At 42.8% G+C, this 144,179-nt stretch overlaps 5 protein-coding genes and 1 long non-coding RNA gene across 7 annotated transcripts; 2 read left to right on the top strand and 4 right to left on the bottom strand.

Annotated features, from left to right (window-relative positions):
* Positions 1-7,485: 7,485 nt before the first annotated feature.
* On the top strand, positions 7,486-14,877 carry LOC135552355 (sodium channel subunit beta-1-like). The gene is made up of 5 exons (XM_064983922.1): positions 7,486-8,061; positions 8,219-8,385; positions 8,953-9,190; positions 9,326-9,467; positions 11,324-14,877. Exons 1-5 carry the CDS (start codon positions 8,013-8,015, stop codon positions 11,391-11,393), a joined length of 666 nt encoding a protein of 221 aa, XP_064839994.1. The 5' UTR covers positions 7,486-8,012; the 3' UTR covers positions 11,394-14,877.
* A 16,839-nt stretch (positions 14,878-31,716) lies between these two features.
* LOC135551442 (uncharacterized) lies at positions 31,717-37,374 on the top strand. Its single transcript, XR_010457309.1, has 3 exons — positions 31,717-31,903; positions 36,994-37,099; positions 37,290-37,374. It is a non-coding gene; the product is annotated as an uncharacterized LOC135551442 (long non-coding RNA).
* A 2,428-nt stretch (positions 37,375-39,802) lies between these two features.
* On the bottom strand, positions 39,803-42,600 carry LOC135552354 (free fatty acid receptor 3-like). The gene is made up of 2 exons (XM_064983921.1): positions 42,546-42,600; positions 39,803-41,141 (listed from the first exon to the last, which is right to left on the bottom strand). The coding sequence occupies exon 2, from the start codon at positions 41,088-41,090 to the stop codon at positions 40,176-40,178; it is 915 nt and encodes a 304-aa protein (XP_064839993.1). The 5' UTR covers positions 41,091-41,141; positions 42,546-42,600; the 3' UTR covers positions 39,803-40,175.
* A 12,283-nt stretch (positions 42,601-54,883) lies between these two features.
* On the bottom strand, positions 54,884-57,818 carry LOC135551441 (free fatty acid receptor 3-like). The gene is made up of 2 exons (XM_064982657.1): positions 57,769-57,818; positions 54,884-56,452 (listed from the first exon to the last, which is right to left on the bottom strand). Exons 1-2 carry the CDS (start codon positions 57,797-57,799, stop codon positions 55,434-55,436), a joined length of 1,050 nt encoding a protein of 349 aa, XP_064838729.1. The 5' UTR covers positions 57,800-57,818; the 3' UTR covers positions 54,884-55,433.
* Positions 57,819-58,079: 261 nt separating this feature from the next.
* Positions 58,080-60,454, bottom strand: si:dkey-211g8.9 (free fatty acid receptor 2). Its single transcript, XM_064982656.1, has one exon. It carries the CDS (start codon positions 60,060-60,062, stop codon positions 58,977-58,979), a length of 1,086 nt encoding a protein of 361 aa, XP_064838728.1. The 5' UTR covers positions 60,063-60,454; the 3' UTR covers positions 58,080-58,976.
* A 19,773-nt stretch (positions 60,455-80,227) lies between these two features.
* Positions 80,228-136,406, bottom strand: LOC135552352 (protein argonaute-3-like). 2 transcript variants are annotated; one of them, XM_064983919.1, is made up of 19 exons: positions 135,868-136,406; positions 124,223-124,394; positions 123,925-124,045; positions 123,522-123,730; positions 120,062-120,198; positions 119,536-119,670; positions 117,580-117,667; positions 113,752-113,899; positions 113,479-113,598; positions 113,226-113,369; positions 112,790-112,956; positions 111,227-111,411; positions 88,776-88,935; positions 88,003-88,093; positions 87,638-87,832; positions 87,345-87,479; positions 87,136-87,237; positions 86,656-86,855; positions 80,228-86,424 (listed from the first exon to the last, which is right to left on the bottom strand). In XM_064983919.1, the coding sequence occupies exons 1-19, from the start codon at positions 135,884-135,886 to the stop codon at positions 86,316-86,318; spliced, it is 2,637 nt and encodes an 878-aa protein (XP_064839991.1). In that variant the 5' UTR covers positions 135,887-136,406; the 3' UTR covers positions 80,228-86,315. The 2 variants fall into 2 exon arrangements, with proteins under 2 accessions (XP_064839991.1, XP_064839992.1); XM_064983920.1 differs by having other exon boundaries at positions 112,790-112,923.
* Between the last annotated feature and the right edge of the window lie 7,773 nt (positions 136,407-144,179).

The raw sequence follows: 144,179 nt of genomic DNA, 5'->3' as shown, positions 1-144,179 counted from the left end.
AGCTGAAGAATGAGAGACAGAGAAGGTAACCTAAAAAGACCAGCAGAGAGAGACAGAGTGAAGAGAAAGGACAGGAACAGACATAACAAGACATGACATACCCACCCTCGTCACACACTAACCTGACCAAAAGGACACAGACTCTCAAAATGCAGGTTTGAATATAAACTGAAACCCTAAGCCTCAATCAGGCCTACCAAGCCAAACCAACTATAGCAGGTTGGGGTATACCAGGCTATGGACAGCTTCCCCACACAGCTCACATACCAGAGCTAGAACATCCCTCCAGCTCCCAGGTGAACCAGGTACCTTTATATCTATGGCCACTCCCTCTGGACCATACCATTAACCATGGAGCTCTTTACCCAAATATGGCATATTAAATAACATAAAAGACATCTTCATTATACCCACATTTACATATTCTGTCTAAAAAAACATCTTAAACATTCCTGGCTTATCCTCAAATTGGGAATACTTTCCATTAATGAATACACATTTCATAACAACAGTTCTGCAGGCTCCGAGACACAAACTTCAAACACAGAACACATTACAATATGGAAATAAACTAACTTCTTTGTCGTCAGAGTAGCAAGTGTTCACAGGCACCTGAACATCGCAAAATGGTCAAATAAATATGAAACTGAAATGTTTCACAATGCTACTTGACCAAACAATTCCTCAACACATAATTAGCCTTGCACACAGTAAACACCTATGATACTGGCTTTAGAGGAAAGGACAACAGCATATACATTTATGATAAATGAATTACTACATATATGGAGAAACATGAATGCGCTAAACTATTTATAAGGGAAATTAAATAATGCATGTTCATGACGAGAGCTACCGAGTCAGCTTTGTCACAGAGGATAATATACAATATTATGTGACGTTTAGAAAACGCCACCAGAGTGGGTCAAAGTTTAACAGGCCTTATATCAGTGTGCATGCCCTGCGCTGTTGCTTGGTTAGCAGTGTATCAAATCAAATGCTATTGGTCACATACACGTGATTTCTTAGATGTTATTGCGCATGTGGCAAAATGCTTGTGCTTCTAGCTCCAATAGTGCAGTAATATCTAACAAGTAATATCTAACAAATTACACAACATACACCCAATACACACAAATCTAAGTAGTAATGAATTAAGACTATAAACATATGGACAAGCGATGTCAGAGCAGAACAGACTAAGACACAGCAGAATAGCATAGAAAAAAAGTATATACATATGAGATGAGTAATGCAAGAACATTACTAAGTGAATGAGATACCGTAGAATAGCATAGAAAACAGTATATACATATGCGATTAGTAATGCCAGATATGTAAACATTAAGTGACTAAGATACTGTAGAATAGTATAGAATACAGTATATATATGTAACGCTCGTCGAAATGGGTAGACCAAGGCGCAGCGTGATTTGGGTTCATCATCATTTATTAGAATGTGAACCAGCAACAAAAACAATAAAGAGAAACAAACAAACGAACATACAACCTTGTAGGGCTCAAAAGCAACAATACAAAAACAAGATCCCACAAACAACAGGTGGAAAAAGGCTACCTAAATATGATCCCCAATCAGAGACAACGATAGACAGCTGCCTCTGATTGGGAACCATACCAGGCCAACATAGGAATAGAAAACTAGACTACACATAGAAATAATAAACTAGAACACCCCCCAGTGACGCCCTGACCTACTCCACCATAGAAAATAAAGACTTTCTATGGTCAGGACTTGACAATATACATATGAGATGAGTAATGCAAGATATGCAAACATTATTAAGTGACTAAGATACTGTAGAATAGTATAGAATACAGTATATACATATGAGATGAGTAATGCAAGATATGTAAACATTATTAAAGTGACTAGTGTTCCATTCCTTAAAGTGGCCAGTGATTCCTGGTCTATGCCTATGGGCAGCAGCCTCAAATGGGCTAGTGATGGCTATTTAACAGTCTGATGGCCTTGAGAAAGAAGCTATTTTTCAGTATCTCGGTCCCAGCTTTGATGCACCTGTACTGACCTCGCCTTCTAGACGATAACAAGGTGAACAGGCAGTGGCTTAGGTGGTTGATGTCCTTGATGATCTTTTTGGCCCCGGTAATGCGTTGGGCACCACCCTCTGGATAGCCTTGCGGTTGCGAGCGGTGCAGTTGCTGTACCAGGCGGTGATACAGCCCGAAAGAATGCATTAATTGTGCATCTGTAAAAGTTAGTGATGGTTTTAGGTGACAAGCCAGGTTTCTTTAGCCCCCTGAGGTTGAAAGGGAAAGAGAAAGGGAAATGGGGATAACCTATTCAGTTGCCCAACTGAATGTATTCAACTGAAATGTGTCTTCTGCATTTAACCCAAACTCTCTGAATCAGATAGGTGCGGGGGAAGAGGCTCTGTTGCGCTTTCTTCACCACACAGTCTGTGTGAGTGATCCATTTCAGTTTGTCAGTGATGTGTACTCCAAGGAATCTGAAGTTTTCCACCTTCTCCACTGCGGTCCCATCAATGTAGAAAGGGGGGTGCACCTGCTGCTGTTTCCTGAAGTCCAAGATCATCTCCTTTGTGTTGTTGAGTGAGAGGTTGTTTTCCAGGCACCACACTCCCAGAGCCCTCACCTCCTCCCTGTAGGCTGTCTCGTCATTGTTGGTAATCAAGCCTACCACTGTAGTGTCGTCTCCAAAGTTGATGATTGAGTTGGAGGCGTGCTTGGCCATGCAGTCATGGGTGAACAGAGAGTAAAGGAGGGGGCTGAGCCTGCACCCTTGTGAAGTGTGTGTTGAGGATCAGCGGACTGGAGGTGATGTTTCCTACCTTTCTACTATGGTGTTGAATGCTGAGCTATAGTCAATAAACAGCATTCTTACATAGGTATTCCTCTTGTCCAGATGGGATAGGGCAGTGTGCAGAGTGATGGCGATTGCAACGTCTCTGGATCTATTGGGGCTGTAAGCAAATTGAAGTGGGTAGACCCTGGGTGTCAGGTAAGGTGGAGGTGATATGATCCTTGACTAGTCTCTCAAAGCAATTCATGATGACAGCGGTGAGTGCTATGGGGCAATAGTAATTACATTCAGTTACCTTTGCCTTCTTGGGTATAGGAACAATGGTGGCCATCTTGAAGCATGTGGGGACAGCAGACTGGGATAGGGAGAGATTGAATATGCCCGAAACACACCAGCCAGCTGGTCTGCACATGATCTGAGGATGCGGCTAGGGATGCCATTTGGGCCGGCAGCCTTGCGAGGGTTAACACGTTTAAATGTATTACTGACGTCAGCCACAGAGAAGGAGAGCCCACAGTCCTAGGTAGCGGGCCGCGTCGGTGGCACTGTGTTATCCTCAAAGCGTGCAAAGAATGTGTAAATCCGGTCCGGAAGCAAGATGTCGGTCTCGGCAATGTGGCTGGTATTCCTTTTGTAGTCCGTCATTGTCTGTAGTGCCTGCCACATACGTCTCGTATCTGAGCCATTGAATTGCGACTCCACTTCATCTCTATACTGACGTTTAGCTTGTTTGGTTGCCATGCAGAGTGAATAACTACATTGTTTATATTCTGCTATATTACCAGTCACCTCGCTATTGTTAAATGCGGTGGTTCACGCTTTCAGTTTCTCGCAAATGCTACCATCTATCCACGGCTTCTGGTTAGGGTAGGTTTTAATAGTCACAGTGGGAACTACATCTCCTATACACTTCCTTATAAACTCACTCACTGTATCCGTGTATGCATCCAGATTATTTTCACAAGCTATCCGTCACATATCCCAGTCCACGTGATCAAAAAAATACTGAAGCGTGGATTCCGATTGGTCAGACCAGCATTGAATTGTTCGAAGCACGGGTACTTCCTGTTTGAGTTTCTGCCTATAGGACGGGAGGAGCAAGATTGAGTCGTGGTGAGATTTGCCAAAAGTAGGACGGGTGAGGGCCTTGTAAGCATTCTGGAAGTTTGAATAGCAATGGTCGACAGTCTTAGCAGTGCGAGTAGTACAATCGATTTGTTGATAGAACTTTGGCAGCCTAATCCTCAGATTTGCTTTGTTAAAATCCCCAGCTACAATAAATGAATATTGGGATACGTGGTTTCCAGTTTGCATAAAGCCCAGTGAAGCTCTTTGAGGGCCGTTGAGTGGTCGGCTTCAGGTGGGATGTAAACGGCCATGGCAATGACGGAGGAGAATTCTCTTGGGAGATAATATGGTCGGCATTTAATTGAGGTATTCTAGGTCGGGTGAACAAAAGGACTTGAGTTACTATATATTCCTAGAATTGCACCAAGAGTCGTTAATTATGAAACACACCCCTCTGCCCTTCTGCTTCCCGGAGAAATATTTATTCCTGTCTGCGCGATGTACTGCGACTCCTGCTGGCTTTACCGACTCTGACAGAGTATCCCGAGAGAGCCATGTTTCTGTGAAACAAAGTATGTTACAGTCCCTGATGTCTCTCTGGAAAGAAATCTTTGCTCTAAGCTCATCAACTTTGCTATCCAAGGACTGAACATTAGCGAGTAATATACTCGGAAGTGGTGGGTGGCATGCGCCCCTCCTAAGTCGAACCAGCAGGCCGCCTCGAGTGCCTCTCCTCCACCGGAAATGTTTTGGGTCGGCCTCTGGAATAACTTTAATTGCTCTGGGGGGAGTGAACAAAGGATCTGCTCCGGGGAAGTCATATTCCTGGTCGTAATGCTGGTAGTTCTGGAGAGGTACCGGTGCTTTAATATCCAATAGTTATTTCCGGCTGTATGTAATGACACAAAACATTTCCTGAGCTAATAATGTCAAAAATTGTACATAAAAAAGCTAAATACTGCAAAGTTTCCTAAGAGCTAGTCGCGATGCTGCCATCTCTGTCGACGCCATTTTCAGCGTAGTAAGCACACTTGTGATGAGTTTGAAAATCAACTGCCCACTTGTGGTGCCACTGGACAGTGAAAAACTGTGTAATAGTTAAGTGTTGAGTTAGATTGCATAGCTACTGCAATCGTTATTTCAATCAAATGTAGCTAGCTAACAGGCTCAGCTAAATAAAAATCATCCTAGATACAGCCACGTCTCATAGTCATGTCAATCAATCAATCAAATGTATTTATAAAGTCCTTTTTACATCAGCAGATGTCACAAAGGTGCTTATACATAAACCCAGCCTAAAACCCCAAACAGCAAGCAATCCAGATGTAGAAGCACAGTGGCTAGGAAAAACTCACAAGAAAAGGCAGGAACATGTTTAAATCATATTCAACATAATGGGTTATATCTCATTTGACATGGGTGATTATGTCACTGTGTTATGCCACGTTTATGAACCCTTTAAAGCATGAAATATGGTAATAGATGCTTTGTAACACATTTATGTAGTGCTAATTTAAAGTGGGAGATGTTTCTGGATGATGCAACTAGCTGCCTTGTTGACATCATGACCGAGTGGCGCAGATTAGCCTAATGTGAGAAGAGCGCTCCTCACTCCCTGCTTGCTCCAAATGACATGACGGGCCATTTCCCGGTGCATCCCGGGCAATTGTAATAGAACTCCCTCAATGAAGGGAAGCGAGTGGGCGGAGGGGCGATTTGCACGTGGAGCTTGGCAAAAGGGGGTAGGGTTTGTTGACATAATTGTAATCCAATCCCAATCTTAATCTTAATTTTCTTGTTGTGACTCACTGAGGTTCAAAACTCTGTTTAGATAAGACTGACTTTATGACCAAAATTATCCTATTTACACATGGTAGTCAATTTGGACCCTAGAATAATGTTTTCTGACTCAAGTCAATGCTACATAGACCTTTTTCAAAGGGATTAGTTGGTTTCAAGGGGCAGTTGCTCTTTAACGTTCCCTAATAGTTGTGTTCTGTGTGTGTCACTGAGGAGGCTGTGGGTGTTACAAAGCATCTATAACCATGTGTCATGCTTTAAAGGGTTCATAAATGTGGAACCCAAGATCCCAAGATCCATAGGTAAGGCGGTACATTGCAATTTGAATGTCAATACGCACAATACGCTGTATTGTGAGGTGATTTACCACAGTTAAAGTTCCCTAATATAATATTTGTGTAAACTCTTCAGAACTGTAATCTGTCGGTGTCACCAAGTAATACAATTCTAAAGTCTAATATATCCACAGTGTGATTTCTACAGATTCTTTATAACTTTGTGTCAAATTAACTAATTATTGTCTTTTGTTGAATTTATAAAACAACATTCCGACCTTGTTTAACATTAGGCCTATCTCGTCCAAATATGGCATGATTCCAGTATTTGTATCCATTTGAATCACTTCTAATGGGGGACCTTTATTCTGAAGGAGAAGCTCATTCCGCTATTGTGGCTAATCCTTATTGTGGCTAGCTTCACACAGGTGTCCTCTTTGGAGGATGCTGCAACCAAATGCACTGCGGTAAAAAAAAATACAAAACGACAGACAGGGGGCGAGAAGTCTATTATTCGCAATGCAACCCTGGGAGAAACATCTCTTCTCGGCCTACAAATCCAGGGTCATTTGATGGGTGGAATAATTTTTGCCACTCAAAAGGATCAATAATAATAATCCATCAGAAGGAACAGATAGCCTACATTTTCCCGGAAAAAGGACAGATCGGCATAAGGAGGCAATTTTGTTCAGAAGGGACAACGTGAGGACAGTAAAATGTGAGACAACGCAAATGATGATCATTTAAACCAAATAGCGCAATAACACATTTACAGTGTTCCTAAAAAAATATATATATATATAATCGGTATGTTGCTTATGTAGCCTAGGCCTTCTTTCTTCTGGCATGCAATTAATTATTAATTTAGCCTATGCAGTGGCTTGCGATTTTACAGTAGCCTATTAACATAACCGAAGACCTATAATGTCGACAGATTATTCAAATAAGTGTCATATATAACCGTGTCAATGTAATTTAGAAGTAGGCCTATTATTCGAATAGAACATCAGACTACAGTTGGTATAAATAGCCTGTAAAGATAATAATAGCTCAGTGTATTTGATATTAGGACTTCAGGGAACTGATAATCCCAGGCCAGGGTATAGATTTGTAAACACTGTATCAACAAAGATCTGGAACAATAGAAAAAACGAACCATTAATCATAGCTATAGTTTAGGGATGTGTGGGCTCTTTTGTAACAGCAGTAATCAGATCAATGTTGCATTAAACATTGTGTAACCCATGTTTAACTTGTTGATTCAAGCCAAAGAAGTGAAGCACTTTTATTTGCTAGATGTAAATGTTTAAAAAAACGTGTATATTGGCTGCAGTCATCTTTTTAAGGGAGGCTTTTAAATAGGCAGACTGTATATTAGATTAGCACTCTTCGCCTGTATTGTATATTATGTTTGTTCTCTAGAAAGTCTCTCCTTGGCCTATTGGCCTTATATTTGCACTTTGAAATTGAAATCATCAAGTGCCAGAGTTTTCCTAAAAAACATGAATTGTAAACCAATATTAAATGGTTAAACTTGCATGTATCTTGCATGAAGAAGCATATGAGAACAGTAGTAACAATGTCAATTCATTAATGCAATAGTCTTTGATAAGAAGATTGTTTCCGTTTAAAGAGAAGTGCATGGCACTAAGAGCATGGCACAACGAGCATGGCGCCTGCAACACCAAGATTGTGGGTTCTATTCCCCGGAACACCAGTGAGTAAAATGTTTGCATGCATGACTAAGTTGCTTTGGATAAAAGCATCTGCCAAATGGCATATATTATTATAATATCAAGTGTTGGTTGAAGGAATTTAACACACGTCAAATGTATTATTGAAGATGTTGGGACTCCTATTTTTGTTATTTCTAAGGTCATTTCGGAGGAAGCAACTTCAGTCCCTACCATTTCTTACTTTGCTCAAACAAAGTCTTTCTGGATAACATCTCAAAGGAATATCATACTCTCAAGTGTTCAAAGAGACTGTTGGGATATTTTTTGATAGCTTTTGAGGCTTCTCAGCCCTAGGATCTGTACTATCATTGCTACATTACACCCGAGGACATGTCTGCTGTGCAGCTGCTACTCCTGTCTCTGCTTTGTGCCCTCTTTGGTAAGTGGAGTTGACCACCTTAGTTGTGTTGACCATTTGTGGATAGACAACATCTTTCAAGATATGGATATTCTTCTGTGTACTGTTGAATTGTGAAGCTACCCATTTCTAATATCAAAATATTAAGTACTAATAGCATCTCTCCTCTCAACAACAGTGTCCCTGTGCCATGGGGCCTGTTCAGAGGTGGACTCGGACACTGAGGCCGTTGCAGGCAAAGGGTTCAAACTTGGCTGCATCTCCTGTAAGATGAGGCCCGAGGTGGAGGCTTCTGCCACGGTCGACTGGTATTTCAAGGCCAAAGGGGAAGCTGACTATGCACATGTGAGTATCTGAGACTGATTATGATTGCTATAGTATTCCAAATTACTACAAACTGCAGTAGATTGTAGGATTAGGGTTGAGGTTTTGTTTGCTCTGGTGCCCACACAAAACATGCTGCCACTATAGTCTGCAGTCTGTTTAGAGTATGCCAGCAGTAGTCCTCTAGACAATGCTGTCTTACGCCACATGGCCCAGAGTCCATCCCTGAGCACACAACCACAAGGCACAACACACAAAAGGTATGCACGCACATATGCACACACCACAATGCTCAACTACATTATATGGCAGAGTTTTGAGTGCGGTTCAAATGGAATTAATCTGGATGCCATTTTAGATCTCAGAGATCACAAGGGCAACTGAGACAGCCGATGGGCAGATAGGATCACAGCTACTTTATGGAACTTTGAGTATACTTTCCTACTCACAGAACCTCTCTCAAAACACAGTTGTATCCTTTCGAGTCTATCACCTTGGATGTTGCCAGATACGGGTGGCGATCTAGGAAGTGAAACCGGAGAGATTTTCAGTGCCAGGTAAACAACCCAGATGTCATTGTGTCATTAGATATATAATTACAATGAGGAGGGCCCCCACATTGTGGATGAGCGCTTTGAGGACCGAGTGGACTGGAATGGCAGTAAGAGGAGCCAAGACATACAGGATGCTTCCATCTACGTCTTCAATGTCACCTTCAATGACTCGGGCACCTACCGTTGCTTCTTCCACCGGCTCCTGACGTACGAGTTCTACGAATACCAGACCGTTGTCAGCAAGCTTGTGCACCTGAAAGTGGTGGCTAAAGGTTCAGTATTACTATACAGACTAATGTTTTGTATGCAATTTAAAGCTTTTAAGACCTTTGTAAGTGCTGAGAGCCTATGTGGTTAGATTTGAGTGCTTTGACTCCCACCCCCTCTCTCGCCATCTCTCTCTCTAGCCACCAGAGGGACAGCCTCCATAGTCTCTGAGGTGATGATGTACGTGTCCATCATCGGGCTACAGGCTTGGCTCTACATAGAGATGGTATACTGCTTCAGAAAGATCTCAGCTGCAGGAGAGGAAGCAATAAGAGAAAGCGCGTAAGTAACACTGTAACCCTACTTCCTCTCCTGCAGCTGTATCCTTTTGTTTTAGGTCCTCTATTGTCTCCCTCTACATAATCTCACTGTCCTTGTCTGTTCTGTACCTGTTCATCCTGTTGATTTGTGTTCTCTCCTCTCTTCCATAGTGCTGAGTAGTGCAATTCCTTGTTGTTCCTTGTTTAATATTCTCTTCCTGTACTCAGTCTTTCTCTCTATCTTCGTCTTCTTTGCCACTCCCTTTTCTCACTCTTCCCATCCCTCTGTCCCTCAATCGTCACATTTGCCCCTCTAGAAAAGCCAAAGAAGGTACAACATTTGTTTGCTTGCTTCAGCAGTCTAGAACTATGTTTTGTAGTTGTGTAAAATGTTTAAATTGCTTAAAGCTGAATAGAAGGTAAAGGAGTGAAATATAGTTGTGTCAGGGGGAAACTCATGTATTCCATTGACAACATATTTCACTGAACATAAAAATGTTTATGATAATAGATATGGCCTTGGTGTTCAGGCTGTGCTCCGTGGGGTGCTAAACCTGGGGAAAGTTCTCAGTGAATTTAAATGATCAAAACCAAGCTATAGGTAGGGTTCTAGAAGGACAGAACCAAAGCAGGTGGAGGCAGTGGGGCTGGTTGGCAAACGCGCTGCAGTTTGAAGCGATGATGTTTGCTGAATGGCCAAACTGAATAAGCTGCCATTAAAATACATGATGGTCAGTCTTTGATTGAATGTTAGCTCAGCTGACACTGCTTGCTTCGCTTTGCTACATTAAAGCAATAAGTCTGTTTACTTAAATTCTATGGATGGTTGCTTCATGGAAGGATAAAGGAAGTTATGGATGGATGAATGAAAAAAGGATGGCGTGTTGAATGAAGGTTAGAGGGGTTGTTGGATGGATAGAGAGGTTAGAGGGCTAAGTGGATTGATAAAGAGGTTATGAAGGAATAGACGTAGGAATAGTAGGAGATATGCTGTGTAGTTGCATTTATTACTGGCCACTTTAATAATGTTTCATACTGTTTATATAGGCTCATCCTATATGCACTGTAACTACTGCTGTCCACACCTGTTCATACGTATACTGTCCATAATGTATACACACCATCATATACATTACAGTACTTTTATATTCTGGAATCTAACATTGCTTGTTCTGATATTTCTTAATTTCTTTCTTTTTTGGGGGTATTATTATTTTGTATTGTTTTGTATTACTGCATTGTTGGAGCTAGACACATAAGCATTTCGCTGCATCTGCGATCACATCTGCATAATATATGTACGCTACTAATACAATGTATTTGATTTATTGAAATTCTTTAAGTAATGACAGTGATTAGAATGGTTATAAATAGACGAATAAAGGATGAATGGAGGGATGAATGATTGAGGATAGGATGAAACATAGAGATAGTTAGAGGAAGCAACATTGTATCTGTCCCACTATGGCATCTGTCAGAGCATGGATGGTGCCATTTGGGCAATTTCCATTTTGAAGTAGTCAATCTTCTTCTTCTGCTACTTCTATGAGTTGATAAAGAAACTGAAAGGGTGCATAGTGCCCCCTGGAGGGTGTTGTTTGAACAGGTATAAAGACAAGGCATCTGCAGTTATGGAATGTTTGCTCACAAGTATAATTAATCCTCCTGATGGAATTATGTGATCCTTCCTTAACCCATAGGAAGTCCCACCCATTTGACTACATCAAAAGGGTGAACACTCTTAATGGCTCTGCCCATGCTAAAATGGGCTTTTGGGCACTAAAGTCCTCTATCTATGTCTATGGGATGAAATCGCTCAGGTTTTTAGATAATAAGCAGACAATATTCTAACCACTTCTCTTTCTCCTTTCTTTCCAGGAATGCAGAATATTTAGCTATTGCCTCGGAGAGTAAAGATAACTGTGCAGGAGTGCAAGTGGCAGAATAAAACAGGTATATCATGAAAAAAACTGTTATCAGCAAGTAAAAGGATACGTAAACTCAAAGCATAAACAATGGAAATGCAGCACAGCACATAGTAGCCTACAAAAGTCAAGTATCGGAGTGATATTTGCAATGGGCTCAGCCAAACAATGTATGTGAGGGATTCGACTTCCACTTTATATCCCTACTGCAGCGTGCTGGTGGCAAACTTTCCAGAGTCAATTATTTGAAAGAGTCAATTCATAGAGTATAAAAGTCAAGTAAACAGTTTTAAGTAAGTGTAAGTGTATAAGTATTATTTTATTTTATTTGATTCAAGTGCGCTAATGTTAGCTAGACCTTCTAGTAGGCTGGTTCTGTTGTGAGTTAACTAAGGCCTGGGTCATCCACCAAGCCAATAACTCTAATGTTGACTACAATGATAAACTATTGGCTACTTAATAACTATAAAACATTGGTGAGTTTCCATCCTAGAGGAAAGCTGATCGTTTATCATTCTACAGTCCAACACCTGTCAATCAACTGATCAAAGCAGTCTACTGCAGGCTGCCTATTGATAAGGTGGTAACACAAGACCATTCACGAGGTCTCTAACGCACAGACAGGCTACTGGTTCAGTGAGCATTCAGTACTTTTAGGGTGTGTTCATTGTCAACTGCAAATAATAGGCTATTTTAATGTACATGTAGGCATTGTGAAAAATGATATAGTAACTTGTATTTAAATGTAGCAATTCAACAACAAATGCCATTTAGCCTGCACATATTGTACTGCATGCCATTGCCTTTTTGCTCCAGTGGTTTGCAAGTGATTTCCATTTTTGTAATGGTTGTCAATTCCTCTGGGTCTTCATTTTCACTGTGCTCGTCTCTGTATGTTCTGTGCAACTATTTGCAATGCATCAGTGCAACAATATTATCATAACTGGCCAAAAGTAATCACACCAATGCACTTTCCCTCAATTTTCCTCGACATGTATTTTCTATGCTGTTGTAGGCCTGTTTTACATTCAGCGATTAGCAAGAACAATCATGCTTCTTTCCCCGAATAAACTATTAGGCCTAGTATAAAAAAAAAATCAAAATGTCTACAGCTTTTGTAGACTATAACTTTCACTGGGATTTCACACGAAGAGGAATGGCCTATTTCGGAGAGGCTTGCGGCATATAGCCTGTTGCGCACGGGAACAACTGGAAGAGAGAGGATATTGATGTTTAGCCGGAATAAGAAGCGAAATATTAGCTAGATATTAGGCCATTCACTAGCTAAATATTAAACTATAGGCTAAATAGTTACCTGTCAAAGTCCGAGAAAAATAAATTAACAGATTATGATATGGCAGATCTGTAGTGCGTTCCAGCAGGCTGCGCTCCGTTGTCCCCAGGCACGCAAAGCTCCACTATTGATTAGTCCCAGGCCTACGTTTTTAAGCCAAGAAAATACAACAACGCAGTGCAATGAGGAATGAATTATTGTTATTCAGTGAATACGAAACTATTGTCCGTGGGCTGTAAACTGCAGTTGATGTAGGCTAATCTGAATAACTGCGCACACATGCCGAAATAACTGCATAGGTCAACAGCGTGGGCCTGATTATACAACCATTTTGGATCAATTTGGGTCTATCCTCAACAGTGTATAAGGTCCAGAAAGATACATTAGCAGGCCACTCATATGGTGTAGACCTAATTTGTCAGGATGTAGCCCGGTGTTAAAATAGGAGTAGCCTACGATAAATATGGGCTGCTCTTTTCCATCTCCCCGCCCGTTAATGCTGTAGCATATTTTACATTCAGCAAGCAAGAGCAAGCATGCATCTAAACTCCAATGGTCTATTAGTAGGCTAATGAAAATAAATTGAAACAAGTGTCCAACAAGCTTTTACTGGGACTCCACAAAATTTAAAAGGAATAACCGTGTCAGCGGAGAGGCCAGATGCATAATTTCGCAACGGAACAATGAAGACAGACAGGCTCGACATGTACCATATAGCCTAAATTAGAAGCGTATGCATATTCGACCATAATTCACAATACCAATGATAGGCTTAATGCTGCAGTGCATATATCCAGTCAAAGGGGGGGAAAGTGTATCATTAAAATAAAGCATAGGTAGTTTACAATATGTGCGCGCTCCCTCCCAGTACCCAGGTACGATGCTCGAAAATATACCCTATTGTTTCAGTTTTGTAGGGACAAGCAATGTATCCTACATAGGCTACAACAACACAATGTAATGAAGAATGTTATTGTTTTCAAGTGAGTACAAACTCTAGTCTAGGCTGTAAACGGCAGTGAATAGCCTGTCATTTGAATAACCACTAAAAATCTGGCATTTAGAATGCATATTCATTTTGAAATTTGCGCATCTAGGTTGCCTGATTGGGCAACCATCTGGATCAGTTATGCTTTTTTCCAATGCCGTTTAGCCTAAAAAGTCCAGGCACATTAGCAGGACAGTAATATGGTGTATTTTGTCATTATGTATCAGCTAACAGAAACCTACTATTAAATGCAGGGATTTCTAGTGGTGCACATATGAATTATGATCATGCATGAGCATGGAGGAAGTTCTATCCATAGTTTCTGCATTTGGCTTCTGTGTTTTAAAAGTTTTCAAAAATGAGGTGGATATCGGTCAGCTAATACACACTACTTTTGTGAGAAACATATATATACTTTTTTCATTTCTTTTTTTGATTATGGTTTTTCAGGGGTGCTTACACACAAAAGCATGTTTCTAATTCAAATAATTAATCATTGTGTGTCCTGCATCAAGGTATTTTTTTCAGTTGTAATGATCGGTCTCTAAAGTGTATGTACATTTATATTAAGAGGTATTGTGAGAGAATTAATCTGATTGAATGGCTATCAAGATAACTGTATCACACACTGTATTTCAGTTTTTTTCTCCCAATGACTTGGGTGCAATTTTCACAAGTATGTGGTACATTTACACAACATTTTCACAAAATCATGTTTCAAAACTCTAAGCACATTTCCCATTGACTGAGTACAACAAACAAATTCAAAGTCACTAGTTCACTGCATCAAAACACTCTTTCAATTTGTATACATGTTCAATCTAAGTAACTGATTTTCAAAATGCAATATTCACTTTGCTGTTGATATGATTTTCTTGTCATTTGTTAACAACACAATTCACTTAATCATACTGCTCAAAACTGATAAATACTGAACCACAATTATGTAGTGCCTGGTTAACGTATGTAGTTTGATAACTGCTGAACACTGAAAAATTATATATAAAATGTATCAATTTTACATCAATTTATGGTGGAAGGTAAAATAAATCATATGGATATGGCTTTAAATACTGCATCATAATTTTTTCCATCAGCCAGCGTGCTTCAATAGGACAAAATCGAAAACAGTCATTCTACATGTACACCACTGTTCAAAAGTTTGGGGTCACTTGTGTTAGCTAATCCAGGGCTATTTGATCATTAGAAAACCCTTTGCAACTATGTTAGCACAGCTGAAAACTGTTGTTCTGTTTAAAGAAGCAATAGTTGACTAGTTGAGTATCTGGAGCATCAGCATTTGTAGCATTTGTAGGTTCGATTACAGGCTCAAAATGGCCAGAAACAAATAACTTTCTTCTGAAATCCGTTAGTTTATTCTTGTTCTGAGAAATGAAGGCTATTCCATGGGAGAAATTGCCAAGAAACTGAAGATCTTTTACCATGCTGTGTACTACTCCGTTCACAGAACAGCGCAAACCGGCTCTAACCGGAATAGAAAGAGGAGTGGGAGGCCCCGGTGCACAACTGAGCAAGAGGGCAAGTACATTAGAGTGTCTAGTTTGAGAAGTAGATGCCTCACAAGTCTTCGACTGGCAGCTTCATAAAATAGTCCCCACAAAACACCAGTCTCAACGTCAACAGTGAAGAGGCGACTCGGGAATTCTGGCCTTCTAGGCAGAATTCCTCTGTCCAGTGTCTGTGTTCTTTTGCCCATCTTAATCTTTTATTTTTATTGGCCAGTATGAGATATTACTTTTTTCCTTGCAACTCTGCCTAGAAGGCCAGCATCCCGGAATCGGCCTTTCAATCTTCACTTTTGAGCCTTTAATCGAACCCACAAAGGCTGATGCTCCAGATACTCAACTAGTCTAAAGAAGGCAGTTTTATTGCTTCTTTAATCAGTACAACAGTTTTCAGCTGTAATACCATCATTGCAAAAGGGTTTTCTAATGATCAATTAGCCTTTTAAAATTATAAACTTGGATTTGCTAACACAATGTGCCGTTGGAACACAGGAGTGATGGTGGCTGATAATGGGCCTCTGGTTCGCCTACGTAGATATTCCAACTACAATAGTCATTTACAACATTAACAATGTCTACACTGTATTTCTGATCAATTTGATGTTATTTTAATGGACAAAAAATGTGCTTTTCTTTCAAAAACAAGGACATTTCTAAGTGACCCCAAACTTTTGAACAGTAGTGTATGTGCTACCATTTGGAATTATACTGCAGTGTACAATGCACTGCTGAAATACATAGGTCTGGGTTGTATATAACAATAGATTCCTCTCATTATCTGAATTTCATTGAGACACTGTAAGCTGATGAATTTCAAGCAGAGAGAGAGGTGATACTGTATCAGTTGACAAGTCCCGTAGAAAAGGTGATCTTGTGCAATGTTGCATGGGGCAGTGCTATGTTTTTACAACAGCCAACTGCTTTACAATATCCCTATTTCTGATGATTTGTCCTACGTACATTATCTATACAAAAGTATGTGGACACCCCTTCAAATTAGTGGATTCGGACATTTCAGCCACACCCTATGCTGCTAGGTGTATTACATCAGGCACACAGCCATGAAATATCCATAGACAAACAATGGCAGTAGAATAGCCTTACCGAAGAGCTTAGTGACTTTCAACATGGCACCACCATAGGGATGCCACCTTTCCACCAAGTCAGTTCGTTAAATTTCTGTCCTGCTTGAGCTGAATCCTGTCAATTGTAAGTGCTGTTGTTGTAAAGAGGAAACATCTAGGAGCAACAACGGCTCAGCCACGAAGTGGTAGGCCTCAAGCTCAGAATGGGACCAGCAAGAAGCGCATAGTGCGTAGAAATCGTCTGTCCTTGTTTGCAACACTCACTACCAATTTCCAAACTGCCTCTTGAAGCAATGTCAGCACAATAACTGTTTGTCGGGAGCTTCATGAAAAGGGTTTCCATGGCTAAGCAGCCACACACAAGCCTAAGATCACCATGCGCAATGCCAAGCGACGGCTGGAGTGGTGTAAAGCTCACCACCATTGGACTCTGGAGCAGTGGAAAAGCGTTCTCTGGAGTGATGAATCACGCTTCCCATCTGACAGTCAGACGGACTAATCTGGGTTTGGCAGATACCAGGAGAACTCTACCTGCTCCAATGCATAGTGCCAACTGTAAAGTTTGGTGGAGGAGGAATAATGGTCTGGGGCTGTTTTTCATGGTTCGGGCTAGGACCCTTAGTTCCAGTGAAAGGAAATCTTAGCGCTACAGCATACAATGACATTCTAGACCATTCTGTGCTTCCAACTTTGTGGCAACAGTTTGGGGAAGGCCCTTTTATTTTTTTTTAGCATGGCAATGCCCCTGTGCACAAAGCGAGGTCCATACAGAAATGCTTTGTTGAGATCGGTGAGGAAGAACTTCACTGAACTGCACAGAGCCCTGACCTCAACCCCATCGAACATCTTTTGGATGAATTGGAACGCTGACTGCGAGCCAGGCCTAATCGCCCAACATCAGTGCCAGACCTCATTAGTGGAGGCTGTTACAGCAGCAAAGTGGGTACCAACTTCATATTAATGCACATGCTTTTGCAATGAGATGTTTGACGAGCAGGTGTCCACATACCTTTGGTCATGTAGTTTATGTAATGAAACTGTAAGACTGACATATTTCAACATGCTCACAACCTGCCATTGGATACAAATTATTTTAAAATGTTACATGTCAAGTTATAGTCAAACTGCATGGAAAATCATATTTACCATTTCACTCTATTCATCACCTTAAAAATAACTGTTTTCACATTTGTATCTTGTATTATTTGCTAATGGATTTAATAGTAGTTAAAATGACTAAATAGTGAACATTATCTGAGGTATTGCTGACTAAGCAAGTATTAGTATTTCATAGAACTTAGATTTTGCATGAATGACTCAGGGGCGAAAGACCCCAAATGAATGCACAATCAAAGGTTCTGAACATAAGATAGGAGGTATTACAAGTGTTGTCAGTTTAGAGTGTTGTACTTAAATTTGGAAAATTCACCACATGCTTATGAAAATAGCACTAAAGCGATTAAAGAAAACGTAAATCAATCCATCCACTCCACCTGTTATATGACTTATAAATTATGCACAATCATCATGAAATGTATTAAACTTCAAAAGGTATTTATAATAGAATCTGATCGACTATGATGTCTTCTCAGTTCATTTGGTCTTGCTAAATGTAAATGTAATGAAGACATAAGCCTACAATGTACAATGTTATGTGATTATAATGACAAATAAAATCATAAAATCAAGTATGTGAATATTGGCTATTTTTAATATTGAACTTTTAATTTTCATTATTTTAATAATAGAGTGCAATTACAGCTGTCTATAAGAACGCCAAAACATTTCAATCAAACTGCTACAGCAAAATACCCATCAATTTAGGTATAACCTTTCCTGCAAACAGTATATACAGTGGTAAGAAAACGTATGTGAACCCTTTGGAATTACCTGGATTTCTGCATAAATTGGACATAAAATTTGATCTGATTTTCATCTAATCACAACAATAGACAAACTAATAACGCACAAATTATTGTATTTTTCTTGTCTATATTGAATACATAATTTAAAAAATCACATTGTAGGTTGGAAAAAAATATGTGAACCCTTAACTAAGCTAATAACTTCTCCAAAAGCTAATTGGAATCAGGAGTCCGCTAACCTGGAGTTCAATCAATGAGACAAGATTGGAGATGATGGTTGGAGCTGCCCTGCCAAATAAAAAACACTCACAAAATTAGAGTTTTCTATTCACAAGAAACATTGCCTGATGTGAACAATGCCTCGAACTAAAGAGATCTTAGAAGACCTAAAATTAATAAAATGTTGACTTGCATAAAGCTGAAAAGGGTTACAAAAGTATCTCTAAGAGCCTTGATGTTCATCAGTCCACGGTAAGACAAATTGTCTATACTTGGAGAAAGTGCAGCACTGTTGCTAATCTCCCTAGGAGTGGCCGTCCTGCAAAGATGACTACAAGAGCACAGTGCAGAATTCTCAGTGAGGTTAATACGAATCCTAGAGTATCAGCTAAAGATTTACAGAAATCTCTGGATATCTCTTGTCAACAGAGGGGGCCAAATACTTTCGCAAGGCACTGTATGTTCCATATCTGTTGACAAGTCTACAATACGTAAAACACTAAACAAGAATGGTGTTCATGGGAGGACACCACGGAAGAAGCCACTGCTGTCCAAAATAAACATTGCTGCACATCTGAAGTTCGCAAAAGAGCACCTGGATGTTCCATAGTGCTACTGGCAAAATATTCTGTGGACAGATGGAACTACAGTTGAGTTGTTTGGAAGGAACACCCAACACTGTGTGGAGGAGGGAACATCATGGTTTGGGCTGCTTTGCTGCCTCAGGGCTGGACAGCTTGCTATCATCGACGGAAAAATGAATTCCCAAGTTTATCAAGACATTTTGCAGGAGAATGTTAGGCTATCTGTCCGCCAACTGAAGCTCAACAGGAGTTGGGTGATGCAACAGGACAACGACCCAAAACACAGTAGTAAATCAATGACAGAATGGCTTCAACAGTAGAAAATACGCCTTCTGGAGTGGCCCAGAGTCCTGACCTCAACCCGTTAGAGATGCCGTGCCATGACCTCAAGAGAGCGGTTCACACCAAACATCCCAAGAATATTGCTGAACTGATACAGTTTTGTAAAGAGGAATGGTCCAAAATTCCTTCTGACCGTTGTGCAGGTCTGAGCCGCAACTACAGAAAACGTTTGGGTAAGGTTATTGCTGCCAAATGAGGGTTAACCCGTTATTAAATCCAAGGGTTCACATACTTTTCCAACCCTGCACTGTGAGTAAAGTAACGCTCCCATGGTGTGTTCAATAAAGACATGACAACATATAATTGTTTGTGTTATTAGTTTAAGCAGACTATGTTTGTCTATTGTTGTGACTTAGATGAAGATCAGATCAATTTAATGATCAGTTTATACAGAAATCCCGTTAATTGCAATGGGTTCACATACTTTATCTTGCCATTGTAAACATCTCACCAAATTCATAATAGATCCACTGATGTTGATAACCTCTCAAAACCAAGTGTACTTACCCAGCCCTTTCTAAACAGTTGGCACCAGTGGTTTAGTGGAGGGTAAACGCATAAATGGGAGTGTTACTTTAATCACTTTTCACAATGAGTAGTGTTTTTTTCCACTACTTTATATCACTGGGCACCACTGCAGCTGGTACACACAGTCAGTATTGGGGTACTGAGGTAGGTTGAGCTGGTACTTCTTATCCGTGGCAAGAGGCACAAAACGTCCCCACAGATAGTGTTAGCGTCCACGGAAGTATGTTGCTGACTTCTTAGGGGCAGTCAGGGAGACCATCTGTGCTGCTCTGCTCCTCATCCCAACCTGAAGAGGACATATAGTATATGCGGATATCACTATCCCAATTGGAAACATTTTGGACCAGCTAATAGCCATAAGGCACACTGGATTGAACCTCTGTATTCAACAAATAATGTTCCTTATGTTTTCTCAACAAAATACTGCCATGTCGTGTCCCGTGTATATATATATATTTACATCTTTTCTTCGTATATCTTTTAATATATTTTATTTTCTAAAAACTCAACTTCAAAACACTCTCCTGCAACCCGCCTCACCAATTAACAAAAAAATTATTATTCACCTCAAATCTGAAATCCACAATAGAAGCTAGCCAGAAGCTAGCCAGTTTACTGGCTAACGTTAGTATTAAGCTAACCACGGTTGGTGGTCATCAGCTATCCTTTAGCTCGAAAAGCTATCGCCAGTTTTGTACAACGCGAGCCAGACCAGAGCACACCAGACCTATTTTCTCTCCATATTCCTGGATTTCTACCGCAAGCTCTGGACATTTACACCTGGATCTTGCAGCTAGCTTGCTGCTATCCGAGTGACTATTGGCTTACGTCGGGTCCCGGAGCAAACATTAATTTTTCCGGAGCTAGCCAGCTGAAGAGTTCCATCAGCCACTCCTGGGCTACAATCACCTATCCGGACCCGTTTTACTGCCGATGCGGCGCCCCACGGGCCTTCACAACTGGACTACCGACGTTATCTGCCCGAGGGAGTTATCCAACAGGCCCCTCACGACGTTACCTGAATGCCAATCTGCGTCCCGCTAATCGTTAGCTGTCTTATTGGCTGCTATCTGAATAGGTCTTTCGGACAATTTTCTTGGGTCACTATAACTATATCTATTTTGCCAATTGGATTGGTCCCCTCAACCACACGGAACCCCACTAATCTACCGACGGAAACGCATGGGGTGGCTAAAAACAGACCTCCATCTTATGCTAGCTTGCTACAGATGGCACGGCTAGCTGTCTGAATCTCCGTGACCTCAACCAACCTCACTACTCACTGGACCCTTATGATCACTCGGCTAAGCATGCCTCTCCTTAATGGCAATATGCCTTGTCCATTGCTGTTCTGGTTAGTGCTTATTGGCTTATTTCACTGTAGAGCCTCTAGCCCTGCTCATTATACCTTATCCAACCTTTCAGTTCCACCACCCACACATGCGATGACATCACCTGGTTTCAATGATGTTTCTAGAGACAATATCTCTCTCATCATCACTCAAAGCCAAGGTTTACCTCCACTGTATTCACATCCTACCATACCTTTGTCTGTACATTATACCTTGAAGCTATTTTATTGCCCCCAGAAACCTCCACTGTATTCACATCCTACCATACCTTTGTCTGTACATTATATCTTGAAGCTATTCTATCGCCTCCAGAAACTCTCTGTTCAGGACGTCCTAGACGACCAATTCTCATAGCTTTTAGCCGTACACTTATCCTACTCCTCCTCTGTTCCTCTGGTGATGTAGAGGTGAATCCAGGCCCTGCAGTGCCTAGCTCCAGTCCTATTCCCCAGGCACTCTCTTTTGATGACTTCTGTAACCGTAATAGCCTTGGTTTCATGCATGTTAACATTAGAAGCCTCCTCCCTAAGTTTGTTTTATTCAATGCTTTAGCACACTCTGCCAACCCGTATGTCCTAGCCGTATCTGAATCCTGGCTTAGGAAGACCACCAAAAACTCTGAAATCTCCATCCCTAACTACAACATTTTCAGACAAGATAGAACAGCCAATTGGGGCAGTGTTGCATTCTACTGCAGAGATAGCCTGCAGAGTTCTGTCCTACTATCCAGGTCTGTACCCAAAAATCCACATCTCTAAAAAATCCACATCTCTAAAAACAAGTCTCACACTGTTGCCACCTGCTAAAGATCACCCTCTGCTCCCAGTTGTGCTCTGGACACCATATGTGAACTGATTGCCCCCCATTTATCTTCAGAGCTCGTGTTGCTAGGTGACATAAACTGGAACATGCTTAACACCCCAGCCATCCTACAATCTAAGCTTGATGCCCTCAATCTCACACAAATATTATCAATGAACCTACCAGGTACCACCCCAAAGCCGTAAACACGGGCACCCTCATAGATATCATCCTAACCAACTTGCCCTCTAAATACACCTCTGCTGTTTTCAACCAAGATCTCAGCGATCACTGCCTCATTGCCTGCATTCGTAATGGTTCAGCCGTCAAACGACCTCCACTCATCACTGTCACACGCTCCCTGAAACACTTCAGCGAGCAGGCCTTTCTAATCGACCTGCCACGAGTATCCTGGAAGGATATTGACCTCATCCCGTCATTAGAAAATGCCTGGTTATTTAAAAAAAATGCCTTCCTCACCATCTTAAATAACCATGCCCCATTCAAGAAATTTAGAACTAGGAACAGATATAGCCCTTGTTTCTCTCCAGACCTGACTGCCCATAACCAACACAAAAACATCCTATGGCGTTCTGCATTAGCATCGAACAGCCCCCGTGATATGCAGCTTTTCAGGGAAGCTAGAAACCAATATACACAGGCAGTTAGAAAAGCCAAGGCTAGCTCTTTCAAGCATAAATTTGCTTCCTGCAACACAAAATCCAATAAGTTCTGGGACACTGTAAAGTCCATGGAGAATAAGAACACCTTCTCCCAGCTGCCCACTGCACTGAGGGTAGGAAACTCTTCCACCACCGATAAATCACTATAATTGAGAATTTCAAAAAGCATTTTTCTATGGCTGGCTATGCTTTCCACCTGGCTACCCCTACCCCGGTCAACAGCACTGCACCCCCCACAGCAACTCCCCCAAGCCTTTCCCATTTCTCCTTCTCCCAAATCCAGTCAGCTGATGTTCTGAAAGAGCTGCAAAATCTGGACCCCTACAAATCAGCCGGGCTAGACAATCTGGACCCTTTCTCTCTAAAATGATCTGCCGAAATTGTTGCAACCCCTATTACTAGCCTGTTCAAAATCAAATCAAATCAAATTTATTTACATAGCCCTTCGTACATCAGCTGATATCTCAAAGTGCTGTACAGAAACCCAGCCTAAAACCCCAAACAGCAAGCAATGCAGGTGTAGAAGCACGGTGGCTAAGAAAAACTCCCTAGAAAGGCCAAAACCTAGGAAACAACCTAGAGAGGAACCAGGCTATGAGGGGTGGCCAGTCCTCTTCTGGCTGTGCCGGGTGGAGATTATAACAGAACATGCCCAAGATGTTCAAATGTTCATAAATGACCAGCATGGTCAAACAATAATAATCACAGTAGTTGTCAAGGGTGCAGAAAGTCAGCACATCAGAAGTAAATGTCAGTTGGCTTTTCATAGCCGATCATTAAGAGTATCTCTACCACTCCTGCTGTCTCTAGAGAGTTGAAAACAGCAGGTCTGGGACAGGTAGCACGTCCGGTGAACAGGTCAGGATGCCATAGCCGCAGGAAGAATAGTTGAAATTGGAGCAGCAGCAGTGGACTGGGGACAGCAAGGAGTCATCATGCCAGGTAGTCCTGAGGCATGGTCCTAGGGCTCAGGTCCTCTGAGAGAAAGAGAGAATGAGAGAGAGCATACTTAAATTCACACAGGACACCGGATAGGACAGGAGAAGTACTCCAGATATAACAAACTGACCCTAGCCCCCAGACACAAACCATTGCAGCATAAATACCGGAGGCTGAGACAGGAGGGGTCAGGAGACACTGTGGCCCCATCCGATGATACCCCCGGACAGGGCCAAACAGGAAGGATATAACCCCACCCACTTTGCCAAAGCACAGCCCCCACACCACTAGAGTGATTTCTTCAACCATCAACTTACCATCCTGAGACAAGGCCAAGTATAGCCCACAAAGATCTCCGCCACGGCACAACCCAAGGGGGGGCACCAACCCAGACAGTAAGATCACGTCAGTGACTCAACCCACTCAAGTGACGCACCCCTCCTAGGGACGGCATAAAAGAGCACCAGTAAGCCAGGGACTCAGCCCCTGTAATAGGGTGAGAGGCAGAGAATCCCAGTGGAGAGAGGGGAACCGCCCAGTCAGAGACAGCAAGGGCGGTTCGTTGCTCCAGAGCCTTTCTGTTCACCTTCACACTCCTCGGCCAGACAACACTCAATCATATGACCCACTGAAGAGATGAGTCTTCAGTATAGACTTAAAGGTTGAGACCGAGTCTGCGTCTCTCACAAGGTAGGCAGACCATTACATAAAAAATGGAGCTCTATAGGAGAAAGCCCTGCCTCCAGCTGTTTGCTTAGAAATTCTAGGGACAATTAGGAGGCTTGCGTCTTGCGACCGTAGCGTACGTGTAGGTATGTACGGTAGGACCAAATCAGAAAGATAGGTAGGAGCAAGCCCATGTAATGCTTTGTAGGTTAGCAGTAAAACCTTGAAATCAGCCCTTGCCTTAACAGAAAGCCAGTGTAGGGAGGCTAGCACTGGAGTAATATGATCAAATGTTTTTGTTCTAGTCAGGATTCTAGCAGCCGTATTTAGCACTAACTGAAGTTTATTTAGTGCTTTATCCGGGTAGCTGGAAAGTAGAGCATCGCAGTAGTTTAACCTAGATGTAACAAAAGCATGGTTTAATTTTTCTGCATCATTTTTGGACACAAAGTTTCTGATTTTTGCAATGTTACGTAGATGGAAAAAAGCTGTCCTTGAAACAGTCTTGATATGTTTGTCAAAAGAGAGATCAGGGTCCAGAGTAACTCCAAGGTCCTTCACAGTTTTATTTGAGACGACTGTACAACCATCAAGATTAATTGTCAGATTCAACAGAAGATCTCTTTGTTTCTTGGGACCTAAAACGAGCAACTCTGTTTTGTCCGAGTTTAAAAGTAGAAAGTTTGCAGCCATCCACTTCCTTATGTCTGAAACACAGGCTTCTAGCGAGGGAAATTTTTGGCCTTCACCATGTTTCATTGAAATGTACAACTGTGTGTCATCCGCATAGCAGTGAAAGTTAACATTATGTTTTCGAATGACATCCCAAAAGGTAAAATATATAGTGAAAACAATAGTGGTACCAAAACGGAACCTTGAGGAACACCGAAATTTACAGTTGATTTGTTGATTACAGTTGATTTGGTCATTTATGAACATTTGAACATCTTCGCCATGTTCTGTTATAATCTCCACCCGGCACAGCCAGAAGAGGACTGGCCACCCCTCATAGCCTGGTTCCTCTCTAGGTTTCTTCCTAGGTTTTGGCCTTTCTATGCAGGTGCTTCTACACCTGCATTGCTTGCTGTTTGGCGTTTTAGGCTGGGTTTCTGTACAGCACTTTGAGATATCAGCTGATGTACAAAGGGCTATATGAATACATTTGATTTGATTTGTCAGAGGACAAACCATTCACAGAGACAAACTGATATCTTTCCGACAGATAAGAGCTAAACCAGGCCAGAACTTGTCCGTGTAGACCAATTTGGGATTCCAATCTCTCCAAAAGAATGTGGTGATCGATGGTATCAAAAGCAGCACTAAGGTCTAGGAGCACGAGGACAGATGCAGAGCCTCGGTCTGATGCCATTAAAAGGTCATTTACCACCTTCACAAGTGCAGTCTCAGTGCTATGATGGGGTCTAAAACCAGACTGAAGCATTTCGTATACATTGTTTGTCTTCGGGAAGGCAGTGAGTTGTTGCGCAACAGCTTTTTCAATGTTTTTTTTTGAGGAATGGAAGATTCGATATAGGCGGATAGTTTTTTATATTTTCTGGGTCAAGGTTTGGCTTTTTCAAAAGAGGCTTTATTACGGCCACTTTTAGTGAGTTTGGTTATTATGTTCAATATTAGAGGGCCAAGCACAGGAAGTAGTTCTTTCAGTAGTTTAGTTCCAGTATGCAGCTTGAAGTTTTAGAGGCCATGATTATTTTTATCATTGTGTCAAGAGATATAGTACTAAAACACTTGAGTTTCTCTCTTGACCCTAGGTCCTGGCAGAGTTGTGCAGACTCAGGACAACTGAGCTTTGAAGGAATACGCAGATTTAAAGAGGAGTCCGTAATTTGCTTTGTAATGATCATGATCTTTTCCTCAAAGAAGTTCATGAATTTATTACTGCTGAAGTGAAAGCCATCCTCACTTGGGGAATGCTGCTTTTTAGTTAGCTTTGCGACGGTTCCAATTTTCTGGAAGCTTGCTTCATAGCTCGGGTATTTTCTGTATACCAGGGATCTAGTTTCTTATGACAAATGTTTTTAGTTTTTAGGGGTGCAACTGCATCTAGGGTATTGCGCAAGGTTAACCTCTTGAAGCTAGGGGGCACTATTTTTACGTTTGGAGAAAGGCGGCCATTGTTACTCCCGGTCCTAGTGAAAAGCCATCGGTCCCGGTTGATATATTATCGAATAGATATTTGAAAAACACCCTGAGGATTGATTATAAAAAACGTTTGACATGTTTCTGTGGACATTATGGATATAATTTGGAATTTTTATCTGCGTTGTTGTGACCGCTCTTTCCGGTAGATTCCTGGGTATAATGCACCAAACTAGCGGAGGTATTTGGATATAAAAAAATATCTTTATGGAACAAAAGGAACATTTGTTGTCTAACTGGGAGTCTCGTGAGTGAAAACATCCGAAGATCATCAAAGGTAAACAATTAATTTGGTTGCTTTTCTGATTTTGGTGACCAAATTACCTGATGCTAAGTGTACTTATTGTTTTGTCGAGCGATCGATAAACTTACACAAACACTTGTATTGCTTTCGCTGTAAAGCATCATTTCAAAATCTGAGACGACAGGTGGATTAACTCTTGAAACTCCCCATCCCGGATCCGGGATCGTGACTAAAGCCTCAGGCTCATTAGCATAACGCAACGTTAACGATTTCTGAAAATTGCAAATAAAATGAAAATAATGCGTCTGCTCTCAAGCTTAGCCTTTTCTTAACAACACTGTCATCTCAGATTTTCAAAATATGCTTTTGAACCATAGAAATTGACTAATTTGTGTAAGAGTATGCAAAGCTTAGCATTTTGAGTAGCATTTAGCACGCAACCTTTTCACAAAAACCAGATAACCAAATAAATAAAATCATTTACCTTTGAAGAGCTTCGGATGTTTTCAATGAGGAGACTCTCAGTTACATACCAAATGCGCAGTTTTTCCTGAAAGCGTCTGTGTGTAGGAGAAATCGTTCCGTTTTGTACATCGCATCTGGCTACCGAAACGAACCGAAAATTCAGTCACCTACAACGTCAAACTTTTTCCGAATTAACTACATAATATCGACCGAAACATGGCAAACGTTGTTTGGAATCAATCCTCAAGGTGTTTTTTCACATATCTCTTCATTGATATATCGTTCGTGGAAGCTTGCATTCTTCTCTAAATTCCATGGAAAAATACTTTTCGGCGCAGGACACCGGGCGGACACCTGGTAAATGTGGTCTCTTATGGTCAATCTTCCAATGATCTGCCTACAAATATGTCACAATGCTGCAGACACCTTGGGGAAACGACAGAAAGGGCAGACTTACTCCTCTCGCATTCACAGCCATATAAGGAGACAATGGAAAACAGAGCCTCAAAAATCCTGCTCATTTCCTGGATGCCGTCTCATCTTGGTTTTGCCTGAAGCTCACGTTCTAGGGCACGCACAGAAAATATCTTGGTAGTTCTGGACACGTCAGAGTGTTTTCTTTCGAAAGCTATCAATTATATGCATAGTCGAGCATCTTTTTGTGACAAAATATCTTGTTTAAAACGTTTTTCATCCAAAAATGAAATAGCGCCCCCAGAGCATCAAGAGGTTAACAACAGGCTAAGCTGTGTTTTGCAATATTCCACTTGTGATTTCATGAATATGAATCTTTTCTAGTAATATTATTTGACTGTGGCGCTATGCTATTCAGCGTTGCTGATGACAATTATCCCGGATCCGGGATGGGTGGTTCAGAAAGGTTAAATTGAGTTCCTCAGTTAGGTGGTTAACTAATTTTTGTCCTCTGACGTCCTTGGGTAGGCAGACGGAGTCTGCAAGGGCATCAAGGAATCTTTGTGTTGTCTGGGAATTTATAGCACGACTTTTGATTCTCCTTGGTTGCGGTCTGAGCAGATTATTTGTTGCAATTGCAAACGTAATAAAATGGTGGTCCGATAGTCCAGGATTATGAGGAAAAACATTAAGATCCACAAAATTTATTCCATGGGACAAAACTAGGTCCAGAGTATGACTGTGACAGTGAGTAGGTCCAGAGACATGTTGGACAAAACCCACCGAGTCGATGATGGCTCCGAAAGCCTTTTGGAGTAAGTCTGTGGACTTTTCCATGTGAATATTAAAGTCACCAAAAATTTGAATATTATCTGCTACAACTACAAGGTCCGATAGGAATTCAGGGAACTCAATGAGGAACGCTGAATATGGTCCAGGAGGCCTGTAAAACAGTAGCTATAAAAAAGTGATTGAGTAGGCTGCATAGATTTCATGACTAGAAGCTCAATAGACAAAAACGTCATTTTTTTGTAAATTTAAATTTGCTATCGTAAATGTTAGCAACACCTCCGCCTGTTCAACCTCTCTTTCATGTCGTCTAAGATTCCCAAAGATTGGAAAGCAGCTGCGGTCATCCCCCTCTTCAAAGGGGAGACACTCTTAACCCAAAATGCTACAGACCTATATCTATCCTACCCTGCCTTTCTAAGGTCTTTGAAAGCCAAGTCAACAAACAGATTTCCGACCATTTCGAATCCCACCACACCTTCTCCGCTATGCAATCTGGTTTCAGAGTTGGTCATGGGTGCACCTCAGCCACGCTCATGGTCCTAAACGATATCATAACCGCCATCGATAAGAAACAATACTGGGCAGCCGTATTCATTGACCTGGCCAAGGCTTTTGACTCTGTCAATCACCACATCCGCATCGGCAGACTCGATAGCCTTGGTTTCTCAAATGATTGTCTCACCTGGTTCACCAACTACTTCTCTGATTGAGTTCAGTGTGTCAAATCGGAGAGCCTGTTGTCCGGGCCTCTGGCAGTGTCTATGGGGGTGCCACAGGGTTCAATTCTTGGGCCGACTCTCTTCTCTGTATACATCAGTGATGTCGCTCTTGCTGCTGGTGAGTCTCTGATCCACCTCTACGCAGACGACACCATTCTGTATACTTCTGGCCCTCCTTTGGACACTGTGTTAACTAACCTCCAAACAAGCTTCAATGCCATACAACACTCCTTCCGTGTCCTCCAAACGCTCTTAAATACAAGTAAAATTAAATGCATGCTCTTCAACAGATTGCTGCCTGCACCTGCCAGCCCGTCCAGCATCACTTCTCTGGGCGGTTCTGACTTAGAATATGTGGACAACTACAAATACCTAGGTTTCTGGTTAGACTGTAAACTCTCCTTCCAGACTCACATGAAACATCTCCAATCCAAAGTTAAATCTAGAATTGGCTTCCTATTTCGCAACAAAGCATCCTTCACTCATGCTGCCAAACATACCCTCGTAAAACTGACCATCCTACCGATCCTCGACTTTGGCGATGTCATTTACAGAATAGCCTCCAATACCCTACTCAATAAAATGGATGCAGTCTATCACAGTGCCATCCGTTTTGTCACCAAAGCCCCAAATACTACACACCACTGCGACCTGAACGCTCTCATTGGCTGGCCCTCGCTTCATACTCGTCGCCAAACCCACTGGCTCCAGGTCATCTACAAGACCCTGCTAGGTAAAGTCCCCCTTATCTCACCTCGCTGATCACCATAGCAGCACCCACCTGTAGCACGGGCTCCAGCAGGTATATCTCTCTGGTCATCCCCAAAACCAATTCTTCCTTTGACCGCCTCTCCTTCCAGTTCTCTGCTGCCAATGACTGGAACGTACTATAAACATCTCTGAAACTGGAAACACTTATTTCCCTCACTAGCTTTAAGCACTAGCTGTCAGAGCAGCTCACAGATTACTGCACCTGTACATAGCCCATCAATATTTTAGCCCAAACAACTACCTCTTCCCCTACTGTATTTATTTATTTTGCTCCTTTGCACCCCACTATTTCTATCTCTACTTTGCACATTCTTCCACTGCAGATCTTCATTCCAGTGTTTTACTTGCTATATTGTATTTACTTCGCCACCATGACCTTTTTTGCCTTTACCTCCCTTATCTCACCTCATTTCCTCACATTGTATATAGACTTATTTTTCTACTGTATTATTGACTGTATGTTTGTTTTACTCCATGTGTAACACTGTGTTGTTGTATGTGTCGAACTGCTTTGCTTTATCTTGGCCAGGTCGCAATTGTAAAGGAGAACTTGTTCTCAACTTCCCTACCTGGTTAAATAAAGGTGAAATAAATAAATAAATACAATTAAGGTCAATTATGAAAACTTAGGACACTAGCGAGGCCTTTCTACTGACTCTGAAAAACACCAAAAGAAAGATGCCCAGGGTCCCTGCTCATCTGCGTGAACATGCCTTAGGCATTATGCAAGGAGGCATGAGGACTGCAGATGTGGCCAGGGCAATAAATTGCAATGTCCGTACTGTGAGACGCCTAAGACAGCACTACAGGGAGACAGGACGGACAGCTGATTGTACTCGCAGTGGCAGACCACGTGTAACACCTGCACAGGATCGGTACATTCGAACATCACACCTGCGGGACAGGTACAGGATGGCAACAACAACTGCCCAAGTTACACCAGGAACGCACAATCCCTCCATCAGTGCTCAGACTGTCCGCAATAGACTGAGAGAGGCTGGACTGAGGGCTTGTAGGCCTGTTGTAAGGCAGGTCCTCACCAGACATCACTGGCAACAGCATCATCCATGGGCACTAGAGGCTATAATCGCTGCCAAAGGCGTCAACAAAGTACTGAGTAAAGGGTCCGAATACTTATGTATTTTAAAAAACATAAATTAGCACAAAAAAAATCCAAAAACCTGTTTTTGCTTTGTCATTTTGGGTATTATGTGTAGATCCATTTTAGAATAAGGCTGTAACATAACAAAATGTGGAATAAGTCAATGGATCGGAATACTTTCCAAATGCACTGTATGTATGTATGTATGTATGTATGTATGTATGTATGTATGTATGTATGTATGTATGTATGTATGTATGTTTTCATGTATGTAAATAATATACATATTTTTTCATGTATTTTTGTTGTTGTTGGTGGGGCAGCTAATTTGCTGAATTATTGCATTTATAATGCTATTTTACACACTTTGTCATGAGGCTAAGAGAAAATGTTGCAGTATTAAAACTAATTGTCTGTAATTCTACTCTTTTTGCCATGGGTCAGAGAGAGCAATGTGCTCTTTTATAGCTCATCTCATGCCATTGTTCACATTCAGCAGAATCAAGAATAATCGCGTGTTTCGAGTACACTCCACTCAATATTTTATAATCCACAACGACACGGCTACTGCCGCAGCCTTGCGGATGGCTACATGTACACCACGACGAGTGTAATAGCCCAATCAGGATTAAAACAAATAAAACATAAAATAAACAAAAAGGCACAAAATAAACAAGTTAATGACGGAAATATCTTCCCAATGGCCCTGTATAACTCCGACGGTAAATGTCGTTTGACCCTTCAACAGTGTCAAATTCTGAAGCCCTAATCTCGCATTTTCGAACAAGCGACGTCAACACCTCCTAGTTCGCGTTTTCCATTTTAATTTAGGTAGGTACCAGGTCGGTACCTTTGGACTGTCTTTATCACATGACTCGTGTGTTTGTCCGGGTGATCTGTACATCCATCTCAGCATTTCAGTGTCGCTGAATATCATATTTTAAACTGTAACCTTCATGGATATGGTTGAACAGAGTTTGGACAGCTATTAGAGGTAAGAAAACGCGTCCTATGCTCACCGCTCGTAATAACTTCCCAAGCCTAGGCACCTTCTTCCTTAGCAACACATTAGCGCCACCTTTATTAATGTATTTTCAGTAATATATTTCGTTATTGGTTACATGAAACGGGCTATATTTTGCCCACGCTTGCATAATGTATTATTATTATTATTATTATTATTTACAACGATTCCATTTTGATATCATTATGCAATATTCCACTATGGGTTTGATAATGATAATAATAATAATAATTGAAAGCCCTTCTGAACAGCACTGTTATGAGCTGTGCCTTAAAAAAGTGTTTTAGCCTCTGTTTGAAGGATTACGGGGGCGTTACCATTTGTCAATGTTTTGGAGGGAAAGTGTTGACCTGCTGATGCATGCAAGTTCCATTGACTGATTATCCCAAAGTTAAATTCGTATACATTTTACTGATTCAACTTCAGCAGACTAGTATGCCACATTTTCTTCCGCAAATACCAGGGGGCACTCTTGCTACTTATATCAGTGTACAGTGCACAGTCAATTATAGTTACATTTTAGGATACAAGTATCACACTTGGTACACTAATACAAGATCCATTAAGGAACATTTTAAATATTGCAGGCAGTCTGGGAAGCCTACCAGTCAATCCAGATTTCCTGTTAGGGTAAAATCATTCCAAACAATATAACATTACAAAGTCATTGTTATATACCCACTAAATAAACCCCACTGATAATATAGACAACATTTCTGATAACAAAAGGCTATTCCATGCAAGACATTGCCAAGAAACTGAAGATCTCGTACAACGCTGTGATCTACTCACTTCACAGAACAGCGTAAACTGGCTCTAACCAGAATAGAAAGAGGAGTGGGAGGCCCTAGAAATATCTTCACAGCATAGCTGATTGACTCAAACGCATTAATAACTTGTTAGGGCTAGGGCTTCCGCTAGCAACAACCGCTGAAAAAGCAGAGTGCAAAATTCAAAAACATTTTTTTAGAAATATTTAACTTTCATACATTCACAAGTGCAAGACACCAAATTAAAGCTTAACTTCTTGTTAATCTAACCATCATATCCGATTTCAAAAAGGCTTTACAGTGAAAGCACACCATATGATTATGTTAGGTCAGAGTCTCGTCACAAGAAGCAGAAATAGAGATACAATTAATCACTAACCTTTGATGATCGTCATCAGATGGTACTCATAGGACTTCATGTTACACAATACATGTATGTTTTGTTCGATAAAGTACAAATTTCTATCCAAAAACGTCAGTTTACATTGGCGCTTTATGGTCAGTAATGTTGTGCCTCGAAAACATCCGGAGAATTTTCAGAGAGCCACATCAATTTACAGAAATACTCATATTATGCACAGAAGTATAGATATACTTCTCCTTAATTCACTGTGTGTCAGATTTCAAAAAAGCTTTAAGGAAAAAGCAAACCATGCAATAATCTGAGTACGGCGCTCAGACACAAAAACAAGCCATGTTGTGGAGTCAGTAAAAGTCAGAAATAGCGTTATAAATATTCACTTACCTTTGATGATCTTCATCAGAATGCACTCCCAGGAATCCCAGTTCCACAATAAATGTTTTTTTTTTGAGAAAGTCCATCATTTATGTCCAAATAACTCCTTTTGTTAGCGCGTTTAGTAAACAAATCCAAACTCACGAGGTGCGGGCAAGTCCAGGTGAAAGTTCAGACGAGAAGTTCAAAAAGTTATATTACAGTTCGTAGACACATGTCAAACGATGTATAGAATCAATCTTTAGGATGTTTTTAACATAAATCTTCAATAATGTTCCAACCGGAGAATTCCTTTGTCTTTAGAAATGCAATGGTATGCAGGTCGCTCTCACGAGTGTGCGCGTGATCAGCTCATGCCACTCTGGCAGACCTCTTACTCAATCAGCTCTCATTCGCCCCCACTTCACAGTAGAAGCCTCAAACAAAGTTCTAAAGACTGTTGACATCTAGTGGAAGCCTTAGGAAGTGCAATATGACCCCATATATACTGTATATTCAATAGGCGATGAGTTGAAAACTACAAACCTCAGATTTCCCACTTCCTGGTTGGATTTTTTCAGGTTTTTGCCTGCCATATGAGTTCTGTTATACTCACAGACATCATTCAAACAGTTTTAGAAACTTCAGAGTGTTTTCTGTCCAATACTACTAATAATATGCATATATTTGTAACTGGGCCTGGGTAGCAGGTAGTTTACTCTGGGCACGCTTTTCATCCAAACGTGAAAATGCTGCCCCCTATCCCAAACAGGATTTATGAAGGAAAGAGATTACACAAATGAACTTTTAACAAGGCACACCAGTGAATTTAAATGCATTTCAGGTGACAAACTCATGAAGCTGGTTGAGGGAATGCCAAGAGTGTGCAAAGCTGTCAAGGCAAAGAGTGGCTACTTCGAGAATCTCAAATATAACATATGTTGATTTGTTTAACACTTTTCTGTTACTACATGATTTCATGTGTGTTATTTCATAGTTTTGATGTCTTCATTATTCTCTGTATAAAATAGTAAAAATAAAGAAAAACCCTTGAATTAGTAGGTGTGTCCAAACTTTTGACTGGTATTGTAAAGGTTTTAGACTGCTCAATTAAAAAAAACTCTTGGTTGACTTAACAGCCTGTCGACCAAACAATTGACCAGTCAACTAAATGGGGTCAGTCCTAAATGGTTCCAATAGTTTTTCCACCATTCATTTTTCACATAGGGGATTTTAGGCTTCCCCTACAGTGACGTTTTGATAACCATGTAAATATCTCAACCAAGGTGTTTTTTATCAATATATTTTCCTGTATTCCCACCCCCCCCCCCACACACAAAAAAATGCAACGCCAATTAGCTGCTCTCATCCAGCTGATCTGGATGAGACTGCCGAATCGAGGCAAAGGTAAGAATCTCTGGATGAAATAATGTTAACTACATTTAGTAATTAATAAATTGGCTCTATTTCCTTAAATGTACAATTATGTGAACTGCCTTGGGCAAGTTACACATTTACACAATACCTGTTTGTAAAGGTGTCAGCTAAAGATGACATGCAGGAATTTGTAGTCTTGATATCTACTTTGAGGCTAATTAGCACTTTGGAATATGAGAGTAAATAGAGCCAAATATATTGATAAAACTCACAATGTCCAAAAGAGATTTACACAGTTATCAAAACACATCCCTTATGTAAGTGTTTCAAAAATCCCATATGGGAAAAATGAATGGTGGAAAAACCATTTCCCTGTTTGACCATTAGGTTTTATGGGTATTATGACACATCCACTGTGGGGCTTTATAAGCAAGTTGCATAACATAAAAGGTAAAGGTGATAAGGACAAATCTATTAAACCAATAAATCTCAAATAAGGAAATTACATGACATCTTAACATTATGACTTAACAAACTATTTTTTTATGAGCCTATCAAGGCAGTCCTGATAATTAGTGACAAGTGTGTGACATTTAGAGAGAGTCAACAGGTGAAATCAGCTTGGTTAATCAAGTTCATCTCAGTAGTATGCTGCTCCACTCTGAGGGCTTTTGTACAGGTGCCAACCAGCTGTATAGGGCCGTATTGGACACGATTCGCATGGCCATATCTCCATAAATAATCGGTACATACAGCCCAATGATGCCTTAAAATGTTTGAGGGGATCTGGAAAGCAATAAAATGGCCCAAAGATGCCATATACATATCCCTTAAAATCTTAGTAGAAAAGTGGTGAAAACGTGTGCCAACTCACTACTGCTGAAAACGTGTGCCAACTCACTACTGTTGAAAACGTGTGCCAACTTACTACTCTTTGTACATTGTTTCATAGCTAGTTCCAATAGTTTACATGTAAACACTACAAACTATTATGTGTGTTACCTGAAGTCTACTGATTGCAATGATATATAATGATATTCAGTTTTATGTCAATTTTAAGACAAATGACAGGAAACCTGTGTACACTTTTTATATTAAATCCCATTGTAAATGTACACTACATGAATGTACACTAAAAGTATGTGAACATGTGCTCGTCGAACATCTCATTCCAAACTCGTGCATTAATATGGAGTTGGTCCTCCCTTTGCTGCTATAACAGCCTCCACTCTTCTGGGAAGGATTTACACTAGATGTTGGAACATTGCTGCGGGGACTTGCTTCCATTCAGCCACAACAGCATTAGTGAGGTTGCGCACTGATGTTGGCAATCAGGCCTGGCTCGCAGTCGGCGGTCCAATTCATCCCAAAGGTATTCAATGGGGTTGAGGTCAGGGCTCTGTGCAGTACAGTGAAGTTCTTCCACACCATTTCTGTATGGACCTCGATTTGTACACGGGGGCATTGTCATGCTGAAACAGTAAAGGCCCCAAACTGTTGCCACAAAATTGGAAGCACAGAATCGCCTAGAATGTCATTGTATGCTGTAGCTCTAAGATTTCCCTTCACTGGTATTAAGAGGCCTAGCCCGAATCGTGAAAAACAGCCCCAGACCATTATCCCGACTCCACCCAACTACATTAAAACAGATAACGTTCTCCTGGCATCCGCTAAACCCAGATTTGTCTGTCGAACTGCCAGATGTTGAAGCGTTATTCATCACTCCAGAGAAGGTGTTTCCACTGCTCCAGAGTCCAATGGCACCACTCCAGCCGACACTTGGCATTGTGCATGGTGATCTTAGGCTTGTGTGCGGCTGCTCGGCCATGGAAACCCATTTCATGAAGCTCCCAACGAACAGTTCTTGTGCTGACGTTGCTTCCAGAGTCAGTGAGTGTTGCAACCGAGGACAGGCGATTTTTACTTGTATGGCCAACCACTTCGCGACTGAGCCATTGTTGCTCCTAGACGTTTCCACTTCACAATAACAGCACTTACAGTTGACCAGGGCAGCTCTAACAGGGCAGAAATTTGATGAACTGACTTGTTGGAAAGGTGGCATCCTATGACGGTGGCATGTTGAAAGTCACTGAGCTCTTCAGTACGGGATATTCTACTGCCAATGTTTGCCTAATGAGATTGCATGGCTGTGAGATTGTGAAAGTGTGGATTCTAACGTGCTAGTGTGTTTTTCTCAGAGGGTGTGGTGACGGAGGAGCAGACTGCAGTTACCATACAGAGTGTACAGCAGGCCGCAGCTTTTGCGGATCATAATGTTCAATACCAGTTCTGCACAGAGGACAGGTGAGCTCAATCAATGACCCAGGCAATTTTGTCTATATTCTTTCTGATTGTATATTCTATTTATGGTTGTCCGCACCATTTCACCAGCTCAAATTCCTGGTATATCTAAATGTACTTGGATTCTGATTCTATATGAAATGCTTGGCATATTCATGTCCTGACCACCTCCCCTTGACTTTCTTCACTCCAGTTGACCTATCATGTGGTCTAGGTGACAGATGACCAGCTAGAGGCAGCAGCGACGGTACTGGGGCAGTCAGTGTGGTCTTCACTGCTGCATTTACTGGAGTACAGCAAGCAGTAGCATATGTGTGTGTGTGTGTGTGTGTGTGTGTGTGTGTGTATGTGTATGTGTGTGTGTGTGTGTGTGTCTGTGTCTGTGTGTCGTCTGTGTCTGTGTCTGTGTGTGTGTGCACGCGTGGCATACACAATATCATTTTAGTGAAGTATTGATGTTTCATTTACCCCTCTCCTCATTCAGAACCCCTTTAGTAATGGGGGTAGTCCTGCGGAGGAGATGGTGGGAGAGGAGTTTTTTTTGTGCCAATTTCTCTGCTGACGCAGTCAGAGATGGGGCAGCCAAAGCAGTGTCGGTGCAGTCTGACCCAACATTTAAACAGGTCGGAGGTGAGTAGCTTTCTCACTCATCATTATTCGCAATTCATTCAGGACTATCCCTAATCATAGTAGCATTCATGTAGAAGTGTTTAAAATCATATTTTATTCTTGTTCACAGTAAAAGTGACTCCAAAATGACACAATACATTATTTACCATTAATTTCTATTGGGCACAAAATGATCTGAAACACAACCAAAACAAACAGGAAATGATGTAAATATATCACTAGCCACTTTAAACAATGCTACCTTATATAATGTTACTTACCCTACATTATTCATCTCATATGCATACGTATATACTGTACTCTATATCATCGACTGCATCCTTATGTAATACATGTATCACTAGCCACTTTAACTATGCCACTTTGTTTAAATGTACTTGGATTGTTGAAAGTCACTGAGCTCTTCAGTACGGGATATTATCTTTGAAGTGGTCCTGCAGTCACTGGTTATTCTGTCTCAGCTCCCAAAAGTAGTCACATACTTTCGATAAGATCCCTCCTTTCTTCTAAAGAGACGAGGTCACACATGACTTATATTGTAAGAAAACATGATTTCGCCATTGTGGGTGAGTTTCTCGGACATAGATTACTTACTACTCCTGGACTAAAAACCTATTTCAATGGAGTGTTTCGATTGAGCATGCTTTCTTGTCCAGGACTAGGCGTAATTTGTGTCCAGGAAACCATCCCATAAAGTCTGTAAACGTCTTAAATTATATAATTTACCACACCCACTGCTCCAGTCTTAGTACTGTCTATGTTGCAGTCTAGGATGATCTTTGAGAGAGTGATGATCCGGTTGTTGATCTTGTCTCTTCTCCGCCTCTCCACTGCAAATACAAGGATCCCATAGCTTAGTTGTTAAAGCTACAGTGGTTCTTCCTATAAAAGTTGCGTCATACTGCAGCACACCTTGCGGGCTACCGCAGAATTCTAAGGCACGTTATTTAATTGTCAGCCATTGTTGCCATTAATGCTAGTTAGTGCTAGTTTGACCACCAGAGGGCATCTTTGAGAAGCATTTGGCAGTCTTCAATATTGGCTGTACTAGAAAATGTAAAAGCTTTTTTTGCAAGAACATAATATATGGATTGATTTGAAGAAATGTAGCTTAATTAATTAGATTAATTCTATGGTGTTTCTATTCCAAGAAAAAAATAACTCAGTGTTTCCGAAGAAGTCTTAGGCTACAAATGTGCCATCTGCAAAAAACTTGGGCGGATACACAGTGAGATGAAAGGGGATGTCTGGCATTATATGTTAATAGTAATAAACATACACTTCAGGAAATCAGATTTGTTATAAAATATTAGTTATTAGTGTTGCACCATTGTTCGTACATAATATTACCATGTACAATTTCAGTAGCACATCAGTGGAGGCTGGTGGGAAGAGCTATAGGCGGTCAGGCTCATTGTAATGGCTGGAATGGAATAAATGGAAAGGTATCAAACACAAATATATTGAAACCACATTTTTGACTCTGTTCCATTTTTTCCATTCCGGCCACTACAATGAGCCTGTCCTCATATAGCTCCTCCCACAAGCCTCCACTGTAGCACATATGTGTCTTAGAGTGATGGACTGTGCCATCCCTGCGGCCTCCGCAATGGATTAATCTACTGGGACAGGCACGAAACAGGCAGGTGTCTCGTGTGGCATAAAAAAATAAATGTTTTTTGGCCTATCGACCAAACAACTGACCAGTTGACTAAATGGGGTCAGCCCTAATTGCCAATCTGCCTTGTCAAACAAGGCACTCATTTATTTCCCTCTGAATTCAATCCCATTGAATCTATAATGTTACTGGGTGTACAATTTGTAAACTAATAACGAACATTCACAGGACACTATAAAGAGCAGTTATCTGTATTTATCAAGACCTGCACAAAAGACAGCGGTTGTCGATTTGTTTACAGTTCCTAGCAACGGAAAGACGAGCATGAGACGCTATGACTCAGCGCTGTATAATCTCCCCATGTTTGCACATCCTGATTTACACGCTTGTTACACAAAATTAACTCAAAATTGGACATCTTTCACACCCACCTCTGTGCTCTTATAGCTTATGGTTCTAATTTATTTATTCCAAGCCCCATAAAACAAGTATATTTTTTATTGAATGTAACCTACTGGTTAGAGCACATGTACTGTAATATAAACGATTTAAGTAATACGGATGATCGATTTATTCATTTTTAAATTAAATATAAATATGGTTTGTGGAGGTATGGGTAATGGTTATACTATAATTGTGGTACAGCTTTAGGGAACATAATTTATCATAGATGATCTTTGAGTTACATAACATAACAGAGTATACCTAATACATATAATATACATAATTGCACTGAACATACATACATCTTCATGCATGACAAATTGGAACATAAACACTCCAGGGGTTGCATGTTTTTCTGTATTTATCAGTCTTGGAGGCTGACCCCTATCAGACTTGACCCCTTTCACACTTTAAAATGTGTAGTGTAGCCACGAAGCTCCTGAAGCAGTGACTGAGCATGCTCCTGACAGCCACCGAGGAGAAATAGAAGATGATGGGGTCCAGGCAGGCGTTGAGGGTACTGGAGAGCAACGCTACATCCCTCCAACTCTCGCTGTCTTTCCGGACGAACCCCACCACGTGGGATACGTTGTAGGGCCCAAAGCAGAGGGCAAACACCAACAGGGTGCCCAGTGCCAGCCCAATGGCCCGCAGGCGCCGCCGCCGCCCGATGTTGGGCAGCCGAGACAGTATACGGATGAAGTTGACATAGCAGAAGGTGCAGACCAGGAAGGGGACGCAGAAGAGGACCAGGAATAGCTCCAAACGCACTGGGAGAAGGATGCTGAGCTGGCCTTGGGTGAAGTTCAGGTAGCACGTTGTCGGGGGATCGTCCATAATGGTCCCATTGCTATATATCCAGTGGGAGCAGGGCACAATGTACACGACGCTAAGGTTCAGTGATGACACCACCCAACATATGATACTGGCTACCACAGCATAGCGTGGCCTGTGACACAGGGCGTATCTGATAGGGAAGGCCACACCAAGGTAGCGCTCCACACTCACCGCGGTCAGGAGGAGGGTGCTGTTGTAGATGGTGGAGTAGAACAGGAAACCAGTGACTGGACACAAGAAGAAGGGGAGGTTCCAGTTCATGTCATCAACAGCCTCCTTCATCTTGAAGGGCAGGAAAGCGAGGAAGATGAGGTCGGAGATGGTCAGGTTGAGGAGCAGGATGTCGATGGGGGCAGGTTTGCGGCGCACCTTTTGGCAAAAGGTGCAGAATGCCAGGATGTTGGCAGGTATCCCAATCAGGAAGGTGGCAATGTAAACAGACAGCAACAGATGAGTGATCGGCATGGCGATTAGCCTACTTCATCAGTCTCAGACACTTGGAGACTCACGACACAACTGGAAAGAGAAAAGGGTGAAAAATAGCTTATCAAGTTGCATAATAAGTTGCATGGACTCACTCAGTGTGCAATAATAGTGCTTAACATGGTTTTTAATGTCTACCTCGTCTTTGTACCCCACACTTACTCCACAATACTTATCTAATTGACAGAATGAAGAGAAGTAAGCCTATAGAGGATACAAATATTCCAAATCATGCATCCTGTTTGCAAATTCACTTTTGTCCTGAATACAAAGTGTTATATTGGGTCAAATCCAATAGAACACATTACTTAGTACCTCTCTACATATTTTCAAGCAGAGTGGTGACTGCATCATGTTATGGGTATGCTTGTAATCTTTATGGACAGGAGTTTTTCAGGATGAAAAATAAATGGAATGTAGCTAAGCACAGGCAAAGTCCTAGAGAAAAACCTGGTTCAATTTGCTTTCCACCAGACACTGGGAGATAAATTCACCTTTCAGAGGACAATTACCTAAAGCTCAAGGCCAAATCTACAATTGAGTTGCTTACCAAGAAGACAGTGAATCTTCCTGTGTGGCCGAATTACAGTTTTGACTTAAATCTGCATTAAAATCTATGGCACGACTTGAAAATGGTTGTCTAGCAATGATCAACAACCAACTTGAATAATTTTGAAAAGAATAATAGGTAAATGTTGTACAATCCAGGTGTGCAACGCTCTTAGAGACTTACCCAGAAACACTCACAGCTGGAATCGATACCAAAGGGGATTTTAACACGTATTAACTCAGGTGTAAGATAATTTATGTAAATTAGATATTTCTTTATTTTATTTTCAATACATTTTCACTTTGTCATTATGGGGTATTGTGAGTATGAATACTTTCTGAAGGCACTGTGTGTTACCGAAAAGGTGTCCCATAAAAATATCTCATGAGACACTAACTTTCAGACATTATCTGTCAGCAGTAGGAAACACTACACGTCAGCCATCTTTTTTGTCTGCTTTTGTGTTTTGATTTGATTGTTCACATGTATAAAACATAAGCCTCAACTTTGGGGTTATTTCTAAAAATTGAGTTACTGTTAAATGTTTCACCTGTGTTCTGAATAAGTTACATCTTTAGAAGAGATTTTTTTTAATTTTTTTAAATTTTTTAAATTTTTTTTTACCTTAATTTTACTAGGCAAGTCAGTTAAGAACAAATTCTTATTTTGGATTGATGCAAATTCAGAATTGACTTAGAATGCTAACAAGATATACAGTAAAAGAGTGAATAGATGCTATTCAATATTAATTTCATAGCGGGTAAAAGTAGATGATACATTCTGTTGTGGTAAAGTTTTGTGAATAACCCATCTTTTTCTACTGATACCTCATTCATACTGTAACTAATGTGAGAGGAAAAGTGTCTGTTTTCTAATGACAAACTCACCTCCATGGATCTTGAAAATCTGTATCCTCATGATCACGATGTTATCCGACTGGATCCTCAAATGTACTGGCAGCACAAAGTGTCTGCCGGATGCTGACTGTCAGATCAAATCAGAACACTCCTCCCTCACTGCATTACCCACTGCCAAGTGTCTGTGATGTGATATGCTGCGCAAATTTAATAAACTCCTGTCACAATCTTTGTTTCCATAAGCTCTCCAAACATTGTCTCTCAGCAACCCTTGAATGTCCAATGTAATGTATCTCAGATAAATTTACAGGGAAATGTGTTGCAATCACATTAAGATCAGTATAAAATAACATGGCAGATAGTTGGTCAGCAATTAAATCATTGGGCTTTGATTGTGAAAATATGAGATATTGAAATAATCTGGGAATAATCAGATGTTTCTGCCCACCAGATGGCAGAGTAAATCACATATGTTTTTAAACTACTTATGTTGTTGTGGACAGTTATATCTTCAATATGCATCTTGGAATTGGATAAGGACGCGCGCAGCACTCCGGGTCAAGGGCACAGTGGACACTGTCTGCAAAAGGCATGGATTTTTTTAGAGTGCATTATGGCCACACAGAGGGGATGCCGCCGGGAAATTAGAGGAATTAGCAAGTGCTTGTCAAATTGCGAATGAGAGACTGATGAAGTGTGCACAGCCTGAGCGAAAACCTAAGCAGAGTTTATGCCTTTCATGCAACTTTTTTTCAAATCATCATTAGAGTTGCATCACGCAGCCTTACAATGTATTAAAAATCAAAACATAAGTCAATGTTTGTAGAACAACTAAAGTTGCATAAATAACTCTAAATTAAGCATATAGGAGGTCCTGTTTCTTTGTTAACCTCTCAACACAGAATAACCGCATGTGTGAGGTCCCTCGCAAATCATTTGGAGAAAAGATCCTTTCTATTTTATCCAGCGTTGTTAAATTGTATTCTACATACTATAAAATAATATAAAATAATTCCACTGAATTCTAAACAAATCTTGTCTGCTAAATTAACTAATGTAGCACACCTTAAATTTGCATAGCTCAATCAGGACTTAACGTAATGACAACTCAGAGTATCCTATTCTGTTCTTCTGAAATAGACCACATTTTCTTCATATCATGTTAGACCTTTCGAAAATAAATAATGGATTTATTGTGAAAGTGTAGGCTATATTACATGGATTTATTAGACTTTTTAAAATGTAGATGTTCCAAAGGTCTGCATCAGTGGCTTGTAAGAAGCCAGGAGATGCTAAATGTGTTTATGTTAATTAACAGTCAATTACCGTGAGACCGACAATTATTTGCTTGACAATCCACTTGCTGATGAAATTTCATGAACACCACAGCCCTATGTAGAAGTTACTGGATACCGGAAGTAGTAGAGGTTCTATTCCTGGTTTGTCAGCCGCCTCCATCTTGAAAGGCAGAAAGATGAGTTCGGAGATGGTCAGGTTGAGTAGCAGGATGTTGATGGCGGCACGTTTGCAGCTCACTTTTCTGCAAAAAGTGCAAAATGCCAGGATGTTGGCAGGTAACCCGATCAGGAAGGCGGTGATCTGGACAAATAGTGCAAAGCCGTCGGGAAAGTAATCTGATGCTGTCGTGGGCAGTTACTGTCAGTGATGTTGTCACTACAAGTAAGAGGAAATCATCACGATATACTGACTGCGCAACTCAAAACTATTGGTAGGAGCCTACTGGGCACAGATGTCAATTCAACATCTATTCCACATTGGTTTGACGTCATTTCATTGAAATGGCGTGGAAACAACGTTGATTCTGATGTGTAGTAACTGATGTGTAGCTACTATGAGTTGTGTTGTCATAGTTGTCAAATATTAGTTACAGTATTATATTTTAGCAGTGTCCATGAAGTTAAACTTTTGAATATTCAAACTTAATATTCTGAAAATACTAACCTGAGGTATCAATGATTAGACAGGATACATTTGCACCTTCCACAATTTTCTTCAAACTCGCCTATTCAATAGCCCAGATCCACTAAGACATTATGGTAACCAGACAATCGGATCAAATTAAACAGTCATATGCATCTGTCTTACACTGGTCTAGGGAGTTGGAAGTGGTCTTATTCAAGGAGGTGGAAAGTGAGTGCAAATTAGTCACGAAATGCAAAGTATCAAAAATCCAAGCCATAAAGAATTACCCCTTTCCTTCTCCACCAACTCTCTTTGGTCATAGGACCTTAAGGCCCCTGTCAGTCATGACTCACCCTTCTACCTTTTTTTGGAGAAAAACATATATTTTGGTTGTCTACTATTGGTTAGGAGAGACTGGTGTAAAATGACAATTTTTTGCATTCAGCATCACGCCGTCAAAGGAAATATAGTATTCTTTCTAACAAAGATATCTACATATATTTCAGGATGTTGTGTATTCCTGGAAAATAATCTGAATTAATGTAAACATAAAAGTTTTGAAAACACAGCTGGTCCCCAAAAAGTGGTATCTTGTACAACTTACCCCGGGCATGGGGCAAGTTCAGCTGCGGGACAGGGTAAATTAAGCCACCTATACATTTCTGTACTGAATTAAATACCTCTACCTTTTTAAAATCATGTCTATCTTTATTTCCCAAACACAATTCAACACAATCACAATCGCTGTTTGTCCTTTAAGCACCTTTTAACACAGGCTTAACATATCTACCTTAATTACCTTGTACCCCTGCACACTGACCCGGTACTGATATATATAGCCAAGTTATCATTACTCATTGTGTATTTATTCCTTTAATCTTTCTATAGTTTTTAAAATGTTCTTTGCATTGTTGGGAAGGGCCCGTAAGTAAGCATTTCACCTGTTGTTTACCAAGCATGTGACATAAAATGTTATATTTTATTTTTAACAAAGACTTTGTACTTTTAACATAGGCCAGGCCCTGTTGTTACCTCATATCTCAACAATAGTGCCTTGCATTATGCCTGCGAAGAAGACACTTCAATTTTGACATTGGCATTGGCTCAACTTACCCGAAGGCAAACATTTTGACTATATTAGCCCACACAGCTACAAGGATGCCCTTTCATGATAGGTGTAGGACCTCATATCGAAGCTTATAGACCCCAACTGATTTATAGAACGATCCTAAAATGATCTAATTTCGTTTAGATACAAGCCTCATGAAACCTCTAACACAATAAATTAATTTGACTCTGTTTTTTTTGGACTCAACTTGCTTACTACTTTTTCCATGTGGTTTCTTCCTTCACAGACTCCATTAAATGATGACCTCTTCCTAAATATTTGTGTCATTTTGTGTATGGTTTCTTAGAAACAAGGGTGGCTCAACTTATCCCTTTGGCTCAACTTACCCCACTCTCCCTTACATACATGTTCGGTTTCAGTGTTGACACTACACTCCAATATAGGGGCGAAAATCTGATATCAACTTTGGAGGGGACAATTACATGAAATTTTCTCAAGAGCAATTCCCGAGGGGGACACCAAAAGTAGTGCTGTAACACATAGCCTATGTTGTAATATGGTAAATGTATATTGAGGAACCATAATTACTACTACTGGATAATTGATAGGTACAGTAGTTAACTGAAGGGTTGTCCCAACTTGTTAAAATGTTTAGATCATTATACTACTACTAATAATAATAGTTATAGCAGTGTTCCTCGTCAGTCCAGTATGTATGCAGGTATTTGTATTTACAACCAGCAATACCAAGCAAGGCCAGTAGGTGGTAATGGTACTGTACACAGAATGGGTGCAGTTTTCATAAATACAATGAACATGGTGCGGTCTCATCCCAAAGAATCTCCATTGAGAACCATCACAAAGTTAGTCTCCGCACTGAACTGACCTTTTTATTGAACTTTTTCTGCTTAATTTATATAGTCATTAAATATGTGCCACTGGTTTGAGTCTATTACAACATCTTTACAAGAACAAAACGCTCAGAAAAGTACAGTTCTAAAAGCAAAATAACTACTTCAATGAAAAACCCAAACAAATCAACCAAAATATCCTTCAGAAATACTTAGTTATTGTTCAGTCAGTGTCTCAACTCTTCAAACAACAGCTATGGACAAGTATGTCACACAGAGTATGCACTTTTAAATTAAATAAAATAAATAATTAGTAAGTGTACTGTCATGTACAAAAAACTACTAAACAAAATAACAAATCTCATACTATACACCAGGGGTTCTCAAACAGGGTACATGGACCCTAGGGGTCCCTGGTGTAATGGCAAGGGGTCCATGAAATAAAAAAGTGTAGTGAACGTATTCAGCAGCACAAGGATTCCACTAACTTTACATATAATATAGAGGGGGTGGAGGTCCCTGAGGGCCATTCAAAACATTGCCTCCCTTTCCTCAAAATATGCAGTACTCAAAAAAGATAGAGAACCACTGCTATACACACTACTGAACAAAAGAACCGAACATACAGTGCCTTGCAAAAGTATTCGGCCCCCTTGAACTTTGCGACCTTTTGCCACATTTCAGGCTTCAAACATAAAGATATAAAACTGTATTTTTTTGTGAAGAATCAACAACAAGTGGCACACAATCATGAAGTGGAACGACATTTATTGGATATTTCAAACTTTTTTAACAAATCAAAAACTGAAAAATTGGGCGTGCTAAATTATTCAGCCCCTTTACTTTCAGTGCAGCAAACTCTCTCCAGAAGTTCAGTGAGGATCTCTGAATGATCCAATGTTGACCTAAATGACTAATGATGATAAATACAATCCACCTGTGTGTAATCAAGTCTCCGTATAAATGCACCTGCACTGTGATAGACTCTTCCAGATCTGCCAGATCTGCCAGTCAATCAGACTCTTCCAGATCTGCCAGACAGCCAGACTCAGCCCAGCACTGAGAGGAAGCTCAGCCAGGTAGTTGGATCCGGCAGATCCTGGCTGGCTGGTGGTTCTGGCAGATCCTGGCTGGCTGGTGGTTCTGGCAGATCCTGGCTGACTGGCGGATCTGGAAGAGTCTGGTTGACAGGCGGATCTGGAAGAGTCTGGCTGACTGGCAGATCTGGAGGAGTCTGGCTGACTGGCAGATCAGGAAGAGTCTGGCTGACTGGCAGATCTGGAAGAGTCTGGTTGACTGGCAGATCTGGAATGGTCTGGCTGACTGGCGGATCTGGAAGAGTCTGGCGGATCTGGAAGAGTCTGGCTGACTGGCAGATCTGGAAGAGTCTGGCTGACTGGCAGATCTGGAAGAGTCTGGCTGACTGGCGGATCCTGGCTGACTGACGGATCTGGCTGCTCCATGCTGACTGGCGGCTCTGGCTGCTCCATGTAGACTGACAGCTCTGGCGGCTTTTTGCAGACTGGCAGCTCTGGCTGCTCCATGCAGACTGGCAGCTCCATGCAGACTGGCAGCTCCATGCAGACTGGCATATCCGGCTGCACCATGCAGACTGACAGCTCTGGCTGTTCCATGAAGACTGACAGCTCTGGCTGCTCCATGCAGACTGACAGCTCTGGCTGCTCCATGCAGACTGACAGCTCGGGCTGCGCTAAACAGGCGGGAGACTCCAGCAGCGCTGTAGAGGAGGAAGGCTTGGGCTGCGCTAAACAGGCGGGAGACTCCAGCAGCGCTGTAGAGGAGGAAGGCTCTGGCTGCGCTCCACAGGCGGGAGACCTGATGCGTGGTGCTGGCACTGGTGGTACTGGGCCGAGGACACGCACAGGAAGCCTAGTGCGGGGAGCTGCCACCGGAGGACTGGTGTGTGGAGGTGGCACTGGATAGACCGGACCGTGCAGGCGCACTGGAGCTCTTGAGCACCGAGCCTGCTCAACTTTACCTGGCTCGATGCCCACTCTAGCCCGGCCAATATGAGGAGCTGGTATGTACCGCACCGGGCTATGCACCCGCACTGGAGACACCGTGCGCTCCACAGCATAACACGGTGCCTGCCCGGTCTCTTTAGCCCCCCGGTAAGCACAGGAAGTTTGCGCAGGTCTCCTACCTGGCGTAGCCATACTCCCTGTGAGCCCCCCCAAGAAATGTTTGGTGCTGACTCTCGGGCTTCCTTCCGCGCCGCCGTGCTTGGCCATCTCCATTCTTCTATAACCTTCTTCGCACTGCTCCAGTGAATCCCAGGCGGGCTCCGGCACTCTCCCTGGGTCGACCGCCCACCTGTTTATTTCCTCCCAAGTAGTGTAGTCCCGATATTGTTGCTCCTGCTGCCGCTGTTGCTTCTCCTCATACCAAAGCCTCTCAGCTCTCGCCGCCTCCAGTTCTTCTTTGGGGCGGCGATATTCTCCAGGCTGATCCCAAAATCCTTCTACAAACAATTCGTCCTCCCATGTCCATTCCTCCTTTCGCTGCACCTGCTGCCTGTTACCACGGCGCTTGGTCCTGTTGTGGTGGGTGATTCTGTAACGACGTTCTTCTTTTGAAGGAGGAGCGGACCAAAATGCAGAGTGGTGGTTACTCATACTTATTATTGAAAAATGACTAGACATGAAAATACTGAAAAGTACAACAAAAACAACAGACGGAAACGTGAAAAAACTATACAGCCTATCTAGTGAAACTAAACAGAGACAGGAACAATCACCCACGAAACACTCAAAGAATATGGCTGCCTAAATATGGTTCCCAATCAGAGACAACGATAATCACCTGACTCTGATTGAGAACTGCCCCAGGCAGCCATAGACTACGCTAGACACCCCACAAAACCCCAAGACAAAAACACACCACAATAACCCATGTCACACCCTGGCCTGACCAAATAAATGAAGATAAACATAATAAATGTTGACCAGGGCGTGACAATCATGTCTTCTTTTTATAAGAAACAATGTGTTGAAAATCTCAAATTGTTTGCATAGTCAATTTACACAGAGCTCTGACACACACATACCCTGCTCCTGCTCTGAACGCACTAGACGACCAGTTCTGATAGCTTTAGCCGTATCCTTATCCTACTCCTCTGGTGATGTAGAGGTTAATACCTGCAGCGCCTAGCACAACTCCTACTCCCCAGGTGCTCTCATTTGTTAACTTCTGTAACCGTAAAAGCCTTGGTTTCATGCATGTTAACATTAGAAGCCTCCACCCTAAGTCTGTTTTATTCACTGCTTTAGCACACTCCGCCAATCCGGATGTCCTAGCCGTGTCTGAATCCTGACTTAGGAACACCACCAAAAATCCTGAAATTTCCATCCCTAACTATAACATTTTTGCCCCCAGCTGAACCCTGGACACCATAAGTTAATTGATTGCCCATCATCTATCTTCAGAGCTCGTGCTGCTAGGTGACCTAAACTATGACATGCTTAACACCCCGGCCATCCTGCAATCTAAGCTTGATGCCCTCAATCTCGCACAAATTATCAATGAACCCACCAGGTACAACCCCAAAACCGTAAACAAGGGCACCCTCATAGATATCATCCTAACCAACCTGCCCTCCAAATACACCTCTGCTGTTTTCAACCAAGATCTCAGCGATCGCTGCCTAATTGCCTGCATCCGTAATGAGTCTCCGGTCAAACAACCACCCCTCATCACTGTCAAATGCTCCCTAAAACAATTCAGCGAGCAGGCCTTTCTAATCGACCTGGCCCGGGTATCCTGGAAGGATATCAACCTCATCCCGTCAGTAGAGGATACCTGGTTATTCTTTAAATGTGCCATCCTCGCCATCTTAAAAAAGCATGCCCCATTCAAAAAATGTAGAACCAGGAACAGATATAGCCCTTGGTTCTCTCCAGACCTGACTGCCCTTGACCAGCACAAAAACATCATGTGGCGTTCTGCATTAGCATGGAATAGCCACCGTGATATGCAATTTTTCAGGGAAGTTAGGAACAAATATACACAGGCAGTTAGGAAAGCTAAGGCTAGATTTTTCAAGCTGGAATTTGCATCCTGTAGCACTAATTGCAAAAAGTTCTGGGACTGTAACGGCGTTCTTCGTTTGTCGCAAGAAAGTCGGACCGAAATGCAGCGTGTTGGTTACTCATGTCTTTAATGAAACAAATGACGATACATGAAATAACTTATAAATACAAAAACAACAAACGGAACGTGAAAAACCTATACAGCCTGTCTGGTGAACACTAACACAGAGACAGGAACAATCAACCACGAAATACAAAGTGAAACCCAGGCTACCTAAATACGGTTCCCAATCAGAGACAATGTTACGAATCCCTTTTGGCCCGACAGTCTAGGGGGGATGGTAATGAGACCCGTAACATTACTCATGCAAATTATTATTGTGACAAAGTAAAAATGTGAACGAAATAACCACGACAACAGAAATCTACCGTCAAACTCCAGGTTTATTTATAAACACACGGTAATGGGGGGGAGCAGGAAAAAGGGCTGAGCTGGACCCAAGGAAAGAAACAATAAGTATAAAAAACCACCCCTAAGCTAGACTAGCCTACTTTAACAACAGCTAACTAACTAACCAAAAATACAGTGGGTGGTCCGCCCAGTTCTAACTAGTGTATTTAACAAAGTTCACCTACGGGTAGTGTATGCCCATGGGCGACTTGTCTTGGTTTCCCCCTTTTCCCACCAGCAACAAACAAACACCATAACCAAAAACAATACTCACAGGTGATGACAAAGTGCTATGAGGTGTTTAAACAAAAGAGAGGTTAAGACACAAAGCGAGAGTGAAACACAGAGACCTACAGACATGGCATTTACAGAGAGATTGAGCTCTAGAACAAACAAATGATGGGGTTTTTAAACCATGGGGAAGGAATTGTGATAGGTTAGGAAATAGGAGGAGGTGTGTCATCTGTTTGATGATTGATTGTTGACTGATTGGGGAGTGATGATTTTCACCTGTGAGGGGAGAAGGAGAGAAAAGAAACACACACACAGGATACACACACACACAGGATAACTGTATCCGTAACAGACGAGAATCACCTGACTCTGATTGAGAACCGCCTCAGGCAGGTCGCCGTGCTGCCTCCTCATACCAGCGCCTCTCCGCTTTAGCCGCTTCTAGTTCCTCCTTGGGGCGGCGATATTCACCAGGCTGAGCCCAGGGTCCTTTTCCTTCCAGTTCTTCCTCCCATGTCCAATTCTCCAAGTGGTGTAGCCTCTCCCACTGAAGCTGCTTCTGTTGCCTCTCATGTGGCTCCTGCCTGTTAACACGCTGCTCGGTCCGTGTGTGGTGGGTGATTCTGTAACGGCGTTCTTCGTTTGTCGCAAGAAAGTCGGACCGAAATGCAGCGTGTTGGTTACTCATGTCTTTAATGAAACAAATGACGATACATGAAATAACTTATAAATACAAAAACAACAAACGGAACGTGAAAAACCTATACAGCCTGTCTGGTGAATACTAACACAGAGACAGGAACAATCACCCACGAAATACAAAGTGAAACCCAGGCTACCTAAATACGGTTCCCAATCAGAGACAACGAGAATCACCTGACTCTGATTGAGAACCGCCTCAGGCAGCCAAACCTATACTAAACACACCCCTAATCAACCACAATCCCAATGCCTACAAAAATCCCAATACAACAACACAATAACATAAACCCATGTCACACCCTGGCCTGACCAACTAATATTCTAAAACACAAAATACTAAGACCAAGGCGTGACAGGGACACTGTAAAATCCACGGAGAATAAGAGCACCACCTCCCAGCTGCCCACTGCACTGAGGCTTGAGTGTCACTGTCACCACCGATAAATCCACTATAATTGAGAATTTCAATAAGCATTTTTCTACGTCTGGCCATGCTTTCCACCTGGCTACCCCTACCCCGATCAACTGCGCTCCACCCCCCACAGAAACTCGCCCAAGCCTCCCCCACTTCTCCTTAACCCAAATCCAGATTGCTGATGTTCTGAAAGAGCTGCAAAATCGGAACCCCTACAAATCAGCCGGGCTAGACATTCTGGACCCTCTCTTTTTAAAATGATTTGCCGAAATTGTTGCAACCCTTATTACTAGCCTGTTCAACCTCTCTTTCGTATCATCTGAGATTCCCATAGATTGGAAAGCTGCCGCGGTCATCAACCTCTTCAAAGGGCGAGACACTCTTGACCCAAACTGCTACAGACCTATATCTTTTCTACCCTGCCTTTCTAAGGTCTTCGAAAGCCAAGTTAACAAATTCCGAATCCCACTGTACCTTCTCCGCTATGCAATCTGGTTTGGGTGCAGCTCAGCCACGCTCAAGGTCCTAAACGATATCATAATCACCATCGATAAGAGACATTACTGTGCCGCCATATTCATCGACCTGGCTAAGGCTTTCGACTCTGTCAAACACAACATTCTTATTAGCAGACTCAACAGCCTTGGTTTCTCAAATGATTGCCTCGCCTGGTTCACCAACTACTTCTCTGATAGAGTTCAGTGTGTCAAATCGGAGGGCCTGTTGTCCGGACTTCTGGCAGTCTCAATGGGGATGCCACAGGGTTCAATTCTTAGGCCGAATCTCTTCTCTGTATACATCAATGATGTCGCTCTTGCTGCTGGTGAGTCTCTGATCCACCTCTACGCAGATGACACCATTCTGTATACCTCTGGCCCTTCTTTGGACACTGTGTTAACTAACCTCCAGACGAGCTTCAATGCCATACAACACTCCTTCCGTGGCCTCCAACTGTTCTTAAATGCAAGTAAAACTAAATGCATGCTCTTCAACCGACCGCTGCCCACACCTGCCCGCCCATCCAGCATCACAACTCTGGACGGTACTGACTTACTACAAAATGCCCAGGTGTCTGGTTAGACTGTAAATTCTCCTTCCAGACTCACATTAAACATCTCCAATCCACAATTAAATCTAGAATTGGCTTCCTATTTCGCAACAAAGCATCCTTCACTCACGCTGCCAAACATGCCCACTCGTAAAACTGACCATTCTACCAATCCTCGACTTTGGCGATGTCATTTACAAAATAGCCTCCAACACTCTACTCAACAAATTGGATGCAGTCTGTGACAGTGCCATCCGTTTTGTCACCAAAGCCCCATATACTACCCACCACTGCGACCTGTACGCTCTCGTTGGCTGGCCCTCGCTTCATACTCGTCGCCAAACCCACTGGCTCCAGGTCATCTACAAGTCTCTGCTAGGTAAAGCCCCACCTTATCTCAGCTCACTTGTCACCATAGCAGCATCCACTCGTAGCACGCGCTCCAGCAGGTACATCTCACTGGTCACGCCCAGATCACTGCACCTGTACATTGCCCATCTGTAAATAGCCCATCCAATCTACCTCATCCCCATACTGTATTTATCCTGCTCCTTTGCAACCCAGTATCTCTACTTGCACATTCATCTTCTGCACATTCTACCATTCCAGTGTTTAATTGCTATATTGTAATTACTTCACCACCATGGCCTATTTATTGCTTACCTCCCTTAGCCTGCCTCATTTGCACACGCTGTATATAGACTTTTGTACTGTATTATTGATTGTATGTTTGTTTATTCCATGTGTAACTCTGTGTTGTTGTTTGTGTTGAACTGCTTTACTTTATTTTGGCCAGGTCGCAGTTTTAAATGAGAACTTGTTCTCAACAAGCCTACCTGGTTTAAATAAAAGTGAAATAAAAAAAAATAAAACACACGTACCACACCAGACATGCCACCAGTGTTGTTTTCACAGTCCCCAAATCCAGAACAAATTCAAGAAAGTGTACAGTATTATATAGAGCCAGTATTGCATGGCACTCTGTTCCATCTCATATTGCTCAAATAAACAGCCAACCTCACGGCACAACGCCTGTCCCGTATTTGACCAAGATAGTTTGTGTGTATGCATTGATATGTAAGGCTACATGTGCTTTTTTAAATGTATTCTGTCCTTAAGCTGTTCTTGTCTATTAATATTCTGTATTATGTTTCATGTTTTGTGTGGACCCCAGGAAGAGTAGCTGCTGCTTTTGCAACAGCTAATGGGGATACTAAAACACCAAAAAAATACCCCCAAAAAATACATACAAGTGTGTTGTTGTTCTTTTCTGACTTGAAACTTGGGCCCCTATCATGAAGAGGTCCGGAAATTACCTAAATCTAATTTGTCACGTGCACAGGATACAGCAGGTGTGAACAGTACAGTGAAATTCTACTTGCAAGCTCTTCCTCAACAACACAAGACATATGTAATACATAGGAGAATATACACTCTACACAAATAAGCATATTCCTTCCTACAAGCTCCTCTTACAATTTCCTCTTCTCCAGATAAAGATGACCCTCAAGGTTCTTGAAAAAGCTCCACTGATAAGCATTATATTTGATTCTGACCTGAATGACTTGATGATAAATCTAAAAGATAGTTGGCAAGAAAAGCAATAACATTAGGCAAGGATAATGTCTTAATAAGGAGTTTATTGACTAATTGATCACTAAAAAAGCCAATTACATGTGTAATAACGCATAGACAATATACTGTAAATTCAAGTGCAATGACCACAATGTGACTTTTAGGATACTGATTTTTTAAAATAATTTGTGCAGCAATTTACAGTCTCAATAAGCATGGCATAAGATTAGCCACAAAGACAAATTGGAACTTCTGTATTCCCTTTAATAACACATTTTACAGTTTACCATTCTAATGCACTATTCTCATCATTACCCTCTGTATAAGTAATACAAATGTACTGTAATAACCCTTGTGGGACACAAGCTAAGTTACCAGTCACAGTCACCAGACATCATCATACTGTTGTCTCACTCTGCACACAGAACTGAATACACGTGCAGATTAATTTAGACATTCTATAGCAGTTTCAGATGGACAAATGCTATCAAAATGCTTGACCATGGTATCAGAATTCTAGATCACATTGTGGAAACACACCATTTCAATGCTTTGTGTACACTTTGTATGGATGGACAAAACTGATTTACTAGTCACTGATTCATCGTGGGGTGTAATTTGTCCCACTTTTGGCAGCAGCGACAAACTTCTGGCTGGACGAATGGGTGGAGTCCATAGGGTCTGGTGTATTACCAGCATGGGCGGCTGTGGCCATTGGATTGAGCTGAGCCTTGATTCGCTTCAGGCAGAGGCTGAGAGTGCTCCTAACAGCTGAGGAGGAGAAGTAGAAGACGATGGGGTCCAGACAGGCATTTAAGGTGGTGAGCAGAATGGCATTGTTGCGCCAAGTAGGGACTTTATTCTGCATGATCCCCACCATATGGGACACGTTGTAGGGCCCAAAGCAGAGGGCGAAAACCAGCAGAGTCCCCAACGCCAGCCCGATGGCACGCAGGCGCCGGTGCTGGCTGATGTTGGGAAGCCTAGACAGGATACGGATGAAGTTGACATAGCAGAAGGTGCTGATCAGGAAGGGTACACAGAAGAGAACCAGGGACATCTCTAAGCGTACCGGGAGAAGGGTAATAAGCTGGACATCATTGAAATTTCCATAGCAGGTAGTGTTGTGGGCATCTTTGTCTAATTGCATTACGAAGACAACACTGCAGTGGGCAAGGGACAGGATCCAGAAAACTGCACAGGCCAACTGTGTGTGGAAAACCCTGCCTGGTGCTGTAAACCTTACGGGATACGCCACGCTGAGGAAGCGCTCCACACTCACCGCGGTCAGGAGGAGGGTGCTGTTGTAGATGGTGGAGAAGAACAGGTAGCCAGTGACTGGACACAGGAAGTAAGGGAGGGTCCAGTTAAAATCATTAACAGCCTCCTTCATCTTGAAGGGCAGGAAAGCAAGGAAGATGAGGTCGGAGATGGTCAGGTTGAGGAGCAGGATGTCGATGGGGGCAGGTTTGCGACGCACCTTTCGGCAAAAAGTGCAGAATGCCAGGATGTTGGCAGGTACCCCGATCAGGAAGGTGGTGATGTAGACGAACAGCGCAAAGCTGCATGAAATGTCATTTGCTGGCCTCATATTGGCAGATACTGTTAGCGTTGTTGTCACTACAAGAGAGAGAAAAGCATCATGAAATACTGACATTTCAACCCAAAACTATTGGGAGGCAGCTATCTGAACGGAATTGCACAACTAACATCTCAGATGACGTTGTTGTCTCATTCATTTCCTGTCATTACTTTATTACCATGGAGATGCACCACAAAACAGTTATGCTATTTCTACAATGACTGTTCATTATTTCTAGTCACACAAAAAATGCATTTTTAAAATGAACTAAGCTACGAGGTTATTTCCCCATAGTGCACACCCTGTTGTGTACTGTTTTATTAGCAAATCCTCTAGTGTCCATAGTTAAACGTATGAATATATAAAACGGAATATTCTGAATATCCTAACATTAGTTATCAATTGTCAGAGAGGATATATTTGTCCCTTGCACTTTTACTCTTTAAAAAAAAAAATGTTATGAACATTTTAAAATGCATACTTTTTCTTAGATTGAGGCCTCAAAATATCAAACCCACTTTATTCTTGTGTATGCTTCCCAGCATAGTTTGTTCTGTAGTAGTAATGCTTGTTTTATGTTGAGAATACTGATCAATCGCATACTTTAGGAACCAATGTCTCATACTGGAGTTGCAAGTGTGGTAAACTTCGTCAACATAACACAATACAGACCCTCAGGGATTCATTTTAAAGGACAACTCTAAATGACACCACACTAGACAATACAGCCCCTCATGGATTCATTTAAAAGTACTACTCGAAATGACACCAGACTAGACAATACATCCCCTCAGGGATTCATTTAAAAGTACTACTCGAAATGACACCAGACTAGACAATACAGCCCCTCAGGGTTCCATTTAAAAGTACTACTCTAAATGACACCACACTAGACAATACAGCCCCTCGGGGTTCCATTTAAAAGTACTACTCTAAATGACACCACATTAGACACAAAAAAGGGGACCCCTTCTTGTTCTCTCTTAACCCAATCCTTGCAGATGCCCTGAGAAGTGTCAAAAATCATTTTAGTTCTTTATTTTCATGAATGCAGCATTTGGCTTATTTGCAGCATATTTAGCAAAGGCATGCATAAAAGCCATACACTATATGGTACAGGTAATTTGAATTACACAAAAAATGTGACCCCATACTAAGATATTACAGGGTAGATTTATAATTGCACAGTTCTGCATGAGTAACAACGTGTTTGGAGATTGTTTTCAGTATCTCTTGTACAAACGTCATGGATAACGGCTATGGATAAGGACTGTGAACCATGTTGCATTTGCTAAACCATCCCTCACTGATGGTACTCTAAAATAAAATAAATTATTAAAGTGAATTTACTCACCAAAGAAGGCCTTCTCCTCATTCGTTATCATAAATGCACTTCAACTGACCTCAACTTTTTTTATACACACATTAGGATGTATCTATGATGAGGAAGTGACTAACATGAAAATGATGAAATGATAAACTGAGGGACTTTCACTGAATGCTTATAATATTATCAACTTTAGGCACTCTCAATTAGGCCGACTAACAGGGTAAATCATTTAACTGAAACACTGAACACTATCACGTCGAATTGATCAAGTTATTCATAGTTCAGAATGTCTCTTAAATGGGATTCAGAAGAAATATACACAACACTTGCTCAGTTTATATTTTATTCAGGCATTTCTCTTGCACAAGGAAGGTAGTGATATACATGTAAATATTGCAAAGTCAAATCCTCAATTAGAAGCTGGTTCTATAAACAAGTAATGCTCAGTTAATTCACATTTTGAGATTAGAGAAACATTCATTATAATCATAACTGTTTCTGGTTGAGATTTCAAATGTATTGATTCTCAGACTGTCAGATATAAAATGAGGACATGTTTCAGATCTGAATTAATTAGTACATTTCACATTCATCTTTGTAAACTCCTTAAAGCTCCCAGTGTAAGCTGTAAATAACAATCAATAAATGATGGTTCTATTTACATGTATCTGTTTAATACCACTTGCCTATTGATCAATTATCTACAGAATATTTGACAGACAACTGACAGGGCATTTCTATCACCATACCTTTTTAAGATAGAGAAAGACACCCAGTTTCTTACAGTAAACCAACAAAAATATATCAGAATACATTCAAACAATTTTTATGAATCTAACTTTTTAACAATGGCTTTATTGTAATTAGTCACTCAGTTGAAATTGTCCTCCTGCCCCATCTGCCGGTGGCGCAATCCAGATCAGACCATCACAGTAGAGGACTCATCACTGGCTCATCTCAGATAACCTTTGGTCAATTTTCCACATCTCACTTGTCTTTCAGCCTCTCAGTTCATAAGCCACAAAGGTCCGTCATATGAGTTCTCATGATACTGTGGTTTGTTATGTAGAACTTTCTAACGATTTCAGTGCATAGAAAGCTTACAGTATCATGAGAACACATTTTTTGTCATCAATAATTGTGCAGATTTCTAGACTGTCACTTGTTCCAACCTGAGCTCTGCCCATTTTGAGCACTACCAGTCCTATTTCTAAGTGTTTTCCACATCAGCCTCAGTTCTCCACTTCATTTTGTACTAAACTATTTATTTTTTGAATTCCACTCACAGGTTTTACATGTCTTGTTTGTGCAGATTTTTCCTGACTTAACTTGGAAATGTTTGCTCCTGTCTGTCTGTCGGTCAGCGACGCCACTCCCCTCACATTATCTAGAGGGTCCCGTGTGATGGTTTTGCTACAATGGCGCCCCTCTGTCTGGCTGTATCTGCTGGGCCTTCCACAGAGCCTTCCCATGAGGCCACGGGGCGTTGCCGGGGAGAGCATCAGCATGACCACAGGCTCCAGGAAGATGTTACATGCACTGGACAGCATGGCCTCAGTCCTCCAGTGGACGTTCTCCTGCAGCACAAAGCCCACGATGTGTGAGGCGTTGTAGGGCACGTAGCAAACCACAAACACAGCCAGTGTGGAAAGGGCCACGGCCAGGACGCGCCTCTTTCCCAGGACGGGCAAGCAGGACCGCCACACCAGGGCTACGCAGCGCAGCGTGCAGAAGGCGGTAATGGCCAGTGGCATTAGGAAGAGGAGGAGCGCCATCTCCAGGCGCAATGGCAGCAGCAGGTCCAGCTGGTCCTGGGTGAAGTTCTCAAAGCAGACTGACACATTATGGCTGGAGGTGGACACGAAACCACCCCCGCCTTCTGCCACCAGGCCCAGACTCAGGTGCAACAGTACCACTGCCCAGAGGGCAGCGCTGATGAAGCAGGAGATGCGGCCCCGCCGGTACAGCTTGTAGCTGATGGGAAAAGCGATGCTGAGGTAGCGGCCCACCGTCACTGCCGTGAGGAAGAGGCAGCTGCCGTAGATCGAGGAGAACAAGAAGAAGCTGTAGACGGGACAGAGGGGCGATGGAAGAGCCCAGTCCTGGAGGAAAGTCTCCAGGGCCTTGACAGGCAGCCAGGCCACCAGTGCCAGGTTAGCCAGGCAGAGGTTGAGTGCGTATACCACGTTGGGCGTGGCACCCCGCTTGCGCGCCTTGCGGACGTACACAAAGAGCACCAGCAGATTGGAGGGGAGGCCCAGCAGGAACGTGAAGGAGTAGACCGTCAGGGAGACACCGTCCTTGACGGGCACTTGCATCGCTTCGGCTCACACCTCCTGCTCAGGAGTTCAGGACCATAGGAGGCACTGCATCAGAAGTAACTGAAGTCTCAATTCTGCAAGTAAAATCATTTGAGATGGGAAGAAAAAAAACACACTAGTCCCGTGGCAGACGTAATGGATGTTAAAAGTATGATCTCTTAAAGCGACACGGTTGAAAACAAGTTCCAAAGCACATACAGTAAATCCACAATGCCCAATCACAGATCCTCTCCTGTTCCTCAGTCCTCTAGCTTCAATTTGTGGACAGCATTCCTCTTGTGAAGTTGCAATGCGCATCAGTAGGATAGTTCCCACCATGTGAGCACATCACTCTTTAGCAAACCCCTCTCTCCTCCACACACAGGCTTGGCACTGAGTGAGAGAGCAGGGAGGCAAAGACAACCCTTTGGTGACAATAGTATAGAGAGCGGAAGTGGGGTGATACTGGTGTGTGTATATGTGTGTGGGCATGAAGGGGCAGGGTGCATCATGACAGGTAGACAGATATGGGGAGGTGCCCATTCAAGCAGAAGTGTATGGCATTTAGGAGGCACCAGCGTGTCTTAATGGCCCCCAGGATCTGAGACGACAGCAAGGCAGCATCTGGACCCTTTAGTGAAATGATTCAGAATAATTGGGCTTGTCAGGAAGCACATGCCCATCCAGCCACGGTGCGGCCACTCGAAATTAACTTGAGGGTCAGGCAGTAAAGTCATAAAATGCCACGGATGATGGTCATCGCGTGGGAGCAGGGTAGTAGGGCTTTAGGGTTGGGCGCCTACTTTGTGGCACAAGGGAGATTCTCTATGCTTTATAGCAGTAGGAAAACAACCTGGTTTATTTGTATGTGTGCGCTTGGGTGTGTAAGTGACATAAATTACTCTTCACGGAAGAGAGAAGATTAGAGCGAGGTTGGATAGTTGTGTGTGCAAATAAAAATGTCATCAGTATAGAGTTTTATCATAAAGTAAAACAATTCTCCCCCAGCTTTGTTCAAAGCTATCCTTTGTTCAGCTATCGTTATCTACATTTATGTGTAAGAGCACTATGGGCTAGTTTCCTGGACACAGATAAAGTCTAGTTCTGGACTAAAAAGTAGGGTCAATGTAGAATCTCCATTGAAATCCTTTTTTTGGTCCAAGCTAAGCTTAAGGGAAACCTGCCCCCGTTTTTTTGTCTGAATTGGTTTTAAAATGAGCCTTTTCCTTTATTGAATGAAACATGTGGTTTGGTAAGAAGAATGTCCCTCTCCCTACCGGTGTGATTTCTACCTCTGAGGGTTTAGAGCTTGAGGTAGTCACCTCATACAAGTACTTGGGAGTATGGCTAGACGGTACACTGTCCTTCTCTCAGCACATATCAAAGCTGCAGGCTTAAGTTAAATCTAGACTTGGTTTCCTCTATTGTAATCGCTCCTCTTTCACCCCAGCTGCCAAACTAACCCTGATTCAGATGACCATCCTACCCATGCTAGATTACAGAGAGTTAATTTTTAGATCGGCAGGTAAGGGTGCTCTCCAGCGGCTAGATGTTCTTTACCATTTGGCCATCAGATTTGCCACCAATGCTCCTTATAGGACACATCACTGTACTCTATACTCCTCTGTAAACTGGTCATCTCTGTATACTCGTCACAAGACCCACTGGTTGGTGTTTATTTATAAAACCCTCTTAGGTCTCAATCCCCCCTATCTGAGATATCTACTGCAGCTCTCATCTTTCACATACAACACCTGTTCTGCCAGTCACATTCTGTTAAAGGTCCCCAAAGCACACACATCCCTGGGTCGATCCTCAGCTAGCGACTGGAACGAGCTTTAAAAAAAATACAAAAATAAAACTGGACAGTTTTTATCTCCATCTCTTCATTCAAAGACTCAATCATGGACACTTTTACTGACAGTTGTGGCTGTTTCATGTGATATATTGTTGCCTCTACCTTCTTGCCCTTTGTGCCCTTTGTCTGGCCCAATAATGTTTGTACCATGTTTTGTGCTGCTACCATGTTGTGTTGCTACCATGTTGTGTTGTCGTCTCTCTTTATGTAGTGTTGTCTCGCTTGTTGTGATGTGTGTTTTGTCCCATATTTTTATTTTCAGAATCACAGCCCCTAAGAATCTGTTCTTAACTGACATGCCAAGTTAAATACATGTTAAATAACATTTAAATTTAAAAACACAAAAGGAGAACGATATGCATCATTGCTGTTGGTTTGGTTTCCACAGCACTGACAAACACACGCACATAGGTATGATCGATAGAGAGCAGAGAAAAGGGAGTGTGATGTGTACAATGCGATCTGTTAATTGTGTTGTGTGTACAATTTGATCACTCTGTTGTCACTGAGAAACTCTAATTAGCTGTGTGATTTACGTAAATTCACTGATAGCCTGCAGTTCCCTTTCACTATTGCTCACTCAAACACTAAAGCACCAGACAGAATAAAAGTTCTACCACTGTAGGACCTGGTAATACATTCAAATGTTAAAAAATTATCTGAAATTCAGCTATACAAATCAACAAACAGTTGTTTTACAGTCTATAGCTTAATAACACAAGATAGATATTGGTCTCCACTATGACATACAAGTGTATCTGAAATAAAACCGTAGGCTACACCTAAACTATAGTCTAAAGTATGTGGACACCTGCTCAACCATCAAAATTATGGGCATTAAAATGGAGTTGGTTCCCCCTTTGCTGCTATAACAGCCTCCACAATTCTGGGAAGGCTTTCCACTAAAATGTTGGAACATTGCTGCGGGGACTTGCTTCCATTCAGCAACAAGAGCATTAGTGAGGTTGGGCACTGCTGTTGGCGGATTAGGCCTGGCTCGCAGTCGTCATTCCAATTCATCCCAAAGGTGTTTGATGGGGTTGAGGTCAATGCTTTGTGCAGGCCTTTCAAGTTCTTCCACACTGATCTCAACAAACCATTTCTGTATGGACCTTGCTTTGTGCACGGGGGTATTGTCGTGCTGAAACAGGTTTGGGTCTTCCCCAAACTGTTGCCACAAAATTGGAAGCATAGAATCGTCTAGGATGTCATTGTATGTTGTAGCATTGTGATTTCCCTGCACTGGAACTAGGGGTTTAGCCCACACCGTATAAACAGCCCCAGACCATTATTCCCCCTCCAACAAACTTTACAGTAGGCACTATGCATTGGAGCAGGTAGAGTTCTCCTGGCATCCGCCAAACCCAGATTTGTCCGTCGGACTGTCAGATGGGGAAGCGTGATTCATCCCTCCAGAGAATGCGTTTCCACTGCTCCACTGTTTCCACTGTGTCAGTTCAATGGCGGCGAGCTTTACGCCACTTCAGCCTACGCTTGGCATTGCGCATGGCTATCTAGGCTTGCGTGTGGCTGCTCGGCCATAGAAACCCGTTTCGTGAAGCTCCTGACGAACAGTTCCTGTGCTGACTTTGTTTCCAGAGTCAGTTTGGAACTCGGTAGTGAGTGTTGCAACCCGAGGACAGACCATTTCCACTCGCTTCAGTACTCGGCGGTCCTGTTCTGTGAGCTTATGTGGCCTAGACATTTCCACTTTACAATAACAGTTGACCTGGGAAGCTCTCGCAGGGCAGAAATTTGATGAACTGACTTGTTGGAAAGGTGGCATCCTATGACGGTTCCACGTTGAAAGTCACTGAGCTCTTCAGTAAGGCCATTCTACTGCTAATGTGTGTCTATGGAGATTGCATGGCTGTGTGCTCGATTCTATACACCCGTCAAGAACGGGTGTGGCTGAAATTGCTGAATCTACTAATTCCACATACTTTTGTATATATAGTGTATATAGAAAACATGTTCTATGTCCTACGTTCTGCACAGCACTTGTATAAATATCGATAAAAATCTGTCTTCTTCCTCCTCTTTAAAATATACCATCTGACACAAACAAGCACATTTGGAGACATTACCACAAGCTGTTAGGGTGGTTTATTATCAATGATTCTCTTTCCTGTGCGTGTTTACCTTGTTTTTATCTAGCTACCTCCTCGTATGATACAAAGGTCACATAAACCGTATGATACAAAGGCCTAATAAACACTATGCCCAGGACTCTGGATCAAAACAACCTATTTGACTGCATGCCAAATGGCACCCTATTCCCTATACTGTATAGTTCACACATTTTGACTGCGATCAAAAGTAGTGCACTATATAGGATGCCATCTGGGACGTAGTCTTGGCCAAACAGTGCGTATTGGATAGACGTAGGATAAACAGGGTCATTAATGCGAATGCGCAACATACATAAATCACCTTAAAACGTGGTTTATGGAATAGGTAGTTTATTTGTTATGAGCACAATTATATGCTACACTACCACTTCCACACTCCAGGTGGCAGCAGCAACTGGTCAGGTGCTGTGCTCTGACAGAAAGACTTGTCAAGTGTTGATTGTGCAAAGGAGTGAGGATGTAGCAGCTTGCAGAGGTTTGAGGTTTTGGTTTGAAACATTTGAGCATGGTTTTTTGTATATATACCATATACAGTTGAAGTCAGAAGTTTGCAGACACCTTAGTCAAATACATTTAAACTCAGTTTTTCACAATTCCTAACATTTAGTCCAAGTAAAAATGCCCTGTTTTAGGTCAGTTAGGATCACCACTTCATTTTAAGAATGTGAAATGTCAGAATTATAGTAGAGAATGATTTATTTCAGCTTCAATTTCTTTCATCACATTCCCAGTGGGTCAGATGTTTACATACACTCAATTAGTATTTGGTAGCATTGCCTTTAAATTGTTTAACTTGGGTCAAACATTTCAGGTAGCCTTCCACATGCTTCCCACAATAAGTTGGGTGAATTTTGACCCATTCCTCTTGACAGAGCTGGTGTAACTGAGTCAGGTTGTTGGCCTCCTTGCTCGCACACGCTTTTTTAGTTCTGCCCACAAATTTTCTATAGGATTAAGGTCAGGGCTTTGTGATGGCCACTCCAATACCTTGACTTTGTTGTCCTTAAGCCATTTTGCCACAACATTGGAAGTATGCTTGGGGTCATTGTCCATTTGAAATACCCATTAGCAACCAAGCTTTAACTTCCTGAGTGACGTCTTGAGATGTTGCTTCAATATATCCACATGATTTTCCGTCCTCATGGTGCCATCTATTTTGTGAAGCCTCCCCCTTTTTGCTCCAAATATAACGATGGTCATGATGGCCAAACAGTTCTATTGTTCTGTCATCAGTCCAGAGGACATTTCTCCAAAAAGTACGATCTTTGTCCCCATGTGCAGTTGCAAACCGTAGTCTGGATTTTTTATGGCGGTTTTGGAGCAGTGGCTTCTTCCTTGCTGAGCGGCCTTTCAGGTTATGTCAATATAGGACTCATTTTACTGTGGATATCGATACGTTTGTACCTGTTTCCTCCAGCATTTGGGATTGATTTGCACTTTTCGCACCAAAGTACATTCATCTTTAGGAGACAGAACGCGTCTCCTTCCTGAGCGGTATGACGGCTGCTTGGTCCCATAGTGTTTATACTTGCGTACTATTGTTTGTATAGATGAACGTGGTACCTTCAGGCGTTTGGAAATTGCTCCCAAGGATGAACCAGACTTGTGGGGGCCTACAATTTTTATCTGAGGTCTTGGCTGATTTCTTTTGATTTTCTCATGATGTCAAGCAAAGAGGCACTGAGTTTGAAGGTAGGCCTTGAAATACATCCACAGGTACACCTCCAATTGACTCAAATGATGTCAATTAGCCTATTAGAAGCTTCTAAAGCGATAACATAACTTTCTGGAATTTTCCAAGCTGCTTAAAGGCACAGTCAACTTAGTGTATGTAAACTTCTGTCCCACTGGAATTGTGATACAGTGAATTATAAGTGAAATAATCTGTCTGTAAACAATTGTTGGAAAAATTACTTGTGTCATGCACAAAGTAGATATCCTTACCAACTTGCCAAAACTATAGTTTGTTAACAAGAAATTTGTGCAGTGGTTGAAAACCGAGTTTTCATGACTCCAACCAAGGTGTATGTAAACTTCCGACTTCAACTGTATATGTACAGTGCCTTGCGAAAGTATTCGGCCCCCTTGAACTTTGCGACCTTTTGCCACATTTCAGGCTTCAAACATAAAGATATAAAACTGTATTTTTTTGTGAAGATACATAGTGATAGTGATACATTTTTACATCAATTTCCATTATTAAAAAGTGTCTGGAGTTGAGTCAGTATGTTGGCAGCAACCACTCAATGTTAGTGGTGGCTGCTTAACAGTCTGATGACCTTGAGATAGAAGGTGTTTTTCAGTCTCTCGGTCCCAGCTTTGATGCACCTGTACTGACCTCGCCTTCTGGATGATAGTGGGGTGAACAGGCAGTGGCTCGGGTGGTTGTTGTCCTTGATGATCTTTATGGCCTTCCTGTGACATCGGGTGGTGTAGGTGTCCTGGAGGGCAGGTGGTTTGCCCTCGGTTATGCGTTGTGCAGACCTCACTACCCTCTGGAGAGCCTTACGGTTGTGGGCAGAGCACTTGCCGTACCATGCGGTGATACAGCCCGACAGAATGCTCTCGATTGTGCATCTGTAGAAGTTTGTGAGTGCTTTTGGTGACAGGCCGAATTTCTTCAGCCTGCTGAGGTTGAAGAGGCGCTGCTGCGCCTTCTCACAACGCTGTCTGTGTGGGTGGACCAATTCCGTTTGTCTGTGATGTGTACGCCGAGGAACTTAAAACTTACTACCCTCTCCACTACTGTTCCGTCGATATGGATTGGGGGGTGCTGCCTCTGCTGTTTCCTGAAGTCCACAATCGTCTCCTTTGTTTTGTTGACGTTGAGTGTGAGGTTATTTTCCTGACACCACACTCCGAGGGCCCTCACCTCCTCCCTGCAGGCCGTCTTGTTGGTAATCAAGCCTACCACTGTAGAGCGTCTGCCAAATGACTTAAATGTAAATGTAGTGTCATCCGCAAACTTGATGATTGAGTTGGAGGCATGCATGGCCACGCAGTCGTGGGTGAACAGGGAGTACAGGAGAGGGCTCAGAAAGCACCCTTGTGGGGTCCCAGTGTTGAGGATCAGCGGGGTGGAGATGGTGAGGGTAGGTAACAACACCTGGTGGCGGCCCGTCAGGAAGTCCAGGACCCAGTTGCACAGGATGGGGTCGAGACCCAGGGTCTCAAGCTTGATGACGAGTTTGGAGGGCACTATGGTGTTAAATGCCGAGCTGTAGTCGATGAACAGCATTCTCACATAGGTATTCCTCTTGTCCAGATGGGTTAGGGCAGTGTGCAGTGTGCAGTGTGGTTGAGATTGCATCGTCTGTGGACCTATTTGGGCGGTAAGCAAATTGGAGTGGGTCTAGGGTGTCAGGTAGGGTGGAGGTGATATGGTCCTTGACTAGTCACTCAAAGCACTTCATGATGATGGAAGTGAGTGCTACGGGGCGGTAGTCGTTTACCTTAGCATTCTTGGGAACAGGAACAATGGTGGCCCTCTTGAACATGTGGGAACAGCAGACTGGGATAAGGATTGATTGAATATGTCTGTAAACACACCAGCCAGCTGGTCTGCGCATGCTCTGAGGACGCGGCTGGGGATGTCGTCTGGGCCTGCAGCTTTGCGAGGGTTAACACGTTTAAATGTTTTACTTACGTTGGCTGCAGTGAAGGAGAGCCCGCAGGTTTTGGTAGCGGGCCGTGTCAGTGGCACTGTATTGTCCTCAAAGCGAGCAAAAAAGTTATTTTGTCTGGGAGCAAGACATCCTGGTCCGTGATGGGGCTGGTTTTCTTTTTGTAATCCGTGATTGACTGGAGACCCTGCCACATACCTCTTGTGTCTGAGCCGTTGAATTGTGACTCTACTTTGTCTCTATACTGCCACTTAGCTTGTTTGATTGCCTTGCGGAGGGAATAGCTACACTGTTTGTATTTGGTCATAATTATACAACACATTTTCCAAAAAGTAGTAGCATTAGTCACGTAAACACATACATAAACAAATGGCACATTGGATTCCTAATTTTAAAAATAAGTGGTGCTTTTCTTACCGAGGATACAAAGTGAAACAAATTACTACCATAGCTACACTGTTTGTATTCGGTCATATCTCCGGTCACCTTGCCCTGGTTAAAAGCAGTGGTTCGCGCTTTCAGTTTCACGCGAATGCTGCCATCAATCCACGGTTTCTGGTTTGGGAATGTTTTAATCGTTGCTGTGGGTATAACGTCGCCGATGCACTTTCTAATGAACTCGCTCACCGAATCAGCGTATTCGTCACTGTTGTTGTTATACATATATTTATTTTCCATCATAATTTGCAAGAAATTCATTAAAAATCCTACAATGTGATTTTCTGGATTTTTTTTCTCATTTTGTCTGTCATAGTTGAAGTGTACCTATGATGAAAATTACAGGCCTCTATCATCTTTTTAAGTGGGAGAACTTGCACAATTGGTGGCTGACTAAATAATTTTTTGCCCCACTGTACCTCAATCCATGTTATCGAAGCAGTCTTGAAGCGTGGAATCAAATTGGTCGGACCAGCGTTGAACAGACCTGAGCGCGGGAGCTTCTTGTTTTAGTTTCTGTATGTAGGCTGGAAGCAACAAAATGGAGTCGTGGTCAGCTTCTCCGAAAGGAGGGCGGAGAAGGGCCTTATATGCGTCGAGGAATTTAGAATAACAATCCAGGGTTTTACCAGCCCTGGTAGCACAATTGATATGCTGATAGAATTTAGGGAGTTTTGTTTTTAGATTACCCTTTTTATAATCCACAGCTACAATGAATGCAGCCTCAGGATATGTGGTTTCCAGTTTACATAGAGTCAAATAAAGTTAGTTCAGGGCCATCGATGTGTCTGCTTGGGGGGGAATATATACGGCTGTGATTATAATCAAAGAGAATTCCCTTGGTAGATAATGTGGTCGACATTTGATTGTGAGGAATTCTAAGTCAGGTGAACAGAATGACTAGAGTTCCTGTATGTTGTTATGATCACACCACATCTCGTTAATCATAAGGCATACCCCCCCGCCCCTCTTCTTACCAGAAAGATGGTTGTTTCTGTCGGCGAGATGCGTGTAGAAACCAGCTGGCTGCACCGACTCCGTTAGCGTCTCTCAAGTGAGCCATGTTTCCGTGAAGTAAGAACGTTACAGTCTCTGATGTCTCTCTGGAATGCTACCCTTGCTCGGATTTCATCAACCTTGTTGTCAAGAGACTGGACATTGGCGAGTAGTATGCTAGGGAGTGGTGCGCAATGTGCCCGTCTCCGGAGCCTGACCAGAAGACCCCTTCGTTTGCCCCTTTTACGGAGTCGTTGTTTAGGGTCGCCGGCTGGGGTCCGATCCATTGTCCTGGGTGGAAGGCAAAACACAGGATCCGCTTCAGGAGAGTCATATTCCTGGTCGTAATGATGGTGACTTGACATTGCTCTTATATTCAGTAGTTCCTCCGGAGTGTATGTAATGAAATGTAAGATTACCTGGGGTACCAATGCCATCTCTGTCGGCACGTAAGGATTACAATTGCACAAGGTTCTCATTGACAACACACAAGTAGGTTTGATCTCGATATCCTGCTCCGAATTTCAGAAGGTCTATTATTTCTTTGTATTGTACACCCTCATTCCAGCTCACCTTATGGGTATGCGCAGGGGGTTGGGCTTCAGAGAATCTCAGGTGATGTCACAGTGAGTGACAAGCAGGACAGGTCAATGTCTTGGGCCTTGTCCTGAATGTCATGGACTCCTGTAGAAGACTGGATAGAACAGCCTGAGACAGAAAAAGTACTGAGACAGCAAAATAGGTGACATCTTTCATCCTCTTTTTTTCACTTCTGTTTCACTCTAACAGTGGAGCTATACCAAATAGCACCTTATTCCTAGTGTACTACTTTTGACTAGAGCACACTATAAAGGGAATAGAGTACCATTTGGGATTCAAACTTGGTCAAATGGTTTCTTACAACAGCTCCTCAAAGGCCTTGTGGATGCGCTGCTGGAGCACCCTCTGTGCTCTGTGGATCACCACCACCAGATCGCTGACTAGCTCGTTTCTGGGGCGACCCTCCCTCAGGGTCAGGCACTCCACCGTGACCTCCAGGGGCACTGAGGCCCGCACCATCTCCTCCTTCCCCCGAGACAGAGCACACAAATTCACCTACGCTGTACTAGAAAGTCAATACATCACCCCAAAACCTGTCTTGTTTTTTTTACCAGGTACATTGAAACAACTGCATTCCAGATTAATACTAATACTATTAATACTCTCTCTCTAGTGGGAGATATCCCAGATCCTATTACTCAGCCGGTCACTCTCATCCCAGTTAGTCAGAGAGGGATAGGGGGAGAGATATAGCGAGAGAGAGATGACAGGTTAGAGAGAGGAAAGAGAGATGGCATGAATACGTGTTATGAGAATAAATAATAGTCCATGACAGTTTATGATATGAAAACTAACTTTGTATAGGCCAATGTTACAATTCAGTCACAACGTCAAGCAATTCCTTACTGAATTGGTTGTTTCATTACATAGTCACAACATCTTACCTTGCTGGTTGTCTCATTGCTTAAGGTCTTCCCTTCCTGGCGTGTCTCATGTGAGATGTGTCGCCTCTGTTCTGCTGTGTCAGACATCAGCTTGTTACTGGGGTCCCAGTCAGACACACTGTACCTGAGCCCAGGCTTGGCACTTAGTGTGGCCATGATACTCGAGGCGTCACGAGACTAAAGGAAACAGGTGACACACACCGATATGACGAGACTGGAAACAAGTTGATGGACCCTGATCAAAAGTAGTGCACTCTAAAAGCAGTGCTCTATAGGAAATAGAATGCCGTTTTGGATGCAGACTATGTTTACATGAGGGACAAGTATTGACAAAACTAACATTTGATATAACGTGATGTCCGGGGAGATTGTGGGAATCAGAGGAGGCTGGTGGGAGGAGCTATAGCAAGACGGGCTCATTGTAATGGCTGGAATGGAATAAATGGAACACTATCAAACAAATAAGGAAACCATGTTTGTCACCGTTCCAATAATTCCATTCCAGCCATTACAATGAGCCCGTCCTCCTATAGCTCTTCCCACCAGCCTCCACTTGTGGGACTACAGTGCTGTCTGTAATGAGTAATGATCTGGTTGAAATCCTAATTTACATGGAGGTGAATTTCCACCCTCTCTACCCAATGATAAAACTCACTCAAGGAGGAAAGGAACTTGGTATAATATCTGTTTAAAAGCAGCCTTTAGTTGATTAAGACTAGCTTTAAGGCTATATGAAAACTTGGGCTAGTGTGCACTGCAAAGCTCAATATTACTTATTACATTAATCTTGAAACTCCCCATCCCGGATCCGGGATTGTGACTAAGCCTCAGGCTCATTAGCATAACGCAACGTTAACGATTTCTGAAAATCGCAAATAAAATTAAAATAATGCGTTTGCTCTCAAGCTTAGCCTTTTCTTAACAACACTGTCATCTCAGATTTTCAAAATACGCTTTTGAACCATAGAAATTGACTAATTTGTGTAAGAGTATGCAAAGCTAGCATAGCATTTTGTGTAGCATGTAGCACGCAACATTTTCACAAAAGCCAGATAACCAAATAAATAAAATCATTTACCTTTGAAGAGCTTCTGATGTTTTCAATGAGGAGACTCCCAGCCACATACCAGATGCGCAGTGTTTCCTGAAAGCGTCTGTGTGTAGGAGAAATCGTTCCGTTTTCTACATTGCGCCTGGCTACCGAAACGAACCGAAAATGCAGTCACCTACAACGTGAAACTTTTTCCGGATTAACTACATAATATCGACCGAAACATGGCAAACGTTGTTTGGAATCAATCCTCAAGGTGTTTTTTCACATATCTCTTCATTGACATGCAGTTCTTGGAAGCTTGCTTCTCTCTCTGTGCCCCATGGAAAAATACTGGCAGGTGACTTTTTGCGCACCAATTTCGGCGCAGGACACCGGGCGGACACGTGGTAAATGTGGTCTCTTATGGTCAATCTTCCAACGATCTGCCTACAAATACGTCACAATGCTGCAGACACCTTGGGGAAACGAAAGAAAGGGCAGACTCATTCCTCTTGCGTTCACAGCCATATAAGGAGATCATGAAAGACAGAGCCTCAAAAATCCTTGTCATTTCCTGGATGCCAAGTCATCTTGGTTTTGCCTGAAGCTCACGTTCTAGGGCACGCACAGAGAAGATATTTGTATTTCTGGACACGTCAGAGTGTTTTCTTTCGAACAGTAGCAATTATATGCATAGTCGAGCATCTTTTTGTGACAAAATATCTTGTTTAAAACGGGAACGTTTTTCTTCCAAAAATGAAATAACGCCACCATAAGTGTAAGAGGTTAACTTCAGTATGGAACTGTCATTATGTTGAACAATTCATTCCCTTTCATATAAAATGGCCTAATATGATTGAGCCATGACAGTAGATTAATGCACAATATTGGAGGGCAATAAGACAATGTCTGCAATTCAGCTTTCCTATTACTCAACTTTTTTTTCTCAGAAAAGATACTAGGCCTAATCAAATTGAAACTATAGGCAAGCTAGGCTAAGGGGAAAGGTTAGGCTTAATTCAGCACACATACTACACTAATTGTTTGTGGTAATTCACATTAAGTGTTTGAATAATGGAAAATGCCTGCCATCTTGTATTTATGGTGGTTCTGTTTAATAGTTAGCCTAATTTATTGGTGTTAATTTGATATGGAACCTGAGTAGACAAATGTATTCCATTATTCAAAATAGCTTTGGCATTATCGCACAAAAATGTTAGATTTACTTACCCAAAGTTCTCAAATATTCTGCAGTGTCTACACCGGTGGTTTTGAACTAGTGTCGAAAGCCGAAGGGCTGTTTACCTCACCAACTCTTGTAGACAGTCCCCAGGTAACAAATAGACACAACCAATCAAGCACGACTCCTAATTCATTTTAATGCCATGGCAACATTCAACAAATATTAAAAAATAAAAGGTAACCAAACAGAAGTTGTCGACAGATTTGTCTGGGGGTAAAGAAATGTCTCTACTGTATCCAGTAGCCTAGACTACTTACTACTGCTCCCCTATTCATGCTTTTCTTTTCAGTGAAGCTAGCTGTGGTCTTACTCTAGTTCTACATAATCTACAAGAGTCATTTAAATGAGGAACTCATAATAGAATCATAAGCATTTGTAACTCCAGCCAAGGGCTTAACTCTGTGTTGCATATTGGGGGGGATCCGGGTCAATGGGTTCCAGGGTCACCACCTTTCTAGGGTGATTACTATGTTGGGTAAACATGAGTGCTTTCCTCCCCATAATTTTGGCCTTCAATTGTGTTTTTCAAACATAAATACAGTGCATTGGAAAGTATTCAGAACCCTTGACTTTTTCCACATTTTGTTACGTTAGAGCCTTATTCTAAACTGGATTAAATAAATACAAATCCTCATCAATTTATACACAATACCTCATAATGACAAAGCAAAAATAGGTTTTTAGAAATATTTGCACATTTATTAAATGTGACCTGATTCAGGAAACTAGGCGTATGTTCGTAAGTCATGACTTCACAGGAGAGCCTTTTGAACATAAAAAAATATTTTTTAACAAAATGTGTTTTTTTGGCAGAAATGCCTTCTCGAACATGTGAACGTTCATGTGCCTTAATATTAAATGTGTATGTCATCTGCAAATACGAACAAAATTATTAAATTACGAGCCTAGTTGGTTTAGCCACAGAAAAAGTCAGCAACCTTCCCGCAAGCCATGATTGGCTGAGATAATGAGTGGGCTGGACATGCCGAGAGATGAGTTTGGATTGGTCGGTGTTGCATCTTGTGTCTATAAAATCAGCTGCTCGTACTGCAGTTTTTTTCCCGAAAGATATTATGTTACCCATGGAGAACTGCAAATATGTTGCTACTGCTATCAATAACATTGCTGCCCTGAATCTATCAGGCGCTATCGGCAAAGGTAAGTGGGAAAAAGTAGTTATGGACGACGATCGGGCCATGCTAGACTGACTCTCATTTCATAACACGTTTTGAAATCAGTGGAACACAACAGGCCAAACAAGCTGTGCAAACTAAACGGAAACGACACAGGATGTCTTATAAAAGGGGATGCAGTCTGCCGTGAAGCTTTCATCCATGTATACAGGTAAGAATCTAGCTACAGATTCAGGTATTATGTTTCTAATGTTGTCCGAAGGTTGTTTTCATTGCAAGCTAAAGCTGTTAGCTAGCCAGCTGGAGTTTAATCGCTGGCTTGCTAAATAACAATGAACCTAAAATTATTTGGTTAAGTTTAGCTTGCTATGACAATCGGTTTGTATTGCTAGGAACGTTACTCCATGGATTGGGATTATAGTTCATTGTTTAGCTAACTAACGTTAATGTGGCATGTCTAAACAAAAGACCAGTTAAAGCTTGCTGTTAGCTGGCTAACATTCATGTTATATGTCTAAACAAAAGATCCCAAGTTAAAGCTTGCTATTACCTAGCTAACGTCAGCTGAGGTTAGGTGGCCAGCTTGCTATCTAACATTAACTTGTGTATGTAGTGTGTGTACCGTTAGTGTAGTTTTCTCAGAATGCCATTTCGCATGGCTAGTTATTGCCTAATGTTAGCTAGCTAACTAGCTAACATTGAACCTATTGGTTAACTTTAGCTAGCTATAACAATCAGTTTGTATTGCTAGTTAAAGCTTGCTGTTAGGTAGCCAGCTGACGTTAGATGGCTGGCTAGTTACAATAGCTAACATTCCCTGCATGAACTGTGTGTAGTGATGTTCTCATAATGCAATTTCACATCTATGTATAATAATGCCAAAATATTTGTATCTGGAATTTGTCTTTCAGCATCAATCAGCAGAACACGCCTGACTCTAATCCACCAGTGATACAGTCATCAAAAACAGAGCTGGCCCAAGCAACTACATGCACCATTTCTTCAACTATGGAGTTGGGAAAACAAGTGTGGACCTGAATTGTGATAACTGTGGCCAAAAGAGGAACAAGTTTGTGCTCTGGTATTGTGCCTGGCCGACCATGCACAAGCTCCACCACAATCTGGACCTTCAACTTCCTGATCACAGGCCACACCAAGTTTGCCCCTGACTTGTGCTTCTGTCTCATCAAGCAGCGCTTCAGAAAGATCAGAGTGAAAACTTTGTCTCAGAATGCTGATGTTAAGAAGGACAGCACTGTGATAGGGGTCCACATCCCACAGCTGGTTGGACTGGATGATGGTACGGTGCTGGTGGAAAGCTATGGCTGTCAACAACACCTGACTCTGTGATTTAGACCGCTGCCACAGATCAAGCAATACCAGCACTTCAGGTAAAAAAATAATTTTCTTCGTATGAGGTTATTCTTATCTAAACTTGGGAGGTGAATTGATGTTGTGAAGGGTTGTAATGTCTTCTGATTTTTTGTTATTCCCTGTTAAACAGTTTCGATGCTCTGGAGCCTGTTGTCTCCAAGGAGCGTTCGGACTCAGTCGTGACCTGGTTTCAGCTGCTGCACAACGCTGTCATCCTTCCTCCCATAGATGGACTGCCTGTAAAAAGCACCACCTGGACTGGACACAGTTTGTCTAGCTATCTTTTTGACAAGATCAGGGAGTTATGCGATGAAGAGGCTATGGACATCACATGCCCTGCATCAAAGTCAAGGGCAGGACTGAAACAGGCTCTCTGAATATAGATTCCCTTGTTAGTAGATCTCTGGGTCTACTAACTGTTAGCATCGGCCTGCTAACTGTCTGAATCGCCGTGTCCCCAGTCATTCCAACCACTCACTAGACCCATATGTTCACTTGGCTACGCATGCCTCTCTCTAATATCAATATGCCTCGTCCATTTCTGTCCCGGTTAGTGATTATTGTCTTATTTCACTGTAGAGCCTCTAGCCCTGCTCAATATGCCTGAACCAACCATGTTGTCCCACCTCCTACATATGCGATGACATCACCTGGTTTAAACGTCTCTAGAGAATCTATCTCTCTCATCATTACTCAATGCCTAGGTTTACCTCCAATGTACTTACATCCTACCTTACCTTTGTCTGTACACTATGCCTTGAATTTACGCTATCGTGCCCAGAATCCTGCTCTTTTTAATCTGTCCCCGAACGTGCTAGACGGCCAGTTCGTATAGCATTTAGCCAACCCTTATCCTACTTCTCCTCTGTTCCTCTGGTGATGTAGAGGTTAATCCAGGTCCTGCAGTGCCTAGCTCCACTCCCACTCCCCAGGTGCTCTCAGTTGTTGACTTCTGTAACCGTAAAAGCCGTGGTTTCATGCATGTTAACATTAGAAGCCTCCTCCCTAAGTTTGTTTTCCTGCCATCCCGGATGTTCTAGCCGTGTCTGAATTCTGGCTGAATTCTGGCTTAGGAAAACCAAATCACTAACTATAACATTTTCCACCAAGATAGAGCTGCCAAAGAGGGCGGTGTTGCAATCTACTGCAAAGATAGCCTGCAGATTTCTGTATTACTATCCAAGTCTGTACCCAGAAACAAGTCTCTCGCTGTTGCAAGTTGCAAAAGACGTCCCTCTGCCCCCAGCTGTGCCCTCGACACCATATGTGAACTGATTGCCCCCATCTATCTTCTGAGCCTGTGCTACTAGGTGACCTAAACTGGGACATGCTTAATACCCTGGCCATCCTACAATCCAAGCTTGATGCCCTTGATGAATAATTTTGCACGCCCAATTTTTCAGTTTTTGATTTGTTAAAAAAGTTTGAAATATCCAATAAATGTCGTTCCACTTCATGATTGTGTCCCACTTGTTGTTGATTCTTCACAAAAAATACAGTTTTATATCTTTATGTTTGAAGCCTAAAATGTGGCAAAAGGTCGCAAAGTTCAAGGGGGCCGAATACTTTCGCAAGGCACTGTAAGTGCATGTGTCACTCACTATGTGATAAGTGCATGTGTCACTCCAGGTTGTGAGTCACAAATATACAAAACTGAAGTTCCTTATTTACATATTCAGACCTTTTGCTATGAGACCTGAAATTGAGCTCAGGTGGATCCTGTTTCCATGATCGTCCTTGAGATGTTTCTACAATTTGAGGTGAGTCCACCTGTAGTAAATTCAATTGATTGGAAATTATTTGGAAAGGCACACCAAGCATGAGGTCAAAGGAATTGTCCGTAGAGCTCAGAGACAGGATTGTGTAGAGGAACAGATCTGGGGAATGGTAGCAAAAAATGTCTGCAACATTGAAAGTTCCCCAAGAAAACAATGGCCTCCATCATTCTTAAATTTAATAATTTTCAAAGCAGGGAGGTGACCAAGAACCCGATGGTCACTCAGATAGATCTCCAGAGTTCCTCTGTCGAGATGGGAGAACCTTCCAGAAGGACAACCATCTCTGCAGCACTCCACCAATCAGGCATTTTATGGCAGAGTGACCAGACGGAAGCTACTCCTTAGTAAAAGGCACATGACAGCCCACTTGGAGTTTGCCAAAAGCCACATAACGGACTCTGACCATGACAAACAAGATTCTCTGATCTAATGAAACCAAGATTGAAGTCTTTGGCCTGAATGCCAAGCGTCACGTCTGGAAGAAACCTGGCACTATCCCAACGGTGAAGCATGGTGGTTGCAGCATCATGCTGATGGGATGTTTTTCAGCGGCAGATACTGGGAAACTAGTCAGGATCGAGGGAATGATGAAAGGAGCAAAGTACAGAGAGTCCTTGATGAAAACCTGCTCCAGAGCGCTCAGGACCTCAGACTAGGGTGAAGGTTCAGGAGTGGCTTCGAGACAAGTCTCAATGTCCTTGAGTGGCCCAGCCAGAGCCCGGACTTGAACCTGATCGAACATCTCTGGAGAGACCTGAAAATAGCTGTGCAGTGATGCTCCCCATCCATCCTGACAGAGCTTGAGAGGGTCTGCAGATAAGAGTGGGAGAAACTGCCCAAATACAGGTGTGCCAAGCTTGTAGCGTCATACCCAAAAAGAGTCAAGTCTGTAATCGCTGGCAAAGGTGCTTCAACAAAGCACTGAGTAAAGGGTCTGAATACTCATGTGAATGTGATATTTCAGACATTTATTTGTAATATACATTTGCAAAAAAATTCTAAAAACATGTTTCTGCTTTGTCATTATTGGGTATTGTGTGTAGATCGATGAGGGGGAAAACGATTTAATCCATTTAAATGGCTGTAACGTAACAAAATGTGTAAAAAGTCAAGTGGTCCGAATACTTTCTGAATGCACTGTAAGGAAGATATGTTGCTGCTGCAGGTCAGTCTGTGAGACAGACATGCAGCCTCTGACTGGGGAGAGAAACAGGCTTGCTTGAGCCTACTGAGCAACAGCCGTTCTCAAATTATATAGCCTACTAGAAACCAGCTGTTTAAACGTTTATAATACTACCAAAGTTGTCTTTGAACTCACAAAATGTTGCCCAATATAAGCGTGACCAATTATCACTCATTTTGAGAAATAACGCTCACACGTGAGATACGCGTTTTGTCACAATAGAAACTTTCTCCAATCCAAATATATCCTTTTCCATACACAGTTCGCATATGCCGGTGTAGGTTGTGGCTTAATATGGGATTTTCCAGCTGTTCTTCCTCTCTCTCCTCGGCTGCTAAGTGTGTGACTGTGAGTGTATTGGCTCGGCCCTCCCTCACGCACCTTGACAGGAACGACAGGTGAGGCTGTTAGTCTGACCAGACAGTCAGAACGAATGTGTGCGCTTGAGCACTATATTATTTGATGTATTTTTTGTTCTTTGAATTAGTTCATTCTATTAATTTCAATATTTTGATTATTCATATCTTAATTTTTTTTGTTACATTTTTATGAATAGATTTGGCTCTTCTGATATGCGAGCCGGCTCCCAACGTTCACCTACAAGAGCCCTTAGAGCCAACTCATTCACTAATCTCCAGTTTAGAGAATATCAGCTCGTGAGAAGTCAAGTGAGAGCTCCAGCCATCGTTGTTTTCCCATCAGTTAGCTTTCATTGTGTGTTAACCAAGGCCAGTGTGCGTCCTTGTTGATATGCAAGTACATATTTCATACCTTTCAGGTGTTTATGTCTGAAGATGCACTCTGCGACGATAATGTCATATTTATGGTTATGCTAATTAGTAGTTTCTACTGAGAGCTAGCTATTGCGAGAGGGCTCTCTCTGTTTTGGCTGTCAGATCATTTCACACATTTAACTCTGTATTTGTAAAGGAAAATGTCACCCAGTAATGCCCTGTAATTGTATAGGTGTATGGCACATCATTATATGGGTATTACATTGTATTTGACTGTTTAGAGGTATTCAAGTTAATTGTGCAGTTGTAGCCCTGTACTGAAGATGGTGCTATGCTTTGTAGCACGTGTGCAGCACCACCACTTTGATCTTAATTAGTGCAGTCAGTCATGTTGAATTGCGTTTTGTGGTCCTGTATAGCATCAAGTTATCATAGTCATGTTATAGCCATGCAAATTGTTTATAAGAGATGTGAATTGGAGATTGTATTCTGTGGTATCTTTATTTCTCTCTTTACTTGCAGACTAACCACACTTTGGTTGACGCAAGTTGCCAGACCACTAAGAGCCTTTGCCCATCCATACTTCATACACTGTGCGGTTCCGTGCCTGTGCAGTCGGCGTTATTAAACCACCTCAACTGGAATCCTACCCGTCTGACGTCTGTGCCCTTACCAGGACACGGGAGCGAACACAAAGTAAAACCTAACCTAAAGAATATACAGTTCACCAAATCCTCCCTTACACAAATGAAAGCATGATGTTCACATGAAATTGACCATCCCTTAGTGTAGCAATCAATAAAAACATATGTGCTGATCCACCGTGGGCTCACTGCCTCAGCCATACTGTCACTCTATCATCAATGTCCACTCCTATTTCTAGAGTTTATTTCAGGATCTCGACAAAACAACTTTTATGTCGTGATCATGAGAAATAACTAGCTACGATGGGAAAATAATTTCCAATCCATCATGGTGTATTATTGAGGGGGTCAAATTGGCTCGTCTCAAATATTGGGGGCATTGATCTCCCTGCAAGTTACACACCTGACTCCAGCACCATCACAGTTGAAAACCATATCTCAGTCTTTCTAGGAATGATGCAGAAAAAGACTGCAAGGATCAACATACATTACTCATCCATTCTCAATGAATACACCAACAAAGATTTCATACATACAGTATTTAATTAAAACAATTAAATATGACAACCAAATAAAAAGGCTCAACTTAGGACCAGGATCAGGCAAAAAAAAATGTATTTTACATATAATTATACTTCTAAAAGTGTCACAATAATTTCATAATCAGGCAAAGAATCTAGAGCATACTGTTACCGAAGCAATTTGTCAGTTGTATCTTATTAAGTACGATATGCAGCCAACCACAATAGAGATGCAGGGTTTGGAGATTTACAGAGGAATCGTTTCTTAGGCAAGCGGGCACTCATGTGGCACAACTGGACCACTGCATGTTGTTCTCGGTCTATAAACCTCTAGCTGTAACAGCTTTTCAATAAAGACCTTCAGAAGAAATGCAGAACGCCAGAGCAGTGGTTCTAAACAAATATAAAATGTATTTCTGTCTAGCCTAGAATAATGGTTGGGTTACACCAGGGTTGCTTCCCAAAATGGCACCCTATTTCCTATATAGTGCACTACTTTGACCAGAACCAACATTAGAGAACTATAAAGAGAATAGGGTGGCATTTGGGAAGCAATCCTCGTGTAAACAGCCAGTTGCTCAGAGCCTAAAGATCACATTGTTTATTGCTATTCACTTTAGAACATACCATCCCTGAACATCTACTAAATGATTAAAGGGAACCAGGGCTGAAAACCCCATGCATTACAGTAAACAGTTTGCCACTAGGGAGGCAGTCTAAAATATCCACTGTAGTGTCTAGTTATTAAAAGCAACATTTTTGGTTGTGCATTGTGAGTGCCTGCCCACCTTATCATCCCCACAAGCTTTTTTGGTCCTGACACCTCAAAACTGATTGGTTCTGCATATTGTTGTGTTCTTGGCATACAGTATGTCAGTGGTACACACAAACGCACACATACATGCACATGTTGGACAGTATTGTCATGTATCAATATATACGTATCAATGTAGAGAGGGGCATATTGCCCTCAATGTTTTGAAAGTAAAATATCTTCTTTGATTTACTTGTTTTCAGCACCATCAGAAAAAGGCACGGGTCTATGGAGTTTTGTCCAAGGATGAACCTTCAACCCTTTCCCACAAAAAACTTTGAGAGATGCACACACACACACACACAAAATTAGACAAAATGTCTCAGATTAAATCAACACTCAAAAATGGAGGTCACATTCACTACCAATTCTAGTAGACCAGGCTCTATGAGATGAACAGAATCTACTGAATGGAAGCTAGGCTACTCTCCAGAGATTATTAGTTCAATGAACAGAGAGGAGGGTGATGGGAAATAGGGGGAGGTTCATCCAATCAGTCACTACAGAACACCTGCCCCCCCCCCAAAAAAAAAATCAGCAATCCCCCTCACAGTAGGTCATTTAAATGCTACACAGATGTAGCTTCGGTACGACACGCTTTGCTTTGACATGGAACAAATAAACACCACATCAGTCTATTGCATTTGGATTATTATTAGTGACCATATTACCATTGTCTTCTATATTTTATTATTATTGTTCTATTTTTATAGAATTTGTTAGCAAAAATAAGTGTTCATTATAATATACAAATATATCTCAATTTCAGAATTTTAAATGGTTTAGAACAACACGAAAGAAGGCATCTGATGTCCAGCGTTTAGAGGGGAGGTCATCACATGGAGGAGCCTGGTTGTGTCCCAAATGCCACTGATTACCTACATAGGTAGTGCGTAGTGCACTATGGGCCACCCCATTCCATACATAGTGCACAACATTTTCCCAGAGCCCTGGTCAAGAGCAGTGCATTACATAGGCATTGGGCTGCCATTATATAGGAAATACAGTACATTTGGAAGGTATTCAGATTTTTTCCCACATTTTGTTACGTTATAGCCTTATTCTAAAATTGATTTTTTTTAATCCCCCCCCTTAATCTAAACACAATACCCATAATGACAAAGCAAAAACATATTTTTATTAAAAAAAGAAAAAAAAGAACTGAAATATCACATTTACATAAGTATTCTGACTCTTTACTCAGTGCTTTGTTGAAGCGCCTTTGGCAGCAATTACAGCATCAAATCTTCTTGGGTATGACGCTACAATCTTGGCACACCTGTATTTGGGGAGTTTCTCCTGTTGTTCTTTGCATATCCTCTCTATCTCTGTCAGGTTGGTTGTGGAGCGTTGCTGCACATCTATTTTCAGGTCTATCCAGAGATGTTTCATCTGGTTCAAGTCCGGGCTCTGGCTGGGTCACTCAAGGGCATTCAGAGACTTGTCCTGAAGCCACTCCTGCGTTGTCTTGGCTGTGTGCTTAGGGTCGTTGTCCTGTTGGAAGGTGAACCTTCGCCCCAGTCTGAGGTCCTGAGTGCTCTGGAGCAAGTTTTCATCAAGGATCTCTTTGTACTTTTCTCTGTTAATATTTTCTTTGATCCTGACTAGTCTCCCAGTTCATACCGCTGAAAAACATTGCCACAGCATGATGCTGCCACCAGCATGCTTCACTGTAAAGATGGTGCCAGGTTTCCTCCAGATGTGACGCATGGCATTCCGGCCAAGGAGTTCAATCTGGGTTTCATCAGACCTGAGAATCTTGTTTCTCATGGTCTGAGAATCTTCAGTTGCCTTTTGGCAAACTCCAAGCGGGCTGTCATGTGCCTTCAACTGAGGAATACATCAGTCTGTCCACTCTACCATAAAAGGCCTGATTGGTGGAGTGCTGCAGAGATGGTTGTCCTTCTGGAAGGTTCTCCTATCTCCACAGAGGAACTCTGTCAGAGTGACCATCGGGTTCTTGGTTACCTCCCTGACCAGGGCCCTTCTCCCCCGATTGCTCAGTTTGGACAGGTGGCCAGATCTAGGAAGAGTCTTGGTGGTTCCAAACTTCTATTTAAGAATGACGGAGGCCATTATGCTCTTGCAGATCTTCAATGCTGCAGACATTTTTTTGGTATCTTCCCCCAGATCTGTGTATCAACACAATCCTGTCATGGAGCTCAGACATTTCCTTCAACTTTCATCACTTAGATTTTGCTCTGACATGCACTGTCAACTGTGAGACCTTATATAGACAGGTCTGGGCCTTTCCAAATCATGTCCAATCAATTGAATTTACCACAGCTCAATTTCAAGTCTCATAGCTAAGGGTTTGAATTACGTATGTAAATAAAGTATAATTTTTCTTATGCAAAAACCTGTTTTTGCTTTGTCATTATTGGGTAGTGTTTGTAGATTCAAGAGGAGAAAATCTATTTTAGAATAAGGCTGTAACGTAACAAAGTGTAGAAAAAGGGTCTGAATACTTCCCAAATGCACTGTAGGCTGCCACGCGTCTCCCCTGTATTATCCCCCAGCCTCAGAATAATGCTACATTCGTTAACCAAGTGGGAATTCACCACATACAACTGGGAAAATCGACTTGAATGGCCCTCCAACTGCTAATTACTGGTGGTAAATTTGTCCATCATCCTGTGCTCCCACATGATGACCTCTGTCACCTACTAAGGAAATAACCTCGATAACAGCATTTTCGGAAGTTAAATGCAACAAAACATTCCTAAATAGCAATCTATTAATATGGTTTTTGAACCCTTTAATTTGTTTGCAAGCAAGAGAGCTGTACTTTTAATTTATGGTTTACGCAGCTTGTTAGCCATTAGCCAATCGGCATTTCTCAATGAGTTCAAAGCATGTGAAAGCATCCCACTCGTATTTCCAACTTCACAACTGGTAAATTCCCACCTCCCACGAACGGCAGCATAAGTTCACAATGCCCCCCCCCTAGATGCAAAACCCCGCCCACTGGGCTCCAGAGGTCAATTCCGTGGCATCGTACAGAGATAATTCCTTCCCGTTTTACTGCCGTACAGACATCTTTTAAAATATTTTATCACACAAGCAGAGCAGCTACACATTAGCACACAGTTACAGTTGATGAGATCATACCGACACTGTTCTTTAAGTAAAATCAGATGCTGGTAATGTCTGACATTTTGCTGGGACTTAATTCACACATACAGTTTGGCCCCCGGGGTACTGATGACTAAAATACCACACCCTCTGGGAATGAAAGCATGTCCCCTGTATTATAAGTGGAAAGTCCTCTCTACTGTTACACCTGATCCTTTAAAACACGAAGCTCATAATGTCTGAATACAACAAAGTGGGTTCTACTACCCCCCCCCCCCCCATACTGCACCTCTCAGCACCAGGGTATGTGTCTCACCTGAAACACATGCATCTTTAAGTGCAGTAAATTGTCATATATTTTTTATAGTCTCTCTTTGTAGGAATATATATGAACAAAATAACATGTGGTATAGCAGCTAGTTTGGTTTCTGGTAACACGTAGCTATAGGACAATGAGTGTGGCAGAGTGCTGGCCATGCTACAACACTGCCTCTTCTGCAGTGAGAGCAGGGATCACCTGTGTCCCAGTCGGACAAGGCTCATAACACCCATGCTTCAAGCCCCATGCAGATGACCCCAGTCCTCCCCCTCACAATCCCACGAGGCACATTGAGTTTGTCTCGTTCCAGCTTGACCAAACCAAAGGCCTCGCCTAGAGGATACTGCACAGCAAGGCAAAGCCCTTCAAAATGTGACAAAACGGCTTGATAAAACTCTGAAATTTGAAGGCTTACTTTGAACAGTGCAAAATGAGTCCTCCACTAGAGGGTTAAAATGAACCATACAGATCTGTTAGCTAACTGTCCCCACCTTCAATTGATCAGTCTACATATTAAAAAATAATTCACATTAAAAATGAAATCATGAAACTGAATGCAGCCATACACGCTGCGCTCTCTAACCCCAGACATTCCTAGACAACATATCATGCTGACAGTAATGCCTGGATGAGATTATTTGACTGTATAACTAAACTAATTAACTGATCTCAGAGGAGCTCCAACTAAAATAGATACATCCTTGGTCTTTCAAATTCTTCTTTCCCACCTAAAAACGGGCACATAATTCACTCCATTTACTAAAAAACACGTATTGTGTCATGTCACCCCCACATAACCATTTTGTGGCATCAATCCTTGCCCCAGTTTACATTCTTTATCCGTTATCACCTGCCCATATCCGGTCATAATGGCCCAAATATATAAAAATCGGTATGATAACCATAGAACACTTTTTATGCATTAACGACTTATTGCACTAAAAGGTGTGACATCAGTTCCTTAGTTCAAATTTGACAAAACGAACAGTGCTCTATTGCTGAAAATGAATGATAAATAAGATTAATCTCAAATCACAGAAGGATAAATAATAAAACAAAGATAGTGAAATCTGTAGCTACCACAGTGAACTCTGTAGCTACCACAGTGAACTCTGTAAAGGTTCTCTGAGTAGGTCCATGGTGTGGCCAGGGTTGATATTCTAAAAGTACGACAAACAATAGCTGTAAAACATTTTTTTTTTTTGTAAATGCCTTTTGACATAGATAGAGATTGCCGTGTTAAACTCTGACAGGCGCAATGACTGCAAGTAAATCACCATTGGCTTAAAGAGAGCAGAGTAACTGGGCGAGCAGCTTGCCCTATGAAAAAGGGCATAGCTGTGATTCACAAGCGTTCTCGACTAACAGGCATCGTCATGGCAATCAGACTTCTACAGAACATACAAAGACGCACATATAACGACAACAAGCTAACAAAGACATTTAAAAGAGGACAATTTATACGATTGAACATGGATAGGCAAGTCATCATATCAGCACTGGGTTGAGGAACAAGAATGATCCTCACTGGACCTGCTATGTCCCCACCCACCCCCTGAAACCATCCTTATCAATTCCCATGTCTTGTCTTCTACACTCTGGCATTTTGAAAGTAAGACAAAGCAAAAGTTGAGCACAGCTCAAGGAGCAGTATCAGAGACGATCCATTAATTAAAAACACAGCAAAGGAGAACAGGCTGGGAGAGGATTGGCTGGTTTCATATTGCATAACGTTGCTGTACTCCCTCTGGTTGTTGTTATCCTTCGCGGCTTGGCATCCCCTCATCGGGACCAGAGCTGCGCCAGCCCAAAGTCCGATATGCGATGGCTGACCCCCACTAGGACACAGAGGCTGATAGGGTGGGGTGTTGTGAGGGGTATTCTACCTCTCAAGCGAAATACATAGTCCTCAGTGTGTCGTGATGAATCTGAACAGCCTTGGCGAGGGCCGTGGGGTCTCGGCCGTTACTCTGGCCCGAGACATGGCTGCCCTCCGCACTGCGTGTGTTCAAGAGAAGGAAGTGAGGAAACGAGAAAGGGAAAAGGACAGAAAGAGAAGGAGAACATTTATCTTGAATGAACTTGACTATTATTTTATAGTCAATACATGACATCGGCCTCCAGTTTCTTTTTACCTGATAAACAGCACGAGACAGTGATTTTAGCCCTACAGAAAAGTATACTGATCACAATTAAATGAATCCCTCCTCTTCCCCCCCCCCTCCTCACCTGTCATGTTCTTTGTCCACCAGGTGGTAGCGGGCACGGAAGGCCACCAGGTGGGCGTAGTAGGCTGGCGCGGGGATGGAGACAGAGCGGGTGCAGCGGACGTAGGTGTGGCACAGCTGGTAGGTGAGCAGCTGAAACTCGTCAGCCGTGAAGCAGTTGTCGTCCCACAGGACGTGGTAATGGGATGGTCGGCTCGTGCCCTGTAGGGAGAAGGCGAAGTCTGTAATACCACAGGAACAATGTGGGTTCCATGGAGAGGATACCAGCATTGATTCAACACTGACAACGAAGTGTAGTGGAAAGCAATAGAGGCCGACGAACCTCTGAGAAAGTATCAATGACGGCAAGAGTCGACATTAGGGAGAAATAAGCAGGATATACTACCTGAACTTGTGCAAGAGGAATGCTGACTTTAGTATTACAACGTTTTCCCATGTTATGCCTATTGAACATAACCCTGGTGTGAGTCTTGACACACACCTGTATTCCTGCGTGGCTGCAGAGGTAAAAGTCAAACTCATAGGGGTGAGTGATATCTGTGTCCACAGTGGTGCCTGCAGGAATGTTACCACTCCGTCCAACCTGCCAAAGAAACAACACCCCATTTAAAAACAGTTCAACAACCAATCTAAGCCTAGCAGATAAAGTCAATCATTAATGTACAAAGAGAGATCCATAGCACTGCTTACCCGCTCATTGCGATCTGCACAGAAGAGGCGTGTGTGGTGGCGTTTCTGCACCACGATGTAGGTGATGCCCGGCTGGTACTCCTTCTCCAACATGATACAGGCTTCCCTGATGGCCAGCAGCTCATAGTACAGCACCTGCCACACAGAGAGAAGTCAACTCATCAGCAAAGAGTGGCATGCGGTGAAGAATTCAAGTTTAAGGCTAATAGTCTATGAAGAACATTTTTGTAATACATGTATTTCTCAACATAGGGACATCATTTGGCTTGGCTGTCAAATTTATTTTAACTAACCTGTCTGAACTGTCCCTCTGACACACCATCCCTGTAAAATATGATTCTGGTGGGTTTGTAGCGGGTAGACTTGTAGAACTGGATGAGGAGCTCCCGCACCATGGAGGCCAGGTCCTGGATCACCTCCTGTCTGGGTCTCTGGACCCTCACTGTGGCACAGTACCTGCTGGGGTGGGCGTCCATACTGCCCACCACCTGGGACAGAAACATGACTTCTGACACCATGTTTCAGAACGCTATTGTAGCAAACTAGTAGATTACCAATGTACTAGAGCCATCAGACTCCATGACAACTAGATAGACAGGCAAGGCAGTGTTTGTGAGGAAAGTGGAAATGGAAACTAGAGTGACAGGAAGAGACTGACCGCTGCGATGGATGGCTTCTTTCCGTCTCCGGCTGGAGGGTGAGTGACGTCGGCCCCCAGGAAGATAACAGGCTGCTGGAACACTGAGGGACTGGGTGGAGAGAGAGACAAACATCAGACATATACTACAGTCCAAAACTTTGGGGACACCTTGAAATGTCCTTGTTTTTAAAAGGAAAGCAATTTGTTTGTACATTGCCAATTTCTCAAATGGAATAGCCTTCATTTCTCAGAACAAGAATAGACTTACGAGTTTCAGAAGAAAGAAGAAACCCACAAATGCTGATGCTCCAGATTCTCAGTCCGAAGAAGGCCAGTTTTAATGCTTATTGAAATCAGGACAACAGTTTTCGGCTTTGCTAACATAATTGCAAAAGGGTTTTCTAATGATCAATTAGCCTTTTAAAATTACAAACTTGGATTAGCTAACACAACGTGCCATTGGAACACATGAGTGATGGTTGCTGATAATGGGCCTCTGTACACCTATGTAGATATATGTTTAAATCAGCTGTTTCCAGCTACAATAGTCATTCACAACATTAACAATGTCCACACTGTATTTCTGATCAATTTGATGTTATTCTAACGGACACATTTTCTCCAATAATAAGGACATTTCTAAGTTCAACCAAACTTTTGAACAGTCGTGTATGTCCCAAATAGGTTTGTCATACACTACATAGGTGTTTTCCATCATAAAGTATATATGCGTTTCTGCTAAATAGGGGATTTCTGCCTGTGGCCACACCCGCTCTTTCACTTTGCTTTACCGTTGGTGTGGGACCAGGATGTTGTTGATGCCCCCCAGTTTGACGTTGATCTTGAGGCAGAGGTTGGAAAGGGTCTGGGGGGATGTCTTCACCACGTTCTTCACCTGGACACACTGAGTGGCCATGCCGAGGAGGGTGTCTCCAACCCGCTTTACCTCAGCTGTTAGAGAGACAAAGGGAACCATTTTACACCTGGTGCCATATTGTAGGACACAGGTAACCATTTACATCCAATGCCATATTGTAAACACCGGTAAACATCTTACACTTAATGCCATCTTGTACATGGTATACTCTGGCTATGGAAATAACCAAAATAAATACACAGTTGTGGAAAATACATAATTAGTAGAGGTCGACCGATTATGATTTTTCAACTCCGATACTGATTATTGGAGGACCAAAATATATATATTTGTAATAATGACAATTACAACAATACTGAACGAACAATGAACACTTATTTCAACTTAATATAATACATAAATAAGATCTATTTAGTCAAATAAATAATGAAATATGTTCAATTTTGGTTTAAATAACGCAAAAACACAGTGTTGGAGAAGAAAAGTAAAAGTGCCATATGTGCCATGTAAAAAAAGCTAACGTTTAAGTTCCTTGCTCAGAACATGAGAACATATGAAAGCTGGTGATTCCTTTTAACATGTGTCTTCAATATTCCCAGTTAAGAAGTTTAAGGTTGCAGTTATTATAGGAATTTTAGGACTATTTCTCTCTATACCATTTGTATTTCATATGCCTTTGACTATTGGATGTTCTTATAGGTACTATAGTATTGCCAGCCAAATCTTGGGAGTTGATAGGCTTGAAGTCAAACAGCACAGTGCTTCAAGCATTGCGAAGGGCTGCTGGCAAACGCAGGAAAGTGCTGTTTGAATGAATGCTTACAAGGCTGCTGCTGCCTACCACCTCTCAGTCAGACTGCTCTATCAAATATCAAATCATAGACAATTATAATATAATAAACACACAGAAATATGAGCCTTAGGTCATTAATATGGTCAAATCTGGAAACGATCATTTTGAAAACAAAACATTCATTCTTTCATTGAAATACAGAACCGTTACGTATTTTATCGAACGGGTGGCATCCATAAGTCTAAATATTGCTGTAACATTAAACAACCTTCAATGTTATGTCAAAATTACGTACAATTCTGGCAAATTAATTATGGTCTTTGTTAAGAAGAAATGGTCTTCACACAGTTCGCAACAAGCCAGTCGGCCCAAACTGCTGCATATACCTTGACTCTGCTTGCACAGAACACAAGAGAAGTGACACAATTTCCCTAGTTAATATTGCCTGCTAACATGAATTTCTTAACTATATATGCAAGTTTAAAAATATATACTTGTGTATTGATTTTAAGAAAGGCATTGATATTCATGGTTAGATACATTGGTGCAACGACAGTGCTTTTAAAACTCCCGACAACTGTATGTAAACTTACGACTTCAACTGTATATCCACAGCAAAACGAGTCCTATATCGACATAACCTGAAAGGCTGTTCAGCAAGGAAGAAGCCACTGATCCAAAACCACCATCAAAAAGCAAGACTACGGTTTGCAACTGTACATGGGGACAAAGATAGTGCTATTTGGAGAAATCTCCTCTGGTCTGATGAAACAAAAATAGAACTGTTTGGCCATAATGACTATCGTAATATTTGGAGCAAAAAGGGGGGGGCTTGCAAGCCGAAGACACCATCCCAACCGTAAAGCACGGGGGTGGCAGCATCATGTTGTGGAAGTACTTTGCTGCAAGAGGGACTAGTGCATTTCACAAAATAGATCATCATCATGCCGGAAGGAAAATTATGTGGATATATTGAAGCAATATCTCAAGACATCAGTCATGAAATTAAAGCTTGGTTGCAAATGGGTCTTCCAAATGGACAATGACCCCCAAGCATACTTCCAAAGTTGTGGCAAAATAGCTTAAGGACCACAGTCAATGTATTGGAGTGGCCATCACAAAGCCCTGACCTCCATTCTATAGAAAATTTGTGGGCAGAACTGAAAAAGCATGTGCGAGCAAGGAGGCCTTCAAACCTGACTCAGTTACACCAGCTCGGTCAGGAGGAATGGGCCAAAATTCACCCAACTGATTGTGGGAAGCTTGGCTACCTGAAACATTTGACCCAAGTTAATACATTTAAAGGCAATGCTACCAAATACTAATTGAGTGTATGTAAACTTCTGACCCACTGGGAATGTGATGAAAGAAATAAAAGCTGAAATAAATCACTCAACTATTATTCTGACATTTCACATTCTTAAAATAAAGTGGTGATCCTAACTGCCCTAAAAACAGGGAATTTTTACTAGGATTAAATGTCAAGAATTGTGAAAAACTGATTTTAAATGTATTTGGCTAAGGTGTATGTAAACTTCCGACTTCAATTGTAGATACTTCTGTACCCGTTTCCTCCAGCATCTTCACAAGGTCCTTTGCTGTTGTTCCGGGATTGATTTGCACTTTTCACACCAAAGTACGTTCATCTCTAGGAGACTGAGGGGTAGATGGCTGTGTGGTCCCATGGCGTTTACAATTGCGTACTATTGTTTGTACAGATAAACGTGGTACCTTCAGGCGTTTGGAAATTGCTCCCAAGAATGAACCAGACTTGTGGAGGTCAACAATTTTTTTCTGAGGTTTTGACTGATTTCTTTTGATTTTTCCATGATGTTAAGCAAAGAGGCACTGAGTTTGAAGGTAGGCCTTGAACTACATCCACAGGTACATCTCCAAATGACTAAAATGTTGTCAATTAGCCTGTTGTCAATCAGAAGCTTCTAAAGCCATGACATCATTGTTCTGGAATTTAAAGGCATAGTCAACTTAGTGTGTCATCTTGATCCACTGGAATTGTAACACAGTGAATTATAAGTGAAATAATCTCTGTAAACAATTTTTTGAAAAATGACTTGTGTTATGCACAAAGCATCTTGCCACCTTGATGTAATTAAATGTATCACTATCCACTTTATACAATGCCACTCTATATAATGTTTTCATACCCTACATTACTCATATGTATATACTGTACTCTATACCATCTACTGCATCTTGATGTAATGTATCACTAGCCACTTTAAACGATGGCACTTTATATAATGTTTTCATATCCTACATTACTCATCTCATATGTATATACTGTACTCTATACCATCTACTGCATCTTGCCTATGCCGTTCGGGCATCACTCATTCATATATTTTTATGTACATATTCGTATCCATTCCTTTGTGTATAAGAGGTAGTTGTTGTGAAAGTGTTAGGTTATATTACTTGTTAGATATTACTGCATGATCGGAACTAGAAGCACAAGCATTTCGCTACACTCGCATTAACATCTGCTAACCATCTGTATGTGACAAATACATTTGATTTGAAGTAGATGTCCTAACCGACTTGCCAAAACTATAGGTTGTTAACAAGAAATTTGTGGAGTGGTTGAAAAACGAGTTTTAATGACTCCAACCTAAGTATATGTAAACTTCAGACTTCAACAGAAGCTGTAAGCCCTGTCTTATGACTAAGAGCCGTTTGGGTGCAACTGCAGAATGTGACAGACATCCCGTGGGTTTACCATCTACAGAAAGTCACATGTATGGAAACTTGCAGAAAGGAGTACATAGTGTTTGTTCTTTTGAATGCAGTTAGCACAAGCTTGATAGCCCGAGGGCTCAATCGTCTATCTTAAGTCTGCACGGACAACTAATTACCTTTTACACACTATCTGCTGACTGCCACGTATACAGAAAGGGGTTGTATTTTCTCAATAAAGCAAGGACCCGACTATGTTTGTTAAGCTTTCAACTCTGAGCCATTATTGGTGATGGTTGATGGCTTCGTTTTGGTAAATCTTATACAATTGTTGTTTGAAAGAGTTAGCAATTCTATAGGAAGAGAGAAACTAACACAATTTGGCGACGAGGAGGGATGGCAAATCTGCTTGCTGATTGCTCCCGAGGAGACCGAGGGATGACATATGTACGTCGTCCCCACAGTGACTGTATGTACATACCCCATCCAGAAGCCATGGATAACAGACAACATTCGCACTGAGCTAAAAGGGTAGAGCTGCTGCTTTAAAGAAGCGGAAGTCTAACCCAGAAGCTTATAAGAAATCCCGCTATTCCCTCCGATGAACCATCAAACGGGCAAAGCGTCAATACAGGACTAAGATCGAATCGTACTACACCGGCTCCGATGCTCAACGGCTGTGGCAGGGCTTGCAAACTATTATAGCCTACAAAGTGAAGCACAGCCGAGAGCTGCCCAGTGAGACGAGCCTACTAGACGAGCTAAATAACTTATATTCTTGCTTCGAGGCAAGTAACACTGAAACATGCATGAGAGCATCAGCTGTTCCGGACGACAGTGTGATCACACTCTCCACAGCCGATGTAAGACCTTTAAACAGGTCAACATTCACAAGGCCGCAGGGCCAGACGGATTATCAGGACGAGCATGTGCTGACCAACTGGCAAGTGTCTTCATTGACATTTTCAACCTGTCCCTGACCGAGTCTGTAATACCAACATGTTTCAAGCAGACCACCATAGTCACTGTGCCCAAGAACACTAAGGTAACCTGTCTAAATAAATACCGACCCGTAGCACTCGTGTCTGTAGCCGTGAAATGCTTTGAATGTCTGGTCATGGCTCACATCAACACCATTATCCCAGAAACCCTAGACCCACTCAAATTTGCATACCACCCCAACAGATCCACAGATTGCACTCCACACTGCCCTTTCACACATAGACAAAAGGAACACCTATGTAAAAATGCTATTCATTGACTACAGCTCAGCGTTCAACACCATAGCGCCTTCAAAGCTGATCACTAAGCTAAGGATACTGGGGCTAAACACCTTCCTCTGCAACTGGATCCTGGACTTCCTGACAGGCCGCCTCCGGGTGGGGAAGGTAGGCAACAACACATCCGCCACGCTGATCCTCAATACAGGGGCCCCTCAGGGGTGCATGCTCAGTCCCCTCCTGTACTCCCTGTTCACTCATTAAGTTTGCTGATGACAACAGTGGTAGGCCTGATCATCGACAACGATGAGACAGCCTATAGGGAAGAGGTCAGAGACCTGGCCGGGTGGTGCCTGAATAAAAACTATACCTCAACGTAACCAAGACTAAGGAGATGATTGTGGACTACAGGAAAAGGAGCAACGAGCACGTCCCCATTCTCATCGGCGGGGCTGTAGTGAAGCAGGTTGAGAGCTTCAAGTTCCTTGGCATCCACATCACCGACAAATTAACATGGTCCAAGCACATCAAGACAGTCGTGAAGAGGGCATGACAATGCCTATTCCCCCTCAGGAGAAAAGGTTTGGCATGGGTTCTCAGATACTCAAAATGTTTTACAACTGCACCACGAGAGCATCCTGCTGGGTTGTAATATCACTGCATGGTATGGCAACTGCTCGGCCTCGCAAGGCACTACAGAGGGTAGTGCGTATGGTCCAGCACATCACCAGGGCCAAGCTTCCTGCCATCCAGGATCTCTATACCAGGCGGTGTCAGAGGAAGGCCCTAAAAATTGTCAGACTCCAGCCACCCTAGTCATGGACTGTTCTCTCTGTTACCGCACAGCAAGAGATACCGGAGCACCAAGCCTAGGTCCAAGAGGCTTCAAAACAGCTTCTACCCCCAAGCCATGAGACTCCTGAACAGCTAATCAAATGGCTACCCAGATTGTTGTTGGTATTTTCTAAAAACTGCATTGCTGGTTAATGAAACTCCTCATCCCGGATCCGGGATCGTGACTAAAGCCTCAGGCTTATTAGCATAACACAACGTTAACGATTTCTGAAAATCGCAAATAAAATGAAAATAATGCGCCTACTCTCAAGCTTAGCCTTTTCTTAACAACACTGTCATCTCAGATTTTCAAAATATGCTTTTGAACCATAGCAATTCACTAATTTGTGTAAGAGTATGCTAAGCTAGCTTAGCATTTTGAGTAGCATTTAGCACGCAACATTTTCACAAAAACCAGATAACCAAATAAATAAAATCATTTACCTTTGAAGAGCTTCGGATGTTTTCAATGAGGAGACTCTCAGTTACATAGCAAATGTGCAGTTTTTCCTGAAAGCGTCTTTTGTTAGGAGAAATCGCTCCGTTTTGTACATCACATTTGGCTACCGAAACGAACCGAAAATTCAGTCACCTACAACGTCAAACTTTTTCCGAATTAACTCCATAATATCGACCGAAACATGGCAAACGTTGTTTGGAATCAATCCTCAAGGTGTTTTTTCACATATCTCTTCATTGATATATCGTTCGTGGAAGCCTGCTTTCTTCTCTGAATTCCATGGAAAAATACTTGCAGCTGAGTTTTGCGCACCAATTTCGGCGCAGGACACCGGGCGGACACCTGGTAAATGTGGTCTCTTATGGTCAATCTTCCAATGATATGCCTACAAATACGTCACAATGCTGCAGACACCTTGGGGAAACGACAGAAAGGGCAGACTCACTCCTCTCGCATTCACAGCCATATAAGGAGACAATGGAAAACGGAGCCTCAAAAATCCTGCTCATTTCCTGGATGCCGTCTCATCTTGGTTTTGCCTGTAGCTCACGTTCTAGGGCACGCACAGAGAATATCTTTGCAGTTCTGGACACGTCAGAGTGTTTTCTTTCCAAAGCTAACAATTATATGCATAGTCGAGCATCTTTTTGTGACAAAATATTGCGCTTAAAACGGGCACATCTTTTTATCCAAAAATGATATGGCGCCCCCAGAGTTTCAACAGGTTAAGGGCTTGTAAGTAAGCATTTCACTGTAATGTCTACACCTGTTGTATTCTGCGCATGCGACAAATAAAATGTGATTTGTGTAAGATGCCAGGAGAGAGTCCTTATGAAAGCAATTCCAGAATAAGATCCGGAGGTACTATAGTGATACCAGGACAAAGTCCTGAAGAAATATGCCATGGGTTACCATTGTCAGGTGTAAATGTATAAGCTATGTGATTCCAGGACAGGGTTCTGAAGAAATAAGCCATGGGTTACCATCGTCAGGTGTAAATGTATGAGCTATGTGATTCCAGGACAGGGTCCTGAAGAAATATGCCATGGGTTACCATCGTCAGGTGTAAAGGTATGAGCTACGGGATTCCAGGACAGGGTCCTGAAGAAATATGCCATGGGTTACCATCGTCAGGTGTAAATGTATGAGCTTTGTGATTCCAGGACAGGGTCCTGAGGTTCAAGTCAAAAACATTCCTGCAGCGTAGACAAACATGAAAAAAAATGAATGAATCAGTGTATTGGTGAAAGTTAGTTATGATTGGGAAACCAGCTATAAATTTAAAACCTACGTGGGAATTTGCATAGGAGGAACTGCCATTTGGGTATAACATTTAAAATAAAATAATGAAGAAATTATATGAATTATATTTTATTATTTTATATTAAATTATATAAAAATATATTTTAGAATTATAAGAAAGGAAGATGGGTGGGTTCGGATTTCTAAACTTTAAATATGATTAATTATTAGTTATAATAGAGACATGAGGGGTGCCATAGTCTAGGGTCTACACCAGAAGTTAATGGTTATCTGTAGGAGGAAGGTATATGGTGGGTGCAATTAAGCTTGGAATGCGCTGTGTAGGGAAAACGATCACGTGGCAGGCACTGATAAGGGGAGAGAGCCATGGATTAGTGATGAAGGTGGTCGAGGTCAGGTCACATTAAGGGAGAAGGAACAGTTTATTGCCCGTATCACTTTGTTTCCTGCCTAGCAGCAGAGATGGGAGTGTTGAGAGAAGGATGAGATTCCACCCCAAAGTGGATTCCACCCCACTGCTCAAAACAATAAAGGGAACACTAAAATAACACATCCTAGATCTGAATGAATGAAATATTCTTATTAAATACCTTTTTCTTTACATAGTTGAATGTGCTGACAAAAATCACACAGAAATGATCAATGGAAATCAAATTAATCAACCCATGGAGGTCTAGATTTGGAGTCACACTCAAAATTAAAGTGGAAAACCACACTACAGGCTGATCCAACTTTGATGTAATTTCCTTAAAACAAGTCAAAATGAGGCTCAGTAGTGTGTGTGGCCTCCACGTGCTTGTATGACCTCCCTACAACGCCTGGGCATGCTCCTGATGAGGTGGCGGGTGGTCTCCTGAGGGATCTCCTCCCAGACCTGGACTAAAGCATCCGCCAACTCCTGGACAGTCTGTGGTGCAACGTGGCGTTGGTGGATGGAGCGAGACATGATGTCCCAGATGTGCTCAATTGGATTCAGGTCTGGGGAACGGGCGGGCCATCAATGCCTTCTTCTTGCAGGAACTGCTGACACACTACAGCCACATGAGGTCTAGCATTGTCTTGCATTAGGAGGAACCCAGGGCCAACCGCACCAGCATATGGTCTTACAAGGGGTCTGAGGATCTCATCTCGGTACCTAATGGCAGTCAGGCTACCTCTGGTGAACACATGGAGGGCTGTGCGGCCCCCCAAAGAAATGCCACCCCACACCATGACTGACCCACCGCCAAACCGGTCATGCTGGAGGATGTTGCAGGCAGCAGTTCTCCACGGCGTCTCCAGACTCTATCACGTGCTCAGTGTAAACCTGCTTTCATCTGTGAAGAGCACAGGGTGCCAGTGGCAAATTTGCCAATCTTGGTGTTCTCTGGCAAATGCCAAACGTCCTGCACGGTGTTGGGCTGTAAGCACAACCCCCACCTGTGGACGTCGGGCCCTCATACCACCCTCATGGAGTCCGTTTCTGACCGTTTGAGCAGACACATGCACATTTGTGGCCTGCTGGAGGTAATTTTGCAGGGCTCTGGCAGTGCTCCTCCTTGCACAAAGGCGGAGGTAGAAGTCCTGCTGCTGGGTTGTTGCCCTCCTACAGCCTCCTCCACGTCTCCTGATGTACTGCCCTGTCTCATGGTAGCGCCTCCATGCTCTGGACACTACGCTGACAGTCGCATTGGATGTGCCATCCTGGATGAGCTGCACTACCTGAGCCACTTGTGTGGGTTGTAGACTCCGTCTCATGCTACCACTAGAGTGAAAGCACCGCCAGCATTCAAAAGTGACCAAAATATCAGCCAGGAAGCATAGGAACTGAGAAGTGGTCTGTGGTCACCCCCTGCAGAACCACCCCTTTATTGGGGGTGTCTTGCTAACTGCCTATAATTTCCACCTGTTGTCTATTCCATTTGCACAACAGCATGTGAAGTTTATTGTCAATCAGTGTTGCTTCCTAAGTGGACAGTTTGATTTCACAGAAGTGTGATTGACTTGGCGTTATATTGTGTTGTTTAAGTGTTCCCTTTATTTTTTGGAGCAGTGTATATACCACCACTGGTGGAACCATGTCTTTGTCTGTTCAGCTTTTCAATCCTTCGGTGTGAATAAACTTGGTTTAAGCTTTCATAGTGTCCGTTGAGTTCTTACTCTGATATTTAGAACCGAACACTAATTAAACACTGTTGTTTGTGTTTGAGTGTGTGTATAGTGGAGTTTCACAATGGAAGCCAAGAGCAGCAAGCGAGAACCTTGCCTGACCGATCATGTCACGGGACCAGTGAAGGTCATGGCAGATAAACGGGGCAGGGACATTCGGGAACAGGTACCGCTCTGGCACAAAGTAGCAGATTTTCCCTTAAAAAGGTACATTGAGTGAAATTTTATTAGCAGAATGTAGAAATAACTTTTTGAAGTTTGAGGAAACCAAGAAAGCCAAGAAATGTCTAATAGATTGGCGTATGTTTAGAAAGTGGGAGGGGGAAGCCAAAAGACAGACAGGAAAGTTAAAGGAATAATGCTGAAAGAAAGTAACAAGAAACACACGGAGGAAGATAAGAAAAGAAGGAGAAACACGGATGATGATGACTTTCCACCCCCTATTATAACCCTGTATCCACTTCACCAGCACCAGCCCTGGTTGTCCGACAGCAGCTCTCTCAGCCGTCTCTCCCCACCGTAGTTCTACCAGCAGACCACTTGGAGGAGCAGAAATCCGTTCTGTGCACCGCCCACATTGAGTCCGGTCTCTGGTGTTGATGGACTCTGGGAACTTAGTCCACCATCGACGCCGACCCCTACGTGTAAATTCCTTACTCGCAACGGTCACGACCAGAACAGGCAAAAAAAGAAAAAGGGGACCCTCTCTAATTCACAACTGCGATCTGTGAACGGTGAAGAGGGCCATGTCGAATGGCACCCTCTCGTTGACATCCAAAAGACTTGGACGAAATGAAGAAGGACATTGCTAAAGAACTTACAAATCTTACAAAGGACACTGGTGATTTTACCACACAGCTACTTAAGTTGGCCGTACAAGCCATCTGCAGCTGAGATCACGCACATTTGCCGTGTCAAGATGAGGTTGCGATGGGCAGAGGATGAGGGAGGCTTTGATGAAAACTACCAATGGGAAGAGGGTGGAGCGTATCAGACCCAACTGGTTACACTGTGTGATCAAATAAAATAAACATTACCCCCCCACCATGACTGATCGGGCAGCTATCCATAGTTACACGCAGAAAGCTAACGAGTCGTTGGAACACTACAGACATGGGCTGAAAACCTAGCGGGCTCAAACCAATGACTGATGGCCGCCGCAATGACTATGACAGCCTCTTTAAATCTGCCCTAATGAATGGAATTTTTGCCAGCCCTTAGTAAACAGGTTAAAATGACCTGCATTGGCTGGGAAACTAACAGTCTACAAGCAGTTATTGAACACTGCAAACATGCTGAGAGGCAGCAACTTTCTCAAGAAGACAAGACAAAACAGAGAATAGAAAAAGAAGGAGTCAAGTTACAAGCTGCACAGTTGGCTTTTTAATCAAGGACAGGGCCAGCAGCGGCAGGCTCAGCAAAGACCTCAAAATGATTGACAGAGGGGAAGAGGAACAGGTAGATGAAGAGGAGTCAGTGCTAACTGGTGGGCCAGACAAGAGCAACAGGAAATTAGCTTGTTACAACTGAAGAAAGGAGGGACATTTCGCCAGAACATGTCGAAACGAACCTACCGAACAGGGGGCAATGGGAGGGGGGGTGTAGGAAAACCAGACCTCCACCGAAAACAACGCTTTACAACCCACATATGGACTGATGCAAGATCAAGCAAGCTGACACCCTGGGGCGGCAGGGTAGCCTAGTGGTTAGAGCGTTGGACTAGTAACCGAAAGGTTGCAAGTTCAAATCCCTGAGTTGACATGGTACAAATCTGTCGTTCTGCCCCTGAACAGGCAGTTAACCCACTGTTCCTAGGCCGTCATTGAAAATAAGAATTGGTTCTTAACTGACTTGCCTAGTAAAATAAAGGTAAAATTAAAACATTTAAAAAAATAAACCCTTAGACAGCATTTAAAGATTTTTTTCAAACCCCAGTGAGGAGCCAATGGTTTGTCTATTTGTCAGTGGTGAGCCAATCACATTTCTAGAAGATACTCGCTCTGCAATGTCTGTCATAGATTTGGAATTGATGTCCAAACCTCCCACCACAATAGGAGCCCCGGGAGTGACTCTGAAAGAGTTAATAACACATGCATTTACCATCAATACATTTTTGGGGGAATGTTGTCCTGTAAATTTGGCAGGAAGCGATCTTCTCTGTAAATTGGGAATTCATATTCTTTGTGAAGGAAAAGGCCTCCCTGTTGTACAGCCTCAGGAGACGTCACCTCATGATGTTGTCCGACATGGTCTGAACATGAGTTGTACTATGCATGGGATGTACAGGATATTCATGGGTCACACTATGACCCTACTGATTAAATGTTATCAACTGCTCGCAGTTGTTGGAAACAGAAGGTAGTTTTATGTCACAGACTGGCTTACATTGCACTGACCGGGACTATATCCAAGAGAGCTTACTTTGCAGTAATATGTATAGTGGGCCCCAATTTTGTGCTTTAAGTGTTAAATTGACTACAGAACAGGCTTTGTTGTATGTATTTATGTATCGGTAGCTAAAAACAGATGTTACTGCTTAGGAGGATATTGGTAGTTGGTTGAAGTCTGTCTTGCAGGGATGGGTCTAAATTCTCCCCAGCATTCATACATCGTGTGTTCCATGGCTGTACATGTTCAATGTGATGTACATGGCCTTGATAGCACTAAACAGTTGATTTCCATGGAGAATGAGTCGCACTTGTTGATTGGTCTCCCGGACTCTCTATGGGCTAAAGATAAGTATGACATTGGGCGAAAGAGGGGGGGGTTGAACCGGCTTACTGTCACACCTAAGGGCCCACACATACCAAGCTGAACTCAGTATCCCCTGAGTGAGGAAGCTATCAAGGGGATTACCCCTGTTCATGCTTCATTGGTAGAAAGAGGAGCTATTGTGCCTTGTCCAGGCTCTCCCTGAAAAACCGCCATTCTTTCTGTATGAAAAGCCTCAGGTGATTGGCGTTTTGTTCAAGATCTCAGACCTGTTAACGATGCAGTTTATGCAATGGTTCCTGCTGTGCCAAACCCCATTACGATTATATCTTTTGTGCGGCAAAATGGTTTTCAGTTGTTGATTTGGCTAATGCTTTTTATAGCATTCCCGTCACACCAGAATCACAGTTCTGGTTCGTGTTTAAGATTTTAAACAAGCGTTTGACTTGGACCGTCTGCTACCAAGGTTACTCGGAATCTCCGGTGGTATTTTCTGCTGCTTTGGCACAAAATGAATACAGCATGTCGAACTGTTACTGTGTTCTGAACAAGCATGTGAAGTAGACACCAGAGCTCTGTTAGTGTTTCTTGCTGAAAATGGCAGAGAGAGGTCAGGGTGGGGTTTACAGACCTGCTCCACAATGCCAGCACAATTGTGGGGTTCCCCATTATCGTCAGTTAAAAAAAACAAATACTAACAGACTTTTACTCAAGTAGTATTTTACAGGGTGACTTTCACTTTTACTTGAGTAAAGGTAAAGATACCTTCATAGAAAATGACTCAGTATGACAATGTTGTACTTTTCCACCACTGCCTACACAGGTACGACTGCTATAGATACTTAAGAGTGCAAAACTGCCATCACATCTGTCAGCTCTGGCTGCAGAATTGTTTTCACTGACTAGGGTGTGCATTCTAGCTAAGGATAAAACTGTTACCATTTATACTGATAGCAGATATGCGTTCGAGGTGGTGCACGATTCTGGAACATTGTGGCTGCATCGTGTGTTCCTTACATCATCTGGTAAGACTGATTGCGAAACTATATGAAAAACTGTCTCTAAAGGGAATGCTATGGCTGCCATGGCTGCAAAGGCAGCTTCCGTGTTGATTGTTTCCCCCACTCTCCAAATGGTTTCACTTCCTGTTTCTGCAGCAAATATGTTTAATTACATGATGTTTCTGATCTGCAATCAGGTGCAGAGCCTGGGGAGGTGAGACAGTGGAGGAAGAAGTGTTCCTTTGGACAGCCTTCCCATTTTACCCAGATCTTGCTTCCCCTATGTGGTTAAGTTGACAACATGGTTAAGATCATGTGTCAAAAGGGGAGTAGTAGAAATTGTACATACTTTTTTGGTTTCCTCCTGGATTTTGTGCTAAGTGTTTGATTTGTATGACTAAAAACGCAGGCAAAGGATGACTATGTCAACCCACCCAAGGCCCGAAGACCCTTTTGAGCACATAATGATGGACTTCATTGAGCTTACTCCATGCCAGGGGTATAGGTACTGCCTGGTTGATGCCTTCTCCAAATGGGTAGAAGCATTTCTTTGTAATCATGCCACAGCAATGGTTGTAGCAAAGAACCTACTAAGGGAAATCATCCCTGAGGTCTGCCGTCCAAATTAACAGCTCTCATTTTGTAAATAGTGTTATTCCGAACATCTCTGAAAGTTTGCAGATTGACCTGTAAATACATTGTGGTTATCATCCATCCAGTGGTGATCTAATAGAGAGAGCCAACCAAACACTGAAAATTAAATTGATTAAACTGATGACTGAGACCGGATTGCCATGGGTAACAGTAATGTCTCTGGCTCTGATGTACATGTCTGGACGCGCGCATCGTACCACTGATTTAGCACCTCATGAAATACTCACAGGAAGGGTGAGTAACCCTAACCCACGATATTGCTTAACACTCCATTCCCACAGAACAAGTTGACATTGATGGGTTGCAAGGGTCAAATGGTAAGTTACTGTGCTGGACTTAACAATGTTCTGAAGTCTAGTTTTCCCAGGGTAGCACTTATTTGTTTTTCCTTTGCCTCGGTGTGTGGTATGGATGGGGGTGGGGCTAGGTCTACATAAAGGGTGAACATTTTTAAACAATTCACAAAAAGCTCAGACGAAGGCCGTGAGGCCGATACGTAAGCTTATTAAATATCAGTGATACTATCAAGAGCAGTGTGCGGTTTCCTTTTTCCTTCATATTTTTCCCAGGGTGAAAGCGTCTTTACCTGAATCAAAGGAAAGACCACTCCACAAACTTCAACCAGGCAATTGGGTGGTCATCAAGGACCTCCGCAGAAAGATCTGGCACCAACAGCGCCGGACTGGTGCATTCCAAGTGCTTCTGACAACCCAGACAGCAGTGAAAGTTGCAAAGAGGTCTATGTGGGTTCAGGCAAACCACTGTAGGAAGGTGCCCCACAACCCAGACGAGGATGTACCAGCTGATGTCCCGTCGTAGGCAACCCCAGATGCCATGGGAGAACCAGGACCGGACTCTACGCATCATGTTTGTTGCTTTCGTGGTCAGTCTTCTCGTTGCAGCTGCTGTATGGGTATGTTGCTAGCACGAGGGGTGAGTGTGCCAAATGATAGGTGACCATTGCTGTACATTCATACCCTAGAAGTCCAGAATCCCAGTTCGCCTCTTCACTGTTGACATTGAGACTGGTGTTTTGCGGGTACAATTTAATGAAGCTGCCAGTTGAGGACTTGTGAGCCATCTGTTTCTCAAACTAGACACTAATGTCATTGTCCTCTTGGTCAGTTGTGCACCGGGGCCTCCCACTCCTTTTTCTATTCTGGTTCGAGCCAGTTCGCGCTGTTCTGTGAAGGGAGTAGTACACAGCGTTTTACGAGATCTTCAGTTTCTTGCCAATTTCTCACATGGAATAACTTTCATTTTCTCAGAACAAGAACAGAATGATGAGTTTCAGAAGAATGTTATTTGTTTCTGGCCATTTTGAGCCAGTAATCGAACCCACAAATGCTGATGCTCCAGATACTCAACTATTCAGACCCGTTGTATTGCTTCTTTAAACAGAACAGCAGTTTTCAGCTGTGCTAACATAATTGCAAAAGGGTTTTCTAAATGATCAATTAGCCTTTTAAATTGATAAAATTGGATTAGCTAACATGATGTGCCATTGGAACACAGGAGTGATGTATGTAGACATTCCATAAAAATCTGCCGTTTCCAGCTACAATAGTCATACAAGTCATTTACAATATTAATGTTTATACTGATGTTATTTTCAATGGACAAAAACTGTTTTTTCTTTAAAACAAGGACATACAAACTTTTGAACAGTAGTGTACATACGTATTTGAACTCTTTGTTGTGAGACTCAAAATTGAACTCCGGTGCATCCTGTTTCCATTGAACATCCTTGAGATGTTTCTACAACTTGCAGTCCACCTGTGGTAAATTCAATTGATTGGACATGATTTGAAAAGGCACACACCTGTCTATATAAAAAGGTCCCAAAGTTGATAGTGCATGTCAGAACAAAAACCAAGTCAGGAGGTCGAAGGAATTTTCCGTAGAGCTCCGAGACAGGATTGTTTCTAGGCACAGATCTGGGGAAGGGTACCAAAACATTTCTGCAGCATTGAAGGTCCCCAAGAACACAGTGGCCTCCATCATTCTTAAATGGAAAAGTTTGGAAGCACCAAGACTCTTCCTAGAAATGGTCGCCCGGCAAAACTGAGCAATCGGGGTAGAAGGGCATTGGTCTGACCTTGAAATAAGATTCTCTGTTCTGATGAAACCAAGATTGAACTCTATGGCCAGAATGCCAAGCTTCACGTCTGGAGGAAACCTGGCACCATCCCACCGGAGAAGGAGGGTGGTGGCAGCATCCATGTGGTGGGGATGTTTTTCAATAACAGGGACTGGGAGACGAGTCAGGATCGAGGGAAAGATGAAAAGAGCAAAGTACAGAGAGATCCTTGTTGAAAACCTAATCCAGAGTGCTCAGGACCTCAGACTGGGGCAAAGGTTCACCTTCCAACAGGAAAACGACCCTAAGCACACAGCCAAGACAACGCAGGAGTGGCTTCGGGACAAGTCTCTGAATGCCCTTGAATGACCCAGCAAGAGCCCGAACTTGAACCCCATCAAACATCTCTGGAGAGACCTGAAAATAAATGTGCAGCGACGCTCCCCAACCAACCTGACAGAGATAAAGAGGATATGCAGAGAACAATGGGAGAAATTCCCAAATACAGGTGTGCCAAGCTTGCAGTCAGTAGAAAGGCCTCTTTAGTGTCCTAAGTTTTCATAACTGACCTTAATTGCCTACAGTCTGTAAGCTGTTAGTGTCTTAACAACCGTTCCACAGGTACATGTTCATTAATTGTTTATGGTTTATTGAACAAGCATGGGAAACAGTGTTTAAACCCTTTACAATGAAGATCTGTGAAGTTATTTGGATTTTTACGAATTATCTTTGAAAGACAGGGTCTTGAAAAAGGGACGTTTCTTTTTTTTCTGAGTTTATATCTCAATTGCAAAAGGTACTGTCCTTGGCTTGATAAAAACAACATTTTGGGCAGTATTTTGTTGAGAAAACATAAGAAAAATTATTTGTTGAATACAGAGGTTCAATCCAGTGTGCCTTATGGCTATTAGCTGGACCAAAATGTTTCCATTTGGGATAGTGATATCCGCACATACTATATGTCCTCTTCAGGTTGGGATGAGGAGCAGAGCAGCACAGATGGTCTCCCTGACTGCCCCCAAGAAGTCAGCAACATACTTCCGTGGACACTATCTGCGGGGACGTTTTGTGCCTCTTGCCATGGATAAGAAGTACCAGCTCAACCTACCTCAGTACCCCAATACTGACTGTGTGTACCAGCTGCAGTGGTGCCCAGTGATATAAAGTAGTGGAATAAAACACTACTCATCGTGAAAAGTGATTAAAGTAACACTCCCATTTACGCGTTTACCCTCTGCTAAACCACTGGTGCCAACTGTTTAGAAAGGGCTGGGTAAGTACACTTTTGAGAGGTTATCAACATCAGTGGATCTATTATGAATTTGGTGAGATGTTTACAATGGCAAGATAAAGTATGTGAACCCATTGCAATTAACAGGATTTCTGTATAAACTGATCATAAAATTGATCTGATCTTCATCTAAGTCACAACAATAGACAAACATAGTCTGCTTAAACTAATAACACACAAATTATTATATGCTTTCATGTCTTCATTGAACACACCGTGGGAGTGTTACTTTACTCACAGTGCAGGGTTGGAAAAGTATGTGAACCCTTGGATTTAATAACTGGTTGACCCTTCTTTGGCAGCAATAACCTCAACCAAACATTTTCTGCAGTGGCGGATCAGATCTGCACAACGGTCAGGAGGAATTTTGGACCATTCCTCTTTACAAAACTGTTTCAATTCAGCAATATTCTTGGGATGTCTGGTGTGAACAGCTCTCTTGAGGTCATGCCACAGCATCTAATCGGTTTGAGGTCAGGACTCTGACTGGGCCACTCCAGAAGGTGCATTATCTTCTGTTGAAGCCATTCGGTTATTGATTTTCTTCTGTGTTTTGGGTCGTTGTTCTGTTGCGTCACACAACTTCTGTTGAGCTTCAATTGGCGGACAGATAGCCTATCATTCTCCTGCAAAATGTCTTGATAAATTAATTCCCAAGTTTTTCCTGTCGATGACAGCAAGCTGTCCAGCCCTGAGGCAGCAAACCAGCCCAAACCATGATCCTCCCTCCACCATAGTTTACAGTTGGGATGAGGTTTTGAAATTGGTGTGCTTTGCTTTTTTTCCCCTCAACACAGTGTTGTGTGTTTCTTTCAAACAACCCAACTGTAGTTTCATCTGTACACAGAATATTTTGCCAGTGGCACTGTGGAACATCCAGGTGTACGTTTGCAAACTTCAGATGGAAGAAGCCACTGCTGTCCTCCTGTGAACACTTGAGTGGGTTGAGTCACTGATGTGATCTTCCTGTCTTGGGTTGTGCCGCGGCGGAGATCTTTGTGGGCTATACTCGGCCTCGTCTCAGGATGGTAAGTTGGTGGTTGAAGATATCCCTCTAGTGGTGTAGGGGGCTGTGCTTTGGCAAAGTGGGTGGGGTTATATCCTTCCTGTTTGGCCCTGGGTGTCACCGGATGAGGCCACAGTGTCTCCTGACCCCTCCTGTCTCAGCCGCCAGTATTTATGCTGCAGTAGTTTGTGTTGGGGGGCTAGGGTCAGTTTGTTATATCTGGAGTACTTCTCCTGTCCTATCCGGTGTCCTGTGTGAATTTAAGTATGCTCTCTCTAATTCTCTTTCTTTCTTTCTTTCTTTCTTTCTTTCTGAGGACCTGAGCCCTAGGACTATGCCTTAGGACTACCTGATATGATAACTCCTTGCTGTCCCCAGTCCACCTGGCCGTGCTGCTGCTCCAGTTTCAACTGTTCTGCCTGTGATTATTATTATTTGACCATGCTGGTAATTTATGAACATTTGAACATCTTGGCCATGTTCTGTTATAATCTCCACCCGGCACAGCCAGAAGAGGACTGGCCACCCCACATAGCCTGGTTCCTCTCTAGGTTTCTTCCTAGGTTTTGGCCTTTCTAGGGAGTTTTTCCTAGCCACCGTGCTTCTACACCTGCATTGCTTGCTGTTTGGGGTTTTAGGCTGGGTTTCTGTACAGCACTTTGAGATATCAGCTGATGTACAAAGGGCTATATAAATACATTTGATTTGATCACCATTCTTGTTTAGTGTTTTACGTATCGCAGACTTGTCAGAGATGTTAGTGTGTTCCAGAGATTTCTATTAGTTTTTAGCTGACAAGTCTAGGATTCTTCTTAACTTCTTCTGGGGTGGCAGTGTAGCCTAGTGGTTAGAGCATTGCACTAGTAACCAAAAGGTTGCAAGTTCAAATCCCCGAGCTGACAAGGTACAAAATCTGTCGTTCTGCCCCTGAACAGGCAGTTAACCCACTGTTCCCAGGCCGTCATTGAAAATAAGAATTTGTTCTTAACTGACTTGCCTAGTAAAATAAAGGTAAAATAAAATAAAAAAACCTCAGTGAACATTCTGCACTGTTATCTTTGCAGGACAGCCACTCCTAGGGAGAGTAGCAACAGTGCTGAACGTTTTCCATTTTATAGACAATTTGTCTTACTGTGCGCTGATGAACATAAAGGCTTTTAGAGATACTTGTGTAACCTTTTCCAACTTTATGCAAGTAATCAATTCTTAATTTTAGGTCTTCTGAGATCTCTTTTGTTCGAGGCATGGTTCACATCAGGCAATGCTTCTTGTGAATGTGAGTGTTTTTTGTAGGGCAAGGCAGTTCTAACCAACATCTCCAATCTCATCTCATTGATTGGACTTCAGGTTAGCGGACTCCTGATTCCAATTAGCTTTTGGAGAAGTCATTAGCATAGGGGTTCACTAACATTTCCCAACCTACCCTGGGAATATTTAATGATGTATTCAAATCAAATCAAATGTATTTATATAGCCCTTCGTACATCAGCTGATATCTCAAAGTGCTGTACAGAAACCCAGCCTAAAACCCCAAACAGCAAGCAATGCAGGTGTAGAAGCACGGTGGCTAGGAAAAACTCCCTAGAAAGGCCAAAACCTAGGAAGAAACCTAGAGAGGAACCAGGCTATGTGGGGTGGCCAGTCCTCTTCTGGCTGTGCCGGGTGGAGATTATAACAGAACATGGCCAAGATGTTCATAAATGACCAGCATGGTCAAATAATAATAAGGCAGAACAGTTTAAACTGGAGCAGCAGCACAGCCAGGTGGACTGGGGACAGCAAGGAGTCATCATGTCAGGTAGTCCTGAGGCATGGTCCTAGGGCTCAGGTCCTCCGAGAGAGAGAAAGAGAGAATTAGAGAGAGCACACTTAAATTCACACAGGACACCGAATAGGACAGGAGAAGTACTCCAGATATAACAAACTGACCCTAGTCCCCCGACACATAAACTACTGCAGCATAAATACTGGAGGCTGAGACAGTAGGGGTCAGGAGACACTGTGGCCCCATCTGAGAACACCCCCGGACAGGGCCAAACAGGAAGGATATAACCCCACCCACTTTGCCAAAGCACAGTCCCCACACCACGAGAGGGATATCTTCAACCACCAACTTACCATCAATATAGACAATATATTCAATATAGACCAAATAAAATACAGTAATGTGTGTGTTATTACATTTAAAACACACAGTTTGTCTGTTGTTGTGACTTAGATGAAGATCAGATCAAATTTGATGACCAATTTATACAGAAATCCAGGCAATTCCAAAGGGTTCACATTCTTTCCAGCCCATGTATTTTAGAATCTTCAAAGTAGCCACCCTTTGTCTTGACAGCTTTGCACACTCTTGGTATTCTCTTAACCAGCTTCACCTGGAATGCTTTTCCAACAGTCTTGAAGGAGTTTCCACATATGTAGAGCACTTGTTGGCTGCTTTTCCTTCACTCTGTCGGTCCAACTCATCCCAAACCATCTCAATTGGGTTGAGGTCGGGTGATTGTGGAGGCCAGGTCATCTGATGCAGCAATCCATCACTATCCTTGGTCAAATAGCCCTTACACAGCCCAGAGGTGTGTTTTGGGTCATTGTCCTGTTGAAAAGCAAATGACAGTGGGACTAAGCACAAACAAGATGGATGGTGTATCTTAGCAGAATACTGTGGTAGCCATGCTGGTTAAGTGTACCTTGAATTCCAAATAAATCACAGCAAAGCACCCCCACACCATCACACTCCTCCATGCTTCACAGTGGGAACCACACATAAGGAGATCATCTGTTCACCTGCTTTGCGTCGGACATTGACACGGAGGTTAGAACCAAAAATGCCAAGTTTGACTCGACCAAATGACCGATTTCCACCAGTCTAATGTCAAATGGTTGTGTTTCTGGCCCAAACTATTCTCTTCTTCTTATTGGTGTCCTTTGTTTCTTTGCAGAAATTACACCATGAAGGCCTGATTCACGCAGTCTCCTCTGAACAGTTGATGTTGAGATGCGTCTATTACTTAAACTCTGAATCATTTATTTGGGCTGCAATTTCTGAGGCTGGTAACTCCCTGCAGCAGAGCTAACTCTGGGTCTTCTTTTCCTGTGGCGGTCCTCATGAGAGCCAGTTTCACCATAGCCCTTGATGGTTTTTGTGACTGCACTTGAAGAAACCTTCAAAGTTATTGAAACTTTCCTGATTGACTGACCTTCATGTCTTAAAGTAATTATGGACTGTCATTTCTGCATATTTGAGCTGTTCTTGCCATAATATGGACTTGGTCTTTTACCATATAGTGCTATCTTCTGTATACCACCCCTACCTTGTCACAACACAACGGATTGTCTCAAACGCATTAAGAAGGAAAGAAATTTAAACTAACTAACAAGGCACATCTGTTAATTGAAATGCATTCCAGGTGACTACCTCATGAAGCTGCTTGAGAGAATGCCAAGAGTGTGTAAAGCTGATAAAGGCAAAGGATGGCCACTTTGAAGAATCTCAACATCAACTGTTTGATGACACGTCTCAACATCAACTGTTCAGAGGCGGCTGCGTGAATCAGGCCTTCATGGTGGAATTTCTGCAAAGAAACCCCTACTAAAAGACACCAATAAGAAGAATAGACTTGATTGGGCCAAGAAAGCAATGGACATTAGACCAGTGGAAATTTGTCCAAACGTAAGCTTTTTGGTTCTAACCGCCGTGTCTTTGTGAGACGCAGTGCAGGTGAACGGATGATCTCCGCATGTGTGGTTCCCACCGTGAAGCATGGAGGAGTGTGATGGTGTGGGGGTGCTTTTCTGGTGACAGTCTGATTTATTTGGAATTCAAGGTACACTTAACCAGCATGGCTACCACAGCATTCTGCAGTGATACGCCATCCCATCTTGTTTGCACTTAGTGGGACTATAATTTGTTTTTCAACAGGACAATGACCCAACACACCTCCAGGCTTTGTAAGGGCTATTTGATCAAGGAGAGTGATGGAGTGCTGTATCAGATGACCTGGCCTCCACAATCACCCGACCTTAACCCAATTGAGATAGTTTGGGATGAGTTGGACCACAGTGATGGAAAAGCAGCCAACAAGTGCTCAGAATGTGGGAACTCCCTCAAGACTGTTGGAAAACCATTCCAGGTGAAGCTTGTTGAGAGAATGCCAAGCTGTCATCAAAGCAAAGGGTGGCTACTTGAAACAGTGTCTGGGACCGTACCATAGACAGGGGTCTTCCCAGGTAGGATGACGATGATGAGCTGCAGGCCAGCGTAGGTGTTCTTCAGGTGCCTGAACATGGGCTCCACACTGTCTGATCCCTGGGCGTATTTACAGAAACATGGCTGGCCCTGGATGGGCATCCCAGCATCCTTAGAGATCTTACGCAGCTGGTCTGTGAAACCCCTGGAGAGACAGAGGGAAGAAGAGAGAGGATGAGAAGACCCAAAGAGACAATATGGACGGACACACAGACGAAGCGTGGCAGAAACCAACCCAAATAAATCATACTGTAAAAATATATCAAATGCAACATGTAAAGTGTTGGTCCCATGTTTCATGCACATGAAATAGATGATCCCTGACATTTTCCATATGCACAAAAAAGCTTATTTCTCTTAAATTTTGTGCATAAATTTATTTCTCCTTCGCAAAGATAATCCATTCACTTGACAGGTGTGACACTTCAAGAAGCTGATTAAAACAGGCCACTCTAAAATGTGCAATTTTGTCAAACACAATGTCACAGATGTCTCAAGTCCTGAGGGAGTGTGTAATTGGCATGCTGACTGCAGGAATGTACACCAGAGTTGTTGCCAGAGAATGTAATGATCATTTATCTACCATAAGCTGCCTCCAATGTTGTTTTAGAGAATTTGGCAGTACGTCGAACCAGCCTCACAACCGCAGACCACCTGTAAACACGCAACACCTCCACCTCCAGCTTCTTCCCCTGCTGGATCGTCTGAGACCAGCCACCCAGACAGCTGAGGAAACTGTGGGTTTGCACAACCAAAATTCTCCGCAAAGCTTATCGGAGTCCTGGTATGGGCAGCCATAGGCTACGGACAACGAACACAATGGCATTCTATTGTTAGCAATTTGAATGCAGAGATACCGTGATGTAATCCTGAGGCCCATTGTTGTGCCATTCATCCGCCACCATCGCCTCATGTTTCAGCATGATGAGATCCTGAGGCCCATTGTCGTGCCATTCATCCACCACCATCACCATCACGTCACCTCAGCATGAGGTGTACGACAGCGTGTTCCAGTTCCCGCCAATATCCAGCAACTCCTCACAGCCATTGAAGAGTGGGACAACCTTCCACAGGCCACAATCAACAGCCTGATCAACTCTATGCGAAAGAGATGTGTCGCGCTGCATGAGGTAAATGGTGGTCACACCAGATACTGACTGATATTCTGATCCACACCCCTACTTTATTTTTTTCATTTTTTTTTCAAGAAATACATGTTTTTTTTGTGTTTTTTTTTTTACAAAGGTATTTGTTATCAACAAATGCATATCTGTGTTCCCAGTCATGTGAAATCCATAGAATAGGGCCCAATTTATATCCCTGATTTCCTTATATGAACTATATGTAACTCAGTAAAATCGTTACATGTTGCGTTTATACTTTTGTTCAGTATAAATATTTGTTTGAATATTATGTTATTGCATTGTGCTGAGTATTTAACTGTTGAAACAGAGACCTCTCTGTCTGTGTGTGTTTATGATGTACAAGTATATGTATGCATGTATGAGACAGACAGCACTCACTTGAGGATCTCCTCGCGACACTGCCTCTGCGTGGCGAAGCAGGCGATTGCCCACATCTTGATCTCCACCCCAGTGTGGAACTGTTTGCCCCTCATGTCCCACACGCCGTGGCTGGGCGTGGCCACCGTGCGGTTCTGCAAAGACACCACAGGGTTCACCTGCTGGGGCTGCCACACACACACAGAAGGGGGAGAGTATCATTTAATCTATCTAAAAAAAACATTGTCATGCCATTTGTCATAGCCTTCACACAAGAAAAGTAGAAATTATTATTTTCACAGAGAAAAACAGAGGTGGGTGAAATGGTGGAAGAGGTTGACAGTTTGTCAAAAGCGACAAAAGTGAAAGAGACTGGGGCAAGAAAGAGAGATGGTGAAGCTAAATCTCAGACATGCACAGAGACATGCAGATGAAGGATGATTTAAAGGGTAGATACCATGAAGTGTTCCGAGCTCGCCCTGCCGCCATACTGCAGCCCGGGGGCTGGCAGCACACGGCCCGTCACCTGCGCCATCTCGTCACGCACGCGGAACTGGAACTCCTGGACGAACGGGTCCACCTCATAGTTCGCACTCCGCACCTGGACACAGAGAGGGGAATGATAGAGGAGGAGGAGGATATAGGGAGGGGTAGTAGCAAAACAGGAAATCATTAGTTTGGTGGTGGATGAGACAGTACACCATACTCACCAGCCTGCTGATCTCCTCCTGTCTGTCTGGGGCAGAGCGGGCCGTGGCTTTGATCATGGTGGACGTCTGGTTATCAGTGAGTTTTTTAATACAACGCTGGCCAGCTACTATGTTGCATACCTGCAAGGAGACATAGAATGTGAGTTAAAGTAATTTAATACAGTAGGTACAGTTTTATGCTTCGGGCCCGGAGTTATCCTGAGCAGATGATCTGACCAGGAAAGACAATCATTCAGGGCTCTACAAAGAGCCAATACTATTATTGGTACTCACCTCCAGGGGCAGATAGGTGTGTTTCTGCTCCTGCCCCACCTGGAGGCAGGGGAGGTGGGGGTACTTCAGCTGCAGGCTGTACTTCTCTCTGAAGTACTGGGCCACCGTGCGCTCCACTGTCTGACCATTCTCCAGCTGCAGGGGGAACCTGGGGGTTCAAAGAGGAGAAACATGGAGTTTTGTCTAGTTTCCATGTTCAACTCTTAGGGGTGGTTTCTCGGGACACAGGTTAAGTGATGTCCTTGACAAAGAGCATATTGAATGGAGATTCTCCATTGAGCTTGCTTTTTAGACCAGGACTAGACTTAATCCATCACAACTGGTCTGCCGACGTAATCGTCCGATGTGGCTTCAACAGGCTTTTCCGTTGCGATGTCACCAAAGACCCATCCTCTAGCCCCGGCCCGCTAGCTTACTGAATGCCGTCGTTTCCCGTTCGCCTAGCGTAGTAGCAACTACCGAACGGCTCCCAGACGCACCCATTGCTGCTCATTGGACCCTATGATCACTCGGCGACACAGCTGATGTACTGTACTGCGTTAGTGAATGGTCCAGCAGGCCTCTGTTTATCTAAAGGCCCCAGCCTCGAACTCAGGTCCTGTGCGTACCTAACTGACCCTCTCTGCTCATTCATCGCCATTTACCCGTTGTCTTAGCTCTCCCGATCAACACTCATGACTGCTTTATGCCTCTCTCTAATGTAAATATGCCTTGTCTACTTCTGTCTCAGTTAGTACTTATTGTTTTATTTAACTGTAGAGGCCCCCAGTCCCACTCAACATGCCTTAGATAGCTCTTTTGTCCCACCCCCCACACATGTTGAGACCTCACCTGGCGCCTCCAGAGATGCAATCTCTCTCATCGTCACTCAACGCCTAGGTTTACCTCCACTATACACACATCCTACCATACCATTGTCTGTACATTATGCCCTGCATCTACCATGCTCAGAAATCTGCTCCAGCGCACTAGACGACCAGTTCTCATAGCCTTTAGCCGTACCCATATCCTACTCCTCCTCTGGTGATGTTGACTTCTGACACCGTAAAAACCTTGGTTTCATGCATGTTAACATCAGAAGCCTCCTCCCTAAGTTTGTTTTATTCACTGCTTTAGCACACTCTGCCAATCCTGATGTCCTAGCCTTGTCTGAATCCTGGCTTAGGAAGGCCACCAACAATTCTGAAATTTCCATCACCAACGACAACATTATCCGTCCAGATAGAACTGCCAAAGGGGGCGGAGTTGCAATCGACTGCAGAGATAGCCTGCAGAGTTCTGTCATTCTACCCAGGTCTGTACCCAAACAAGTCGAGCTTCTACTTTTAAAAATCCATCTCTCTACAAATAAGTCTCTCACTGTTGCCGCTTGTTAAAGACACCCAGCTGTGCACTGGACACCATATGTGAATTAATTGCCCCCCATTTATCTTCAGAGTTCGTGCTGTTAGGTGACCTAAACTGGGATATGCTTAACACCCAGGCCGTCCTACAATCTAAGCTAGATGCCCTCAATCTCACACAATTTATCAAGGAACCTACCAGGTACAACCCTAAATCCGTAAACACGGGCACCTTCAGAGATATTATCCTGACCAACTTGCCCTCTAAATACATCTCTGCCATCTTCAACCAGGACCTCAGCGATCACTGCCTCATTGCCTGCGTCCGTAATGGGCCCACGGTCAAACGACCACCCCTCATCACTGTCAAACGCTCCCTAAAACACTTCAGCGGGCAGGCCTATCTAATCGACCTGGTCCAGGTATCCTGAAGGATACTGACCTCATCGCGTCAGTGTTTATTCTTTAAAAGTGCTTTCCTCCCCATCTTAAATAAGCATGCCCCATTCAAAAAATGTAGAACTAAGAACAGATATAGCCCTTGGTTTACTCCACTGTCCTTGACCATCACAAAAACATAATTGTGGCGTACTGCATTAGCATCGAATAGCCCCCGCGATATGCAACTTTTCAGGGAAGTTAGGAACCAATATACACAGTCAGTTAGGAAAGCAACGGCTAGCTTTTTCAAACAGAAATTTGTATCCTGTAGCAGAAATTCCAAAAGGTTTTGAGAAACTAAAGTCAATGGAGAATAAGAGCACCTCCTCCCAGCTGACCAATGCACCGAGGCTAGGAAACACTGTCACCACCGATAAAATCTACGATAATCGAAAATTTCAATAAGCATTTTTCTACGGGTGGCATTCCTTTCCACCTGGCTGCCCCTAACCCAGCCAACAGCTTTGCAACACCCGCGGAAACTTGCCCAAGCCCTCCCCGCTTCTCCTTCACCTAAATCCAGATAGCTGATGTTCTGAAAGAGCTGCAAAATCTGGACCCCTACAAATCAGCTGGGCTCTCTTTCTAAAAATTATCCGCCATAATTGTTGCAACCTCTATTACTAGCCTGTTCAACACCTCTTTCATATCATCTAAGATCCCTAAAGATTGGAAAGCTGCCTCGGTCATCCCCCTCTTCAAAGGGGGAGACACTAGACCCAAACTGTTATCGACCTATATCGATCCTGCCCTGCCTTTATAAAATCTTCGAAATCCAAGTTAAACAGATCACCGACCATTTTGAATCCCATCGTACCTTCTCCACTATGTAATCTGGTTTCTGAGCTGGTCATGGGTGCACATCAGCCACGCTCAAGGTCCTAGACGATATCATAAACGCCATCAATAAAAGAGTACTGTGCAGCCGTCTTCATCGACCTGGTCAAGGCATTCGACTCTGTCAATCACCGCAGACTCAATAGCCTTGGTTTCTCAAATGACTTCCTCGCCTGGTTCACCAACTACTTCTCAGATAGAGTTCAGTGTGCCAAATCGGAGGGCCTGTTGTCCGGACCTCAGGCAGTCTCTATTGGGGTGCCACAGGGTTCAAATCTCAGGCCGACTCTCTTCTCTGTATATATCAATGATGTCGCTCTTGCTGCTGGTGATTCTCTGATCCACTTCTATGCAGACGACACCATTCTGTATACATCTGGCCCTTCTTTGGACATTGTGTTAACTAACCTCCAAACAAGCTTCAATGCTATACAACACTCCTTCTGTGGCCTCCGCCAATGACTGGAACAAATTGCAAAAGTCACTGAAGCTGAAGACTTATTACCCTCACTAACTTTAAGCTTCAGCTGTCAGAGCAGCTGACTGATCACTGCAGCTGTACAAAGCCCATCTAACTACCTCATCCCCATATCGTTATTTATTTTTGCTCTTTTGCACCCCAGTATTTCTACTTGCACATCATCATCATATCTATCACTCCAGTGTTTAATTGCTAAATTGTAATTACTACGCTACTATGGCCTATTTATTGCCTTACCTCCCTAATCTTACTACATTTTCACACACTGCACATAGATTTTTATATTGTGTTATTGACTGTACGTTTGTTTATCCCATATGTAACTCTGTGTTGTTGTTTTGGTCACACTGCTTTGCTTTATCTTGGCCAGGTCACAGTTGTAAATGAGAACTTGTTCTCAACTGGCCTACCTGGTTAAATAAATAAATAAATAAACAAATAAACAGAAACATTCTGTATCCAGGAAGCTGCCCATTAGTCCAATTTAAAGGCAATTCAAGGCTTCGGTTCAGGCTGTGTCAGAGTTAACCTACATTGTAATATTTGAAATGTTATCCAGAGCAACTTACAGGAGCAATCAGGGTTAAGTGCCTTGCTTAAGAGCATATTGACAGATTTTTCACCTAGTCAGCTTGGGGATTTGGTTACTGGGCCAAAGTTCTTAATTTCTGGTCTGCCTGCCACCAAACTACACATATCCCTGTCTCTCTGTGTATAGGTACTCACGTCTGGTGGCTGGCAGGGCGGCGGGTCACGTTACACACTCTGTACTTCCTCCGCATTGTCCCGCAGTGGGTCACTTCCACCTTCAGACCTGGACACAGCAAAGGAAGGAGGAGGTGCATATGTTTGAGAAGAACTATTCATTCAAAATTAATTATGGCCCTAATCTATGTATTTTACATAACTGGGCAGGGGTGCAGTCCCGCTCCCAAGTGGGTGTGCCTATGCCCACCCATGGCTGCGCCCCTGCCCAGTTATGTGAAATCCATAGATTAGGGTCTAATGAATTTATTTCAATTGTTGAGCTTATATTTTTGTTGAGTATAAAACGATTCAGCAATACATAAAGGAGTGAATGAACTATCACAATACCAATATCCCTACAACCAAAACAAATGACAAAAACATTAGCCCTGGAATTCAATAGTGATGCAAGGAGTCTAGCAGTGTGTTCCATTAAAACCTGTTAGAGATAGAGGGCAGTATTTCCCCTTTGGATGAATTGCGTGCCCATAGTGAACTGCATAAAAAACAGTCCTAAATTGCTAATATATGCATATAATAATTATTATTGGATAGAAAACACTCTGAAGCTTCTAAAACCGTTTGAATTATGTCTGTGAGTATAACAGAACTCACAGGGCAGGCAGTCTTGCAAACTAGTTTTGGAATCCTGAAAGTTGGGGCAACTTTGACTTCATCTCCCCCTCCCTTCCCAACCAGTTATGGATCTGGAAACACTTTCTATGTCTTCCACTAGATGTCCTCATTCAGTAGAGCGTTTAATGGTGCAAATGCTGTGAACTTTGACCCAATGAGGCGAAAAACTGTGGGTGTCGCGATGATTTTCATGTGCGTGAGGCGCGCTTTGGACAAAGAGCTTCCTTTTGTACCAGCCAGCCCCAGATGAACTAGGATTGTCCGGTTGGAATGCCATTCATTTTGTATGTGTATAACATCCTAAAGGTTGATTCTGCACTTAGTTTACCAGTTTCGTCGACCTATAATATGTAATTTGGAAGTTTTGATGCGCAATTATTCTGGACCAGAAGTCCTTTTTGGGCATTTGAGCTGAAAGTGGTAGCATATGCTACTACATGGACACTAGAATTGAACATTATGAAACAAAACAATGTATTGGGTAAGTATGACTCCTTCTACTACATTCTGATCGAAGACCATCAAAGGTAAGGGAATATTTATGTTCTAATTTTGTATTTCTGTTGACTCCAACATAGCGGAGAAATATTGTTATGTCTGAGCGCCGTCTCAGATTATTGCATAGTAAACTAATTCTGAAACGTAAAAAAAAAAATGTGACACAGCGGTTGCATTAAGAACAAGTGTATCTTTCTAACTATATGTAGAACATGTATCTTTAGTCAAAGTTTATGATGAGTATTTCTGTTATCTGGCGTAGCTTTCTATAATTTCTCCGGACATTTTTGAGCATTTTCTGAACATGGCGTCAATTCAAACCGAGATTTATGGATATAAAATGCATATTATCGAACAAAACATAAATGTACTGTGTAACATGTCATATTACTGTCATCTGATGAAGATTTTCAAAAGGTTAGTGAATGATTTTTATTTTAATCCTGCGTTTGTGATTGCATCTTTTGTTCGACAAAATGGCTGCATATCGTCTGTGTCTTTGTGGTGGTTTGACATAAATGTGCTATGTGCTATGTTTTCGACGTAAAACATTTTAGAAATCTGAAACGCTGGGTAGATGAACAAGGTGTTTATCTTTCATTTGAGCTATTGGAATTGTTAATGTGTGGAGGTTAAATATTTCTAAGAATAAATTTTGCATTCCCTGCGCCACCGTTTGAGTTGAACGGGGGGGGTGTTGTTCCTGTAGGGGAACCCATGGTGTCAACAGGTTTTAATTAATTAAAGTGTTAGTTAGCATTCTTGTTCCTGGGGTGGTGGTGGTGACGTCACTCTGCATACCTTTGATCTCTTTGGTGAACTTGACCCTGTGGGAGTCGGTGAGGGGCCGGGGCTGCTCGTCTATGTTGTGGATGTCCAGGACTTCGCACATGAACTGGATCACCGGCTGGGCCTTGTAGAAAGCCGTGGCCGATACTACAGAGGAGAAGTGGTCAAATTAAAATAAAGTACTTGAATGCGGCTTGGGATCCATGTTATGATAGTCAACAACCAAATTCAAAGAGCAAGAGTTGGAATATGTAAAAAAAAAAAAAAAAAAAAAAAAAAAAAAAATCAGGATCTTCGAATGTAGCTAAGGATCAAATTCTGAGTGTAGGTGTGAGGGATAGGCTGTATTCTATATCATTTGGACCAATCAAAGACATGACTGACTAAACAAAATGCAACTAAACACAGACATCAGAGACTGACTGAGATGCTACATCATTGTCATCCAGACAACGTGGAAAGAAACAAGTCCCTGCCACCAGTGAAGACTACGTTATTATTGTCGATGTTCCTGACAGTCAAGGGAAAAGGCCCTCACCGTCAATGTTGAGCATCATCTTCCACATGGCGGGCCGCACCGACTGGTGGAAGCCGAACCACACCTCCCTACCCCCGCCCAGGGGATGATCGTAACCCTCTGGGGCGGAGAAGAAGGAGCGCCCCACTGGGGTGTACCTGGGAAGAAGAGAGGGTCACCTTTCACAGCCAGAAAATGTATTGAATTACTCTACTCATGTTTTATTTAAGACACAGCTTCATTAGGTTGTATATCTTTTCTAAAAGAATCAATACTATAAACTACTACTATTCTGAACTATGAGTGTTGATAAATACACACAACCAACAGAACATCTGGAAAAACACAGCAAAGAGCTTCTGACAGCAGTTCTATAGTACATGAACACTCCTAGGCCCATACAGACAGAACCCCACTAATCTACCGACAGAAACGCACAGGGTGGCTAAAAACCGACCTCCATCTTCTGCTAGCTTGCTACCCATGGCTCGGCTAGCTGTCTGAATCGCCGTGACCCCAACCAACCTCACTACTCACTGGACCCTTATGATCACTCGTTTAAGCATGCCTCTCCTTAATGTCAATATGCCTTGTCCATTGCTGTTCTGGTTAGTGTTTATTGGCTTATTTCCCTGTAGAGCATCTAGCCCTGCTCATTATACCTTATCCAACCCTTCAGTTCCACCACCCACACATGCGATGACATCACCTGGTTTCAATGATGTTTCTAGAGACAATATCTCTTTCATCATCACTCAATGCCTAAGTTTACCTCCACTGTGTTCACATCCTACCATACCTTTGTCTGTACATTATACCTTGAAGCGATTTTATCGCCACCAGAAACCTCCTTTTACTCTCTGTTCCAGACAATCTAGACGACCAATTCTCATAGCTTTTAGCCGTACCCTTATCCTACTCTGTTCCTCTGGTGATGTAGAGGTTAATCCAGGCCCTACAGTGCCTAGCTCCACTCCTATTCCCCAGGTGCTCTCATTTGTTGACTTCTGTAACCGTAAAAGCCTTGGTTTCATGCATGTTAACATTAGAGGCCTCCTCCCTAAGTTTGTTTTATTCACAGCTTTAGAACATTCCGCCAACCCTGATGTCTTAGCCATGTCTGATTCCTGGCTTAGGAAGACCACCAATAACTCTGAAATTTCCATCCCTAACTATAACATTTGCCGACAAGATAGAATTGCCAAAGGGGACGGTGTTGCAATCTACTGCAGAGATAGCCTGCAGAATTCTGTCCTACTATCTAGGTCCGTACCCAAACAATTTGAACTTCTACTTTTAAAAATCCACCTCTCTAAAAACAAGCCTCTCACCGTTGCCGCTTGCTATAGACCACCCTTAGCCCCCAGCTGTGCTCTGGATACCATATGTGAACTGATTGCCCCCCATCTATCTTCAGAGCTCGTGCTGCTAAGTGACCTAAACTGTGACATGCTTAACACCCCGGCCGTCCTACAATCTAAGCTTGATGCCCTCAATCTCACACAAATTATCAATGAACCTACAAGGTACAATCCCAAAGCCGTAAACACGGGCACCCTCATATACAGTGGGGCAAAAAAGTATTTAGTCAGCCACCAATTGTGCAAGTTCTCACACTTAAAAAGATGAGAGAGGCCTGTAATTTTCATCATAGGTACACTTCAACTAAGACAGACAAAATGAGAAGGAAAAAAATCCAGAAAATCACATTGTAGGATTTTTAATGAATTTATTTGCAAATTATGGTGGAAAATAAGTATTTGGTCAATAACAAAAGTTTATCTCAATACTTTGTTATATACCCTTTTATACCGATTTGCCGAAATTGTTGCAAACCCTATTACTAGCCTGTTCAACCTCTCTTTCGTGTCATCTTAGATTCCCAAAGATTGGAAAGCATCCCCCTCTTCACAGGGGGAGACACTGTAGACCCAAACTGCGACAGACCTATATCTATCCTACCCTGCCTTTCTAATGTCTTCAAAAGCCAAGGTCCTAAACGATATCTTAACCATCAATAAGAAACAATACTGTGCAGCCGTATTCATTGACCTGGCCAAGGCTTTCGACTCGAATCACCACATCCTCATCGGCAGACTTGATAGCCTTGGTTTCTCAAATGATTGCCTCGCCTGTTTCACCAACTACTTCTCTGATAGAGTTCAGTGTGTCAAATCGGAGGGCCTGTTGTCCAGGCCTCTGGCAGTCTCTATGGGGGTGCCACAGGGTTCAATTCTTGGGCCGACTCTCTTCTCTGTATACATCAATGATGTCTCTCTTGCTGCTGGTGAGTCTCTGGTCCACCTCTATGCAGAAAACACCATTCTGTATACCTCTGGCCCTTCGTTGGACACTGTTAACAACCCTCCAGATGAGCTTCAATGCCATTACAACTCTCCTTCCGTGGCCTTCAACTGCTGTTAAATGCAAGTAAAAGTAAATGCATGCTCTTCAACCCATCTCTGCCTGCACCTGCCCGCTCGTCCAGCATCACTACTCTGGACGGTTCTGACTTAGAATATGTGGACAACTACAAATACCTTGGTGTCTGGTTAGACTGTAAACTCTCCTTCCAGAATCCAAAGTTAAATCTAGAATTGGCCTCCTATTTCACAAAAAAAGCATCCTTCACTCATGCTGCCAAACATACCCTCGTAAAACTGACCATCTTACCGATCCTCGACTTTGGCGATGTCATTTACAAAATAGCCTCCAACACCCTACCCAACAAATTGGATGCAGTCAATCACAGTGCTATCCGTTTTGTCACCAAAGCCCCATATACTACCCACCACTGCGACCTGTACGCTCTCGTTGGCTGGCCCTCGCTTCATACTCCAAACCCACTGGCTCCAGGTCATCTACAAGACCCTGCTAGGTAAAGACCCGCCTTATCTCTGCTCGCTGGTCACCATAGCTGCACCCATAGCACGCGTTCCAGCAGGTGTATCTCACTGGTCACCCCCAAAGCCAATTCCTCCTTTGGCCGCCTCTCCTTCCAGTTCTCTGCTGCCAATGACAGGAACGAACTACAAAAATCTCTGAAACTGGAAACACATCTCCCTCACTAGCTTTAAGCACCAGCTGTCAGAGCAGCTCACAGATCACTGCACCTAGCCCATCTATAAATAGCCCAAACAACTACCTTTTCCCCTACTGTATTTATTTATTTTGCTCCTTTGCACCCCAGTATTTCTACTTTGCACACTCATCTACTGTCAAATCTACCATTCCAGTGTTTTAATTGCTATATTGCATTTACTTCGCCACCATGGCCTTTACCTCCCTTTTCTCACCTCATTTGCTCACATTGTATATAGACTGTATTATTGACTGTATGTTTGTTTTACTCCATGTGTAACTCTGTTGTTGTTTGTGTCGAACTGCTTTGCTTTATCTTCGCCAGGTCGCAGTTGTAAATGAGAACTTGTTCTCAACTTGCCTACCTATAATAAATAAAGTGTAAACTGTAATGACTCACTTCATGGAGGGCAGGTGTCGTAGCACCACGTCCACAGCGTGTACAGGGTTGGTGCTGATGGGCTTGTCCAGCTCCAAGGGCTCAGGCATGGTGCGCCCTGTCAGGACCTCATGCAGCATGTGCCAGCTGACTAGCGACACAAACCTGATGGACACTTTGAAGGGCCGATCCTTACCCCCCTCCCCTGGCAGGGTGACGTCCAGATCCACCTGAGGACAATATAGATAGCTTTAACTTCTATGGCAACTCAATGAATCACCAGAACTCCCATCTGACATTCAATATGGTAAATTACACTACAAATGTTATTGTGTGTGTGTGTGTGTGTGTGTGTGTGTGTGTGTGTGTGTGTGTGTGTGTGTGTGTGTGTGTGTGTGTGTGTGTGTGTGTGTGCGCATCTCACCCCTGCTGAGGCGACTGGTAGGGGGTTGGCTGTGTAGAGACTCCTCTTCCCATCGTAGACTGGCCTTCGGTCCCCAAAGATGGTCACCTTGAAGTGCTTCACCATGGAGTCCACCACCTCCCTATAGGGGCACCAGAGAGACAAATATATCGACACTCCAGCACTGATCCATAATGTAAAGTGATGCTGAGTACAGTTCATGTGATCAAATGAAAGCTCTGCAGCCAGTTTGTGTTGTTTTGAGAATGTTCATGCAGACATATGAGTTTGTGGGTTTGATCCAGCGCAGCTTGTTTACCTGTTGACTCGACGCGGGCACTTCTCGGGATTGATGTCTACTTCATAGAGGTAGACGTCCATCTTGGGGATATCCACCTGGAAGCAGTTGGCCAGCAGCTTGATGGGCTTCCCCATGGTGCCAAAGCCAGGCCGCCGCGGCACTGAGAACAGGGCCTGGGCCCCAACATCTCCTAGAGAGAGGAGGGTGAGTGTAAGTGCAAGTGAGAATTCTCCTGACTAACACAAACTTTGTTGGAGAGATTAGTAAGGGTGTGCCAGCCACACTACACCCATACTCTACCACAGCCTCTTCGAAAACTACTCCGGTAATCATGACGTCACAAAACCACACACTACCCACACTTACAACTCAGATGAGCCGCACACTAATAACTACTGTAACACACACACACAAAATATGACACTATTGCAGTTGGTAAATGATTTGTTCTTTTTGAACTACTCTTTCTACTGACTCGAGAGAGTCATGGTTTGAATTTCTGAGTGGCTTGTTAATTGTAGTCATTCGTTTGACCTGCTGGCCGCAATGAATTCTACAACAGGATTAGCACGCGCTCCTCCGGTGACTCAGGAAAGGTGATCCGACCAACAAATGCCTGTCATATATGTGCACAGGCAAAATATACTGAACAAAAATATAAAACGCAACATGCAAGGTTGTCTTCTTTACAGAAATGTTTGGCAATCTACTAGGATCGGTGGAATACATGTTGGCTTATAGAGCAAAACCTATTCTGGGTGCCAGAGTAAAAGTATTGTAGGGAATACTCAGTAGGGTCTGTAGAATGTACACAAAACAAAAATATAAACGCAACATGTAAAGTGTTGGTCCCATGTTTCATAAGCTGAAATAATAAGACCCCAGAAATTTTCCATATGCACAAAAAGCTTATTTCTCTCATTTGTTTACATCCCCAAATCAAATCAAATTTTATTTGTCACATACACATGGTTAGCAGATGTTAATGCGAGTGTAGTGAAATGCCTGTGCTTCTAGTTCCGACAATGCAGTAATAACCAACAAGTAATCTAACTAACAATTCCTAAACTACTGTCTTATACACAGTGTAAGGGGAAGCCTCTCAACTGCAGACCACATGTAACCACACCAGCCCATGACCTCCACATCTGGCTTCTTAACCTGCGGGCTCGTCTGAGACCAACCAATATCCAGCAACCTGACAGCTGATTAAACTGTCAGTTTTCCCAACTGAAGAATTTCTACACAAACTGTCAGAAACTCAGGGAAGCTCATCTAAATGCTCGTCGTTCGCACCAGGGTCTTGACCAGACTGCAATTTGGCAGCATACCTGACTTTCGTGGGCAAATGCTCACCTTCGATGGCCACTGGCAGGCTGAAGAAGTGTGCTCTTCACAGATCAATCCCGGTTTCAACTGTACCGGGCAGATGGCAGACAGTGTGTGTGGCGTCGTGTGGGAGTGCAGTTTGCAGATGTCAACATTGTGAACAGAGTGCCCCACGGTGGCGGTGCGGTTATGGTATGGGCAGGCATAAGCTACGGACAACGAATACAATTGCATTTTATCAATGGCAATTTGAATGCACAGAGATACCATGACGAGATCCTGAGGCCCATTGGCGTGCCATTCATCCGCCGCCATCACCTCATGTTTCAGCATGATGATGCGCGGCCCCATGTCACAAGGATCTGTACAGAATCCCTGGAAGCTGAAAATATCCCAGTTCTTCCATGGCCTGCATACTCACCAGACGTCACCCATTGAGCATGTTTGGGATGCTCTGGATCGACATGTACGACAGCGTGTTATAGATCCCGCCAATATCCAGCAACTTCGCACGCTGCATGAGGCAAATGGTGGCCACACCAGATATTAACTTGTTTTCTGATCCACGCCCCTACCTTTTTATTTTAAGGTATCTGTGACCAACCGTATTCCAAGTCATGTGAAATCCATAGACGAGGGCCTAATGAATTTTTTTCAGTTGACTGATTTATTTATATGAACTGTAACTCAGTGAAATTGTTGCATGTTGCATGATAATTGATCGCATTGTGCCATATTTAATTATGGAATGTTATGATGGACACAGCTTTGTAGAACCAAAACATAAACAGTCTCTGCTCAACTAACTAGACAACAAATTGTTTGGGGTTCGGCTGTTCAAATTATATTGTGCTCATCACCCTCACGGCAGTCAAGCAATGCATTCTCCCAACAGTCGTTCACAATCTAGTCCGGTTGTGACCACAACTAGACCTAGCTTCAAATGTAACAATAAATCATCGTATTTGTATGTCTAGCAATCAACAAATGTACACTGTAACGTGGTTTTGTAGAGTTAGATTGTACTGTCTGTGATGCCGTGTCCCCAGTGTCTATCACTCGCTCCCATGCGTGTCATTGCCATGCCAACAGCACCCATGTGGCTGCCACTTCTCCATGGCAACACAGACCATCCTGACAAGAGGAAAAAAGACACACATACCGACCTAATCAAGGGTCCAGCTCAAAAGAAGATGGTGTAATCATGAGTTGGATGGTTTTGCCAGCCAGGAACACAATTAGCCTACACACTCAAACATTAACTCATACACTGACTGCACTACTAAACAACTAGCTAGATACTGAACCTAAACCTAACAAGAAACAACTGAGTGTACAAGAGTGGGTGGCAATGGTGGTGTGGATGGCTAACTAACTGCCTCTTCTTCTTTCTCATCCTCTTCCATGTACAGTTAGGCTGCAAGTCTACCCACACAGAGCTCTGGATCATGGGCTCTCTTGGCTTACACACACAGAACCTATACGATAAACACCATGTGAAAGCTGTAGGCCTATACAACATGGATCATCAAAGTGAGTCTGCCAGTGTTCAGCCAGGTACAGGCACTCAGCAGCTGTATCCTACATCTATGGTTCCTCTCTCGAGGCACATTAACACACATGGGTCATTTGGTGGGTGCAAAATGTATCAAAATATTGTAATTCCCCTAATATACAGTACAAAAAAAAGTGTCCTTTGGAGGAAGTAGGGAACTTTACTTGGCATTTATCTCCCAGGCCTCATTTAAGACACCAAATACAGATTAAGATTTGATATCAAACTGGCATGAAATCAGAAAACATGACAATCCAACAGACTGTGTCAAATGAGTGCTAAGAAAGCAGACAGCACAAATCATATCATCCATCTCCAATCATGGTTTCAATGTTTTGACAGCTCAAAAGTATGCCAGCAAATATTTTTCTCACAAAGCAGCTGCCCCTAGCTGATAGTTAATTGACTTTGTGGTTTTCATGCAGAATTGATTGATAATTAAGCGAGCCCACAGTGAGTGGGCTCCAGAATGGCGCAGCGGTCTAAGGCACTGCATTTCAGTGCTAGAGATGTTACTACAGACCCTGGTTCGATCCTGGGCTGTATCACAACCGGCCGTGATCGAGAGTCCCATGCTGGGAATACAGAGTTCCATGCAACAACATCCGGGTTAGGGGAGGGTTTGGCAGGGGTAGACAGTCATTGTAAAAAGAAAAAAAACGTTTGTTCTTAACTGACTTGCCGAGTTAAATAAAGGTAAGAAAAAAGCACTATTCAATAACTTTGACACCAGCTGGTGTGGAAGGCAGGCAGGCAACTCCCAAACAGTCAGCCAGCCTCTCATGGGCTTGAGATAATTAGACACACCTGACGGGCTTGCCACCTGCTTATGACAGCCGGCGGCAAACCTAATTTAGGCGTAAAAGAAAAGCTTGAAACTAGATACTGTCGGGGGAGATTCTCTTCTGTTCAACCAATCCAGTACATGTGGAGGAGTTAAGATGGAGTGTTGCCTTGTTAACATCCTAAAGCGGAAGTCACGTCACAGGCTCTCTTTCCATTTCCCCTGAAAACCAGAACATCCGGTTGTTGGGGACTCGGCAGAGGCAACCAACCAGCAAACACCTCCGTTCTACCAGCATGCAGTATGGGGAAAAAAAATAATCAAATGGTCGTAATATTTTACGAGGAAATGCTAGCAGACAGAATTTTAAGAATATGAAAAACGAGAAAAAATATTTTATAGCACAAATAATATTGACATTGTTAACAGCATGAAAAAATATGATTACTATCAATCAAATGTATTTATAAAGCCCTCCTATAAAGAAACCTCGAGAGGAACCAGGCTATGAGGGGTGGCCAGTCCTCTTCTGGCTGTGAAGTGTGGATATTGATAGATATTTGTATTACTGTTGTTACATGATAACTAACAAAACATTATTTAGAATGCCATTAATAATAACAATAATACAATTATTTGTATTACATTTAAATCAACCTTAGAAAATCCCACTGTTAATTAGCCCATTTGTATTGCTCTACGTTCAGAATGTTTTTCATATTGGACATCCATATCGCACCGTACATAATTCCCTGTACTTTGTGTCGCAGTAAAAGCAGGGTCCATTTTACACATGAACACATCTATTGTTGAAGTTTACACCCAGAGGAGTTTCACTTCTGCAGCCCTTAAGAGCGGCCAATCAGCCTAAATCCATTTTTCATATTGGACTACATATTGCACCGTACATAATTCTCTGTACAAAAAGGATGAGGTTGAACAAAAAGCTAGGTCATCTGAAGTGTTACTAGACTTTCACGGTGGTCAAACTGGTTTGGGTGGGGCCCCTGGACAATATATGGTACAAATATATCACTGTACAGGAAAAATATGAATTGTTTGTGTCCATAAAACCAGGGTCCAGTCTGCCCTTGGTAATGTCGCTTTAACTCTTTGCTGACTAAGTCAGGACAATATCTTAATTACAAAACATTAAATGAGAAATGTTTGCTTCCTGTGTGGAATAAAATGCCATTCTGTACCAGACTTGCACTCTTGGATTGCCCTATAATGGAGGTGATAAATTCTGACCAGATGGTATTTTATTAGGATCCAAATTAGCTGTTGCGAAAGCAGCAGCTACTCTTCCTGGGTTCCACACACAACATGAAACATTACATAATACAGAACATTAATAGACAAGAACAGCTTAAGGACAGAACTACATACATTTTTAATAAGGCACACGTAGCCTACATATCAATACATACACACAAACTATCTAGGTCTAATAGGGGAGAGGTGTTGTGCCGCGAAGTGTTGCTTTATCGGTTTTTTGAAGCCAGGTTTGCTGTTTATTTGAGCAATATGAGATGGAACAGTGCGCCATGCAATACTGGTTCTATATAATACTGTACGCTTTCTTGAATTTGTTCTGGATTTGGGGACTGTGAAAAGACCCCTGGTGGCATGTCTATTGGGGTAAGTGTGTGTGTCAGAGCTGTTTGTAAGTTGACTAGGCAAACAATTTGGGATTTAACATATTAATGTTTCTTATAAAAAGAGGATGTGATGCAGTCAGTCTCTCCTCAACTATTAGCCAAGAGAGACTGGCATGCATAGTATTGATATCAGCCCTCTGATTACAAGGAAGAGCAAAACGTGCTGCTCTGTTCTGGGCCAGCTGCAGCTTAACTAGGTCTTTCCTTGCAGCCCTGGACCACACGACTGGACAATAATCAAGATTAGACTAAACTAGAGCCTGCAGAACTTGCTTTTTGGAGTGTGGTGTCAGGTGATTAGGTGTGAAGCTAACAGCTTAAGTGAAACAAACAGGGTGATCAGTAGATTGAGTGTTAATTGGCTGGTAAATAACGCACATGATCCTAATGATGGGAAAGCTGCAGACTTTATACATTTAAATTAGTCAGCAGGGCCGAAGCGTGCATCAGGTCAAGTGTTTTGGCCAAACAAACATTTATTTAAGGAAGTATCTGAATAAACAAATCATATTTCTACATATTGGTGGAACCCCAATCACATAGATTTTGTTCTGAAAATGACATGGAAACCATTTGTGCCCACTGGGCTGAGACTACCTGAAGAGGATCTTGCATACAATTTGAATATTGTTTTCCAGTTTCATGCAATTACCAAATTGCATCAATTGAATCAACATATTGTTTGTTTATAGAATGAGTGACACTCAAAACTTTGTGGATTTGGAAAGGAATGGGGCTCCCGACAACATACATAAAATGGTGTAATTGCAATAAATGATAGGAACACAAAATCAAATGTTGACCATTTAGGCTTGAAAAATAAGCAAATCACACAATATCTCATAAAAATACTTTAAAATGATCCTATGAGACTCAACATTGACCTCAGGTGCATACTGTTTCCATTGATCATCCTTGAGATGTTTCTACAACTTAATTGGAGTCCACCTGTGGTACATTCAATTGATTGGACATGATTAAGGCAGGCACACCTGTCTATATAAGGTCCCACAGTTGACAGTGCATGTCAGAGCAAAACCCAAGCCATGAGATCGAAGGAATTGTCCGTAGAGCTCAGAGACAGGATTGTGTAGGGGCACAGATCTGGGGACGGGTACCAAAACACTTCTGCAACATTGAAGGTCCCCAACAACACAGTGGCCTCAATCATTCTGAAATGAAAGAAGTTTGGAACCACCAAGACTCTTCCTAGAGTTGGCCACCCAGCCAAACTGAGCAATCGGGGGAGAAAGACCTTAGTCAGGGAGGTGACAAAGAACCAGATGGTCACTCTGACAGAGCTCCAGTTCCTCTGTGGAGATGGGAGAACCTTCCAGAAGGACAAACATCTCTGCAGCACTCCACAAATCAGGCCTTTATGGTAGAGTGGCCAGACAGAAGCCTCTCCTCAAGAAAAGGCACATGACAGCCCGCTTGGAATTTGCCAAAAGGCAACTAAAGAACTCTCAGACCATGACAAGATTCTCTGGTCTGATGAAGCCAAGATTGAACTCATTGGCCTGAATGTCAAGCGTCACTTCTGGAGGAAGCCTGACATTTTTTTAGCGGCAGGGACTGGGAGACTAGTCAGGATCGAGGGAAAGATGAACGGAGCAAAGTACAGAGAAATTCTTGATGAAGTCCTGAGCACTCTGGAGCAGGTTCTCAGACTGGGGCGACGGTTCACCCTTCAACAGGACAATGATCCAAAGCACACAGCCAAAACAACACGAGTGGTTTCGGGACAAGTCTCTTAAATTTACTTGAGTGGCCCAGCCAGAGCCTGGACTTGAACCAGTCAAAAGTTTGGACACACCTTCTCATTCCAGGGTTTTTCTTTATTTTGACTATTTTCTACTTTGTAGAATAATAGTGAAAACATCAAAACTATGAAACAACACATATGGAATCATGTAGTAACCACAAAAGTATAAAACAAATCAAAGGACATTTTATATTTGAGATTCTTCAAAGTAGCCACCCTTTGCCTTGATGACAGCTTTGCACACTTTTGGCATTCTAATCAACCAGCTACATGAGGTAGTCACCTGGAATGCATTTCAATGAACAGGTGTCTATTAAAAAGTGAAATTGTCAAATGTATTTCCTTCTTATTGCGTTTGAGCCAATCAGTTGTGATGTGACAAGGTAGGGGTGGTATACAGAAGATAGCCCTATTTGGTAAAAGACAAAGTCCATATTATGGCAAGAACAGCTCAAATAAGCAAAGAGAAATGACAGTCCATCATTATTTAAGATATGAAGGCCAGTCAATGAGGAACATTTCAAGAACTTTGAAAGTTTCTTCAAGTGCAGTCACAATAACCATCAAGTGCTATGATGAAACTGTCTCTCACGAGGACCGCCAAAGGAAATGAAGACCCAGAGTTACCTCTGCTGCAGAGGATAAGTTCATTAGAGTTACCAGCCTCAGAAATTGCAGCCCAAATAGATGCTTCAGAGTTCAAGTAACAGACACCTCAACATCAACTGTTCAGAGGAGAATGTGTGAATCAGGCCATATTGAAGACAGTGCCACATTGAAAGTCACTGAGCTCTTCAACAAGGCCATTCTACTATTGTTTGTCTATGGAGATTGCATGGCTCAAATTTATACACCTGCCAGCAACTAGTGTGGCTGAAATAGCCAAATCCACTAATTTGAAGGAGTGTCCATATACTTTTGTTTATACAATTTGACAAGCACTTGATAATGCCTCGAATTTCACAGCGGCATCCCGTCGTGGCCATGACGCACCCTAAACAAATCCATGCCTTTGCAGCCAATAGTCGTTGTGCCCTTGCCCCGGAGTGCTGCGTTGTGCCCTTCTCCCCGGGTGCTGCGCATTCCGAAGCGGCTCTCACTCACATGGCTCTCACTCACATGGCTCTCCATAACGTCTTTCTCACAGGCTACAAGTGAAGACTGACACATCAGGGTCTCAAATGCACGCGTTGTTATTCAATTCCGAGGTGCATATTGAAGATATTGGAAGAACTGTCCACATTTACTATTCATACACCGGTCTCAAAACAGGGGCAACGGGAAAAAAGTACATGTCTGATATGCACTAAAATAGCGAATGGAGGATGCATTTGCATTGATGTCAGAGTGATTGGAGGGACAATGGAGTGCTGAGTACCAGGCAGTTAGCAAGTTTGGTAGGCTACTATATGACCAGCATCAGAGCTTGGAGAAGCCTAATTACCGTGACCAAACGGTCACATGGAATTTGATTGCCCTCATGACTACTCCAAACTCGACCAACAGCCCCCCCCGCAGCTACCCGCCCACGCCTCCCCAGCTTCTCCTTTACCCAAATCCAGATAGCAGATGTTCTGAAAGAGCTGCAAAACCTGGACCCGTACAAATCAGCTGGGCTTGACAATCTGGACCCTCTATTTCTGAAACTGTCCGCCGCCATTGTCGCATCCCCTATTACCAGCCTGTTCAACCTCTCCTTCGTATCATCTGAGATGCCCAAAGATTGGAAAGCTGCCGCTGTCATCCCCCTCTTCAAAGGGGGAAACACCCTGGGCCCAAACTGTTACAGACCTAGATCCATCCTGCCCTGCCTATCTAAGGTCTTTGAAAGCCAAGTCAACAAACAGATCACTGACCATCTCGATTCCCACCGTACCTTCTCCGCAATCAGGTTTCCGAGCCGGTCACGGGTGCACCTCAGCCACGCTCAAGGTCCTAAACGATATCATAACTGCCATCGATAAAAGACTGTGCAGCAGTCTTCATCGACCTGGCCAAGGCTTTCGACTCTGTCAATCACTATATTCTTATCAGCAGACTCAGTAGCCTCGGTTTTTCTAATGACTGCCTTGCCTGGTTCACCAACTATTTTGCAGACAGAGCTCAGTGTGTCAAATCGGAGGGCATGTTGTCCGGTCCTCTGGCAGTCTCTATGGGGGTACCACAGGGTTCAATTCTTAGGCCGACTCTTTTCTCTGTATATATCAATGATGTTGCTCTTGCTGCAGGCGATTCCCTGATCCACCTCTACGCAGACGACACCATTCTGTATACTTCTGGCCCTTCCTTGGACACTGTGCTATCTAACCTCCAAACGAGCTTCAACGCCATACAACACTCCTTCCGTGGCCTCCAACTGCTCTTAAACGCTAATAAAACCAAATGCATGCTTTTCGACCGTTCGCTGCCTTCACCCGCATGCCCGACTAGCATCACCACCCTGGATGGTTCCGAACTAGAATATGTGGACATCTATAAGTACCTAGGTGTCTGGCTAGACTGTAAACTCTCCTTCCAGACTCAAATCAAACATCTCCAATCCAAAATCAAATCTAGAGTTGGCTTTCTATTTCGCAATAAAGCCTACTTCAATCACGCCACCAAACTTACCCTAGTAAAACTGACTATCCTACCGATCCTCGACTTCGGCGATGTCATCTACAAAATAGCTTCCAATACTCTACTCAGCAAACTGGATGCAGTTTATCACAGTGCCATCCGTTTTGTTACTAAAGCACCTTATACCACCCACCACTGTGACCTGTATGCTCTAGTCGGCTGGCCCTCACTACATGTTCGCCGCCAGACCCACTGGCTCCAGATCATCTACAAGTCTATGCTAGGTAAAACTCTACCTTATCTCAGTTCACTGGTCACGGTGGTAACACCCACCCGTAGCACTCGCTCCAGCAGGTGTATCTCACTGATCCTCCCTAAAGCCAAAACCTCATTTGTCCGCCTTTCCTTCCAGTTCTCTGCTGCCTGCGACTGGAACGAATTGCAAAAATCTCTTTAGTTGGAGACCTATCTCCCTCACCAACTTTAAACATCTGCTATCTGAGCAGCTAACCGATCGCTGCAGCTGTACATAGCCCATCGGTATATAGCCCACCCAATTTACCTACCTCATCCCCATACTGTTTTTATTTTATTTACTTTTCTGCTCTTTTGCATACTAGTATCTCTACCTGCACATGTTCATCTGATCATTTATCACTCCAGTGTTAATCTGATCAATTGTAATTATTCACTCCTATGGCCTATTTATTGCCTACCTCCTCATCCCTTTTTTTCTCTACTGTTATTGACTTGTTTATTGTTTATTCCATGTGTAACTCTGTGTTGTTGTCTGTTCACACTGCTATGCTTTATCTTGGCCAGGTCGCAGTTGCAAATGAGAACTTGTTCTCAACTAGCATACCTGGTTAAATAAAAAAATGACTTGTGACCACCGGTATGGCGGTAATACAGTCACCGCAACAGGCTTACTCCCAACCACAGTTTTACCTCTGAACAATGAATAGTTTTTCCAATATGTAAATGTATAGGCCTACAGTGTATTGCATTGGGACCATTTGAGTGGGTGGAGTAGAAAGTGTTGCTGGGCATATAGACCTCAGTCCCCCATGAAACAACACCATATATACATTCTACAGATCCTTCTAAGTATTTATTACCCTACGTTTCCTGTACAGTGCTATATTTGTACCCTTAGGTGTCCAGGCAGCCCATTTTTAAGCAATTTGACCACAGTAAAAGGCCAGCAACAATCCATAAAAGGCCAGCAACACTCAGAGCCCGATGAAATGACACCAACATATACAATTCTACTAAGTATTCCCTACAATACTTTTACGGCGGCACCCTGAATATTTTTTGCTCTATATAGTGATTTGCATTGTGGCCGCCAATATAACGGGTGGAGGAAAGGGCCAGCAACACTCCGTATTATTCAGATCCCTTGAAATAACACCGTATATACAATCTACAGACCCTACTGAGTATTGCCTATAAGACTTTTACTACCACACCCAAAATAGGTTTTGCTCTATTAAGCCAATATGTATTCCATATACAGTGACTCGCATTGAGGGGATTTGTTTGACCTTCAAACATGTTTTTTTTAAACCCAAATTGAATGCAAATGATTTCTTAAACATATGAATCATTGTTAATGTTTAGACAATTATTTGTCATCTCATAAATAAATACAGGTTATTTACACTTTTCCCCGCTATTAAGTGGGGGACTTTTATTTAGAAATGTTCCCAAATTCTGTGACCCGGAAGTACTTTTTTGTTGTTGCCGACGAGACGCTGAACCGGCAAACCATCTTACCAATGGTATGTCTGGTCACCCAAATTCGTTTTCTAACCCAGACAGTAGAGTGAAAGGCCTGAATGTGTTTATTTTCATGCATTATCTGATTGGTAGGCTTACTAGGCTTTTGGTTTGACTGTATGCCCACGTTTAAGGATAGCAACTGATAGTCAGCCTACAAAACTTCAACACCAAACTTCAACAATTTAATAAGAATAAGGGGTTTGACAGACAGGTGTATGAATATACCTGAAGTTCCGATTTCCATTCATGAGGTCTCTGTCCCCGGCTCCCAATGGTCAAATCTCAACGCAGCTCCTGTTCGTCTGACACTATTACCTCAGCGTTGGAGACGTTCCACCCGACCACTCTCAAGCCGACACCCCGGCTTCTGTCGCTGATTTGGACACGGGCCGCTGGGGTGTCTGCTTAACCCGAGATCCTCCCAAATTTCCCCCGTTGTCAACCGGCACAAGTTGAACGACGTGTCCCCTTCCTTTCGTTAAAGCACTAATTGTTCTCAGGTGATAATATATATATTTTTTTTTTCAAAGACTCAAGTCCCAGAAAATATTTCAGAGCCTCGGATGGATACTCCACTGCTCCAATTCCTGAACGGTTTTAAGGCTATATCTCAATCGTTTAGGGTTTCACCTTGTCATTAGTTGCCAGGATAATATCAACATCATGTTTGTTTTTTCCGACCATAAAAGTGAACCTTTTGGTGTTCTTCTGCCGGCAAATTGGTGTTTCACTCCCCGGCGCGTTCTCTGTACTACCGCTGTGAAGCGGGCAAGATTAACTAAGTACTTTCCGGGTCACGGATATCGTCTTCTTCTATGGTATATTGGCGATTGCACAATTTCATGTACATCCCGCCACCTACTGTGAGGGATGGAAACAGGATTCCCCCCTAAACGGCCAAACTACCAACAACAACAAGATGACCAAACTACAAAAAATAAACTAAATCAAACAACTTTACTGTTTAAAAAACAAACAGATATTTGGATTGTCATGTTTTGGAGTAAAAAAAGAACACCCGCTCTTTTCATGACATAGATTGACCAGGTGGATCCAGGTGAAAGCTATACTCCCTTATTGATGTCACTTGTTAAATCCACTTCAATCAGTGAGGATGAATGGGAAGACACTGGTAAAGAAGGATTTTTAAGCCTTGAGACATGGATTGTGTATGTGTGCCATTCAGAGGGTGAATGGGCAAGACAAAATATTTTGAATGGGGTATGGTAGTAGGTGCCAGGCGCACTGGTTTGTGTCAAGACCTGCAACACTGCTGGGTTTTCACGCTCAGCAATTTCCCGTGTGTATCAAGAATGGTCCAGCACCCAAAGAACATCCAGCCAACTTGATACAACTGAGGGAAGCATTGGAGTCTACATGGGCCAGCATCCCTGTGGAACGCTATCGACACCTTGTAGAGTCCATGTCCTGACAAATTGAGGAAGGTGTTCCTAATGTTTGGTATACTTAGTGTATATTGTATCAAACTATAATATATTACATTGTGGGCCGATAGAAACAATATATGGCTTGCTTCATATACAGTATGCTGAGGAATAAAAGATACAGAAAAGTCAAACAATATCAAAATACAATGTTAAATGTTATGTGCGGTTGAAATGTATTTTGCAGCTGTTACATTTTGAACGAGGTTACATTGTAGGCTATCATTAAACAACCTAGTATGACACGAGTCTCAAAAGCCAGACCCAAGTGTTGCATAGGGTCTGGAGGTCAAGACTAGTATGACACTTACATTCTGCAAAGTTAAGGCACCCTCATACTAGGTTCGATTTGCTCCTAGCAGAACTCCCTTAAAGACCTTTGCTTGAAAAATGAGAAAAAAAGCGGAAATATTGCTGTTTGTCCCTCTTGAGATGACATAGCAACAACATAGCCGGTATACACTTCCTCAAAATAGTCTGAATTAATCCAATATATATCAAGAAATCTATAATTAATTTAGATGTTTTTGCAGAGGAGATCTTAGCCACACAATTTTACATCTAAAATGTTTGATGCAGTATTTCTCAAGTATGCATGAAAACTAGTCGTCTCTCGTTGAATGACAACAAACACTTAATTGAAGAATCCCGTCCATAGTTCCCACTCACACTCGGAGTTATACTGTTGACCAATCACCAACCAAAGGGCATAGACTTCAATGACAAAACTTTGACTTGGCTCAAGGAAAAATGTTGTGCGTAGGCCTATTTATCATTGCCAGGTCGCAGGTGTAAATGAGAACTTGTTCTCAACTGGCCTACCTGGTTAAATAAAATTGAAAAAAATGGTAAACAAAAAATACATGCTCCAAATGCTGTAGTGGAGCAGGTGGGGCTGTAGTGGAGCAGCTTCAAGTTCCTTGGTGTCCACATCACCAACAAACTATCATGATCCAAACACACCAAGACAGTTGTGAAGAGGGCATGATAATGCCTATTCCCCTCAGGAGACTGAAAAGATTTGGCATGGGTCTTCAGATCCTCAAAAAGTTCTACAGCTGCACCATTGAGAGCATCCTGACTGGTTGCATCACCGCCTAGTATGGCAACTGCTCGGCCTCCGACCGCAAGGCACTACAAAGGGTAGTGCGTACGGTCCAGTATATCACTGGGGCCAAGCTTCCTGCCATCCACGACCTCTAGACCAGGCGGTGTCAGAGGAAGGCCCAAAAAATTGCCAAGGACTCCAGCAACCCCCGCACGGCAAGCGGTACCAGAGCGCCAAGTCTTGGTAAAAAACAGCTTCCAACCCCAAGCCATAAGACTCTTGAACAATTAATGAAATGGCTACCCGGACTATTTGCATTGTCCCCACCCCATCCCCCATTTTTATGCTGCTGCTACTCTCTGTTTATAATCCATGCATAGTCACTTTACCTCTACCTACATGTACATATTACCTCAATTACCTCAACTAACCGGCGCCCCTGCACATTGGTTCTGAACCGGAACCCCCTGTATAAAAGCATCACTATTTTATGGTTGCTCCTTAAATATTTATTATACTTCTATTATAATTTTAATATATTCATTTTAAACTGCATTGTTGGTTAAGGGCTTGTAAGTAAGCATTTCACTGTATTTGGCACGTGACAAAATAAGGACAACCATCTCTGCAGCACTCCAGCACGCTAGATGGAAGCCACTCCTCAGTAAAAGGCACATGACAGCCCGCTTGGAGTTTGCCAAAAGGCACCTAAAGGCACCTAAAGGACACAAGGTAATAACATTTTTGCATCTGAGCTCCTAAAGTGTGCAGCTCTCTTTTATTTTCAAGTTTTCTACTCCGCTAGCCAGCACCTCGCCTAAATAGGTGTGCGTTTCTTTTTCACCCAAAGGACACGGATCATGAGAAACAATATTCTCTGGTCTAATGAAACCAAGATTGAATTCTTGAGCCTGAATGCCAAGCATCATGTCTGGAGCAAATGAATGGAGCAAAGTACAGAGAAATCCTTGATGAAAACCTGCTCCAGAGCGCTCAGAACCTCAGACTGGGGAGAAGGTTCACCTTCCAACAGGACAACGACCCTAAGCACACAGCCAAGACAATGCAGGAGTAGCTTCGGGGCAAGTGTCAATGTCCTTGAGTGGCCCAACCAGAGCCCGGACTTGAACCCGATCTAACATCTTTGGAGAGACCTGAAAATAGCTGTGCAGCAACGCTCCCCATCCACCCTGACACAGCTTGAGAAAGGATCTGCAGAGAAGATCATACCCAGTGAGGTGCTGAAATAAAGTGTCTGAATGCTTATGTAAATTTTATTTCATTTTTTTTTTTTTTTTCAATACAAATTTGCATAAAAATCGAAAAATCTGTTTTTGCTTTGTCATTATGGGGTATTGTGTCTAGATTGAGGGGAAAAAACAGTTGAATCAATTTTAGAAAAAGGCTGTAACGTAACAAAATGTGGGAAAAAATGAAGGGGTCTGAATACTTTCCGAAGGCACTGTATAGTCATGTATTTAACGTATCTTACCTGGAAAAGAGTTCGCTGCCCCCCAAAAATGACTATAATCACGTGCACGCACATAGAATAACGGAGTGGGTCTTATAGCGGCCTTAAGATGCAGGTAATTGTCAGTGTTTTATTACAAAATCAGATGTTCTGGGTAGGGCTGCGTTGGATGTGGACGGTTGCTCCAGGTTTCGTTCTGACGGCGCTTTTCTCCCCAAAAATGCCCTTTTTCTCTGGTCTGCTAACGTAATCAGGTCCTCAAACTCAGAGAAGCGCCAAGGTTTGGAGGTTATTAAAAATGTATCTGGGTCCTCAAGGTCTGTCTCCACATCAGACATCATGTCTTCAATTGCACCCACAAATCGCTGCTTCTCTTCAGCAGACTGTTATTTTGACCGATTTGCCAGAGCCTGTAAAATTACAGATTTACAGATTTTTTGTGAAGAATCAACAAGTGGGACACAATCATGAAGTGGAACGACATTTATTGGATATTTCAAACTTTTTTAACAAATCAAAAACTGACAAATTGGGCGTGCAAAATTATTCAGCCCCTTTACTTTCAGTGCAGCAAACTCTCTCCAGAAGTTCAGTGAGGATCTCTGAATGATCCAATGTTGACCTAAATGACTAATGATGATAAATACAATCCACCTGTGTGTAATCAAGTCTCCGTATAAATGCACCTGCACTGTGATAGTCTCAGAGGTCCGTTAAAAGCGCAGAGAGCATCATGAAGAAAAAGGAACACACCAGGCAGGTCCGAGATACTGTTGTGAAGAAGTTAAAAGCCGGATGTGGATACAAAAAGATTTCCCAAGCTTTAAACATCCCAAGGAGCACTGTGCAAGCGATAATATTGAAATGGAAGGAGTATCAGACCACTGCAAATCTACCAAGACCTGGCCGTCCCTCTAAACTTTCAGCTCATACAAGGAGAAGACTGATCAGAGATGCAGCCAAGAGGCCCATGATCACTCTGGATGAACTGCAGAGATCTACAGCTGAGGTGGGAGACTCTGTCCATAGGACAACAATCAGTCGTATATTGCACAAATCTGGCCTTTATGGAAGAGTTTCAAGAAGAAAGCCATTTCTTAAAGATATCCATAAAAAGTGTTGTTTAAAGTTTGCCACAAGCCACCTGGGAGACACACCAAACATGTGGAAGAAGGTGCTCTGGTCAGATGAAACCAAAATTGAACTTTTTGGCAACAATGCAAAATGTTATGTTTGGCGTAAAAGCAACACAGCTCGTTACCCTGAACACACCATCCCCACTGTCAAACATGGTGGTGGCAGCATCATGGTTTGGGCCTGCTTTTCTTCGGCAGGGACAGGGAAGATGGTTAAAATTGATGGGAAGATGGATGGAGCCAAATACAGGACCATTCTGGAAGAAAACCTGATGGAGTCTGCAAAAGACCTGAGACTGGGACTGAGATTTGTCTTCCAACAAGACAATGATCCAAAACATAAAGCTAAATCTACAATGGAATGGTTCAAAAATAAACATATCCAGGTGTTAGAATGGCCAAGTCAAAGTCCAGACCTGAATCCAATCGAGAATCTGTGGAAAGAACTGAAAACTGCTGTTCACAAATGCTCTCCATCCAACCTCACTGAGCTTGAGCTGTTTTGCAAGGAGGAATGGGAAAAAAATTCAGTCTCTCGTTGTGCAAAACTGATAGAGACATACCCCAAGCGACTTACAGCTGTAATCGCAGCAGTAGGTGGCGCTACAAAGTATTAACTTAAGGGGGCTGAATAATTTTGCACGCCCAATTTTTCAGTTTTTGATATGTTAAAAAAGTTTGAAATATCCAATAAATGTCGTTCCACTTCATGATTGTGTCCAAACTTGTTGATTCTTCACAAAAAAATACAGTTTTATATCTTTATGTTTGAAGCCTGAAATGGGGCAAAAGGTCGCAAAGTTCAAGGGGGCCGAATACTTTCGCAAGGCACTGTATATATTATAGATATACTGTATCTGAGAGTCTACAGATTTCGAATGCCTACACATCGCATGCTGTTAGATTCAAATCGGTTGGACGAGCGGTTCCCCGGTAGACCTTAACCTCTTACACTTATGGTGGCGCTATTTCATTTTTGGAAGAAAAACGTTCCCGTTTTAAACAAGATATTTTGTCACAAAAAGATGCTCGACTATGCATATAATTGCTACTGTTCGAAAGAAAACACTCTGACGTGTCCAGAAATACAAATATCTTCTCTGTGCGTGCCCTTTAACGTGAGCTTCAGGCAAAACCAAGATGACTTGGCATCCAGGAAATGACAAGGATTTTTGAGGCTCTGTCTTTCATGATCTCCTTATATGGCTGTGAACGCAAGAGGAATGAGTCTGCCCTTTCTGTCGTTTCCCCAAGGTGTCTGCAGCATTGTGACGTATTTGTAGGCAGATCGTTGGAAGATTGACCATAAGAGACCACATTTACCACGTGTCCGCCCGGTGTCCTGCGCCGAAATTGGTGCGCAAAGTCACCTGCCAGTATTTTTCCATGGGGCACAGAGAGAGAAGCAAGCTTCCACGAACTGCATGTCAATGAAGAGATATGTGAAAAAAGACCTTGAGGATTGATTCCAAACAACGTTTGCCATGTTTCGGTCGATATTATGTAGTTAATCCGGAAAAAGTTTCACGTTGTAGGTGACTGCATTTTCGGTTCGTTTCGGTAGCCAGGCGCAATGTAGAAAACGGAACGATTTCTCCTACACACAGACGCTTTCAGGAAACACTGCGCATTTGGTATGTGGCTGGGAGTCTCCTCATTGAAAACATCAGAAGCTCTTCAAAGGTAAATGATTTTATTTATTTGGTTATCTGGCTTTTGTGAAAATGTTGCGTGCTACATGCTACACAAAATGCTATGCTAGCTTTGCATACTCTTACACAAATTAGTCAATTTCTATGGTTCAAAAGCATATTTTGAAAATCTGAGATGACAGTGTTGTTAAGAAAAGGCTAAGCTTGAGAGCAAACGCATTATTTTAATTTTATTTGCGATTTTCAGAAATCGTTAACGTTGCGTTATGCTAATGAGCCTGAGGCTTAGTCACAATCCCGGATCCGGGATGGGGAGTTTCAAGAGGTTAAGGATGATTATTTCCACATCAGAGTTTATCCTGCACACAGGAGATATCTAAGATTCGCCTTCGAGTGCTTGCCTACAAATATATCTCACATTACCCCTTGGTCTGTCCCTTGCCCCACAGATATTCAAGAAGTGTGCTGAAGTCGCCCTAGCCCCCATGTGGGAGAGAGGCTTAAGAATCTTGACGTACATTGACGACTGGTTGATCTACGCTGACACTCGAGCTCAGGCAGCGGAGCGCACAGCCCTGCTGTTATCGCACCTGCTCGCTTGAGGCTTCAGGATAAATCTGGCCAAAAACACCCTCTTACCAACCCAGCAGAAAATCTTTTTGGGATTATCTCTGGACTCTGTAGTCTGTAAAATAGCCCTCATCGTGGATAGAGTGACCACTTTTCGCCACTGGCTGTCGTTGTTTTGCCCGGCAACATCAGTCACGTACTGGATACGTCCGAGGCTTCTTGGGTTCATGGCCGCCATGATTGTGATTGTTCCACTTGGTCTCCTCCTCATGAGAGACTTCCAATGTTGTGTAACCTCACTCTGCTTGGACCCGTCTCCACCGACACAGGCATTTGCTTCTCTCAGAAAGTCTCTATCGGCACTTCAATGCTCATCCCTCTTGGGTCTCGACAGGGCTGCTGTTACTGTCAATCTGTACGCATCGCAGTACAACTCACACTGTCGCTTGTTCTTTTCGCGATGAGAGATCACAACTCTCCTCTAGGCATGGACGCTCTGGACGGATTTCCTTCTGTACACCTTCCCTCCAGTGGGACTGACACCCCTCCCCCTACTCTAGACAGAGTGAGAGAAAACGGTATATCCCTCATCCTGATAGCCCTGCATTGGCCCGGGAAGCCATGCGCAACCTGTTCTCAAATAGTGCAGGGATCTGCTATCCCAAGCGCAGGGTGAAATATTCCACCCTTATTCTGAGCTGATGGATCTCTGGGCCTGGCCCGTGAGAGGTCCAACTTAGACCCGGTGAGCTTGCCTCCGTGTTTGCCTCAATTCAGAGCTTCAGCCCCTTCTACAAGAGGTATTTATGACCTTGAAGTGGAGAGTATTCGAGAGGTTGTGTGAGAGACGCAAGTTGGTCTCATTTCAGTGTTCCATCCCTGCCATTCTCTTCTTCCTACAGGAATTGCTCAACAAGGGCAAGGCCTTTTCCACTGTTAAGGTCTACTTGGCGACGATCGGGGTTCACCCCCTGGTTCCTCATTTTTTGAAGGGAGTGTGCCGTCTCAGTCCGGTCTCCAAGCCACTTGCCCCATCATGGAACTTGGTACTGGTTCAGGATGCGCTTACAGATGATCACTTTGAGCCAATGGAGACAGTGGATCTTAAGAATCTATCTTATAAGACGGCCCTGTTGCTTGCCTTAGCCACACCCAAGTGCATTACCGATCATCATGCGCTCTCGGTTCATCCTTCATGCACTCAGTTTTCCCCCG

This window comes from Oncorhynchus masou, chromosome 13 (assembly GCF_036934945.1).
Source record: "Oncorhynchus masou masou isolate Uvic2021 chromosome 13, UVic_Omas_1.1, whole genome shotgun sequence".
NCBI lineage: Eukaryota > Metazoa > Chordata > Actinopteri > Salmoniformes > Salmonidae > Oncorhynchus > Oncorhynchus masou.
This window is presented reverse-complemented; position numbering and strand designations above follow the sequence as displayed.

Coding starts and splice junctions, on each gene's coding strand:
- LOC135552355 (XM_064983922.1), top strand. CDS start 8,013: ATGTCTGCTGTGCAGCTGCTACTCCTGTCTCTGCTTTGTGCCCTCTTT. Junction 8,386..8,952: donor GGGAAGCTGACTATGCACAT/GTGAGTATCTGA, acceptor TTGTGTCATTAG/ATATATAATTACAATGAGGA. Junction 9,191..9,325: donor CCTGAAAGTGGTGGCTAAAG/GTTCAGTATTAC, acceptor CTCTCTCTCTAG/CCACCAGAGGGACAGCCTCC.
- LOC135552354 (XM_064983921.1), bottom strand. CDS start 41,090: ATGCCGATCACTCATCTGTTGCTGTCTGTTTACATTGCCACCTTCCTG.
- LOC135552352 (XM_064983919.1), bottom strand. Junction 87,833..88,002: donor AGAAGCCATCCATCGCAGCG/GTCAGTCTCTTC, acceptor TTTCTGTCCCAG/GTGGTGGGCAGTATGGACGC. Junction 86,856..87,135: donor GCAGCCACGCAGGAATACAG/GTGTGTGTCAAG, acceptor TTCTCCCTACAG/GGCACGAGCCGACCATCCCA.
- LOC135551441 (XM_064982657.1), bottom strand. CDS start 57,799: ATGATAACGAATGAGGAGAAGGCCTTCTTTG. Junction 56,453..57,768: donor TGAGGAGAAGGCCTTCTTTG/GTGAGTAAATTC, acceptor TCTCTCTTGTAG/TGACAACAACGCTAACAGTA.
- si:dkey-211g8.9 (XM_064982656.1), bottom strand. CDS start 60,062: ATGCAAGTGCCCGTCAAGGACGGTGTCTCCCTGACGGTCTACTCCTTC.